Below are 136,405 nucleotides of genomic sequence, written 5' to 3' on the forward strand. Positions count from 1 at the left end.
TGCCCTGGGTTTTGGGGTGTGTTTTCCCAGGCTTTCGGGCCACTCATCCTGAACCTGTGCGCAATGCTTTACTTCTAGCAGCCAACACGTGTTGGGGAGTTTCGAGTTTCTTAACCTTGTGAAATTAGGAATTTGGCTAAGGAATAAAGAGTTTAGAAGAGATTTTCCCCCTCCTTGACCATTTTGTTGTTTTGTTTAGCCTGAATGTTTGTAGTCAAACAGAATTACATTTTTTTCTTTCATAGCACAGAGAGCTAAACCCAGTGTTTCTTGGTCTTTCTTCCAAGCCTATGTGAAGTGCAGAGCAGTGGTTAAGGTAAAGGTGCCACTGCTGACCAAGCGGCCACGGCACGTGACTCTTGTGCAGGGAGCTGAAGATCCTCCTGGCGCTTCGAGGGCGAGTGCTTGACGTGGAGGTCACTGTTTTCAGAAATAGTAAGTGGCTTCAGCGAAGAGCCGAGTGGATGGAGCACCCGGCGCGGCTCAAGTGATCCGCTGCCCTCCCGGTGACAAATGTGTTTCCTTCTGCCTGTTTCCTATGGGTCCCTTTTGCAAGTTGAACTGCAAGTGGGTGCTGGAAGCCGGGGTGATGATTCCCTGTGGTGATGATTCCGCATGGAGGAAACGGTGGCTGGGAAGAGGCAAGGGGCCCGGGCTCCTGATCTCTTTTGTTAGAGACAGGCGGTGGGTTTTTGTTTGCCTGGCTTGTCCCCCTTCCCCCACGGGCTGCATTGAGCGCCCAGCAGTCATTTGTATGCAAGAATTCCAAAGAAAATGTTTTGAAGCGGTTGAATGGCTAACGGCCCTGGGAAAGGGCTGCCCTGCAGAGGGTGGCTGCCCAGGTTGTTGCTGAAGGAGGTGAAGGAAAGCCGGGACTCGAGAGCCGGGTCTGTGTGGAGTGCAGGAGGCACAAGAGCCGTGTCCGTGTGGGTGTGAGAGGGTGTCCGGGGCCGAGTGTGGGGCACAGGAGGGACGCGCTCGCTCCCCGTACCGCAGGACCCTTCCGGGGAGCAGCTTGGCTCTGGCAGGAGGAGGGCTCGGAGGATCCAGGAATCGCTCGCCGTGTTTCTTTCCTTGTGCTCCTTGGTGTGCTCCTGCCCTCCGGGGCTGTCACCGGGAAGCCAGGCCTGGTGCCAGCTGTGCCCTTGGCTCAGGGAAGACCATGAGACTTGGGGGCTTCCTGGAGCTTCACTGAAAACTGGGTAAAATTTCTTTGTGTATTTTAAACAATCTCGGGGTAAAGGGGCTCTCCAGGGACCTTGTTGTTCCCTTGCTCCTCTCCACAGCTCCTGCAGTGCTGACAGGAAACTCTCCCGTGGAACTCCCCTCCCATGGCAGTGTCTAGGGGACTGCTGGTAACTGCAGGGAAATGCCGACACATGTGTCAAGAGTTGGGAAACGAAGGAAATAGGCTGACATGTTCAGTTTACCGCTGCTCTGTGTTTAACGGATTCCTGTCTCGGATGCTGGTGAACTCGGTGCCCCGGGTTGGTTCTGACGCTCTTCTAGTGGCCTCTAAGATGAGTTTGCATGGAAGTGCGAGTGCTTTTGGGCTGGGCAGAATCCAAACGTGCTGCTTCCCTTCGGTGCTGGCAAACCGTCCTGCTGCCTGGAAACGTGTGGGAGGAGAAGCGGATTCTTGGTTCGGCGACCCCTTTGGGGAGAAGAGCAGCTGGGGTTTAACAAACTGGTTAAAACTGTATAGGCCCCCAAACTCTCCCGAGACATCTCTGCTTTCCTAGAAGCTTCCTTTAACAAGCTGATTTCTCAGGCTGATTGCTTGCAGATGAGATCATGCAGTGTGTTTTGCAGGGAAAGAATCCGAACTCGCCCTGGTGAGCCAGAAAGATTTAACACGAGTCACATGTGCAGTGTCCTCACGGCACATACGAAACACCCGCTCTGGGGCAGCTCTGCGCTCCAGAAAGGGCTTTGTGAATACACAGGGTGCCAAGGGATGCCCTGGAGCGCTCGGCCCTGCTGCTTGGACAGCAGCGGGAGACACCGAGGGAGTGTTTCGTCCCTCCTTAGCTCTTTTCTCTCTGGCTCGTGTGGGGCTGGGATAAACCCAAACTCATCTGCCTCAATTTCATGTTCTTTGGCTCCAGCAAAGAAATCTGTGTAAAACTGATAATGCTTTTGCTGTTAATGCATGAGAACTGGTGTTAGAAACTGAATATTCATGCTTGGCTGGCACAAGGCCTTGCTCCGTTTTGCAGGGGTTCTTGTTTTCCCCTTTACCCCAATAGCAGCTGGGTTTAAGGTGTCTTTAATGGGCCTCTTCCAAAATAATCACAGCTGGTATTTGAGTGATGGGAATTAACAGGATGCTTCTAAGGTGGTGATGGGTGCTCTCAGTGTCAAGGAACAAGCTGAAACACTTTCTTGCTGGTGACTCTGCCCAGGTGAATGGGTTTTGCTTTAAAATGGAAATTAAAAAAAAAAGTTTCTTGTGCCTAGAATGATTTTGTTAAAATAGAATTTCATTAATATTGGGGAGGGGAAGAGGGAGCTGCTTGTTTGCAGTTTCTAGTTTGGAGTGCTTGTGCGTAGTTCTGGGATTTTGTGCATAACAGAAGTCAGCATCTACTGCGTGTCTCCTATTCGTGCATCTCCTGTGGCTTTGCACCGTTTTATTCCCTGGCTAAAGTAGTTGTGAATGTGAGTCGCTTCAGTTCCATTCTCTTGTTCCGTGGTCGTTAATCCCAGAATCCCTGCTCTTTAATGACAAAGTTTGGTAAAGCGCTCATTGCTCGGACGGGTTTTGCTGCCCTGTGTGTTTTTCTTAGCAGCTCAAGCGTTTTGTTCTCCCAGCTGCTCCTGGACGGGGTCCCGCTCGGGCCCACTGCCCCGAGGAGCGTCGGGCGCACGAGGCAGGTGGGGTCTGCGGCCCGCAGAGCGCTGCCCAGCGCCGGGTTTGTCCGGGAGGCCTCCGGTCGGGAGCGCCGGGAACACCGGCCCCTCGACGCTCGCAGGGCGCGCGAGCGAGCGGTTAAGCTGGGTGGAGTCGGTCCAAAAGCTGGATACGAGCGCCCGTCTGCTCGAAGCGCAGCAGCGCTCTGGGTGTTTGCTTGGAAGGGCTCCCGGCTGGATGATGCTCTCCTGACCTCGTTTGACTCCCTTGCCGTGATGTCCGCGTGCCGGGTCTGTGGCCAAGCTGTGCGGCGCTCGGCGCCGAGCACCTCGTGAACCTGAAGCGGGTGCTGCAGGAGCAGCTGCTGTGCAGCTCCTAGGAGAGCTCCTAGGCTCTGTACGTGCCCTGGAGACACAGGAGCAGGGACAAACGAAGCCAGCAGTTGTGCTCCTTCCTGGGGCTTGTTGTGTGTCTCCACCGCCAGCTGCTGTTTGGAAGCTGGCAGAGGGTGGGGTATTTTCTTCCAGCCAGATGAATTTATGCAGCGAAAAGGAGAAGTTAGGTCACTCTCTCTGGGAATAGCATTTAAGGTGTGAAAGGGTCTGACCCCTCAGCAATGGAGATCTGCTGAAGAGGGAGCAAACACTGACATGGAGTCCACAGAGCATCCAGTTTGAACCTTTTTTCCTTCGGGGATAAGAGTCTGGGCATCTCTCTGTTGAAAGCATCCCTTGGAAGTGATCTTGTGTGGGCTCTTTATGGAGAGCTGAGCTAGCCAGGTTTCAAGATTTGTTGTCCATTCGTATTACTGCTGTGTTCTTTTGCTTGTCCTCCTCTTTCTCCCACTGCAGTGCACAAAGCAAGCTGCAGCAGCAGGGCCTGGTGTTCCCTGGTAGGGAAGTGTCCCCCTGGAAGCACTCCCCACGAAGCTCGGGGCTGCTTTGCTGTCCTTCACGAGCTGGCACGTGTTCCTGCCGTGCACTGTGGTCTCCTGGGGGACTTGTCTTTGCCTTCTGCCTTACTTGTGGGGCTGAGCACTGGCTCTTGTGCAGCACGAGCCTCCGGTGCCGTGTTACGGATTGGGATGGCTCTGAGATCCGGCCGCTGAAGAGAGCGGATCCGCGGAGCAAGCCGTGCCGGGAGCTCCGGCACTGCTTCCCTCCGTGGCACTCCATGGGATGGATTCACTGGGACCTTGGTTTTCAAATGTGTGTGTTGTCTTTGTCCAGATGGTGATGGATTTTACTCAAGTAACCTCTGTTTTCCAAAGCGTCCTTTATGGTAGTTTGATGCTGTCTATCTACATGCTTAGCTAGTAACAATCTTGGACTTTTTAGAGTTTTGGGACAACCTGTGTAGGGGTCCATGCTGAGAAGATGTCCTCTGGCCAGTGCCGTATGTGGGTGCTTTGGATTAACCCTGGTAACAGCCCAGGTGGGAAGAGCTAAGGGTGGCTTTGCTGGCTAGCTGCCCTCTCCAGGAAACTTCTGAGACCTCCTGGAGACCTCCCTAGAGTGACATCTTGCCCTAGGGCCTGGTTTTTGTAGCTGCTGTGAACTTCTTGAGAACTACTGCTAGGAGGGTCGGACTCGGGTCTCAAACAGGGTCAGTATCGGTGCACAGATACTGGTGTTCCAGTGTCTGTCAGTACAGAGTTAGCCCCTGTTGCCTCAGTGAGGCCAGCTCTGTTTTCCAAGCTCTTAATGTGCTCTAGAAGTGTCTCTTGGGAGACTTGCATCCCGTCCCTCTGGGGAACCCGTGGCAGTTACTCCACCTCTACTGCTCCTCTAGCTCAGAATCATGGAAATACAGCTTGGGAAGGACCCTTGGAGGCTTGGCCTCCTACCTGAAGTAGGCCCGTCTGCAGCAGGTGATGAACTCGGCCGTGGCTTTGGCGGAACCTGGAAGATGGCCAGGATGGGGCATCTGTGGCCTTTGGTGGCCTTGTGCCTGTGAACCACCTTGCGGGGCGAGTTGTCCGTGTGGGTTTGAACTACCTCATCCTGCAGGCTTGAAAACGTGGAAGTGAACTTGGGAAACACCTCGGGAGGAAAAATGGTGTAATGCATTATATATATGTATATATATTTATACATATATAAAAAATACGTAATGCTTGCTGGGGCATATATGAGCATCTCCTAGCTCTGTTTCTGTAGATGAAAGGCAAGCAGCTTGTTAGGTTTGTTTTTCATGTCTGCTTGGGATATTGCAGGTGAGATCGGACAGGTACAGCCAGTGTCCTGTTGTGTAAATGTGTAAATAAAATCACGGGTGTTTTCCCATCAGTTTTATATATATGAAATACATTTTTTTCCCAGATATGAGCTGTTCTTGCCAGCAAGCCCGGGATGAGCCCTGGGAGCATCCCTTACCCTGAAGCTTAGTGTGGGCTTGGGTGCGGGCCAGCCGTTGAGACCAGGCTGAGGCCACACATACAGAAGACATGTGGTTGCCTTTCATCTACCCTCGCCAGTCCCTTGGAATGGGAGGAGAGGATTTTCCCCAGAGACTGTTGCATTTATTTCTGAAGAAATCTCAGGTCATGAGATGAATGTGCCTGTTAGAGCAAGCATCCGAGCTGCCCGTCGTGCTCCTTGGTGCTATGGGAGCTTCCCTATATCTGGGAAGTAACCTTGCCTCATGAAATGCCCCAGCTTCTGGATGCAGTTGAGGTCAGTGAGCAGCACGTGGTCAGGCCAGACGCCTCCTGTTCCATCTGGGCTGGATTTCTGCGGACCAGGCTGGCAATGGCAACATTCCTCCCTGCCATGCTGGCAGCAGGGGTGAGCTGGGGGTGCTGGTGTCCCTTGTGCTCCTTGCTGAGGAACCGCAGAAGTGGGGATTGCTGTTGGCAGCGGCTCCGTGCGGGCTAGCTCGGGCCTCACGTGCAGAGGTCGGGGCGCGTGTGGCCCCGGGGCCCTGGAGCGACCGCTCTGTAGGACTGCAGGGGCCCTGAGCGGAGGCCCATGGTCTTGCGGCTTGTTTTGGGGCCGGGTCTCTGGTACATCCCCTCTGCAGCACTGTCACCATCCGCGCCAGCCTAGGGAGCCGTGTCTACCACAAGCTCTGCCCGCTCGGTAGCTCCGCTGGTTTTTGGGGTCTGCGGCAGGACAGCGACTGCTTTGTGCCCAGGCTCTCCCACGTGGTGTTGGTCCTGCTGAAGCTTCCAGCTGCTTCTCGTGGTTTGCTTTGGCTTTCGGCTTGGTTTCCCCACGTCTCCAGAATGAGGTCTGCAGTGAGGGAAGTTGAGCAGCTTGAAGAGCTGCTCAAGTGCTGGTCCCTTCAGGTCCCCACAGCCTGTAATTTTCTGACCTGAAACAAGCCTGATGCGGGCTTGCTTGGCAAGCTTTTAGGGGAGAGTTAGAAACATGGAGAGGAGGCACCGCCTGTGAGAAGGACGGCCTGGACACCCTCCCAGCTCGGCCCTTCAGTGGCAGCTCTTTCTGCCCCTTCCTTGAGGTAGAGGAAAGAGCAGGTCTGCTGGAACAGGGCAGGAAGGTGCCAAGGGTTGCCGCTTAGGGCAGCGGATAGTCCCTTGCTTAAAGAAGAGGGGTCAGCTTTGGAAGAGGCCAGGAGCCGGCTAACTGGGGTTTAGGTGTCCAAAGCTGCCTCCAGGCATTGAAACCCCGGGCAGAGCCTTATTCGCTCCTGGGAGCGAGTTGGGCCCTTCGTGGGGCTGCAGGGCTCGTCCCGCGCGGTGCGAGGCTGCAGGCTCTGCTCCCGCTGTCCGGGGACAGGGAGGGACGGCCCTGCACGTGATGTTTCTCTCTGTGCCCTGCCTTGCAGCTCAGCTGGCAGAGGTGATCAGGGAAGGTGTTTACAGGCACCTCCTTGAGGGTCTCGCTGCGGCCCTGGGCGCTTCCTCCTTCTCCGGGTACAGAGTTTGCTGGGGCTCTGTCGCTGCAGCAGCTAGCGCCAGCCTGGCCTCCGTGTGACTACAGCTTTCCTCCTCCCTCTCCTCATCCTCGCCTTCGAGGCAGCCCAAAGCATGGCTGGGAACTGCTGTTCACAGTTTGCTGTGCGCAGAGGCTGCCGGCTGCTGCTCTTCTGGTCTCTGGGTAGTTTTGAAGCTGCCAGGGCTGGCACAGGGAGGCTTTGGGTAGTGGACGAGGCCCCTCTCCCCCCGAGCCGTCCGGCTCCGGGGCGCAGCCGCGGGCTGGAGCGGAGCTGGGGGCTGCGGTGCTGTCGGCTGGACCTGGAGGTGCCTCCCCGGCCGGAGCGGAGGTGGCGCGTGTCCTGGCCCGCTGGCCTGGGGGATGAGGAGGAGCTGCTGTGCTGCTGGTGCTTGGCCTCTTCTGGCCTCTCCTCGGGCTCCCCGCGGGGTGGGAACAGCTCTGTGCTGTGGGACGAAGGGACACTGCCCCTCGTCCTGCTTGTCCCCTCCTTGGGGCTGCCCAGGGCTGCGCTGGGAAGGTTGGCTGTCTGCAAGTGTCACCCCGTTCGGTATCTTGTCCCCTCTCCAAGCTCCTCCAGGAATCCCGCAGTAGGTGCAGCTGGCCCCGGAGCTGGAGTGAGGTGCCAGGCCAGGTACCTGCCAGGACACCACGGCTTGTCACATGGACAGGCCTTTTCAGAGGCGGCCGCGAAGGCTGCCCAAACCTGCCCTCGTCCTAGTGCCAAGTCCCGCCCGGTCTCTGTCCTTCCCGGGGTTTGTGGCTGGAGGCTGCTTGCCCTGCTGCCAGGGGATCCTGGCAGACCTGGAGCAGGCCAGAGCACCTTCTGTGCTGGCCCCGGGTGGAGTGTCCCTGGTGGGAGGGGAGGCTGCTGGTCGTGCTGGGGCGACGTGCTGCGCTGCCGCGGGGGCAGATGCCTGGCAGCAAGAAGCTTTCGGGCTCTGGCCTGATCTTGTCTCTTCTTGCTTCATGTGCATTCCTGTATCACAGCTAACTGGGCTTGCTCCGTGGCTGCGAGTTTTAGCATCTGGTGCCTCTCTCTTTGCCTTAGCTTTTGCGGTGTGATTAGATAGCTTTTCCTTGGGAGCTTTGCAGGGCTCGCTGCAGAGGAGGCATCTGGTCGGATGTTCAGGTCTGGCGGTTTGCTTTAGCTGTTTGTCTAAACCTTCATGTGTCTAGATGCATTTGCCTTAGCATCAAAACATTTGTCAGTGTTATAGGGGCCCTGAGACAGAGAAAAGGCAGAGGTTATCCACGTGTGAGCTGCCAGCACCCCCAAATCTCAAATTTGGGCTTTGCTGCTTGGACTCAGCTGACTAGGTGCTGTTTTTAAATATAGCAATGGGGGGGAAGCTTTTTGAAACGCACATCAAAAGTGAGAAAACCAGTTCCAAGAGCAAAATGGGTTTTAAAGAAAACAAAAATACGATTTTAAGCTTCTTAAAACATGTCAGGGTTATAAGCAACCCCAAGGCACTGTTTTCTGCTTTCTGTGACCTCCTTTTATCTCTTCCACCCTGCTTTTGAAATACCCGTGGGTTGCAAGGATTCCGCATGACTCCTTGGAAGCAGCCAAATTGCCCCACATCAGAATAAACAGGCTTTTGTGCCTGAGTTTGCATGTGGAACGTAGGTATTTGTTAATGGCTCTTCCTCTCTTAATTGATTTGATCTCTTTGGAAGCCAAATGCAGTCCTTGGAGAAACTGCTCCGTGCCAGGCAGGGCTGAGCTGGGGCTGCTGCCTTGCTGTTTGCAAAGCTGCTCGTGCTGCAGAAAGCTGTTCTGTGCGAAACCAAAACAGGGGCTGTTGATGTTATTTCTAGTCCTTTGAGAAGATGACTTACTGGTCACATGTGCTGCTATGAGGTCATTAGGAAGTCTCTCAAACACACAGTTTGAGAAAGGATGATGCTATTGCAGAACTATGCTCCCGCTGAGATGCAAGATGCAGAACTTACTGAAATACTTGAGTTTGTAATAGCTTGAGTGGGATTTGTTATCGTGTGCGTTTGGGCTTGCTCCAGGAAGGGAGGGGGAAAGGACTGTTTTCTGCTTGGCCTTTATGCCTAGAACTGCTTAGTGAACATGTAGCTGTGTTTGGGTTGAGTTGCAATTCAGAGGGCGTCGAGCAGAGAGCTCATTTTTGTGCCTAAGTGGAAGGCAACAGTGAGTCCAACCGCAAGTCTTGAGTTTTCTAGCAGTGCTTTGTGTCCCCGCTGAGCTCCTTGGATCCCTGGGCAGCCTGGGCCCCTGCTCGTCCCAGCTCAGTGAGGGAACGAGGAGCTCCAGGTCATTGATACGCATCCTTATTTTGGAAGGAGAACCGTCCTTATTTTGTAGGTAACTTTCCTTATTTTGGTAGGAGAATGTCCCACGTTTCCGTTGCACCAGTCACGCCTTGCTTGAGATTTAGGTCTGGCTGTTTGTATGGACAAAGGCCTCGTACCATCTCACTTCCAATGTGCTGCTGGTCGTGTGCTTCTGTCCCCTGGCATGTGTGTATTGGTGTTTATCCTGTCCCTCTGTAAGCTGGCTTAACACACTAAAACACTGGAGAATTTTGCAAGGGAAGGAGAAGCAAATAGCTGTGTGCTTCCTGGTGAGTGTCAGTGCAGAGGGGGATTGCGCAGCTGAGGAGGCAGGGAGGAAGGCAGTGGGAAGGTGGCATCTGACTGCACCTATGACCCTGTGTTTCAGCTCGGGACTCTGCTTTTGGTCTTAGATATGACAAAGTGTGATTTGTGCATGGTGGTGGTTCTTCAGTGCTAGATATTGTCGTTCCTGCTGGGAGCCTGGTGTGATGCATGGGAATTTGAGGGGTGGGATGGTTCGGCATGGTGTCCCCGACGTGCGTTGTGCTGTGTCCATCCTTGCGCCCCTGCTCACCTGTGTTCCTCCCCAAGGAGTCACCCAAGTGCTGCTTCGTGTCCCCCTGCTGTGTCACACAGTGGCCCAGGGTGACGACGGTGCCAGATCCCAGCGGCCTTGTTGGCCTTGGTCGATCGGCAGCCAGGCTGGCGTGGCACCGAATGCCCCGCTCACCCCTGCCGCTTGCCCTCCCGCTGCCTGGCTTGGGAGCTCCCTGCCTCATTCCTGCCAGCAGCCGCTGCTTCCTGGCCGTGTCCCTCCGGAGGGGCCTCCTGCTTGGGCAGTGATGGCCCCGGCTCCTCCTGCTGCTCCTACGGGATCCAGGATGGAGCCCGCAGCACCGAGCTGCTGTCCCTGCCGGAGGCCCCTGGCTTTGGCAGGGGGGCAGTGCCCCCTCCCAGCCCTTGGCCCCTCCAGAGGGGTTGCCTGGTTTTGGATGGCAGCTTCCTCCAGCGCCTTGGACGTGGCCCCTCTTGCTTTCAGCCCCAGCCTCCATGGGGCCTCACGTCTGCGTGTGCGGACGTGCCTCGGCTTTCCAGGACACTAAATCCCAGCAGGGCAGGAACGGCGGTGCCAGCCCTGCAGCGGGGAGGCAAGAAGTTCTCTCAAGTGCTCCCTTTGGGAATGGTGTTCTGTACTTCCCCCTTCAGCCCCCCCTTCCTTCTGTCCCTCAAAGTGGAAGGGAAGGGAATGTCCCGCAGCTGCTGTGTGGAGCTTCTCTCCCATGGGATCTCTGCCGTGGGGGAAGCGACGGGCAGAGCTGTGGAGATCACCCCGCGGCCAGCGCTGAGGCCACAGCCGGGCGCTCCCTCTTCCAGGAAAACCCTTGGAAGCGGAAGCGCAGGCGAGCAGGCAGCCCGCGGTGCCCTGGGCGCTCAGCAGTGCTCCTGCCTGCGTTCGGTGACAGCCTCCTGGTGTCCTCGCCGTTCCCTTCCCCTGCCGCGAAGGGCCGAGGCCGGGGCAGTTGTGCGCGCGGAGGCCGGGGCAGTTGTGCGCGCGGAGGCCGGGGCAGTTGTGCGCGCGGAGGCCGTTGCGGGACGGGTCCGTTTCCCAGGAGCGCGGCCCGAGGCGGCAGCGCCGGCCCCGGCGCCGCTTCCTGAGCGCGAGAGCTGCCCTGTGTTGTGGTTTGCGCGAGCGGCCTCGGAGCTTGGCCTCCGTCCAGGCGCAGGCCGGGCCGCGAGCCAGCGAGGCGGCCCCGGGAGGCGCGCGGGGCCGGCCGAGCAGGCAAGCGCGCAGCGAGCTGCCCCGCCAGCCGCTTTGATTGGATTTTTTTCTGTTTTTTTTGCCTAGCGAGCGGCTTTGTTCGGGCAGGAGTCGCCATGGGGACAGCGCTGCTGGCGGCGGCGGCCTGTGCGTGCGCGGGGAGGAGGAGCCGCCGCGCGGGTTTGAAGGGCTCCTCGCGCCGGGCGGTTGCGGCGCGCCGGCCCCGAGGACGCCGCTCGCCCCGGCTCCGTAGCCCCCCGGCAGGTAGGCGCCTTCTGCCGAGCGAGCGCGCTGCCCCCTCGGCCGCCTCTGCCCTGCCCGCACCCTGGGGACAGGGGCTGGCGGCGGGAGGCTGCGGCCTCCCGCCCGCGCTGAGGGGAGGCCGCGGGCCTTGGCCGGCTGCTCTCCCTCACAGATGCAGCCCCGCATGCCCCGGCCCCTCGGGGACCCGCGCCCTCTTGCTTGCCAGGCCTCCCTGCTCGCCGGTGCTGTCTGTGGCCCTGCCTCTGGCGAGCACCACGTCTGCGTTGCGCTGCAGCCCGTCCCCATGTGGGGCTGGGGCTCACGGGCAGAACTGGGGGCTTGGTGATGGGTCACTAGGCTGCTGAGGGGCAGCGGGGACGTGTTCCCTCCTCCTCTCCATCCCCGTGTGGCTCCGCTTTGCTCCCAGGCCTGTCTGCTGTGTTCCCCCGGCCGCGCTCCGTGTCGCTGGGAAATGGTGTCTCAGAGCTGCTCCCTTTGGTGTAAAACTCCTGGGTACAAATACGTAGGAAATGCTCCTGAAAGCCCATAACGCTGGGGATACGCGTGGGGTCTCCAGCGGCAGCCCCTGCCCACAGGGCTCAGGCAGCTTCTCCTGCAACTTCCCTTGTCCAGGTGCTCAGTGTCTCAAAATCAGCCTGTTTGCTCTCCCCCAGACCTAGGTCTGTCTTTGCCTGGGAGCTATTTGTTCGCTAGGATGAAATTTCACCTCCTTTTTGCCTTATGGAGGGTAAGCTCTCCTCCTTTGCCTTATTTCAAAAAAAAAAAAACAAACAAACCAAACAACGCCCTCCCCATTATTTTTATTCCCCCAGCAAGCTGCTGTGGCCAGGGAGGCGCTCCCGGTACGCAGAGCCCGACAGGCGGGATGAGGTGAGCGCGGCCCCGCGTCGTGCGGATGGGCGCTGCGCTCGGGGGCACCCTCTTGTTTCGCTCTGGTAATGCCCTTGGGGCTGTGTGTATCGTCGAGCAATCTCTAGGGTTTCATTAAGGCATTGCCCCAAAACCCACGGGGGAATAGGGCCCGGAGGCTTCCCGTGCATGCCATGCTATGGAATTGCACATGCTTGGTTTTCATTTGTTGTTTTTGCAGCTTCTTTTCATTGAGGAAAGGGGATAAATGAGATGTTGTTGTTGTTGTTGCATCATTATTTTACTTTTTCTTCTCCCTCTCATATTTCTATCATCTTAACCTCAAACAATCTCAAGGTTTTTGGATTGCTTTTCCTATAGCTACTGCCTTCTGTTTAATTCCTAAATCTTATTGCTCATGTGCAGACTTCTGTTTCTGTTTTGAGGAAAACTTGGTTAGAATCTACTCTTTTAGTGTGAAGCAGAAGTATTTTCAGTGATGTTGGCCTCTGACTATAAACAGAATATATAGCTTGCTGGTTTGAAATGCGTTGTGGCAAGCAAAGATCTAAGTGTCTTGCTAGAACACTTGGTTGCAGCTTTGTTTCTGTAAGAAGTTAAACTTTATCTTTTGGATTTGTACTAGTGAATAGTTAACCCAGCAGAAAATGGTTGGCTCTGCATGAAAATCCTGCCTGGGTCCTCCGGGTGGTTTCAGGCAGCAGTCTCTCCTCTGATTTAAGGCTAGTGCGCTGTGGGAATTTCCTAATGACTTCTGCACTTTGGTGTTGGAAGTCTTTATCTCTATGCGTGCAACACATATAAACAGTATTTTATACAAAAAAAAAATTGTTTTAAGGGTTTTGTGTCTTTCTAGTATTTGCAGCGTTTATTCCACTTTTGCATCTCATCCTAGATGCACTGGCTGCTTTTTTGTCTGTAGACCATCATCCTTTTAGCCCTGACACTGCTGGAGCGGCTGTGGCTTCCCAGGGGTGACGTGCGACAGCTGGGCTGCGGTGTCGGGTTGTGGCTGCGCGGAGACGGTTTCCAGCGCTCGCAGAATGTGCGCCCGTGGCTTCAGGTAGTGTCCACATGTCTGGGCGTTGGGGTGGCAGCGACGCCGCAGCTAAATTAACAAACGGCCGCAAGTTGTGTCTTTGCTCCTAGCTTTCACTGAGCACTGTTTTGGTGTTTGTGATCTACCCATTAAAAATCTGAAGGTTTTTAGCTTCTGTGAAGGAAGCTAAAACCCGTAGAATCGTAAGAGCCTTCACACAGTGTTTGCTTCTCTTCTGGTCTTAGCTATTGAGACAAACTCTATTTCAGCATTGAAAAGAATCCAGCAGGAGCAATTTGGAAGAAGGATGTAGGTAGCTGCTAATATAAACTCGGTATTCTGGAGAGGTTGGACAGGGAAAGCTAAAAATAAATGAAAGTGTATTGGGACTGAGAAAAGCTTTAATTCTTGTGGAATAGAACAGATTGGATCAACAGTGCTTAGATATGCTGCTAGGAAAGGTTAAACCTGAATAAAAGCATGGAGAAGTAAGGAGGTTTCTCCATCTGCGGCTGATGTGCTCACCTTTAAAGATGTTGAAATGAGCTCTGTCGCCCTGGTAAGGAGGGAGGGCATTAAACACGAGATAACATTCCAAAAGAAAAAAACTGTGAAACCCGAGCAGGGTTTGAACCTGTTTAAAACAAGTTGGTGAAGCAGCTTTGTGAGTCATCGCTGCTGAGGCGCGATAGAGCGGGCAAGACTAAAGGTGTAGCAGAGGTTTGGGAAACGCTCGTGTTCATGCAGCGCTCCAAGAAGGCAGAAACAGGTAGGTAACGTGTTGGCAGCTGAGGCGCATGTCAGTCCGGGGTGGGATCTGGGCAGCTGCTCCATCTTAAGTCAGTTGCTCTTTATTTTAAGAAAAAAATCTGCTTTCGGGGCTCCATGTTGTGACAGAAAGCAGACCTTGTCAAAAAGTCTTTGGGTTGTGTTTTTAATGAGATTCCTGCAGCGGTTGCCAGAAGGAACTGAACTGACATCATGTACCTGGATTCGGACTAAGCTGCACCCTGAGCCAATGATGCTGCTCCCGAGAGGAAGAAGAGGCTGAAGAGGCTCCGCTTTGGCTATGGGAACACATTGGGTCCCCAAGGGAACTAGGGCAGCCTCAGTCTCCTCCTTCCTTCTGCTTTCCTTTTTCCAGTGGAGCTGTGGGAAGGAGGATGGACCCCTTCAGGCAGTGCCACCTGCAACCCTGTGGATGGAGGGCTTAACCCAAGAGCTGCCTCTCGCTTTCCTCTTAGCTCTTTGGTTTCTGGCTTCTCTCAGGCAGGAGGTGGCTGCCAGGACATCCCTAATTCCCTGCGGAGGTGCCTTGGGAGCACTGGTGGCTGCTGGCCTTCTAACAGCCCTGTGGTGATGACCAGGCCTTATTGCTTCTAATAGGACTGGGCCTTGCCCTTTTGCCTTGCTGAGTTTCCACCTTGGTCAATTAACGCTGTGTTAAGTGGATTAAAAAGTGCCGCCGGATACCTCAAATCCGTATTGGTGGCAGTTGTGATCCACGCAATTCCAAAGCAGAGGGACGTGCACGTTCTGCCCCCGTCCTGTGATCCCCACGTGAGGCGGGAGCTGCACCAGGATCGGATGAGGGCTGACCTGTAGTCTGCACAGATCCTCCATCTCTAGTGGTGATTTGGGAGAAAATATGAAGTAAGGCTGGAAATGGGCTTTGCTGGGGGAGACTGAGGAAGTAAGGGCTGCTCATTCATGAAAAGAGAAGATTTTGGGGGGATCTAGTACTAAAATCTTGTACATAAGGGGTTATGGAGCGGACAGAAACAAGCTCTTTGTAGAGGCATGTGGGAAGAGGCTGAGGGAACAGTTGTGGGTTGAAATAGGAGTAAGCCCAGGCTTGGGGAAGCCGAGCAGCAGAACAGCTGGTGCAGGGAGGTGGTGGCACCTCCATCTTTGGAAGCTTTTAGGGTCTGGATGGACAAAGGGCCGAGGCGGCTGCTGTGGGCAGGGTGAGCCCTGCTTGGGCAGGAGCTTGGGTTACAGCTCCCCAGAGCTCTGCTAACCTGACGGCTTCTGCCTCTGTAACCTGATCTCCCTCTGCCTTCCATGAGTGTGAGTACAGCTAAGTAAAGATTAGAGTGGGACCCCTTGAGAGTAAGGAGGGAGGAAGGTGGTTTAGATTGAGTGCTCTTAATGCTCCATCTGTCATCCCTGCGGTTAACTTGTCAAATATGCTGCTATGTGGGGCTCGCAGTGGAGGACTGCAGGTCTCGGGAGGAATGTTGCTTACTCGTAGTGGCTGCGTTTTAAAGATATTGTTTAAATAGTAAACAGCGTCCTCAAAATCAGAATGCAGAGCTTTTGGAAGATCATGCCAATGGTTTTACAAGGGATGTGGTGAGAATGCGAATGTGCCATGTTCCTGTGTGCCTGTTCTGCACGAGAAGGATGAGGGACAGAAGTAGACGAGTTACTGCAATGCAGGCAGGGAGGACAGAAGCCAAACCTTTTTAGCCTGATGCATCTCATTCTCTTAGCACTTACCACCTTCCTGGTGTTGTCTGACATAAACAGGAGGGCTGGAGGCTGTTTCCCCATGGAGGAGTCTGTTCGGAAGGGCATTCCTGACCGCTGTGAGGTTCCTTCTGCCCCTCTTGCTCATATCTTCTCTCGTGTAGAATTGTGGTGGCCCTGGTGTCTTTGCCTGCGCTGTGAAACCTGTTTGCAGGCTTCCCTGTTGAGATGAGCGCGTCCTCCTGCAACCCTAGGGTTGGTGGGCAGGGTAGCCGAGTGCTTGAATTAGCTGAGACGAAAAGCTGAGAACCACCTCGTTGTGATTAAACTGTTTCCTTCTCTGGGCCTTTGCCTTTGAGACTGCTGCTAATTTTGGCAGTTATTTCAATAGATTCAGCTTCATTTGTTCGTTTATCCAAGCCTGTTTTACAACAAAGTACTGAGCACTTTCTCAAAGCCAGGACACACTATTCCTTTGGGACTTGATGACAGGCAACAGGGATAATGCTGCAGGATTTCGGGGGGTCTCATGTTCTGCCAAAGTACTCGCACCTCTGGGCTGTAGCTTTTTCATGCTTGGATTTCTAGCCTTAATCTTCTGCCAGTTTTTCCTGTATGTCACACGTGGGTGACCGCAACACCTCCTCCTCCTAACCCACAGCAAGCAGGAGGCGTCGTCTGCCTTTTCCCCGTGGTGGCATCTGTTTGAGCCCAGCGCGGGAGCCGAGGCTGCGCCTCGTGGCACCGCGTCCCCGCTGCCCGGGACGGTGCCACCGGGCAGGCACAGCCCGGCATTCCCGTTCCTCCGTCACCTCGGCCGCGGCCCTGTCCCCCTCCAGTTCACTGAGGGCCCCTTGCACCGTGTGTTCTTCCCTTGGCCTTTTGTGGTGATAGGTCTCCTAATCCCATCTCAAAGACTGCCATCTTGCTAGTCCTGTCCTGTTTTCCCCGTTATTGCCTCTTATTTCCCCTAAAATCTGGGGCTTACCAGCCATGATCACCTTGGTGTTGCTGTTCCTGCCCTGGGTCCTCGTCATGTTGCTGGAACCGCTGCTGGTTTTTGCGCTTTCGGACTCTCTGGTGGTGGGGGGGGTTATATCCAAACTTATCCAGTGCAGCCTCCTCCTTTGTGCAAGTAGCTTGGTGGAGCTGTAGTTCTGAGAGCTGCTCTGTTTTCTCCCAACTGTTGTGAAATGGTTTCGTAGAAGGTACTGCCTCTCCTAAGGCTCTTTATCCCGGTGCTCTCTTAGTATGATGTCTACTGTGCTGCAAAGGCAGAATTGTTGTTAATGGTAAAAGGAAAGGTGTAGGGAGAAGATGATGGGAGATTTAAAAATTTTTTTAATTAAAAAAATGAAAAAGATGCTAGGAACAGGTATTTGAAGTGTAAACTAAACGAGACGTTTGGAGAGCTGGTCACAATGCTACTTGCTAAGTGTTTTCATTGCCATCTCTTGCTTTGCTAAAATTGGCACTGTATAGACCCAATCTGTGCTCCGGAGGAAGCCTTGGATTCTAGGTATGTCAGGTTACTGTGAGGCCAGGGGAAGATCCACTCCTATTCTGGAGTCCTTCCTAAAGATGGGCATCACACTTGCCAGCCTCTCTTTCTTCAGGCTTCAGATACTACTGCGAGTAGAAGCTCTGCAGTTCCCCCATTGAATTTTAGCACTTGGGGTCCCATCATCAGGTTCTCCTGACTGTTCCAGAACCTTTTCTGAGGATGCTTTGATCTCACATAAATTCCCTTGCTCTGTGTACAGTGTGTCTCATACACAGAGCTGTTAGTGTTGATTATGACCCCTGAGTGTCTTGGCAGGGCGCTGGCGTCCGGAGGAGGATTCCTGCCCCAACCCGTAAGCTCCCACTTCGAGGTAACGATCTGCGAAGGAACCAGTTAAAATAAATGTCTGCTCAGTTGGGACCTGAAGAGGCCTGCAAATGTGCCAGGCCTCCGTAATGGATCTCTGGAGGCAGAACAGTACCTGGAGGAGCTCCAAGTCCCACCTTCTTCATGCAGCTCGCTCAAGAACAGCTCCCTCCTGTGCCCGCTGCGCTGCTCGTGGGCCGCGCGCTGCGCTAGGCACAGGGCTAGTTCATGGTGAGCTCCTGGTGCAGACATGGTCGGCTTCCGAGGCACGCCGTCTGTTCAGTATGTTGGGAAAGAAACTGTCCTCTCTTGCATTTCTGTGCAAGTTTTTCAGTGAGTAGATTTTCTTTCCAGTCTCAAAATGATTGTAACAGAACTTTATTCTGCTGCAGCCAGCTGTTAGCAATTAGCAACTTGATCCATTCAGTCCTGAGAACTGTTTAACACTTTCTTGCCTCTGTGAGAATGCTGCTAATCCTGTTTTTGCTGGTTTCAGGCCTGTGCTGTAATTTTGGCACTTTCTGCGGATGTGTGGGCAAAAATGTGTGGGAATGAAGACACACGCAGGCAAGGCATCATACTGCAGCTGAAAGAGAACTGCAGAGAGAAGAGCTGCGAGTCCTCTACCTAGAAAAAAATCTTGATGAAGATACTTTTCCAAGGCACTTGCATTTAGTAGTGTTTTTGTATTCCAGTGTGTTCCAGCACTTGGAAGGGCAGTTTGGAAATTGAATTTACTACTAGCTGAGGTTAAGAATTCAGTAGAAACCAGTATCAACAGTTCCTGCAAGGAATGCCAGTAGTAAGTGCTGATGAGCAGTGCTGAGACCGTACGCTCCTCTAAATCGAGACAGGAATGAAAAAATGGTTCTAGGTGTCCCTGCTCAAGGCACAAATGACTTTAGTGTTAAAAGACTAGAAGAGACCGTTTGTTCCCTGTGTGCAGCACCTACCCCAGGACCATCAACAGTCCAGGAGGAAGGACAGACCAGCTGCCAGGGTCCCTGCATTGAGCTCCTCACCGGAGATACCCCTTTCCTGCCATGCGCAGAGGTGAGGATTCATCTCCCCCAGCTGATGTTGAGGCCAGGTCACCTCTGATGGAGAGGGTTGTGTGCAGAGAGCACTGCTGCTGGCCCATCGCTTCCGCGGGTCCCGGGGAGCTCCGTGTGCCCCGGGAGCCCCTGCTCGTGGCGGGGGTGCCGGCGGGGTGGGCAGCCGCTTGCTGCGCTCTAGGTGCTCCGGGAACTCTAGGTGCTGGCCCGGAGTCGGGAGCTGACGTGATGCTCGAGTGTTTGTTTGGCCACCTCGGCTCCTCTCCTCTTTGCTGTATCTGGCCACATCACTGTGTATCTGCCTGTCTGAATGGTGGTACCATGGGGGTGATGGAGAGTGTCATGCTCTTTGTGTGGAGTAAATAGTTGGTCTTTGGGTTTGTACCTGTTCAGAGGAGAAAACACTGTGCGAACGGCCTGTCACGCTTAGCGTCTTGCTCTAATATTGACTGTTGTGAATTGTGCTTCGTTTGGAGGTGATGGGAGAAACTTGGCGGAAAAGCTCCTGTGGCAGGAGGCGGGAGGCTGGGTTTGGTGCCTTAAGCTGGGGCTGGGTTTGGTGCCTCTGCTTGGTGCTCGAGGCTGCTGTGGTGGCAGCCCAAAGGCCTGCACCCGTGCGGGCAGCTGCTCCTGCTGCGCTGTTCGAGCACCCATCTCCCTGCCAGGGAGCCCTGTGCGTGCGGTTCTGGACCCGGAGCAAAGCCAAGGTGTTTGAACAGCTGCCGTGCTGGGTGCTGGGGCGGCGCTGCCCTCAGAGCCGCGGGAGCGAGGGCTGCCCGAACCTCCCTCCATGGCAGCCTGTTCCGTAAGGCCCTGTGGGAAGACGGTCTCCTTCTGTGCCTGCTCTTTGGGCAGCCTGCTCCGGGAGCCCCTCCGGGGGTTGCTCCCAACCCCTATGGACAGACTGACATCCCCACGCTCCGTCTGCGTCCTGGACCATGCGCGTGTCTGTCCAAAACCCTCCTCCGCGCACTGAGCACTGCAGCGCCGGCTGCGCCCAGCTGGACGGTGTCTCCTGGGACAGCGTTTGCATCAGTTTGTGGCATCCCTTCCATTTGGAAAGGGGACCGACCCCTGGGGTGCAGGGGCACCTTGATGGGGCTTGGCTGAAACCTCTTCCTCAGATTGCTAGAACCTCTGCTGGGGTTGGAGCTGACTTTCCTCTGCAGCCCTCTGCCTCCGTGCACGTCCTGCCTGCGATTCAACAGTGTCACCCGACCCCACCCGTGTCCTCCTTGCCCGGGTGCAGCGCTAGGCGCAGCTTAAACAGGAGGGGGTGGTGGGAGGGTCTTTCTCCACCTGTTCCTATGCTGGGTGCAGCTCCCCATGCTGGGTGCAGCACCCCTGGAGAGCACCCACTCATCTCCCCACCACGTGCATGTTAGATTTGCTTCCTGGGAAGGCCCTCAGACCCTCTCTTAGGCTGAGAGCCCTCATTTTGGGAGGGACCCAGCAGGGACAAGGGCCAGGAGCAAATCCTTGAGTGAGAGAATGAAGCCCCGGCAGCCGCAGTGCCTCTGGCTGCTGGTGCTCCAGGGTGCCTAGCAATCCGGGCGCGGGAATTTCCTGAGCCAAAGGCTTTAGCTCTGCCTTTGAGAACCCTTGTGTATCTTCTTTCTAATATTTCTATTATTTTGGTATCCACAGCAACCCATGGCTGTGACTTGTGCAGCTTAATTATGTTGTGTGGAGGGAAAAAAAGTCCAACCCTCTTTGGGAAGTGGAGCTAATGGTGTGTGATGTTCTGCAAGCGCCGTTCGTGCTGGCGCAGCAATAGCCTTTTCCTCCCTTTCTTCCTTTGCTAACAGATCCTAAAGCGCAGTTTGCCTTTTTACTACCGCTCTGAGGATTCTTGAGCAAAAGGCCTCTGGTCCTGGCAACTTTTTATTGATTTGTTCCCCTTTTGCCTGTCACCGCTATGCGAGACGGATCCTCTAACCTGCCTTCCATAAAGCCCTGCTCCAGAGTGGGAGTCCCCGGGGCTCCTTGCAGCAGACATGGACACGTTGAATTCACAGAGCTCTGCTGAGGTGACCTTGTGTTCTTCAAGGTGCTATCAGGGCTTTCCAGTGCAATTGCCAGCGTTTAAGCCTGTAGCTATTTTCCTCATTTCCAAACAGGAAATTAAGTGTACTTGCCTGTGTGAGAGTACATGCTCTTTTGGCAGCAGTAAGGGCATGTAGGGAGAGATTTGTTTTCACCCCATTTTAGGTATTTATCTTGAGACTGGATGAAAATGTCTAGAGTGCCCAATTGCCTACCTGGAGTAGACAGCTAGTGCAGGTAGAGGAGTGTGCTCGGATGAACTGGATAAATCCCTTGAGGGGTTGCTGGGGTGAGCCAGCTCACTCCCTGGTTTGCTGCAGAAAGAAATAGTTTCTGTAGCTACTAATATAATAAGGAAAATGAAGATCAAAAGGGAGGGAGATCAACTTCCAGTGACCTTATTTAAGAGCAGTAGTTGATGGTGTCTGCGAGTGCTCACGGCAGCCAAGCCCCTGAAAGCTGAATTACATTAACACTGTGAGAGACTGCGCTGGTAGTCGAGCAGTCGCTGCTCGAGCAGCCTTTGGTCAGAAGATGGATCAGAGCAGAGCTGGGTCAGGGCGTTTGGGAAGGCAAGTGCCTGACCCAGTGCGCCTCGGGGAGATGCACTGGCTTGGGGGCGTTGGCAGCTCACCTTTGCTTTTTCTTTCAGAAATGTAGGTGGCAGCTGCGGCCTGTGAAGGACTAGCACCCGTGTGACTCTGGCCAGCGCTGTGACTGCTACCATGATCCTCTGCATGCTGCTCCTGGCCTCTCTGCCCGAGGCGTCTCGCACCGAAGTCAACCCTGGTAGGGAGCTGCTGGCCTAGGGGAGGACTCATCTCCCACCTTTCATGTGTTCATTCCCAGCCTTTCTTTCCCTCTCGTGATCTATATATAGATGTGCACACACACGCACACGTAAACCTAATCGTGAACATAGTCCCTAAATGTCTGTGTGCCCATGCTGCCAGTCTCCCCTGACTGCTGTGGGCCACCTCTACAGGCAGTGCCAGGAGGGCCCAGGCACAGGGACAAGTTCATTGTCTTGTGCAACATCTCTGTCCTTCCCACTTTTTGATGTGAGAAGGAAGGGGTAGGGGCTGTATTCTGTGTCTGACAGGCTGGTGTGTCATGGTTTTAGACAGCAGTGTACTGGTGTCTTCCATATTCATTTCTGTAACCAACTAATAAGTTGCTTTTTGATCTCTCAAGGCAACAAAAACCTGTCTGGAAGTAGTTAATTCAGTCTTCACTGTGTTGGTATATTTAGGCTGTTCTTCACTTCTTGTACTTTCTGATACTGAATTCTGGTGTTATTTACTGCAAAGTAGTACAGGTTCATAGGATTATTCTTCTTTCAGTTTTATTTTCCTATATCTCAATAACTCAGTATCATCAGCAAATATTGTCACCTCACCATACGTCTCGTTTCCAAGACACTTCGTGAGCAGATAGAGCACTAGCAGCTGATACCATGTCTGACGATCACAGCAAAATCCTTGTGAAATAACGTGTGGTTACAGGCATTTTTATATTGAAATTTGTCAGATTGTTCTTCGGCCAATGGTGAAAGTGGTAGCAAAAAGGTGGATTTCATGCATCTGTCTCTCCTTGCCTTCTGAACATGGTTAACAACTTTATCAGAGCCAGGTAGTCGTGAAGATGATGAAATGAGGAGACCTGTAACCTGCGGTGTCCCGATAGTGCAGATGTTCCCTTGAGAGCTATCTGGTCATTTAGAATTAGGTGCTTTTTAACTTTTTGCCTAAAACTGGATTGCTGAATGGAGTGGTCTTATCTGAGTGCAAGTTGAGCACCCTGTTTCTTCCAGGAGGAGAAGAAAGTTTTGATGCAATACTTCATTTTTTACTGTATCATCATTAAGTAGGATCTCATTATAGAATCTGCCTATATAACCTGTTACACTAGTATGTTTCTTGTTTTGATGTTGTTAAAAATCCTTTTCTGTGAAGTCTCTGCTCTTCCAGGACTCTGCTGAATTATACTAGCTGTCTGTGTCAACACATCTTGTCACTTGTGATTCTGGTTTTATAGTGATTTTAAATTGCTTTTCCCTTTTTGATTTGCTTTCTCTATATTATTGTGCTGCTTATTCCATACCCTATCAATGAGACTTGTCTGGTGGTTTAAAAAAAAACTTGTTAACCTGCTTTTTTTCCCCCTCTTTCAGCCATATGCCGGTATCCTTTGGGCATGCAGGAAGGAACCATTCGGGATGAAGACATCACGGCTTCCAGCCAGTGGTATGATTCCACAGGACCTCAGTATGCACGGTAGGCTCATCTCTGGCACAACTGGAATCCTTCTCTTCTACTTTGCTTCGGCTTATCTAGTATGGCTGAAGATAAAAATTCTTCTTTAGGCTCACTAAACTAGATGGAACTAGAGGCCTGCAGAGGCAGCTCTGCTCCTGTTCGTTCTGTAGCTCTGTTGCTGCTTCTAATGGGCTGGTGATTTACAGAGCAAGCAGGGGCAGTGCCTTTGACGCTTTTGCTAGGGCACAGGAAGCTTTGAATCATAGGAAGTCATTTAGTCTGTTGGACTCTGCAATTTTCAACAGCATCATAATGATATGTGCTGTGTAGACTTGAAAATTAATTCAAAAAGTTCTGAATTCTTTGGCTGTTTGGAATGTGATCACGCCGACCTGATGGCACTGACTGCTGGTGTCAGTGCTGTTCCGCATCATTTAGATGCGTTGGCTTTTTATGGAACTGATTACCAAAGTGTTTCCCTCCTCTCTGTCGTGGAGTTTTCCTTTTCCCCTACTTAGAAGTAAGGAGATTTAAATGCTCCTAGTTCAGCTGTTCTACTGTATTCATTATAACTTCCTTACAGGAAATGGTGTCACCAAATTTTTATTCTGATCAGATTTTAAAAAACTAACATTGTATTTTGTAACCTAGAACATACAGGATTAGAGGGTTGTTAAAAATCAGCTATCATATTTTCTTCTAGTGTCAATAAGTTAGTCTTTTTCAGTCATTTGACTTTTTGTTCTTTTGTCTCACTTCTTTCAAAGCTGCAGACTGCTGATTTACAAAATATCTCCAAATGTGAGTTTCCTTATAGTTGTTTGTAATGATGGTATCAAATATAACATTTCCTATGCAAATTAGATGTGCATTGCAGGTTAATTTTGGTGGTTCTATTCATACCAACACTTTGGGCAGTCCAAAATGACGAAATTCTAGTGGCTTCTTCCTTGTGGCAGAGCAAAGATGCGAAATGGTGTGCGTTTTGGCAGAGTTTGTCCAGGCGTGTGGGTCTGAAAGCTCGGGGGGAGTATTTTGTGCTCTCGGGGTTGGCTTACTCTGCATTCTGCAAATACCTGGGTTGTCACTTGCCATCTGTTCCCCTCATCTCTGCCAAGGCAGCTGGATGTCCCCGGGCAGCAGACACCAAGGGGCTCCCCTCTAGCTGCCTTCGCTTGATTAGAGGTGGGGCTTCCAGTGCAGATGCTGCCTGTCCGTGGCACTTCCAACTGTCCTTCACAGCTTTCTCAGTGTTTGGCAAGTAAAGCAAGTTAAAGACCTCACACAAGCAGCAGGGAACTGGCCGAGCTGACACAAACTCCAGTTTCTACCCTGTACCTTGACCTTCTGTGTCTCCTTCAGGGCACTTCCTTCCTTGATAGGAGATTTGGCAGCACTCGCCATTCCCACTAATTAGAGCAAGGAGGGCTGCTGGAAAGAAAAGGGCATTTCAAGGGCTTGTTCCTTGCTGGGAAATTGCTGCTGCTTTAAAGTTCACATGGACTTATCGTGTCTGGATTTTTTTTTTCCACGTTTGAAGCTGCTTTCATCACCCTGTGGTTTGCAGAGCTGGTTTCTTGCCTAGGTAACTTGCTCTTTCCTGCAGTAGCTCCACCTGCTGATTGCTAGAGCAGTTGACGTGAACTCCCAAGGCAAAAGGTTGGAATCTCTGTGGCTAGTGCTGCAACGTTCAACTTGAAGCAGAGATTCTCATCCCTTACCTGTGTCTTGGTGAGCACTTGGGATCAATGAAGGAGATGTATAAGATGTGTTGATGATCCACAGCGATTTGTGGAGCTTTAGAACTTTGTTTCTAAAGTTTACTTTGAGGTAGCTCCTCTTTGTACTTGTATTAGCTATAGAAGGAGGCTGAGCAGAGGCTCAGACCTTGCTGGATGAGGGATGTAGATAAAGTAACAACGTGCTTTCCAGGCCACATGCTAAAAACCATTAATACACAATTTCCTACAGACAAATGTAGTTGCTTACAAGGCAGCAGTAAAGTGTTGGCCCTGAGAAAGATAACAGTGGTTAATGGTAGTAGTTGATGAGAAGTGTCCAAAACTATGTGACGGTGTAAAGGGCAAAAACTGGGTACAGGGATCTTGGATAAGTGTCTACAGATCATCCCCTCAGAGGAGGAGGCCTTGGGTAGGCCAGGGCTCACTTGCTAATTTATTTTCTTTTTATGCATTTTTGCAGTTTCAAGGGGACTTCTCAGTTAGTGGGAAGGCTGGATCCTCAAGAGGAAAATGTTGGGGTCTTGTTTAGTTTTTTAAATATGTTTTTCCCCTCAGGTTACAAAGAGAAGAAGGGGATGGAGCGTGGTGCCCGGCTGGCTTGCTGCAGCCGGAGGATGTGCAGTTCCTCCAAATGGACCTTCACAAGCTCTTTTTCATCACCCTAATTGGCACTCAGGGTCGGCACGCCCGTGCCACGGGCAAGGAGTTTGCTCACGCCTACCGGATTGACTACAGCCGCAACGGGGAGCGCTGGATCTCCTGGAAGGACCGCCAAGGCAAGCAGGTGGGTGCAGCAGCAGCAGCCAAGCGTGGAGCGGGCGGAAGCCAAGGGAAACTGCAGGGAATTGAACTGCAGGAGGTGCCTCGTTTGTTGGCCTCCTCGCTGCCTGGTGCTTCTTGCTCTCCTCATTCCTCCCTGTCAGGAGGGAGGCTCTGCCTTACTCCTGTATTTGCTGGGACTGTTATTCCCTTGAGCTGATTCCCCAAGTCCTTGCCATTGCCCTGCCCTAAAATAGTGGCTGATCAGTACCTCTGTAGTCAAAACACTTTGAAATGCAGCAGGGTTGTCCCACTACCAGCTTGGGACTTGCTTTGGAATTGGAAGCTGCAAAGCAGACTTCATGTCCCGTGTCTGTTTTTGACCATTAGCTACGTTGTCTGGGATCTGGCATGCCTGCTTTGTGTTGGTGTCTTTTTTTAAAAGGTGGGACATGGAAAGGGGACGAGGTTTTGGATATCTGATAGCAGCGTTAAATTTAGTTTAATTTAGAGGATGGAGGAGTTCAGAGGGTAGGAAACATGCTGAGTGCATACCCAGGGAGGCTTCCCTGCTCTGCTGCAGTTATTTCTGACTGCTCCAGACTGAGGTATGCAGTGCTGCCCTCCGCTCATGTTCACAAGCCTTAACCCTCCCTTGGAAGGGAGCTTCCTCTCGTCTGCAGCTCGTATGAACTGATCCTCCTGTCTCAGGCCTAAGCCAGAGTCTGTCCCTCAGTAGACAGAGTCAGTGCCCCGTGGTGTTTGGTAAGCACTGAGGGCACTTTGCAAGTCGCAGTGGGGCCTGTAGTGCTGGAAGCAGTTTAGGTAGTGACCTCTAGTTTGTTAATGAGTGGCTTGTTCACTCAGACCTTGAATTTGCTACTTGGCCATTTTGTGTCTTGCCTCTTGTGTCTCTGTGCCAGCAAACAGGTGGTTTGCAGGATGGGAGGGGAAGCTCAGGCTCAGTGTTCTTTACTGGTACTTTACTGGGTGAAGACTGCCTGTAGCTTCACAGTTACTACAGAATGGAATGGCTGCGTTGGCCCTGGGCAGATAAAGCCCTTCTCCGTGGTCCCAGGCCTGCGCAAAGCGGTGTTATCAGACCCACCGACATCCGCTTGATATCAGCGTTATGGTTAGTCTCCTGGTTCCATTTGGGCAAGATCCCCCTCCCAGGCTGCAGTGAGGACCTGAGGGTGTGTTCAGGCGAGTCCCCGTATTTATTCTGGCAGTGTGCGCGTGTGGTCTCTGTTATGAGGCCATAACAATTTACCAGCTGCTGTCTTTAGAGAAGATGGTTCTGTTCTTATTCAGGACGCAGCCTACGGAGTAGGACATGGGATTCCTGTCCTTCCAGCTGCTTTGAAAATTGACTTTGCGTGCTGTTCTCAGCATATGTCACCAGGAAAGGTCACACTCAGTTAGCGAATGCATATTTCAAAAGCACTACTGGTCTGTCAGATGATTTGAAAGATGCCCTACAAAATCGTTCAAGCTTTGGTGCAAATGCAGGTGCAAAATTCAGGTGTTTGTGGAGACTTCAAGTCCTGCAGTGGATGTATCTTTGGTCTGGACTCGCACTGTGGTATGTCCCTGTGTAGGTGGATCACACAAATGGCTTCAGCCAGGAAGATCTCCGCTTTGCTGCTGAGTTTCAGATCTCACTGGCTTGTGAGGTCATCAGGCAGGTGGGACGTGTGCCAGGACTGCCCAAGGCAACTGTAGCTTTGATGTACTCGGTGAAGGCAAAGGGTCAAGCTGTTGCTCCCTTGTCCCTCCCTGCTTCAGGATGATGTTGCCTTTGGTGATTCAGGCTCTTAATATTAGAAGTGGTTTTATTTTGTCTCTGGGTTCAGACTCTTTCAAAAATCCCTTAGACTTTTTGAGCCCTTCCCCGAGGGGTTGACAGCTACAGCTGTTCCCATACAGTGACTGTGGGAGCAGAATGTGGGACTTCCCTAGAACAGGATCGAACAGAGGAGGATGTAGCTCTCTGCCAGCTTAGACACTGCTTTCCCAGAATGGCCCAGGTGGGTAATGGGGGTATTTCGGTTCAAGACATCTCTGCAGCTCCTTGGACCTTCAGCTGTGAAATGCTGCAGCAACTCTTGGCGTTTTGTTGGCTTCTGTAGTATTTTATAGGAAAAAAAAAAAGGACATCAAGACTCTCCCCAGGTAACTGGTGGTAAGGGCAGGGGCTGGGCATGACCTGTTGTTAGAATGTGCATGTAGACTTGTTGGAAAGAGGGTTGCGTACCAGAGAAGAGTGTATAGTCCACGAGTACGTTTGTCTTCCTGCTGCCCCTCTTTTCTCTCTTGAAGTCCGTCCTGGTACCTGTTTGCAGTGGTCAGGCAGTCTTCACCTCCCAAGCTAGGCCCCAGCGAGGAGGAGGAGGAGCAGCAGCTGCAAACCCTCTGCAGATGCAGCATGGGGAAACTCCTTGGTCTCAAATGATGGGCTGCAAGTGAACTCCTGCATAAGAACTGCACTCCAGGAAGTTTATCTCTCTCCTAGGTGATCCAAGGCAATGTCAACACTTATGACGTGGTCTTAAAAGATCTTCGGCCTCCCATCATTGCTCGTTTCATCCGGGTGATTCCTGTGACCGAGCTGCCAATGACCGTGTGTATGAGGGTGGAGCTCTACGGCTGTGTCTGGTATGGTAAGTAGTGATTTCCATGTCTGTGATTGAAGAGTAGTAGCCTCTGGACAGCACTGACTGGGCTCCTCAGCATCCTCACACGAGAGATCTCCATGCCACAGAATTGCCTCTGGTGGCCCATGTCATAAATACAAGTCACGTGGGCAGAGGTGGTGGAAGGTGGTGGCTGTTTGACATGTGTGACTTCTTTCTTTAGATGGTTTGGCCTCCTATAGCATCCCTGAAGGGGAGACGATCGCGGCTCCTGGCTTCCCCATCGTCTACCTGAACGACTCCACCTACGATGGCTACCATGAGCGCAGGTGGGAGGAGTTGTCCTCTTCTCTATCACTGTGCAAATTACCTCTGCTTGCTTATGCTGTCATTAGAGTCCTGCATCCTAAACAGTTCTGAAGGCCTAGCTGCAAGCCAGCCTCCTAGTTCTCCAGAGCATTTAATACTGGAGAGGCTTGGTTCTGGTGGACCCTTTGATGTGTTGTCAGTTGTTGTTTGGAAGGAGGGCACAAGCTTGTGATTCATCCCATCCTAGCTGGTGAAGGTGACTGGGAAGCAAATTATTTGTGTGTTATTGGAAGTCTTTGGAGCTTCTCTTCAAACAGAAGGATCTGTCATTATACATCTGTCTCTGCTCCTGGCTTCCCATCTGTGCATGGTGTGACAAGATGGTTCTGATGTGTCTTAAAGCCCTCATGCTTGGACTCTACTGTGGCCATATTCACTGCGTGTTCACTGATTTTACTGCTGATCACGTATAGCTTTATGATCTGCAGTACTACCAACAGCTTAAGGTGCTGCCGCTCCTTTGTTGCCCAAAATGGGAGCGGGGCAGCTAGCTGGACCTTGTGCTTGCACAACCAGAGTGTTCTTGCTGTAGGTCCTTCCCCTCTTCGTTGCCTTGGCTTCTGGAGTTTGGTGTTTGCAAGGCATTCCCCAGCAGGCTGCATCTTAAACGGTTGCAGGAGAGCGCCAGGGTAAACGGGGCATGGGGCAAGTACGCAGCACCCGAGCTGCAGGCTGCAGCACTGCAGACCTGTGAGCTCCTGGGCAGAGGTGGGACGCTGGTTTTGCAAGCAAAGCCCGAAAGGACTCGGACATTGTGGGAAACTGCATCAGTCCCTGTGAGTCCCTGTGCTCTAAGTCAGCAGAGGCACCACTGTCAATGTGGCATCAAAGTGGCTGATTCGTAAAGATTTTTTGGGTATGATGCTGTTCAGATTTGGAGTCAAAAATCCCAAGATCTTCAGGTTTTACAGCTCATTGCAAGGCATGCTAATATTTCAAATCACTGAGCTAAATTAGGACATTTGTTCACATTTTGAGGTCTGTGGTTTATCTTACGACTCCCTTGCAAGACAGTTCATTAAGAGTTTAAATCTGAAATGTTAAATAACTGGCTGCTCTTGCAGAGCTGACCACTTTTATCTGCTATAAGTACAGAGATGAATGTTTAAATGGTTTGAAGTGTTGGGCAAACTTAGGTATGGGCCTTCTCTTGAGGCAGCATCTCCTAGCTTGTGCAGAAAGGTGACTGAGAAGTGACCTGCTGGCACCCATGGAGCTAAGGGGCTCCTGTTGGATGTTCCCCCTCCGGTAACTCCTTAAATTTTTGTTGATGCCTTAAATTCCTCATGCTTAGAGATATGGGAATCTTTTAAAATGCTTGTTCTCTTCTGCTATGCTGGAGTCAAAAATGTGATTGGGAGAGGCAGTGGGAATACATTCCTTATGTTATAAGGTGTTATAGGGATCTGATAAGATATCAGGTCTTTAGATCTTGGTGTAGAGTAACATCTGATGCTTTTGGACAGTATTGATATATTCAAGATTGAATAGGGAGACCTGCTCTTTGAGTTTAACCCAGGGTTTTTTTTCCAGTTGCAGAAAATATTTTTGAAAGAAGGTATTTAGAAATCCACCATCGATGTCGTGAGATCAGAGTTTCGTTTGAGTCACAGCTTACATTTTAGAGTCTTCCAAGAAGCTGCGTGTGCAGGTGTAGGAGGCGAGGGCTTTGGCTGTTGAGCCCTCGCTTAGCAGCAGCCTTTGCAGGAGAGCGCCGGGGAGCGGGCACCAGCCCCAAGGTGCTGAGCAAGGAGCCCTTCAAGCTAATCAAAGAGGAGGTTGGTGCCTGGCTGGCCTGGAGGCAGGAGTCTGCCTCTTCCAGCTGTGAATCCTGTTGGGAGCTCACAGGTCATGCAGACTAGTGCAGATCCCGATGGTAGGAGGCCTTCCTTGGAATGGGCTTGGGGACCTTCAAGGCACATACCAGCCTAGCCAAGACCAATCCAGACTAGCCTAACTAAATGAAAGAGGTCCAGAAAGCGAGCTCAGGCAGTGACACTGTGCACTGTTAGCACTCTCCCTGCAATAGGACAAGGGGAGAACGTGCCAGGCAGTGCTCCTAAAAGGTAGTTGAGTCAGGAACATACCGTGTGTAGCCTCTCCTGCTCCATACAGACTTTCAGCACTATCCCAGCTGGCTCTGTGCTCCGAGCGGAGCCAGACAGAGTCCTGGCAGAAGCAGCTCATCTGTCTTGTGCTGGTAACGCTCTCCTGAGCGAGAAGCAGAGTCAGAAATAACCCTGGAGAGCCTCGGCTGTGACTGCTGACCATGGCCGCTCATCCAGAGCTTCTTGTCCTGCTGCAAAACTCCCCCTTGTCCTCCCAGGGCAGGACAGAGCAGAGTTCCTCCCATGTGGCTCCACAGTGAGTTGTTTCACTTAAAGCTTTCTCTTAGGAGAACCCAAAGGGTCTTCTCTGGAGCCGTCACCTTCATTCTCAAGAGAATCTACTTGTTGCTAGATTTTTGTGGCTGATGTGACACCAATGCAAATACTTTGCCTTTCACAAAGCAGAGGAAGGTCTCACAGTTCACTTTGCACAGCATCACCTTCACTTTATTCAATAACAGGGAATGAGTTTTTGTCCAGAATAGGTTAAGAATAGTTAAACTAATGATTTCTTGATACCAGCTGAAAGACTTGAATGCCCTGGTGCTCCAGGGGGTGAAGAAGCCTGAGTTTTGTCCTGGCTGGTGTTCCTGTGTGACTCCTCTCTCTCTCTTGCCTAGGCACTTGTACGGAGGGCTGGGCCAGCTCACGGACGGCGTGCTGGGGCTGGACGACTTCACGCAGAGCCACCAGTACCGCGTGTGGCCGGGCTACGACTACGTGGGTTGGAGAAACGAGAGCTTCAGCACCGGCGCTGTCGAGATGGAGTTCCAGTTTGACCGGCCGAGGAACTTCACCTCCATGAAGGTAGCCAGGACCTCCCGCTGCCTGGGGTGGGCTCTGGGTCTGGGTGCTTCCGAACTGCCTCCCTGGGCTCCCTGCCCAAAGCACAATCCCATCGGAGACAGAAGTTGAGCAGGAAATAACTCATGTTTGCCCATGCAGAAAGCTGGGGCCACAGAGCACTTGCCTCTGCAGAGCTCAGATGTTTTCCTTCCACCATTTAGCTTAAATGACCAAGGACTAAAGTGCAGACACCTGGGGCAGTGCTTGGGCAGAGCCCACTGACAGCAGGAACCAATTGAGGATGTTGTTTCTCTCTGCACGCCTGGCCTGACCCTTGCAGCAACAAAATGTGGTTGTGCTTCCATGGTTTTCACCAAAAACTACTCTGGATGCCTGAAACCTTGTGCTGTGGGAAACTACTTAATCATGAACGAAAAGGATGAATAGAATGTTTTGAATCCGTAGTAAATAGCAGAATTTTTTGAAAAGATCAGTGGCTTTTCTTGTAAAGATTTCAAATGAAGGAGAACCCACCACATCCTTAAGTAAATTGTTTTGGTGGTTACTTACCCTGGTTTATTTTGTCTATTTTTAGCTTGCAGCCATTGGCTCTTTGCCTCCTTTCTCTGGCAAAAAATCGAGTCTTGCCTTCTCAGAAATTTTCTTGTTTCTATATTATGATTAAATCACTTTTAATCTCTGCTTCAGTAGATTAAGTTGGCTGAGCTTCTCAATTCCTGCCCTGGGAGCTAGGGTTACTCGTGCTGTTCCTCCAGTCCTTTCTGCTTGCTTGCCAGGTCTCTTGTGGAGGTGTAGGGTGGAATTGGGTGCAGGCTTTCCAGCAAACTGCGTACACAAACGGTGCTGACTTTCTGCCTTTGTTTATGCTTTGTTTGTGAATCCTGAAATCATATTTCACTTTTTCCCTGAAGTATGGGAGCCAATGTTCACTTGACTTCTAGCGCAGTACCAGCTTCTTATCCAAACGTAGTGGTTTCTGGGCTAGAAGTCCAACCCCGAAAGCCTGGTTTACATTTTGTGGCTAAATTCATTACCTCTAAACGAGTCGGTCAGGGCCCAGCTCACTGCTCAGTTCATGTGAGCTGGGAAACTGCTGTTTCTGCTTTTGTTGTTGTTGCTTTTAAATTCAATCCCTAGTGATTTTTACTCTCTTCAGGTCCCTAAGAAAGACAGTGAATAGCCTTGAACTAGGAACATGTTCCTGCTGGAGGAACAAACCTGCTGAAGAGTGACACCTTGTTTAGGACTGGCAAGTCTTACCCGAATCATGCAATTCGTGAGTTCATATTGTTGGCTGGAGTTGTTGTTGTGATAGCGTATCAAATGCTGCATAAAACCCTGTCGTGTAAACGCTGCCATCCTGACCAACCAAATACAGAAACTTGTAGAAATAGCAACTTTCCTTAATATTTCATAAGGCTGCTTGAATTAGGATAAATGATTCTCCATTTTTAATTCGGTGTGTGCTGGATCACCTTTACACTTGATATCAAGTAAGCTAGCAGGTTATCACTTACCTGTGATACATATGTTACACTCGGCTGGTATTAACATGAAGTATTCCAGTGCTTTGAACTCCCCCAATATACAAGGGAATACTTAAAATAAATAAATGTTCCGGAATTTTGCAGCTATGCTGCAGCTTCCCCAGGCTCGCCTGGACACTGGTAGGTGTTGCTTAGCACCACACTCAGAATGGTTGGATGGGAAGTATTCCCATATCCCTCCTCACCATGAACAGATGCAACCTCTGCGTCTGTGCTGACTCTGCCTCTTGCTGAGGGATGTTGTCTGGGCCCCGTTTGTTCCTCATCATGCTCAAATCCCCTCTTGTCTTCTGCCTGCCCGTCAGGCCCTTGCCCTCATTACTGCCTCGCTCCTATTCACGGCAGGACGGCACAGGGACCGAGCAATTAGGGTTGGAGGCCTTGGAGGCTGTGCTCGGTGGCAGCCCTTGCTGCGCAGTCGTCAGGAAGTAATTCCTGGCTCCCGCGGAGGGTCAGGCCACGGTGGCTGTGAAGACGCAGGCTGGGAGGAACGCGGGAACGTGGAGGGCCACCTTGTTCCTTTTGGACTGTTCCTGGTGTTTGGGCTGTGGCCCAGATCTTCAGTCCTTCCTGACAGAATCTAAACTGTCACGTTAAAGTAAGTGAAAACGTGAACCCAAGAGCAACGTTTGTGTTCGAGCAAGGCAGCCAGGTTGGTAAGGGATCCTTAGGAGCCTCATGGCTTTGTGAAGCCCCCTTTGCCGCCGGTCTGGTTGGGTGCTGGAGGGTGCCCGCGCGGTGCGAGGCCACCACGGGCAGGGTGGCAGTGGTGCCAGCGGCGGCGGTGGCAGCGGGGCCGCCCTCCCGACGCGCTGAGCCACCAGGGGCGGCCCTGGCGCACGGGCTCGCAGGGTGCCCAGCGGCAGCACCGAGCCTCGGCCGTCCCGCGGCCACCCAGCCGCGCTAGTGCTGCGTGTGCCTGGGACAGCTGCTCTGCCTTGTGCTGTGGGTCACTTCTTGTCACTGTGGCTTTCTGAAAGAGCCTATTGGGCCCAGAATTGGCTTTTTTCCCTTCTTTACACATACGTTCAAGGAGAATCCTTCTGGAAAGCTTCAGCTTTGATACAGGGTGCCGTGTTTGGAGGTTTGACGCTGCTTGGTGTATTTTGTTGGATCTCTTGGAAAGCCTACCAAGACTAGACTTAATTTACTTTTTGCAGGTACAGTTAACAGCTGTTTCAGAGTCCTTGCTTGCATGGACATTCCCGCTGCAGAACAAGGGTGGGTGGGTTTGTGCTGCAACAAGTCAGTCACACTGATTTAGAGTATTCATACATAGACAGCTGTTGAAGAGCTTCCTGAACGGAAAATCACCACCCCTTGAATCTCGGTTTCAATGAATCTTACCGTCTGGCTGGTGTGTTTCTAGGTGCATTGCAACAACATGTTTTCCAAGGGAGTGAAGATCTTCCAGAAGGTGGAGTGTCTGTTCAAACCGCGCCTGATTGCAGACTGGGAGCCCGAGCCTGTTGGGGTGGCCACGGTGCTGGACGACAAGAACCCGAGCGCAAGGTTCGTGACTGTGCCCCTCCACCAGCGCGTGGGCAAGGCCATCCTCTGCCGCTTCTCCTTCGCCGACTCCTGGATGATGATGAGCGAGATCTCCTTCCAGTCCGGTGAGTGCTCCTCTGGTTGAGGAGGCCTGGGGGAGCGCGGGAGCCACGCGAGGGTGCAGAGGCACCCGCTGAGTTCAGCTCACAGCTCAGGGCAGCACGGGGCTGCCCAAAGGCGATGCTGGGCACGCTGCGAGGAGCGGGAACATGATAGGGAAGCACAGGGAGGCTGCAGGGTGCTGTGGGGATGGAGGGGGCGGCACCCTGGGGTGCAGATCAGGGGCATGGTTAAGGGCATGGTGGAGCCCACCCGCAGGAACGAGGGGTGGGCCGAGCACTGAGAGGAAGATGAGGCTGATGAGGGTTGGGGGGACAGTGCAGAAGCAGAAAGGGCCAAGTGGACAGGGAGGACTTTGAAGCTGTGACTGATGCAGGTGTGCAGCAGCAGAACCAGGGGAACCAGAAATGGGATCATCAGGCACTACTTTTGAGGAAATTGCTTGCTGCTTATTAGGGTGACTTTTTTACATATCGTGGGTTTATTGTTTGCTTTTTTTGTGAATAAGCTACATCTATAACTATAAAGCTAGCAGATTGAATGTCTATTTGGGGGCAGGGGGGAAGGCAGAATGTTTTTGCCTTGTGGGTGGTGTTTTCTTTCCTTGAGGTGTAAGGTGGGAGTCGGTGCTGTGGGGTGCTTGGGAAGGCTCAGTCTTGGAAAGAAAGCAACTCTTGAGAGCAAAACGCAATGAGTTGGGTACAGCCTCCTGCTCGGGAGATCCCTGTGCAGCTCTGAGGAGAGCACAGCACAGGAAGCTTGCGGCTCATCTCGGTCCTGTTGGTAGCAGCCCCTCCTGGCACCCTCCCGTCGGACGTGCGCCCGGGCAGGCTCTGGGCTGACCCGGCATGACTGTTCTCAGACTCATGCCAAAAACAAAGCAAAGCTCCTGTCCTGATTTCTTCTACGTCTGGCTGAGCTCTGGGAAGAGCCCTAGGGGCAATGGGGATGGGAGGTACTGGGCACTCCAGTGAGAGGCTGTGGAGCCTCTGCTCCCTGGAGCAGGAGCTCTGGGAAGTGCTGCCCGAGCAGCCAGGGCTGGTGGATGGGCTTACAGGGTGCCAGCTGCCGCGGGGCAGGGCTGGGTGCTCGGCCGGGGCCGCGGTGGCCGCAGAGCCCCAGGGCTGATCTCTTTCCCTCCCCTGCCGCAGACATGGAGAGTGTCAATCCCATTCTGGTGACAGTCGCCCCAAGCACAACGGAACCGCTGGAAGCGGAATACAACGTCACTGAGGGGACCTGGGGTAAGGATTTCTGTCATTAGCCAAAGCCTCAAGTGCCAGGTAATTTCCCCCTGCCACCTTAGTTAACATGGTCTCTCTGTGTCTTTCTGGAGATGTGGGTATAGTCTGGTTATTGCCCTTGTACTGAGGCTGCATTTTGGTGTTTTGAACCCAGCTGGCCCAGGCTGCCTCAGAGCAAGCGGGCTGAGCACAAAAATGCGGCCACGGAAACTGCAAACACTCTTGGTGCATTGGGGATGTTGTCTGCTCTAACACAAATCCAGCCAAGGAATCAGTTCCAGTGCCAGGAATGGTGGTTGGCTGCAGGCGTGCTCTGCACAGCTCATCTCTGAACCTCCAAAATGAGAGGTTTTTGATTAAAGTAGGAACACAACTAATGCTGATACTTGGGAAGCTGCCTAAGATCTTTTCAGTACTAGCTTGTAGAAAGGAACATGGTCTCATGGAAGTTGGCCAATGCATAAAACCGCTTATGCTTTGTTGACTCCACATTCTTAATTCTTCTGTGACTGCAGAAACTACATCGTCTGTAACCAGCACCTGGATAGGAGAGAAGGCAGATGACTCTAATACCTCCATCCTGGTGGGCTGCCTTGTGGCTATTATTCTTCTGCTCCTGATGATTATAATCATTATTCTTTGGAAGCAGTACGTTCAAAAAAGGTTGGAAAAGGTAATACCATGGGGCTGTTTGGCAGTTTAGTATTAAGTATTAACCCTAGTGAACTCTTATGTGGAAAGCATGGGGCCTCACCTGTCCTGTAGCTAAAACCCAGTTTCTAGGGACACAGGCCCTGCCCAAGATGTTGCTGGAAATGCTTGCAGCTCACACATCACTCAACCCAGCATCAGCTCAGCAGGTTTTGCTCTTTCCCCAAGGCTCCACGCCGAATCCTGGAGGAGGATGCCACAGTTCGTCTCTCCTTCTACAGCTACACCATTGCCAACAACCAGACCCAGATTCACCAGTCAAATCCCACGTATGAGCGTGCTTTCCCGCTGGACTTGGAATATCACCAGCCAGCAACACTACTGCACAAGCTTCCAGAGCTCTCTCAAAGTGCGGAGGATTCAGGTAATATAATCACCTGCCTCCCGAATTTGTTTATTCTTCCTCTTATCTTTTTTTGCCCTTTCTAATCTTCTCTCACTAACTTAGGGACCTGATAGGAGTGTTCTGAAGCTGTGACATTTTAGTGGGGAGCTCTGGCAGATGGTGCAGCAGCCTCAATACACAGCCTCTTATTGTTCTCTTTGAAGGCTGTCTGTGTGTTAGCTGGTCATCTGTTAGCAGCTGCTTTTAGCAATCACAGCAGCAAGTCATCGTTTGTCTCCTCAGCCCCTTGGCAGGGGTGTTGCTGCCTGAGGCTCTCCAGGAGGCAATCCAGACCAGCTCCCGGCAGAGATTCCTTTAGCACCTCTTCTTGCAGGAATAGCTCTTGGAAATACCCCCCAGAGAAGAAGCAGAGGCAAATTTGGCAGGGAATTGTCTTGGTGCCTGTGCTCCCGGACCCCCTGGGAAGCTGTGGAGGTTTTGCTTCCTGTGTGCATCCTGCAGGCTTTTGTGCTTGTGATGGCACCCCTACTCTAGTGAATAGAAGGGCAGTGTCACTTTCCTCAAGCACAGATGGGTTGTTAAGTTGTTCTGTGCAGGGAACTTGATTTGGATGGAGTCAGGCAAGCTTGAAGCAAAATGAATGCTCTGTGTCATACTGACCATACAGGGGAATTAATTATAAACAGTCATTATATAGTACTTATGTGAATAAGCTGTAATAGGTAGGGTAAAGTTATAATAGAGTACACAGAAAATGAAGACCTTATTCACGTTGTGGATGGAGATCTACAGCAAACCTGCCATTTCAAACAACATTCCTTGCCTCGAGTTAGAGGGACAACTCATATTTAGGGTGAATGAGTAGCAGAAAATCACATGGGACGCAGACCTGGGTGTCTGGGCAGGACTTCTAGCTCACGGTGACCAGGGACAGCAGCGGCTGATTGACATGGAGTCTGCAGCAGTAGTTTGTTGGGTTTTAAGCCTCTGTTAAAACAAAGCACCATCCTCGCCTAGCTGTGCAGTGCTGCTGGTTCAGGGTAATGTGCAGCTGGGCTGAGCTTCCCCGAGGGCTGCGCTTCTCCAGGAGCAGGAGCTAGGCCACCCTGTTCTGCAGGAACAAGAGCGTTCAACTCCGCCTGTCTCTGGTTTCCCCTCAGTGTGCAGTGGGGACTATGCTGAGCCTGACCTGACCAAGTCCACTCCTCACCAAGGCTTCCAGAACAACGTTCCTCACTACGCTGAAACAGATATTGTCCACCTGCAAGGTGCGACAGGCAACAACATGTATGCAGTGCCAGCCCTCACAGTGGATTCACTCACCAAAAAGGACATCTCAGTAGGTGAATTCCCCCGGCAACAGCTACGACTCAAGGAGAAGCTGGGAGAAGGGCAGTTTGGCGAGGTACAGCCTTTCTTTTCCACACCTGGCAGAGCAAATCTGAGCTGCTAGTTGGGCACTGCCTCTCACTTGGGGCCCGAGGGACCTACACGTCAGTATTTTAATACCTACCTTTGCATTGGGGGAAAGCCAAGATCCCATAAGGTGAGGCTTTGGAGAGTCGTGCTGCACTCGTGAGCTGGCTGCTTGGTGCCACAGGAAAGTCTTTTCCAACAGTTGATCTGTAAATTGTGTTAGCTGTTTGCTCTCTGTATCCCTATTTATGAGACTATAGAAAGAATCTGAGTTGTTAATTCAGACTATTCCATGCTTTTCCTTGGAAGCCCCAGACTTCTGGTGGCTCTCACATTCAGATTATGCCCCCTTAAGCACATGGGTGTGAAAGCTCTGGTAGTGACTCTGGCCAAGGCAGATCCAGCTACCTCTCCAAACAGGTTGTGCATTAAGAGATGAGGGTCTGTGTGGGCTCTGTGCGGGGCCTAGGCCAGGATGGGTATCGTGTCCCTGCGTGTTTCCTGGCGTAGCCGCTCGCTCAACCCACGGCTTGTGCCGAAGCCCCGTGCAGCCTGGGCCCTACAGCTGGGTCCTCTGCTGAGCTCTCACCCTGAACTCCTGGAGCTGAGAATTTTTGTCCCTTCCTTCTCTCCCTACTTTATTGCTGTGCTATCTCTAGCTCCCTACTGAGCCAGATCTTCTCACTTGTGCCCATCTCTTCCAGGATCTATCTGTCTCTCCACCCTTCCCAGCTTTTGTTCCTCCGAGACTTAAATTCTGTCCTTCCGTCACCTTTTGGCAAGGCACCAGCCCTTTACTGCTCCCTTGCTCTTGGCCATGGCATGCCCATCTCTGTGTGTCTCCCTGTTGACCACATGCACTCTCTCCCTTCTCTGCTCCTTTCTTTTTGGGTCTCTCAGTATTAGAAAGCTGGTGATGGCTTACCATCATCCTTGGCTGTCAGAGCAGCCTCTTTTGCTGTGGCCTGGATCCTGTCCCCATCTTGGACTTGCTTCAACTGTAAAACATTCCCCCCACCCCTCCATATTCTGCTTCTGGTTTCCCCCTTCCCACTCTCTCCTTTTCTTTATAATAACTGTCCTTTCTGGACAGTTCTTCCATATTACATATATTATAGAAGAGTTCTTCCCTTTTGCTGTCAAACAGTGGTGGCTTGTTCCTTTCCTCACATCACAAGCTCTTTCCCTTATCTTTGCAAATGTGCTGAACTGCCTCCTTCTCCTTGCCTTTGTAGGAATTTCCAGGCAGGGTCATCATCAAATGCTCTGCTCCAGAGCAAGACTTGGTGTCCAGTCCTGCTTCTAGCAACATGGCTTCTTCTTGCTCCCTTCGCTTTCAAGCGAGTCTTTCCTGCTTCTGTCCACCCCGCTCCTGGGCTCAGTGACACACGGCTTTCATTTATACTTTATGCTCTTAATACCATCACTCTCTCCTATGCCAAGTTTGTACAGCCAGTCTCTGCTTGATTTTGCTGGGTCTTCTGAAGGACAGAACAAGTCTGACCGTGTTTTCTCCTCACCAGACTTCATAAAACTGCAGCAACCTCCTCATACTTCTGTTCTTTATGCAGCTTTGCCCCATTTTTGTGCTGTCTCTGTCTCCTCCCTGTGCTTGTCGTGTAAACTGGTGATTGTTGCTGCATATGAAGTGCATGGAGCTCCCAGTAGGTTGTCCTGCTGCACATCCTCCTGGGACTGAGGTATCCAGTCTGCTCACCTCTGTTCCCTTTTCCAGTGCCACATGCTCGGGTCTGTCTGCTTTCCCTTGTTCCTGTGTCTCTGGTCTTGTTTTCTTGAGTATGTATTTTTTTCTCAAGAAAACCTACTTTTCTCCCCCTTTCTATAAAACACTAGAGTAATTTCAAGTCTTAATTCATTTATTTAATGTAAGAAATTCAAATCTGTATTCTCCTTGGAGATCTCCTTTGGAAACGTTCACGGTTGAGGTATTCATGTCGAACATTTTCCTGCTTAGAGTCTGAAGCCTTCCAAGCTTTGTCTGTGACTTTCAGACACTCCTCAGTTAAGCTGGGGCAGTGACTCGAGCCAGTCTGCAGACGCCCAACACTGGGGCACACTTGCTGTACGTGTGTGGCTGGTCGGGCTTGCTCTACGTGCCCAGCCTGCTGCAGCAGGGCTCATTGCATGTGCAGAGCAGGACAGGAAACTCCAGGTTTTGTGGCCTTCCTGAACATGTTCAGTGCTTGTTTGGCAGCTTGGTTTCCCAGTCATTTGCTTTCAGTATGAATTTGGTGTGTTAGGGACCCATCAGGGTGCAGTCTGTGTCCTCTCCTACATCATGGGCTAGATGGTGTAAGCATGTTCTTTTAGTCCGGGATCTAGGGCCATCCTATAGGCTGTTTGCTATCAGAGTAAAGAGTTGCATATTCAGAGTCACTCTGTGACCAAACATGGCTCAAAGTGACGTTTTCCTCTGGTTTTCTCCCCACGTGTGCTTTCATAGTTGCCACTGCTTTCTGCCCTGCAGGTACACCTGTGTGAAGCTGACGGTCTGCTGGAATTTCTGGGAGTCTCTTCCACAGAATTCACTCGGCAACCTGTTCTGGTAGCAGTAAAAATGCTAAGATCAGATGTCAACAAAATAGCCAGGTAAGCGCGCCCGCCGTGGTTGCCATCTGAGAAGGAAAGCTGATGTTTTCCACATAGCAGTATGAGATTTCACTAGGAATAACTTGTGTTAGGGATAGAGCCCTGTGCAAGCAAGTTTCGTGTGTTCAAGTAAAGAACAGTACAATTGAGAGCAGGAGTAGACGTACATGTTTTTGAAATGGTGCCTTTGTCCCCTTTGCTAGGGAGAGGGTGGATGTTGCCCACAAACACCGAACCAATGTTCAAACTCGCAATGTCCTCTCTGGGGAGGGATTTCTAGCTTCTTTACATGGTGCTTCTCTTGCCCTTAGACCACGGGGTAGCCTGAGAGTCAAACCTGGTTTTTGTCTTTTAAGGAACGATTTCCTGAAGGAGATCAAGATCATGTCGCGGCTGAAGAACCCAAATATCATCCGGCTGCTGGGCGTGTGTGTGCGCGACGACCCGCTGTGCATGATAACGGAGTACATGGAGAACGGCGACCTCAACCAGTTCCTGTCGCAGAGGGAGATCTACAGCAAATTTGCTGTTTCAAACAACATTCCCTGTGTCAGGTAAGGAGAGCAGCCTGTTTAGGTCTAAGCAGGAATCGTGAGCTACCACAGCACCTGCTCTGCCTTCAGGGAGTTGCTTTGTCCCAGCCTGGCCAGCTGTGCAGCCTACACTGTGAGCAACAGCCCCACTTGGAGTCGGAGGTGGTTTTGAGGGACTTCTAGGGGTTCATGTTGTTGGGAAGCTTCCCTGACTGGGGGCTGCTCTGGTCACAGTAAGCACTTAGATGATTTTTTTTTTACCAGCTTAACCATCTCTTACATTAGTGACGCAGTATCAAATAACTGATTTAATATGGCAAGCCAGTTGCATTGCAGTGAAAATGAAAAATTTCTGCTAGGCTTTTAAAATGTCTCCTTGGTTCCAGGTGTGTGATTTTGAGGGTTTTTTGTTTGCTTGTTTGTTTTTTTTTTTTTTGAGAAAATAAAGGGAGAGGTGAGTGGAGTGTAGAACCAAACTAAGGAATGATTTTTATCTTCCAGCTGCAGGAGGACATTTCTCTGGCAAAGAAAACAGTTTTCTCTCAGTACTGACATTAATCTCTTATGCAGAAAGATTAAATCTAACTTAAAAGTATCACCACTGTTGCGGAAAGTCCTTTCCTACTGAAGTAGTCTTGTGTGTAGGACAAAGACATTTATTCTGCTCAGTGAAGAGACCTGCCCTGAACTTGCTGCATAGCTTAATCCTTGGCATGTTCCCTATTTATAGCCTAGCAGCAGGGCAGAGCAGGTTCTGCTGATGGGCTGGATGGGAGCTGGCCGTGCTTTGCCACTGTGTGTGCCTTTCTGCTGGCAGTGGGCAGCAGCCTCGTCAGGAATGTTCTTCTGGCGTCCTGTAGAGCCATGAGACACTGAGAACTGTGGGGTGGGGGAGGACTTGCATCCGTGTAGAGACCTGTTCCTGCTCCCTGCAGTGCCTTGTGCCTGCCACACATCTGCAGTGACTGTCACCTTTAGGCTGAGGGCGTTTACCTCAGTCTAAGCCTTCAACTGGCCGTTCTTTTTCATGCTGCTCCTGAATTGTCCTGTGACTTCAGCACTACTGCTCACACTTTTCTTTTTCTCTCTCCTTCCTTTATAATTTGGTCCAACTTCTGATTTTCCTGTTTCTCTATCTGGTCCTTCATCCCATTCTTTAGTGTTTCCTTTATCCCATCTTTCAAACAAATATAGTTTCTTCCTAAAGAGATCTTGTGACTAGCTCAGGTCTTTGTCTGTGTAGGATGTTTGTTGAACCTGAACTGAAGCCCTCAGCCAGAGATTGCACCTTGTCTCCACCAGCTCCTATGGGTGCAGAACACGGGGAGTCCCAGCATCGCCCCCACTGCTGCAGCCTGTTTCTTCATGCACCAGATATGAGACCTGTCTGAAGGACAGGGTTGGTCACTGTGTTTCTTCAGCCCTTTTGGCTCTTGTTTGAAGTGCATCTCACTGCTGCTGTGACTAGCAAATTATGAAGATGGGTGGCTGGTCTGCTGCGAAGTTTGCCTGTCCCCTTCCCTCAGGGCAGCGGGCACTGTAGATTCTGCTGAGCGGAGGAGCACAGAGCCCAACGCTGGTCACTGACAGGTGCCCACCGGGCTGCAGAGGGGACAGCTCGAGCAGCCTGGCCAAGCCCCGAGGGGGACACAGTGGCCAAGCAGGGCTGGGGGAAGGTCTGCAGAGAGCTCGGGCTGAAGCATCTGCAGCTCCCTCCTCCGCGGGAGGCTGCGGGGCCGGCACGGCGCGGGAGCGACGCTCAGCTGCCCGCATGCCGCCCGGGTGCCACCTGCCTGCCCGAGCGCCGTGGGGGCCTTCAGCCCGCACAGCCTGCGTGCGTTATCGTTAGGTGACTAGATGGGTGTCGTTCACATCGTGTGATATGTAGTGCTTATTCCACTGCCGCCAAAACCCAGAGAGGGAGAGAGGGGGGATTCTCCCACTGAGCTCTGGGAGAATTATCAACTGGGAGCAGACTGTGCATGTTGGATTTTGAGTGGGAGCTGCTGGTGTGTCAAGTGTCTGGGCTTGCAGAATGGGAATGCAGCCCAAAGCAATGGCACGTGAGGAATCTGGGAAGTCGCGTGGTCTGTAGCCAGTGCATGCTGCATCTCTAGTGCCTTTCTTTTCTAGTAAAAGGGAATACAGTTACAACAGATGGAAAATAGATTTGTTGAAACACTTAGCTTACCTTTCTTGCTTTGTATATTTAGCATTTCAGTGCTATATGGCAGACTTAGTGATACAATTGCAGTGTTTGTGAATTAACAAATTAAATAGTTTCTAAGACACGAGATTCTGATCTCATGATCATGAGATTGTACAATCTGATTTTTCCTGGCTCCGAAAAGTTGGTGCTATGATGCATAAACTCCTTGCATATCAGCTCCTTGTACATGGAACCAATGAATTATTGCTTATGAACTAAGTCTCTTCTAGGCACAGTCTGTCCTTGCTTGGACAACTGGACATCTTAGATTCCAGTCTTATGGCAAAAAAGTGACAACTAGCAGTGTTTCCTTGTGTTGCACGGAATGCAGGGGCCTAGCCTGGCTTTGTCGAGAGCTGCATGCAAGGAATGTCTCTGTTCATGCTCTTTGTTTTGTTTCCATGCAGTTACTCTAACCTGCTGTACATGGCCACCCAGATTGCCTCAGGGATGAAGTATTTGGCATCTCTGAACTTCGTGCACAGAGACCTGGCCACTCGCAACTGCCTGGTGGGGAACAATTACACCATCAAGATTGCAGACTTTGGCATGAGCAGGAACCTGTACAGCGGGGATTACTACCGGATCCAGGGGAGGGCTGTGCTGCCCATACGTTGGATGGCCTGGGAAAGCATCCTTCTGGTAAGGATTGCACAAAATAATTCTCTGCTCACTTTGCTGGTTTTCAGTGTGCCCCTGAATCGGTCACCAGCCCTTGCAGCACCACAGCGTGTGGTGTCGGTGGCCCCTGATGAGATGTCCTTGTGCCAGGCGTGTTGCCTCCCTCGGGGAAGCAGGGTGCCCTCACAGATACAATGCAGCACAGACCATCCACAGCCTGATTTCTGTTCTGTTCCTGGCATGCAGGATTCCTGCGAGAATGTAAACAAGCTCCCTCTCTGTGCCCATTGCCCAGCTGCGAAGCTCGGAAGGGCTGGGATAAAACATGACGAGTTTCTAGGTCCAAGTCTGGTTTAGAGGTTGGGATTTTTTTGTGTGTTTAAGCTCTCCCCTTAGGAGGTGGTTTAACAGTCAAACAAATTCAGTCTAAAGGCAGTTTTGTAACCTTCAGCTTGATGGTTCCTTTACAAATTGATCGGTGTGAGTGTCTACTTTTATTTTTACAATGACATAGTAAACTTGTAATTAAACATGATTATAATGGCTGGTATATGGCTTAAGCTTTTCTAAATTCACTTCAGTGTCTTAATTGCAGCTTCATCTAACCTGTAGGTCTCCTCCATCTTTCTTGTGCTAACATCTTCCAAATATTTGCAGACTACTAGGGTTGCCACATAAGCCTGGGCAGTCTGAATGTCTTCTGACCAAACAGGCCCTCTGGCTCCCTGATAATTCATGCAGCAGCAGCCAGAATAAAATGCTGTTTCCCGTTATTTCTCTGAACATGTGTTGCTCCAAACAGAGCAGGTTTGGGCCTGTTTTTTCTAAGGCGGAGAATACACAGTGCACAGACTGACACCAGCTTCTGCATGTGCATTGCTGAGAGCAGGTCACCTGCTCTGCTCTCTGTGGAGAGCCTTTTCCAAGGCACAACCAGCGTGTCCTCATGTTAGGCTGCTGAGAGCGTAGGTTGAAAGAGTTTTCCCAGATGTACTGCAAGCAGAGTGGGGGCTTACAACGTTGGTTCTGTTCACAGGGCAAGTTCACCACGGCCAGCGACGTCTGGGCATTTGGGGTCACCCTCTGGGAGATGTTTGTCCTGTGTAAGGAACAGCCCTACAGCCTTCTCTCGGATGAGCAGGTCATTGAGAACACAGGCGAGTTCTTCCGGAGCCAGGGCAGGCAGGTAGGAACACTGAGGTGACGTCTTTGCCCCCCTACGCACCCGAGAGGATCTCCCAAGGGCTTTCTTGGTGGCCTGATACCTTCTGCTGAGGTCCCTGCTTCTATTCCTCACCTTCTCAGGTGTGTCCCAACTCTCCCATTTTTCATCTAGGTTCATTGTGCTAGCTTTCCTATCCTGGAGTCCCAGTAGAAGAACTTCTTGACCCTGTCCCGTGCTTCTTCCTTGCTATAAGCCACTTCGGTTTCAAGACGGATTTGTGCTGTCCTCATCTTCTCTGGGCTCCCCTATACAATGCTTACTCCTTGCCCTTGTCCAGGGTCTTTCCTGTTAGCATTTCCTCTGAAAATCGAGGAAGCCCAGAGTGAGATGGGCAAGGAGGAACTGTTGGTGCCTCCGAGTTGGATATTCCCTCTACTATCTCCATGTGTGCTGAGATGCCTCTGACTATCCCAGGTTGCCAAAGGGCTTTTGTGTCGTTACTCTCCTCAATTTAATTCCTGGGCAGTGCTGTGGGCTCTGCTGCTGCCAGCTCTGTTGCCCTGAATCAGTGAGGATCTCTGCTGCTGCTGATGGTGCTGGATCACACACAGCCTAGCACCTTGGTCCTGAGGCTCTTCCACCCCCCAGAAAAGTGGAGTGCTTGTTGTTTGCCAGTCTTCTAAAACTCAATTTTAACACCAAACAAATCGGAGGAAATGAAGGTTTAATTTGCCATTTCCCAGATAGGAATGATTTGAGGAAAAAGATGAAAAATGAATGTCTTGAGAGGAAAAAAAGCTATTTCTGCCTTAGATGGTTTGTTTTCTGTCTCTGCTAACAAGCTATCACGATGCTTAAAAAGCCTCATGGGTTGTTTACGGTGAGTGACAGTATTTGGATTTTATTGTGGTAAACTTAGTTTTGGTTTGTGTGTTGCTGTTGCTTAGAAGAAAAATTCTCTAAAATGTTTGGGTTTTTTTTAATGGGACAAATGACTGACTTTGTCACTGAACATGTTGACACAGTGTCTGCGTTTCCATTTGGAATATGTCAAGGATTCACCCAGACTTCACTTCCACATTCATACTTGATAGCTTTTGCTTTTGCATGACCGCTGTGTGTCTTGTAAAACCTAAAATGAAATTGTCCTTTGTTTTTTTTTTTAATTGAATAAAGGTTCAATTATTTTAATAAAGATAACTGAAATAGTTGTGCTTCTCTCTTGCAGATCTATCTCTCTCAGACTCCTCTGTGTCCTAACCCGGTGTTTGACCTGATGCTGAAGTGTTGGAGCAGGGACATAAAAGATCGTCCCACCTTCGACATGATTCACCACTTCCTGCTAGAACAGATGGAATCCAATATTTGACTCGAGGGAAGGAGACAAGCTGTGGAGAACTGAGTGACTTGGGTATCTCTGCCTGTACCTCATGGGAAGATGGTCAGGCTGCCTTGCTCTCCTCCCTTGACTCTAATCTATTTAAGTTGAGACATCCATGGCAGCTGCTCATTCTATTGGCCATGGTCTGACACACAGGACCAGAGGATCTCATTTGGTTGAAGAATCATCTCCTCTTCTGAATCCTTGCCTGGGAATACTGTGAGAGGGAATTTATTAGATGCCCATGAACTTTTGGGCCAAAGGAATGAGTAAAACTTTGCAAGGGACTTGGAGCTCTCTCCTGTATGGACTAGAAAGCTACCGGTTGATTTGGGAGTTCCGATTCAAGAAAAGAGGTGTAGAAGCAGTCATCTAAAACAATTCCATTGAGTCAAATGGAAGTCCTGAGCACATTAGCAAGCGTTTCTGTATGCTCTTGCTACAGACTATAGGTATAGTGAGAAACTAGAAAGGACTAGAACTAGAAAATGGTTTAACAGACTTGAACTGGTAGAGCTGGAGTTAGTGACCCTTTGGAAGTAATTTTACAAGGGGCTAAGGAGGATGCAGATAAGGTTCAAGATCACGTTCTTTTTTCCTGTGGTTGTTAAGCACTGCTTTGGTTATATATGTGCATTTTCCCCACACTGGATTTTTTTCTAAAGAAAAAAAAAAAGAGGAAAAAAAATGAATGTTAAAGGTCACTGAAGATCGCTACAGTAGATCTTCTATTGACCTACAAATAAAGACTAGGGTAGGGAGTTTGTATTGAAAAGTAGCTGATACTGTACTACTGTCACTATGTAGATTTATTAGCCTAATGAACTTGTAGCCACAATGGACTGATGTGCAATTAATCCTGTATAAGTACCCGTTAATATGAGACCTCTCAGTCGAAGCTGTTACCCGTGCAGAGGGACTTGCCTTTGGAGAGGAGAGGAGGGAGAGGAGGAGGAAAAGGAGGAGGAGGATCCGGGCGGCACTGCCCTGGCTCCTGGCACCGCGGCGGGGCTGTGCCGCAGGGTGCGGGTCCCGGTGCTCCCTGCGGCTCCCGGCCCGCCCACCTGCGGCACGGGGGCCACTGCAGCCCCTGGCTTCTGCTCGGGGCTCACACGGCTTCTGGATGCTTCCCCTCCAACAAGACAATCCCGGGTCAGCCAATGAGGTTTTTGTTTCCATTAAACCACAAACGGCTCCTTTTGCAGGGCTCTGGAACCCCTTGGACATGAGTTAGGGAATTCAGCTTGTTCCTGTGTAAAATCCATTGTGGATTTGTTAGGCTCCTGGGGAATACTCTGCTAGACCGTCCCTAATTGTATGACAAGATACTTGAGGACCAAACCCCGATATTTCATAAGCTGGGAGAAGATGAAAGTTCAGCACTTGGCTTTTCTGACAGCAGGCACTGCAGTGTCAATGCAGGGCAAAGCTGGTAAAGATAACCGCTGTCTTGGCCACAAGCAGGGTGTGAATGGCTGGCTGCGCTAGGAGCTCTGTCTGGGGACGCTGCTGAGAGGAGGAATGTTGGAACAGTTGTAATTAAGACTGTTAGATTCAAAGAAAGACTATTTCTGAGTTGGCAGGACCGTGCGTGTTGTCGTTTCTGCTGCCCAAGCAGGACAGGTTCTGTGGTGAAGGGGCCCCGTTGCAGCTCACTCTGCACGGCTCATGTCCAGGTTGTTACGTTTGAGGTCTGAGGTGGGATTCGCCTCACTGCACCAAGGGGTCTCCAGCCGAGCTGCTCTGTGCAGCTCCCTTCGCTTGGGAAGGAGCCAGAGCAGAGTCATCTCATCCCCGCGGGAGGTCGGGTGCATCTCGCCCTCCAACTAGGTGTTTTTCTCCGCGTGGCCCTGGGTGACTCGCTGCAGCAGATGTGCTCTGACATCAGGAGCTGAGAGGAGCGAAAGCCAGCGGTGGTTCCTGCTGCGGCCTGTGTCCACGTGCGTGGTGTGACGTGTTGGTGGCTGCTACCCACGCGTCGGGTTTGTCTCTGGGACCTTTCCATCCCTGCTCACAGAAGGTACCTGAGTAATGCGCAGCCGTGCGAGTGGTCTGTGCCTTGTAGTTCGGAGATGCCCACGTGCTGTAACTTCACCTGGACGGGCTTTGGACTTGTGGTGCCAGGACGTGCTGTTCCTCCATTGAAATGTTGACCTACCAAGTTTTTCTTATCAATAAATCCTAATGATAACCTTGACAAAAGTGAATTTCTGCCTCTTTATTTTTCTTGCCTAGGTGTCTGCAGTGAGTACAAGCATTTGGGATTGATGTTCAGTAGCTCTGTGGTAAAGCTTTAACCTCCTCATTAGCAGCCGTTGGGCATTGAAAGGAGCAAACTGGGAGATTCTGGGAAGCTGGGCCTGGGCCACCCTCCCGAGCTGAGGAGGGACCCGCGCCAGCCTGCGGCCCTGGCTGCCGTGCCGTGGGGAATGCAGCACTTCCGTAAGCAAGCTTTTCCTTGTTAATGTTACATTCCAGGAAGGTTCAGCTTGGGGAGAGCAGGGACCTCTGGAGGTCTCTAATGCAGTTCTCTAAAAGCAGAACTGGCTGGAAAGCTGCAAGCCTTGGCTTAGGGGCCTTGTCTAGATTAGTCTGGAAGAGCTCCAGGGCTGAGGATGTTGCCAGCTCCCTGGGCCAGGGCTTTGGCCCTCTGTGGGGCAGGGTGCCTTTGCCCAGCACACCCTTCCCAGGTGCAGTTTGTGCCCCACGACCCCTTGCTGTGGACACCCAAAGCTGTCGTGTCCTTCACGGCCTCTGGCCCCACTGCTCACCCGGGGCTGCTGGTGAAGGTCTGCCACAAATCAGAGCTCTGCTATTTTTAAGGCCAGAAATCCTGTTCTCAGAACTTCTGCAAGAGGCAGGAGAGCGTTTTGTCTGCTCTGATACAGCCTGGGCAGAAACTGGTGGCAGGAATCCCCAAGTACCTGTCAGAAAGTGGGGGGTATCTCGAAGCTTTAGCTCTGGTGGCTTCGTCCCACTGGCCCCGTGGCCCAGGCTTTGCGAGGCCACTCAAGGAGCTTGCAGTGTCCCCTGCACCCCCGGCCTCTGTGGAGGCCGGGCTCCCTGCCGGTATCGCAGTCCCCAAGCTCCGGTGCAACGCGCACGGCGCCGAGGCCGGCGATGGTTCAGGAGCCCTGCGGCACGAGGGGCCTGGAAGCCTGGAGGTGCAGGGTGCCTTCACTGCCTAACGACCCTGGGCTTGGCATCTCCTCCAGGGCAGCGTGTGACGGGGCGCCCAGCGCGCCTGGACGCACTGGCCTCGGGTGGCGCTGGCCTTGGCGCACGGGCTGCGCCACCTCGCTGGGTGCTCCGGGTGGGCATGCACTGGGGTGGCTGCTCAGGGGAATGTCTGTGTGCTCATCCCGAGGGCTGCGAGCCTGGGGAAGCGTCTGGATATTATGGCAGCTTCCCCCCTCCAAGATTTCCAGGTGGCGGCGTGGCAGCTGTACCCTGGGAGACCCGAGCGTGCAGTTGCCACTGGGAGCAGCGGCCATCCCAGCATCACAGAGGTCGTCTGGGCAACTGGGCTCTGCTGCCCGGCGCCCACGAGCCGCGCGGCCATGGCAGCTGCGAGGGGCACCAGCCTCTTCCCTCCCGACCCTCGCTACATCCCGGGGTAAGCGCTCCGTCCCGGCCTGCACTGCCGCCCGCTCCCGGAGCGGAGAGATCGGCCCGGGATTCATTGCTATCCGTGACTCAGCTTTTTTGTTTCCTTTTTGAATATTATTACTTATTTCATATAAAAATGCAGGGAAGGAGAAAGGGCTCTGGGGACCTGCGTGGGGAAATAATGCCTTGCAGTAGGGAGCAAATAAAGACTGGGCCATGGCACGTTGAGGGAACTTTAAAATGGTTCTTCTATTGCTGCTTTTATGCAGCCAGATGTTACTGGTGCTGCAATTCAGAGAAGTGACTGCCCATTTAAATGATCTTTGAGCAAATTCAAATGAGTAAATATTTGCATAAACATGACATAGATAGGGAGTAGCTACTCCCAGCTTTATCCAGTATCTTTGAAGAAGTTAGTGAGTATGGGGATGATGGTCGTCTAGTTACTGTGCAGTTGGTTTTTCTTAAAACCTGCTCTAAAGGCCTTTGGAAAGGGAAATGAAGCTGTGGGTAGCTAAGCTACTAGTTAAAAGATGAGAAATGAGGTAGAAATTAGCAGATACATTTCACGGCGAAATGGAGAGAAGATGCCAGTGAGATCCCCTGGTGATCCGTGCGGGGACGTGTGGTCTCCAGCGCCCACGGAAGTCAGCTGGAAGGGGCCAGGTAGCCCCAGAGGCAGCACAAGTCTCTGGTCCAAAATTCCTTGGGGTACTTGAGTCTGCGACTCACTCTGAAAGGCGTCTGAAAGACCTTGCGATACGGAGCAAGGCGGGAACTTCTTTTTCAGCAGTTGTGCATTGCCCCAGGTGTGTATGACGTGACACTAGACCACGTGTGTGCTAGTGGTGGTAATGACACAGTGGGTGCCGTGGCTGGGCATCCTTTTCCATAGACTAGCAGCTCCGAGTCTTCCTCATTTTTGCACTGGGAAGGTTAAGGCCCTTATACCAAACTGTAGCAGTGGGGCCTGCTCCTCTTCAGGCTGCTGCTCCATCCTGGGACGGGGTGAGGAGGAACCTTGACCCAAAGAGGCCGAGTTCTGCCCCGGCTTCTCTCTGGTCTTGCCCGTTGGCTTGGAGCATCCCCCCGGAGGCCTGGGGAAGACCCCGCGGCTGGGCAGGAGCATCGCTCTGTGCACGGTTCAGGTGCTCGAGCCTGAAAATGCCCGCGCGGCACTCAAGTGTTGGGAAGAGAAACGGACGGGTAGGACAGGAGACAGCACGAGGAGACCTGGTGAATGCACGAGGTGGGTCCTGTCCCGGTGCCCTCCTGCCCGCCCCACGTCAGGGCTGGGCGGAGGACCCGGCCTCTTGCTCGGCCAGGACGAAGGCTGAGCGGGTTTACGTGGCACTCCGGGGAGTGATGAGGGAGGAGAAGATGGGGTTGGGTAATAGAAAAGTGAAATTAGGCCCAGGCTTGAGAAGGCGCCTCCTTGGTTGCTGCTTGTGTGAGTTTTGAGGTCTGTGACTGAAACGGATGAGCCTGGACTACAGAAATGGTGGAAACTGTATCAAAAAGGTAAATAATTTATCTTTATGGAAATACTATGTGCAACAAAGTCACAGCATGTAGGAGACCACGTCTGCTGCTGGAGCTCCACGGCTTTCAACAGCAGAACTCGTAAGTCAATTATGGGGCAGATCAATTCCCCATAAACCCAGACTGACTCGCCTGAGCTCCTCAGATTAGCCTGCTTTTAATTGCTTATATATTGAGTCCTTTCTCAGCCCCACCATTATTTTCTTCACAATTAAAATCTCTGCGAGAAGCCTGTAATTATTTGGCTATGTCATCTACGCTCTCGCCTGGCTCCAGCTTCCTCGCGTGGCTTCCTCACGCTCCAGGACGTACTGGAAGGTGGCTGAGAGGCGGGCGGCGGAGCCGCTGCAGCAGCGCGTGCTATGAGAGCCTGCCCCGCGAAGCGGGGAGCTCGCCAGCTCCAAAGGCGTCCCCTGGCTCGCCGCTGCTCCCTGCGTTTGGCAGGGAAAGTACTTAGTCATCATCTTATGACACTCGTGCATCATCCGGCCTGTTCCCCGCGTACGCGGCAGGATCCCTGATTCCGCCTGTGTTGCAACTGGCAGCTCTGCCTTCCTCCTTCAGCGGAGGAACCCCGTTCCCATTAGGAAACCTCTGAGGGTGGGAGCAGTCACAGCTTCTGTTTCAGACCTGAGCTCAGACCTCTCCTGAGGCCCCACGGCCCCATCCTCCTTCTCCAGTGTTAGCTATGGGGGAGCTGAAACCTTCTCTGTCTGTCCTGAGCCCAGGGAAAAGGAGGGATCGGCATCCCGGGAAAGCAGCTGTCTGGGCCAGAGACCAGGGTGACCTGGATGCCGAGTTGATTAGACCCTTTACCTTCAGAAAAGGGGAGTTTAAGGGATGCCTCTGGAGTGTGAGGCTCCCAGCTGGTGGGTGGGCCGGCTGTGAAGGGCCTTGGCTCCCTTGGGGGGGAGGACAGGGGCGGTTGTGCCCAAACGTCCTTTCAGGCCCTGCTCAAAGGTCTGCACAAGGACAAGGTGGGGACCTGCCCTGCTTCCCAGGGCCGGGACGGGCTCCTTGCAAGGGAGCGCGACCACCGCGCGGCTCTTCCCATCTGCTGCCTGGGCTTCCTTGGGAGGATAGAGGACAGGACTGGGGGGAGGTTAACTTTTTTATTTTCATTATCTGAATTTTAATCCTGAACAAGAGACATCTGAAAATTGCCGGCCATTCCCTGTGTTTTATAACTCAGAGTGATGACGAGATCTCCAATTGAGGCGTGTTCTTAGCCCATCCCCGAGACTCTCCGAAGGCCGAGCTCAGGGCCATGCTCCCGCAGGACGTTTTCCCAGTGTCCCGATGGAAGGGGCTGCTGCGGGCGCCGTCGCTGAGCAGCCCCGGCTCGTGCGGGAGCCCGAGGGGCAGCGTGGGCCCCGCGCGGCTGCCGCGGTGCCGGACACAGCTCTGCTCCTGCATGGGACAGTTAAACACTTCTGTACTTGGAGGACCCCTTCAAGTGTCCCACGAGTCAATGCTCCTTTTGGTTTCCTCCTCAGCTATGAGGGCTTTGTGCCTCAGTTCAGCTACCAGTTTGGAGAAACCTTTGGCAAAACCACTTTCCGGCTGCTGACGGATCCTGGCGTGCGGAAGAGCCCTCACTCGCTGCTGGCGCCGCTGCCCAAGCTCAAGTTCATAGAGGACTTCACGGGGACCAGGCATGAGGTCCCGGATTATATCCCCGTGCATCCAGGTGAGCGGGGGCAGGTCTTGGCGCTTTCAGCAAAGCAGCAGGTTCTGTAAGTGAAGTCACAGGGTTCCCCGGCGCAGGGGGGCTGCGCTCAGCCAGGGCCATCTCCAGGGCAGCAGCAGCAGCATCGTGTTTCTCATGTAGCCATCCAAGCTCTCAAGGGAACGAGGACCCCAGGGCAGCAGCGTTGAGGAGCAGTTTAAGTGCGAAGTTGCTCACCCGGGGAATTTGCTGCCTCTGCTTCAGCTCTGCCTGTGTCTCGTGTGCCCTTCTCTTCCTAATTTCTGGTGCTTCTGCTAGTGTGGGTCTAGGTACGGGACTCCTTTATGCAGGTGGAGCTTCTTAGCTTTATTCCTGAATGTCTAGATTTGCATTTCCCCTTGAATTAAAATGTAGTTTGTTTGAATGGACCCAACTAACCAGTTGACCTAGTTGCTCTCTATCATTATCCTGTCTTCATTAATATTTTATATTTGTCAACCTTTGTCACACATGAGCACTTGCAGCTTTGATTTCATTTATTTCTTGTTGGTGAAAACGCTGAAGAAAGCGGTTGAGAGAAGCACTTGAATCTGCTAAAACGTCTTCACCGAGAGCTTTTGCTATAGAGCTGTCAGAACAAGTCCTTTATCCTGCCATCATAGACTTTATTAATATCAGGCGGCACTCCTTTTTTTAAGGATATTGGAATAAGGATATTTTTTTTAAGAATATTGGGTGTTACAAAGGTGCAACATCTCGCTGCCATGCATCCTACTGGTGTAGTTGCCTTTACCAAACTCGGAGCCTCAGGAATGTTTGTCAAGACCTGTTTGCTGTTGGCCCTTGTTGGTGTTGGTTTGTTCTCAGTGGAATCCCAGACGGGTGTGTTTTCTGGGAGCGATAACGAGCTCATCTGCTTGATATCATCGGCGATGCTGGGTCTCCATGGGCTTCCCTGCTGGTTTTGGTTCCCTGCCCCATCTCCAGCACGCGGCGTTTCCTTCAGCAAGCTGCAGGACTGGTCAGGATCAGCTCCTTGCCACAGTCCCAGCCTCCGCATCGACTCGCGTTGTTGGGAGGAGATCGATCTGATTGCACGTGTCTTCCTCTGCCAAACAGAGAAGGCTTTTGTGGCTTTTGATTTTGTGCCTTATTCAGCAGTCCTCTGAATCAATAAAGTGACAAAATCAAGAACAAACTAAGGTAATAAAGAGCCAGGAAGGGTTTCTCAAGCACGCAGCTACTTCATTTCTTCTTTTGGTGGAGTACCTGACTTGCTGGATCAGAAGAGAGAAGTAGATTGTAAATTCGCAGTACTAATTTAAAGAAATAATAAGGTAAAGTTTTTATAAAACTTGTACAGGAGCTTGAAAAAAAAACCTTGTTACAAACCTGGGAATAGCACTTGACAATACCACTATAGAAGGATCCCAAATCTAAATATCAACCAGTTGTTCTTTTGCAAACGTTAGGCTGTTTGGGATGGGATAGGTAGTTATTCTGTTGGCTTCGTTGTCCAGTTGAAGCTGGGGGTTTAATTGGAGGATAGTGCCCAACCTGTGGGGCTTTGCCCTGTAATACAGATGTAAACAAAGAGGAGTTTGGGGAGAGAGTAGTCAGAGGGCTGAAAAAACCCTGACCTATAAGAACAAAAATTGAAGGAATTTGGTTTGTTTAAAAAATGAGCAGACTGGTGTGCTCATGTGTTTTACACTGTGGAAAAGGTTGTTACAGGGGCAGGATCAATGGTTCCACAGAGGTGTCCCGGGCTGGTCTGAGGGGCAGGTTGGAGCTGCCCAGCGCGGCCGTCCCTGCAGAGCGTCAGCGCGCCGGGCGCTGCCCCGTTCACAGTGTCCACTGGCTACCGAGGATTTTCCTTCCCTTTTTATCTTCCTTTCCTCTCTTTTTCCCTTTCCTTCACTAATGGTAGCACAGGCAGTGAGCAAATCCCTCATTTGTTGTGGCAGGGGCCATGTTGCGGTACGGGTACAGCCCAAGGGAGCCAAGTGTTTGGTTTTATTCCTTGTCCCTCCCTTCCTGCTCGCTGGCGGGGAAGCCATGAATGTTTTACGGTCTAGACGTGGCCTAGATCGAGTTGAACAGACTGAACTTCTCCACATGCTCCTGTGCGCAGGCGAGATGGCCGGCCGGGGCCGAGGAGCCCGACAGCTCCGGCCAGGACCGGGTGGGCCCGGAGCGGCCTCCGCGGGGCTGCGCCGGCTCCCTGCCCTGACTCGGCCTCTCTCTCTCTCACAGGGGACCTCTCCCCGCGGGACGGCGCGGCCGGAGCGGGTGCACCCGGCACGGCCCTCGAGCCGAGCACCCCGGCTCCGCGGCAGGGCCCGGTGGGAGAGCGCGGCGCCTGGGGGCACACCGGCCCCATGGAGCCTGCCCGGCCACACACGAGCCCTGCGGAGCCCGCCCGGCCGCGCACGCGCCCACCCGGCCACCCCGGCCTGCGCCTGGCCTACGAGTACGAGCAGGAGATCCCACCGCGGCGCTCGGCCTTGCCGCACGACCGAGAGGGGCGGCTGCCGGCCATAGCGGTGGCCGGCGCGCCGCGCGGCGCCCAGGCTCCCTGCCCACCTCCCCACGCCTGCGCGCACGGAGGGAGCTTGCCCCGCATCCCGGAGACGGAGCAGGTAGCGGGGTTGGGGTGACAAGGCGGGTGTTGCGGACGGGGTGGGTGGGTGCTCTGCGCGTGGTGCGGGGCCGTGGGAAGGTTCCCTCGGCACACAGGGAGGGGAGAGGGAATCTCCTACGGGTCTGGCAAGGGGAGAAAGCCGAAAGAATCTTGTAGGGTTGTGACAAATTCACGGTGACGTCTGTAACGGTAACAAATCCACCACGTCCTCGGGAAGTTGTTCTGGTTGATAGTGCTTCCTAATCAAAATGGCCTAGTTCCTCATTTGTCTGTGTTTTAGCTTCACATTCTGGTCATTAGGTCTTGTACTATTGAAACCACCATCGCCCTCGCGCTAGGCTCGTGCTCCCTCTCGCAGGGCCCGACAGCCCAGCCCCCTGATGTTCCCTTAGATCCACCAGAGTGTTCCTGCACCTCTCGTTACCTGGCGGTGCTGGTCTCTTAACTGCTCTCGAGACTCACCGGGATTCCCTCCAGTTTGTTCAGTGTTCCTTGTGTGACCCAAGCACTGTGATTTGACCCGGTAAAACCACATGGGGCTCCAGTTCCTTGGGCAACACAGCACAGCCAGCATGACACTGGCACAACACTTCTGATCCCCTCATTTCTCCTGGACCCAAAGATAGCATTTGTCGTGTCACAGTGAGCTGGGGCCGGGCAAATCCACCAAAGGCAGAGATTAGAGATTTGACGTACTGAGTCGAAAGCTGGATTGGAAGTAAATCCCAAGAACACTCACTCCTGTTCCTTGCTCTAAGAAATATCTTGTGGGAGAGATTTTCAAAGGAGCTCAGCACCAAAAGCATCCCTTGTTCTCCCTGGGGTATTTTGCCCGAGCTCTGCACACACAGATCTTGTCTAGTGATTTGACTTCAACAGAAATTCTTTGGGCTCCTGGTGTAAAGCCAGAAAGAGATGGTGAGTGTGAGCAAGAGGTTCTGGCAGCAAGTTACCTTGTGGTGTCAAAGGAGGGAGCGGATTTCACTGCTGCTCATTCTCCTTCTGCTTTTATTTCGAGCCTGTAAAGATTGAAAGTGCGACTGTGCCAGCGGTGGCCGAATGGGCGGACGCAGAGAGCTGCGAGCACTTCCCCAGGCTGCCTGTCCCGCACGCCATCCGGCAGAAAGCCACGTCAGGTAAAGGGAGGCTGCGTACGGCACACATCCGCCTCGTCACGGAAAGGGTCATCGTCCTGTCCCCTCACCCAAAGGACACGCTTGTCACTTGCTCCAGCTCGCCGAGCGCTTTGGGATGGAAAATGCCCCAGCTCCTCTCGATGCAACAGCGCTTTCTGGTGCTACTGTTGTCCCAGTGGGTCTTATGCTGAGACGTGGGTGCCAGTGGGCCGGCGGAAGGGTCGCCCTGTCCCTGCAACAGCGAGTTCTTGCCAGCGGACCCTCCAGAGGGCTGGAGGGGAGAGCGGGACGTGCTCCGCACTGGCACCGGTAGCTGGATGAACCGCCGCTGCCGTAGCGGGAGCAGCTTCTCTCCTAGAAACACGGCAGGTTTCTGAGTTGCTGAGCCAGTGAGTAACGTCACGGGCGCTATGGCAGATACACGAAGCGGCCTCTCCCCTGCCCCTGGGCCGGGCGCTGTTCGGCGTGTGGGGAGCAAGCGCCGCCCTTCCCCGAGCACGTGGCGCGTCGGCCGGGCCCTCGGCTGCTCTGCAGCTGCGCAAACGCGGCCATCTCAGGGCAACGTATTTCAGACTGAGCAAAGCAGGACTAGGCACCCGAGTAAGGAGTCCCAGGGTTTTCTTTTTTTCTTTTTTTTTCCTTTCTCTATTTCATAGAGTTTTCATTAGGTCCATAGAAAAGACTTTCAAAATAGGACTTGCATGTGAAATAGCTTATTTTACAATTTAGATGGAAAAGCTTAAAAGTTTTCCTCTCTATAATTTTCCAAGGTTTTATATTTATCCCAGCCTCTCCCACTTACAGCTTGGTTGATCCTTATATGATTTACATGTTTTTCAGCAGAAACTGTTCTCTCTTCTCTCCACCTGAAGGCTACACAGGTTACATACCCCGCTACGCCTGGATCACCGGCGTTAACTACATCCAGGGTGTGAAGGATGCCATGAATGAATTTGACAGAAATCAGGTAGATTACGTGCCCAGACTTCCCTTCCGCACTGTCATGTTGGTCTTGAGCCCCTTGCAGCCCTGAAAGTGGCTTCGTTTACACTAGTTGTATTAGAACTGGGGTTATAAGTGCAAGTAAAATAAAATCCTATTAAGTAATATGTTGAAAAATATCATAGGCAATTATATTGTGTAACTCATCTCCTTAGGACATTAAGGGAGGATAAATTAGTTCACAAAGAGATTAAGTATTATTGAGGGAAAGTTATTGCCTTGCAATTTAAATGTTGCACTGGATGCAGAAGCACAGGATCCATCTATCTGCATTCCCCTTACCACTTCCCTACCTGGTGGTAGTGGTGGGTGGCTGCCTGGGCTGCCCCGATGAGTATTTTGCCATCTGTGGGTTGCAATGCTTTCCTGTTTATTAGGATGACGTGTTTTGGAAGGGTCCATAATCTTGTCCCTTCTCCCCCTTTGGGAAGGATGCAGTGATACGCATGTAGAACAGTTTGCTCCTCTCCCTGTAAGCCGCGCCGTGCAATGCGGCGCAGACCTCCTGTGTGAACAGAGGCGCTCCCTGCCCCGGCGCCAGGCTGCACCCAGCCCTGCAGGCTCCTTCCTGCTGCCCAGGGAGCCAGGGAAATCACCGCCGTGCGGGAGCCCGCTGGCCTGGCGCCAGCCAGGATTCATGGGCTCGGACACACGGCTATTTAAAGGTGGGCTACGACACTCCCTACCCCTCCCTGTCACTGGGATTCACTGTCGGTGCCTTCGTCCCAGAGCAAATCGGAAGGATGTAGAAGAAAGCGGGAGGCAGAGGCAGCTCTCCGGCTCGGGAGCTCAGGCGGCTGTAGATGACTCAGCAGCAGGGCTGGTGTTTGCTGGTGGCTCCTCCTGGCTTGGCTGAGTTTTCCCCTCTGCTGCTTTGCTTAGCTTTCCCTGCGCACATGAAAGAAACTGAAACACAGCCAGTGGAACCAGGCCTAGATGTTATCAAACCTAAATGTGCTCTTTGCAAATCCTTCCTGCCCCTGTGCCCCCGTGAGCGCGGCCGGTGGCTCCCGCGGTGCCGGAGTCGCCGGCTCGCAGGCTCCTCCGCAGCGCGAGGAATAGGAGCACGCTGCACATTCCCGGGGCGGTTCTGAGATGGCTCTGGCTGCCACCGTGCATCTTCTGCCCTAAATCTGTGTGGCCCTGGGTTACGCGCTAGGAAGTGCCGTGGAGCCTTTCTCGGCGTCCAGCTCAGGCGCGATAATGAAATCCTCTTGCTTCAGTGCCGCTTTTGAGGGCGATGCAGGAACCAGGCCACGGGGCGAGCGGTTCGCGGGCCCAGCCGCTCGCTCGGGCTCACGGACGCTGTCCCTCTGCTGCCGAGCGGGGCACGTTCCGGGTCAGGGAAGCTCCACTGGCCCCGTGGGTGATCTGCGGACCGGCAGCATTGTTCAGGCCCCCCCTTATCTCCGCTTCACCCCTGCAGCCAGGCAGCTGCCCCGGGCAGGACGGTTTAGCCGCCCTCCAGCTAACGCTCCCGAGGCCTCCCGGTTCCTTCTGCCCTGGGAGTTACCGGCTCACGGCTGTGATTGGGATTCAGTGGGTCCCGCCGGGTGGAGGGGTCAGAACACGCGGCTGCTGAGGTGCAGAGTCACCGCCAGAGCCAGGCGCCTTGGCTGCCGCTGAGTCCGGCTTATGGGCATGAGGCCTCGGGCCTGGCGGGTGCTGCCCAAAGGGACGGAGGCGGTTCAGGCTGCAGAGAGCCTGGAGGTATCTGAGGGCAGGGAGCTGGCGGGGGCTCCTGCGGGGACATCGGCCCCAGCCCCACCGCTGCAGAGGCGGCTGGGGCAGGAGGGAGGCCGCAGGCAGCTGCCCATTGGAGAAGGGCACTGGTAAGAGAACTGCTTTGCGTTAGCTTAAATATTTCCAGTCACACAAAAATCACATTAGTTGTGTAACCAAACTACATTGTAAAATGAACAATACTTTTTTTTTTTTTTTATTCCAGTTTTTGCTGCAAAACCCAGTTAGTGAATTTGGCAAGAGACTACCGCAGTCATACTGGCCGAACAACAGAATTTACACCAGCGCTGGACTGATCCCTTTCTATACGGGCTTTGTACCAAGTAAGTTCATCAGTCCAAGGCAAACAAAAGTCCCTGATACTAATTACTCTTGTAAGTGGTCCTGTTGTTGTACGTAGCAACAGTGCTATAGAGAGCAGTCACTGAAATATTCCATACTGGAAGTAAATTTTTTTTCAGCCTTTGCCAAGGACTAGGACTCGTCCCTGCCTTCCCACAGAGGGACACCCCCCCTGCCCCGGTCCTTGTTATGAACCTGGACTTCTGCAGAGCATTTCTGCAGTTTCCAGTTGCAAATCCCCCCCAAAATGAAGGGTGCTCAGTGGTAGCTCACCTGCTTTATGGTACACATCACGACGTCTTCATGAAGAAAGCGAATTCTGTTCCAACAGTTGATAAAAGGTGAAAGACTGGCAATACAAACAGGTTGGGAGACCAGGTGAACTGCAGTGAAAGGATGTTGGCCATCAAGAGAGGTGGTGGCTTCCCTGTGTTGTCTACCTCATCACTGTCATTGCTAAGTTTTAGTAAAAAGGTGCGAGTAAAGCTGCTTTGTCAACACTGAAGGAGAATTCTGCACTAGAGAGAAAGCATGAATTAATATGGCAGAGTGAAATTTCAGCAAATGAGCAACTGATATTGGACTAAGAGGGCAAAGTGTAGAGTGTCAGTAATGTGGCAGCAAGAGGAAAGTTTAGCGATAATGAAACCTAAGCTCATTGGTACTTGATGCAATAAACAGAAGGAAAATGGTAGCGAACATGAGAAATCAGGGAAGAACTGGGAGAAAAGGGGGGAGAAATGAGTATCATGGCAGGTTGGACTCAGACTGGTGCCAAAACTGATTTTGAGCTGAGTGGAGAATGTTGAATTACGACTGTAGTAACTTGCACCAAAGGACAGCACGAAGGTTCATTTAGGAAAAGCTATGTAGAGAGAAAACTAAGGTTTAGGCATAGCTGGTAAGTCCTTGAAGGAGGATAAGAAGAAGATTTATCTGGGAAGGTCTGTAGGACTAAAATGCTTCAACATTGCTAACGCAATCCAAGGAATTTCAGAGATTGCCTGGAACTGAGTCCTGCAGCTTCCGCTCGACCCCTCTAACAGTCCCTTTGGGACAACAACAGCCCGGAGGAATGGTGCGATTTAGTGTCATGTACTGGGTGTAGGAAAAGGGGGCAGGACAAACCAATCCCCCCTAACCTCTGTCATCACATTCCTCCTTCCGTGGATGGAGACACTGAACCAGGAAGCTGCAGCTGCCCTGGAGCTCCAGGAAAACCAAATCCTGCTGTAATGGCACCTGTAACCGTGTAATGGCACCTGTCCGGTCTGTGTGGTGAAAGGCAGGGGGGACCCCAAAAACCAGTTTTAACACAAAACCCCAGCACTTGATCAAGCGTTACATAATGCTTCAAAAAAAAAAAAAAAAAAAATTTTTTGTCATCTTTGACTCACAAGTATCCCCCTATGTAGGCTTGACCCTGGTCACCTGATTCTCTTTGAAAGTAATTTCCTATCAACTCAATAGCTTTTTGTCTTAACTATGATGAACAGCTCTGGAAAAAGATGTTATTTTAGTTCTAGAAATGTAACCCACTACCACTCACAGCTGAGAGCCCTGCTCAGCACCTCCCCAGCAGGACAGCACGCTGCTCCCGCCTGGCTCAGCCGCTTCCCAGCGAACCTTTCCCTGTGTCACTTTAGCTAACTCCGAAGCCCGGCTGTCTCCATAGTGACTGTTTGTTTGGCTGGTAACGCTCTCGAGTAACAAAATGGTGTCACTTGGGCTCAGGTCTGCACTAACCAAGCCCAGCAGCTATACAACCTCTGAATAGACTACCTGAGATGTCTAGATGTTAGCTTAAATCTGATTCTGTCAGGGATGTTCTGGTGGCTTAAATACTTTTGCATTACTTTTGACCTCAGCTGTAGCTGGGAACAAGCTTGTTATGGAGAGCTCCGGATCAGGAAGTCAGAGCTTCTCTGCTAGGTTTATGCTGCTAAAAGGGTGCAGAGGATCAGCCCTAGGTGAGGCTGGCTTATCTTCCAGAAATACCCACGTTATCAGAGCAGGGACTGGCCTATTCCAGTTCACGCTCCACGCAGGAGCTCAGCTGCGGCTTCCAGGCCCCTCTGTCCTAGCTGGAGCTTCCACTGCAGCCTGCAGAGCTGCTGGGCTCTCCAGGTCCGGCTTCACTTTGGACGCTTGCCCCATCACCTGTAATAGGAGCCCCCACGCAGGTACCTAAATTTAGCCCCTTACAGGGGACTTTCATCCTTGCTGTTAACTGTAGCTCCAGCTGCCAGGAGGGCTGTTAACAAATACGCTGCTATTATTTCATACAACTCCCTGCAAATCGTGCAGGCTGTGCCCAGTGCCGCCAGCCACAGGCGTTCACCCTGTTAGGAGCGGGGCTGCCGAGGGCACGGGGCAGACGGACGGTGCCCCCTCAACATCCCCCCCGTTGTGTCTTGCAGCCCTCCGCCACAGCTACGCTCTTACTTTTGGGAACAGCACCCGCAAAGCTTTCCAAAAGGAACAGAGGAGACGAGCCTGTGCACTGCGGAAAAAAAACTTTAATGATGCCTGTACAGCATTTGAAGTGACTTTGGAACAGGAAGAGGAGCACAACACAGACAGGAGAAGTTTTGAATGAAAGAGTTCATACAGCTTTAAACAAAATTTACAGGTGTTCGTTTGCATAGGGTTTTTACTCTGCCTCTTCCTCAGCCTCCTCTTCAAACTCCCCCTCTTCCTCAGCTGTGGCATCCTGGTACTGTTGGTACTCAGAGACCAGGTCGTTCATATTGCTCTCAGCTTCTGTGAATTCCATCTCGTCCATGCCCTCGCCAGTGTACCAGTGCAGGAAAGCCTTTCGGCGGAACATGGCAGTAAATTGTTCGGAAATGCGCTTAAAGAGCTCCTGGATGGCTGTGCTGTTACCAATAAAGGTGGCCGACATTTTGAGGCCACGAGGTGGAATGTCACAGACCGCTGTTTTAACGTTATTGGGAATCCACTCAACAAAATAGCTGCTATTTTTGTTTTGAACGTTGAGCATCTGCTCGTCCACCTCTTTCATGGACATGCGCCCTCTGAAGACGGCCGCCACGGTGAGGTAGCGGCCGTGGCGCGGGTCACACGCCGCCATCATATTTTTCGCATCAAACATCTGCTGCGTTAGCTCTGGGACGGTTAAAGCCCGGTACTGCTGGCTGCCACGGCTCGTGAGCGGGGCGAAGCCAGGCATGAAAAAGTGCAAACGGGGGAAGGGCACCATGTTAACCGCTAGCTTGCGCAGGTCAGCATTGAGCTGCCCCGGGAAACGCAGGCAGGTGGTAACACCGCTCATGGTTGCTGACACTAAATGGTTCAGATCACCGTACGTTGGAGTAGTTAACTTCAGTGTTCTGAAGCATATGTCATAGAGTGCTTCGTTATCGATACAGTAGGTTTCGTCTGTGTTCTCCACGAGTTGGTGCACAGAAAGGGTCGCATTGTAGGGCTCTACGACAGTATCTGATACTTTAGGGGAAGGTACAACACTGAACGTATTCATAATGCGGTCTGGGTACTCCTCCCGGATTTTGCTGATGAGGAGGGTGCCCATGCCCGAGCCAGTGCCACCACCAAGGGAGTGAGTAAGCTGAAAGCCCTGCAGACAATCGCAGCTTTCTGCCTCCTTTCTTACAACATCTAACACTGAATCAACTAATTCAGCACCTTCAGTATAGTGGCCCTTTGCCCAGTTATTTCCTGCTCCGCTCTGACCTGGAAGAGAGACATTTCCATATTAAATTACAGTCACTGCTTCCTGCTCGCAAGCAGAGCGTAGGCGCATCAAGCCACAGCGATGCTCCCGTTTTATCAAGCGCAGAGCGACGGGGGCGCGGAGGCACCTCTAAAACGCCTGCAAGCGACGCAGAAACGACGCTGCCTCGCCAGCGCTGCAGCAGCCATTTGCGCGGTGACAACGGCAGGAGCAACGGCACCTCGTGCCCCCGCGGGGCCGCCATGGCGCGCCCGAGCCCGCAGCAGCGCCGGGATTAGCCCCCCCGCCGCTCGCCGCCCCCCCGCAGCCAGCGCCGCTCCCCGCCCGCCCCCGCTCGCCGCGCACTCACCGAACACGAAGTTGTCCGGCCGGAAGATCTGCCCGAAGGGCCCCGAGCGCACCGAGTCCATGGTGCCGGGCTCCAGGTCCACGAGCACGGCGCGGGGCACGTATTTGCCACCTGCAAGACAGGGAGAGGCCGTGGGCGCGGCGCCGGGCGCGGCGGGGCGGCGGCGGCGCGCCGGGCCCTACCTGTGGCCTCGTTGTAGTAGACGTTAATGCGCTCAAGCTGCAGGTCGCTGTCGCCGTGGTAGGTGCCGGTGGGGTCGATGCCATGTTCGTCGCTGATCACCTCCCAGAACTGCCGGAGAGAAGCGCGTCAGGGGCGGCCGGGCCGGGCCGCGCCCGCCGCCCCCCSGCCCGCCGCCCCCTGCCCGCACCTTGGCCCCGATCTGGTTGCCGCACTGCCCGGCCTGCAGGTGCACGATCTCCCTCATGATGGCGGCAGCACAGCGCACTCTCACCCAGCACCGCTCTTCCCCCAACTGTCTCTGACTGCGTGAGGTAACCGCCAACCCTTATATAGCAGCGGAATGCGCGCGCACCCTTCTTTTCCCCGCCCACGCGGCCGTCCACAGCACCTATTGGCTCCTCATAACGAGGCTCCACAAGTAGCGCGAAATGATTGGTCAAAACGCTGCCACTCAAACTATGCTCTCCTATTTGCCCCGCCCTTTTCTCCTGTTGATTTTACTGTTAGGCAACGGGCGCTCAGAAATGCCCGCCCCTCCTTGCTTAGCGCCCTCCCGATTGGCTTAATTGAATGATTGATGCCGCGCATGATTGGCTGCCGGGCTGGGCCATAAGCTCGCGTCATTTGATTGGATGGAAGCGAAGTGTCCTAGTAACCGTCGCAGTGACTCCGCAGCCGGCGCTGGGCGGTGGCTCGCGCGGCCGCCCATTCCCGAAGCCCAGTGCGCCCTTTGCGCAGCGTGGGCGGCCGCGCCTCCTCGCTGCGGGGGGCGCTGGCGGGGAGGGACACGGCCTTTGGGGGACCCTTGCCCGGCCGCTCCCGCGGCCGCGTTCCCGGGACACCCGCCGCGGCGCCGGTGCCCGCGGGAGGGCTCCCCCCGCTCCCCGCCCGCCGCGCTGCAGAGGCGCGGGGCGGGGGAGCCGCTGTGCGCATGCGCGGGCTGCGGCGCCGTTCTAGCACTTTCTGGCGCGCAGCCGCCTGAGGCGGCGGGGCCGCGCGGCCGTTGCCGGGACAACCGCGCCCATTCCGGGGAGGCGGGAGGGTCGGGCCGGGCCGCGGGAGCCGCGTGTGCCCGGGGCGGAACGGGACGAGCGGGCCGGTTCTGCGCTCGCCGTGTGCGCGGGAAGCTGCCGCGGGGAGCCGAGGGTGCTCCCGAGGGGCGGCCTGCCCCCCACGGAGCAGCCTGGGTTCGGCCGCAAGGGCCCCGGGAGGTCAGGGAGCTGCGCGGCTCGGCCTTCCCACGTACTACAGGAGACAGCAGGGCACAAGTGAACGCGATAAGCAAGTTGACAGAACACCATGCAGAGTGCGAGCGGTGTCTGCCTTTGTAGAGCAGGCCCAACAGCTCTCTGCTAGGCACGACCTCTGTCCTTAGCTGGCTGTTTGTGCCCCAGCCCTGTTATTCGGCAGTTCGGCGTCCCATGGCTCCTGTACCTGGCCCTCGCCTCTCTCCTGCTCTGCAGGGCTGCTCGTCTTGTGCAGCCCGGCCTCGTTAGCGCATTCCTGCATAGGTAGTTCATCTGGTAGTTGATCTGTTGGTCATAGCTTCTCCGAGCGCGCCGTGAGCGTTGCTGTAGCACAGCCTTTATGCTTATGTATATTCATTAGGATGCCAGCAAGGTCTGCAAGTCCCAGCATCTCTTACTGTTTCATAATGTAGCTGGGACTTGAAAGAGGCTCCTAATGGGGCTCTGCAAGCAGGGCTCGTCTCGGGCTGGTGCCTTCGTGCGGCAGTGAGCCACGCAAAGGCCGCCCATGACCTCGGTTCTTTTTACGTGGTGCGTGTGGAGCTGAGGAATAACATCACGAAGCTTTGGGTGCTGGAGATGGGGCGGCCTTCCGTGGCCAGCCCAAAACATGGGTGTTGGTGGTTGCTGTTGCTAGCATGTAAATAAAATAGCTCTTGATACTGTTGGCAAGAGCCCAGGAGCACCCAGAGGAGCCCCAGAGGCACCTGCACAGTCCCCAGAGACCCTCAGAAGGGCCCCAAGGGATCCGGAGTAACAGGGGAGTCTCGGGCAGCTTTTAGAGATCCTGGGAGAGCCCCTCAGGAGCCTGGGGTGCCCAGACGGACCCTGAAGATGGAGGAGGCATGTTGGCCTATGCCAAATGTTAGAAGCCGGAACGTAGGAGTCTATGCAGCTTACTTGGAGATAGCTGAGTCATGCAAAGACATTTGGGCCCAGATTTATCCCACCTAATTTTAAACACTGCATGGAATGGCTGCGTCTGGGCTGTGTGCACACTGTGTTTGCTGGAAAGTGTTAATTCAGCCCATGCCAGCTCCAACGTGCCCCCCTTCCGCCCCCGACGCCACCTTTTGCTGGTGTCTGTACAGGGGGTTAGAGCACCAGACCCAACACTTCGGTGTCAAGTATCGAATGCAGTTGGGGGGATCTGAACCAGCCTTGCTCGAGATTTCATTCAGGTGCGCAGTAATCAGCAGAGACAGCTTTTCCTGCAGCGTGAGATGCAGTTAATTTTCATCCTCAGAATAACGTAGAACTTGAATACCATCTTCTCTCTCACTAAGGCAGGAGGGAGCTTATTCTCGCCTGTGCTTTGTGCCTTGCAGTGTTCGACTCTCTAGGAAAGCGGCTTCAGCGAGAACCGTGAGCAAGGGCGGCGCGGAGCGGCGTTGGGAGCTGGGAGCGCCGCTGTGAACGGGCGAGCAGGGCCAGCCTTGCAGAGGCTGCAGCAGGAGATCTGCTCATTCAAGTGCTGCTGCATTTCATGCAGATACAGGGTTTTGGTTTTTTTTTTTTCAGCCTGGGCCAGGAGGAGAAGGGCAGTGCATCACTGCCCAGGATCTGTTTCCTCGCTCGATTAGAAATCATGAGCTGCTGTAGCCTCTGTCTCTGACAGCCCGTGCTTGTGGCTCAACCCTCGCTGCCTTTCCCGTTTGCAGGGCTGCTCTGTCGTGGGTAGAGTGACAAACTGCTGCCATCCCGGCAGCCCTAGTGGCCGCAAAAGAAAAAAAAAAGGAAATATCCTGCTCGGTTAGGGCCTCTATATCTATCTCAAAATGCTACGCAGAATCCTGCAGCAGAGCAGACACCCTGTGTGATGGCTGCGGCTCAGCCGCTCGGATTGAATCTGCACAGGTTTCCCTGGCACAGGCTGTGCGTTAGGAGGCATTTCATGATCATCCAAAATACATGTTTTGCTAATGCTGGCCCAGTCAGCCAGTGCTGCTGTCCTGAGCTGTGTCCAGCTCTACAACAAATGGGAATTCTGTTTGCGATGTGTTTGCATGTTTACCAGCAAAGCAGCCACCCGCGCGCCCGGGCTCTGTGTGGACCAGCTGGGGGGAGCCGGGGCGAGGAGTGATCCCTGGGCCGCGGCCACCGCATCCCAACGGGCACCTGCCAGGCTGCGAGCTGGAGAGCTGGGCGAGAACCGCGTCTTGCACACAGCGGTCCCTCGAAGGGCACCCATCCGCACAGAGCGCTGCCCACGGGCAGCTTCTAGGAGAACAAAATAAGCTCGGACTTCTTGGCCCTGATGGGACAAAATGCTTAAGTGCCTTTCTAAACACAGGGATAGCAGGGAGGGGAGGCCCATCTAGGCAGGAATGCGCCTCACATACTCTGTCTTTTGTTGAAGACATCTATTTTATTCAATACTTGATTTTTTAGAGTTTTTTTTTCTGTGTATATTGCTGTGAGAAGTATCTCATTCATTTAGCTGCTTCTGAGTTTTCCGTCCTTAAGTTGTTGTTTCAATTAATGGCCGTAGTGTGGTAGTAGGAAACATTAGGAGCTGCTCTTACCAGGCCAGAGTTCCCAGGTATAACCCAGAGGAAGTCACAGTAGTAAAATTAAAACTAAGATCGAAAGTTGAATTTCTGTTTTTGAATAAGGTTTTTTTGACTTTTTGTTGCATTTTTTGTGCTACTTCTAGCAGGAAATGAAAAAAGATTTTGCTGTGAATATACTCAATTTGAGCACAGCAGGGAGATGCCTTCTTTACTGGTATTATTTGTTCCTCTTTTACTAAAACACTGTTTTGTTTTGTGCAGCAGAGTATGAAGAGATCGTGCTTCCCTTTGCCATGTAGGCAGGCAATGGCTTTAATTCCTGTGTTGATACACAACCAGCTGGAGAGCAGTTTGTTTCCTTATTTAAACTGAGCCTAGTATGTGGGGTCAGGATGGTGCTGGCACTGTCAGGAGTCCAAGCATGGAGCAGATTCCATTCATGCAGGTAGAGCCCTGAGTTTGGCAGAGGAACGGTGCAGAATGAATGGGGATGGCACCTGCTTGCAGCGCCGGGCTGCTCCATGTGCATGGTAGAACTCAAGTAGGACATGGGCATGTGCAGACATTTGGTCATTCTGGTTTTTCTCTCCACTTGTTACTTTTAGGGATCTACTGAGGAAAGACTGGAACACGAGGGGCTCTTCCCAAAGACTGGTGAGTGAGGGGCGAAGGTAGGATTTATGGCGGAAGGAAGAGGAGCAGCTGGATGGGATCGTGCTGTGAGCCTGTCCATGCCAGCATCTCGTCCGTGATGACCAGGAGCAGTGCCAGAGTCAGCAGGGGAAACACACCTGTGTGTGCTGAGTGCTTCAGGGAATTCCTTAGCCACATGCAGCAGTCATTCTACTTCGTTGCCTTCATGAACTTTTTCTTTTTTTCCCTCACGAATTGGTCTAATGACCTTTTGCAGCTATGTAAGCTCTTAGTGTAAACAAACTCCTGTAATAATGACCTCTGTGGTTCAGCCATAGCTGTGTGGAAAAAGAGCTCCTACCATTCAGTTTGCTATTTCCACCAAGCCCCTCAGTTCTGTAGGAGGCCGTGGGCCTGTTAGTTCAGAGCTTGCACTCAGGCTTAAACACTACCAGTGATTACTGGAAAATTCATCGTTAACTGCCAGCATCTCCTTCATGCTTGATACCAGTGAACTTGAAACAGTTTTCCCAGATTTCCTTGATCCAGTTGTACAGCTTAACTGCTGTACATTGTCCAGAGATAACCACTGCCAGTGTCACCTCCATTCAAGTGGTGACTGATTCAGTCATGAGGAGGTCGGCCTGTGGCAACACCTCCTGCTGTGAACAAAGTAAGCTTTCTTGCACACGAAAGTTGGTTTTATCAGTCCTTGGTCTTTCTCAGAGACCCCTCTAGTTCAGTCTCAGGGCAGGCCTCTTCCTCCTGGGGCTTCATCTCGCTCTGCTTTCCACAAGAGCCCCCTTCCAAGCACCAGCGCACGTGCTGCTGCCCGTCTCCCTGCTTGGAAGCCTGGGCCAGTAATGATGACACTTCTTAAATTGCTAAGAGCTGATCTCACATCTCACACATGGAAAACTTTATATATCGCAGTGTCTTTCATCTGTGCCCACATCATAGGTCTCCTTGCCAAGTTTCAAACAGTCCTCTTTCCTGATAGATCCATCTGTAGTGGGACAAGCTACTGCCTGTGTAGATATTGTATTGGTGGTTTCCTAAGGCTGAGGTGCTGCAAAGCCAGCCTCCAACAAGCCTCCCTCTTGTGCCTAACCGCTGTCATTACACACCGAGGAGCAGGAACTTGTTCTCGCTGTTTACCTGGCTGGAACCGGTCCTGCGCTGCAGGAAGCCTGTCTGCAAGTGTGATAGTCGCAAGGGCAGAGCTGAGCCCAGGTCAAACCTGCATGCCCTCTCCTGTGTGCTCATACACGTTGGAGAGATTGGATGTGCTACGCTTTCAAAATACCAAAACACTGATTTTTCCGTATTTGATGGCATTATGAAAGGCCATTTTAGAGAAAACTGGCAAAAAGGGCGTTTTGCTGATTCCAGTTTCCAGGCAGGTTTGTTCTGTTGATAGCGTTTTCATCTACTTCCATGTATCCTGAATTAGCCCATGAAGTAGGAGTGATAGTCCACGAGGTAGGATGTAAACATCGTATGGCTTCCTGTTTCTCTGGAAGATACTCAGATATGTGATCGTGAGCATGGTATAAGAACGAAACGAAACTAATACTGATAGGACTCTAAATCCAGCTATCCTAAAAGTCATTCCTCCCATGCCCTGCTGGATTCGTTCTACCAGTGGTTGTGGTTTTCAAGTGATTTCACTATTATTTATAATAACAGCCACAAACAGCTTAAATGAGTTTATGCTTTGAATTTCAGAGCCCTTCCCTTGACCACCAAAATGGAAGTCTCACAGACAGGACAATACCTGGGAGAGAGAAAGAGTTACAGTCCTGGCACTACCTGTGGGAAGCTGGAGCTTATCCGTTATGGCAAGTTGGGCAAAGTTCTCTCTCAGTTCTCCTTGACCTTCTTGTGACTTGCCAAGATATCTTAGGAAGTCCGTGCTGGTGCTTTGGCATGAATGCAGCTCGAAATCCCAGTGCAGTGATTCATCCATCGTAAGTGTTCGCTGAAATACCTGTAATCTCCAAAGCAGCTCTTCATCTACAGCCAAGTACTGACAGGAAGGCTTAGGATGCTCTCTGATGATCCCAGGGAGCTTGATGCCTCAGAACAAGGAGAAAAAAACCAAAACAATTCTCCTATGGTGGTAGTTTGGGGAACTGCAGAACTGAGTTGTGGACAATGTACTATTATTTCTCTCCATTTACGTGGGAATTCACTAGCTGCCCATAGGAGTCCATAAGAATAAGTTGCTCACAACTGTAGACCAAGAACAGCTCAAAAATATGGAAAAAAAAAAAAAAAGTGCAATCTGGACGGGATGTCATGACTAGGAACCCTGACACTTTGGAAATGGTATAACCTGGAAGAAAGACAAGGTGTTAATATACTCTGCAAACATGCTGATATGAACTTTAGGCCAGTCTAGACAGCAGCAGGTGAGCTAACCTGCTGTGTTTCTAGAGCTAAAATAGATTCACTTCTCTCTGATGTCAATGCTTATATCAAATACTTTTGATTTCTTTCTTAGTGATCCTTTGTGACAGCAGCACAACTGCAATTGCATATGAGCAGACATTTTGTAGAAGATCTTCCTCACAGCTTGCCCTGGAGCGAGAAGGGAAGAAACTGTATATAAAAACACCAGGTTTGTGAATAGTTAGAAAATGCTTATTATTAATCATTTCCACATTTAAGTACTGCATTGTTACCAAAGGGTTTCAACTATCCTTGTTTCAAAGCAAATGAGTGGATGTGAAAAGCTCCTTTAAGTAGGTTTCTGCTCTACAGGTGATCTGGGGATTAGTTCTGCAAACCTGTGCTGGACTGACATGAAGGTGCTCTGCCATCACACCATCTGATTTATTTCCACTTCTGATAGTGAAGGTGGATCCTTCTCGGGCAAGATCCATCTCAGTGTGAATCCCCAAGGTCTCCTATGTGCTCACAGGTCCCAGAAGCAGCACCCTGTTTAATGATAGCATTTCCAGATGTGGGAGGAGTGAAATCCCAGGAATTTCCCCGGTGCCCCTGACAGCCTCAGGCTTTTTCCATGCAGGCCTGCCTGAATGCCTCCTGCCTTCTTCAAGCAACCAACACATCAAAGATGCTGACTTGTCTCATGAACTAGCTACCAACAGGCAGGTTATCCAAAGTCATTTGCCACCTGCCTGCCAGTGGGCAGAGAGTGTCTGCAGGGACCCAAAGGGCACAGCACAAGAGCTCCGCACTAAAAAGCGGCAAATCAGCACCCCCCATCCTCCCACACTTTGTATTCACAATATAACCTCTGCCTTCATCTCTTGCCAAGAATAACACAGACAGGCTATTAAAGATTCTTTAATAACATGATATAATTAAAATATCTAATGTGCAACTCAAAGAAATTAATATGAAGCTTGTTTAAATTTGCTTCCGCACCCTTCCAAACTTGCCTGGCAAGATCCAAATCTTCATTAACTGGCTTGAAACTTTATGAGTACACCCACCAATATTATGAGTGGGCGTTTCTGTATGTGAATTAGTAGCACAAAGGATTAATACACAGATTTGAATGGATTTGTGCACCATGGTAGCTTTAAAGATGCTAGAAGGCACTTCACTGCATCTCTAAGCAATTAGGCATGGTTAAAGTAGTCTGAAATGAGCTGGATGTAGGTATTTCTTGGGATTTTAGCACAGCTTATGTGTTTAAGTCACTGGAAATATCTAAAAAATGAACTTGAAATGCTATAGTAAAAGCATTTATTAGCCTGAAAATTAAAAGTCCAAATCTGCCACTTTTCTTCACAGTAACATGGGGAACTTGTGCTGCACCTCATCTGTTAGCTGCGCAGAGCAGACCAGAGGAGCTGGAATGACTGCTAAGCCCCAGAGGAATCCTGAGTATTGGATCATCAGGTAACTTTGGTTGCAATCTAACACAGAAATCATTGCACTGACGGCTGGGAAATTCACCTGGGGTTCTTGGGTCTGCTGTTCTCTGAAGGGCAATATTAGATGAACTGCTTTACCTTCCGGAGTCAGCATGACAGGCAGTTTAGTGCAACTCAGTGAACTGGTGAACCTGAGCCAAGCATGTCCCCAGATGTAACAAATGTGAGATAAAACACATTAATCTAACCCCCAATGAAAGGGTTTCAGTTGACAAGTGTAATCTTGAGTTACTGTGGCTTAGCTGAGAGACAGGAGCTCAGCTGAATTTCGGTGCCTTTTGTTTCTCCTTTGGTGCTCTGTATGTTTTCTGCAGTGGTAGAGATTCTCTTAATACCTCCTTTGAGAGGGTGCTGCCACAGGAAGGTGCTGATGTCCACCGGGACCTCTGCCTGCTACCGTAACACTGCTAACACTGACAGCAGCACCATTGCCACCAAGCAAGGACCATTGCTTTTGAAGGATTATCACTGAGAAGGAGCATTCCCTGGAAGGGAGGCTGGCATGTATACTCTAGCTAAGATGGAAAAATAGATCTGTAGCAGTAGCAGGAAAAAAAAAAATATATATATATATATATATATATTTTCTGTAGAACAGGGAAGCAAGTTAGCTATTGCATTCCATTGTATTTTAAGGCAGTTTCAGTCTTTATTACTGGAGATATTGCAGGAATCTCCTCTTTGGTAGTCAGAAGAGACAGAGCACCTCTTCCAGAAACCACCTCTTGACTAAATAAGGTTATTCACTATTAACTTTACAGTTGTGCTTACAGCACTGCTCAAGGGTATGGTTCCATTGTGTGAACACCTGTAATCTTAGTTGCAGTCCAAGCAAGATGTGTGCGAGCGGATCATTCGGAGAACATTTTGCTTGCCATCCACTGGGAGTCTCAGGTTTCCTCAGAGCAAGATCTGGTGTCTCTGTTCACAGCAGTGCAAGGGCTGGCAGTCGAACAGCAGGTTGAAATGAGGCTCTGGAGCCTTGCAGGAAATCCCTGGCATCTCCCACTGAGGTACACTTGTGCTTTTCTGTTTTTACCTTGTTAACCGCCCTCTCACAAGAGATCCAGTCTTGGAATAGCAGTCAGTTGTCATCGAAAACACTGCTGTTCCTGTTACTGAAGCTGTTTTCCTTGGCCATCACTCGGTATGAAATGCGCATGAAAGCGCCCGTGAGCAACACAACAAAGAGGATGAGGAGCAAAGACCACATCCCTGGTTCGATCCCCTTGAGGAAGCTTGGGTTGTCCTGAGGGACAGTGTTGCTCAGAGTCAACAGGTACCCAAGAGTCCAGCCAGATGATACATCACCAATCTATTGAGATAAAAGGAGAGGTCAGTAAAGAAGCAGAGAAACCCAAGTCTGGACCCCAGCTGTGTTAGTGTGAACAGGTCTAAAGCCTAATATGCTTTATTCGAGTCTGATCTAAGGACAAGGCTTGAAGGACTGGGCTGCTCAAGAGAGCAGCCTCTCCCACTGCGAGGGCCCTGGGTGCACTGTCAGGCTGGGATTGTCCTGAGCAGCCTCCCTGGGAGCTCTCACCCTCCACCCCTGGCCGGGGAGCTCCACTTAGGCTCAGGCCTGGGCACTCGCCTATCCCCGGGCTGTGCTGGAGATGCACCTGCATCCTGTTCTTTCTCCTGCGGTTTCAGTTTACTAATTTTCCAGAATTTGTTGTTGGTAGCTTTGCCGCTGGCTCCTGGATGGAGCCAGAATTACATTTTTGACATCATGTTTTTGTGAAGGAAAATATTTAAAAGACCCGCAACAAAATCCCTTTTCCTTAGGAGTTTCAGATCTCAAAGGAATTCTGGTGCTGCCTCCACCAGTTACTGATACGAAGTTCATTGCAAAGAGATAGGGTGGGATCGCTTGCCTTGGGAAGTAATATCAGCCTTCTCTCCTAAGCATTACGTAACAATCTATCTTGTGTCCCTGCTCTTGGTCACAGGCTTTTATGACCCATCTGATTTTTTGTGGAGACTTTAGTGAGTCTAAACTCACTTATCTTTGAGTTTAGAACTGTTTATTTAATTTATGCAAGTATCTTGCTGGAGAAACACAAATGGTTAGGGCTTGTGGGAGTGCGACAGTCTGGCTTAACTCAAACCACCCTCCCTCCCAACTGGAATACCGGTACTGACCTCCTGGAACGCGGTCCGAACAGAGCTGCTCAGGTCCAAAGTGTATCCCTTCGTGCTCAGATGGAAGATGAAGGTGGACACAGCGCAGTAATCAGCAAGTGTATCCAGACTTGTCTTGGATTTCTTGACTAGCTGGTGTCATTTCCAAAAGCAGGTGGAAGGGGAAGGAAAGAAAAATCAGCTGCATTTCAGGCCCGATTGAAACCCATCGTGTCCTGCTCTGGGCTGAGTGCAGGGCTGGAGGAGAAGCGGTTGTGTCCTGTGCAGACCGAGGCCATGCTGCCCCATACCCACCCAGTTGTTTTTTTCTAAGAGTCCCCATCACCTCTGTGTTTTTGTCCCCATCTCATTAAAAGATGGGGCAGTTCCAAGAGCAGCAGAACTGACCACCCGCTCTCCTCCAGTTGGCCTGCAGGTGAGCCATTGGTACTCTGCTCCCTAATTAGGTTGAGCTAATGCTGAAATCTTTATTTCATCAAGAACACTCAGATCTTCCCCTCCTCTCCAGAAAAAAAAAAAAGAAGAAAAAAAAAAAAAAGAGTTTTAGGCCTTGCTACCCCAGTGTTAAACCCTGCAGAGACTGGCCAGTGTGGATGGTACTGCCTAAGGGGACTGGGTCACTGTCAGCTCAAATGAGGGTGACTTTATAAGTTGCCAGGCTAGCAAAAGAGCTGCCTTTTCCCGCCGTGGTTCAGCCTTCGTGGGCCCAGGTGCAATGGGAAAATCCCTAGACTGAGCAGACGGGCTGCTTGCATGTACGGAGAGAGGAACAACAGGAAGAACAAGGTGCCGTATAAGCAGGACTGGGCAGGCTGCCTCTTTATCCATAATATGCAGTAAAAAGTACTTGTGGTTTTTCATTTAATTGAGTCCAGGTGTTAGCACCAGCTGGGGTTTGAGAGGAAGGGAAATAACTACACCCTGTTTTCCCAAAGTTTTTAAAAAAAAAGAAAAAAAGTGCAGACAATTCCTTTTTTTTTCCCGAGGGCGTCAGTCACTTACAGCTCTGTCAGCCTGAGCTGTAATGTCACATGAGCTTTTACAACTAGATTGTTATTGCTTTGCACACCAAGTTACTGCACGTTTACCTCTGTGGCAGACATCCCACAGAGCTTGTTGACCATCTGACTCAAGTCAGGAGCGGGTACAGCCTCCCTCAGGAAGTCCAGGGCCTCAGAAATCACCTATAAGAGCAGCAGGAATAACCATCAGGTTGGACTGTACTTGGCAGGCTCCCACGCAGGCTCTAAGGGAAGGTAAGTGGCAGTAGCCAGGGGACGTGTTTCCAGGATGTCCTTTCTCTCTGTCTGTGTTTGATGGGCACTGGGAAAGAAGCATCAGTTGCTGTTTGAAGAGGGAAGAGGAGATGCTCGGTGCAGGACGGGAGCTCCGTTATGGCTCTGTGAGGGCCCCCAAACCTTATTGCACAAACAGGTACCTCTGACCCCAGGGATCACAGTTACTGATGAGAAGCCTGGGGTGCCACTTTGAACAGTGTGCCCTGGGGAGGGGACAGGCCAGGACTGCATGTTTACAGCATTAGCACTGGGTATTCAGCACTAGCCAGAGCATTGGCAGTCCTGACTAGCTGAGGGTACAGCTTGGCTGGTCCCACTACATTAAAGAGTGACAAATTGGCCCAATTTCAGGGTTTTTTCATGCCGATTGCTTAGCCCAGTGTAAATAAGAACCTACCAGAAACTTGGTCCGGGGAGGCTTGAAAACACTGTCAAAAGAAAGCTTGAAGAAGCTGCAGGAAGAAGAGGAGTTGAGCAGGCTTTGCACGAGTCTCCTGCAGGTAGTAGAATTGCTGGAGCCGGTGACGTTGAACATGTCCTGGGGGCTGGGGGTGCCCAGGGTGTCGTTGGTGACAGCACAGGGCCCAGCGTGCACTGAACGCCACCGCACTTGCTGGGAGTAGGCGAGGGGCCAGCAGGGGTTCAACAGAGGTTTCACGTTGCTCTTATCCTAGAGGGACAGCATAAAATGGAGACAGGTAGCAAGAGAGGAGACGCAGGAGCAGGCGATTTGCAAGAGACCTTATCCAGGTTGTTCAACTGCAAGGCCTAGGCCTCTAGGCAGCGTGGTCCCAGCTCCCACTGAGTTCAGGCTGGCTGCAAGGACTGCGCTGGCCGTTGGAGGCTGAGGAGTTACAACCTGTGGGAGTCCTGGCCCTGTCTTATCCTTGTCAGGCCAGAAATACAATTTCAGTGCAGAGGCTGTTCTGTCTTCGACAGCCGTTCTATTCCTGTTTTGTCTATATTCACAAGTCTGGTCTCTGAATTTCTGGGAATTCAGTGTTTTATGGTGCTTCAGCCCTCATGCTCCTGGTAACTATGGTGACCCAAGTACCGTGCCGCTTCCTAATCCTCTCTTCTAAGCAGCTATTTGCCTACAGAGCCAGGTGGTTGGTGGGAACACCTCAAGAATTAGCAGTTCTCATCCCTGGGGAGTCCCTGCAATATAGTCGTGTAGTGGGTCTCCATGTGAGCCTCAGATAGGGAACCATTCCCTAGAGAAAGGTGTGGCTGGAGCAGGTTTATGGGGAGGCAAGTGGGGGGTGAACTCATTTGAGTTCATTTGTGAAAAATTTGGCTTCAGTGTGTTCCAAAATGATTCATGACAAGGGCCCAGCTGCTTCCCAGGTACCTTGTAGAATGGAGGGGCAGGTCAGAGGAGCTGAACAAAGTGTTTGTTTCCTTCCACCATGAAGGTGGTCTTAGCACCTCTGCAGAGCATTCTGTGCTTGTGTGTTAAGCAGTGAGCCAAACAGCCTGCAAATAAGAAACTGGAGTGGGTACCTTTGTGTCTGCATAGAGGAAATTAGTTTGGGCATGGAGAGCATCTGACCCACTGGACTTTTAGATCCGTACAAACACCCTCAGTTAAAGACGGTCCCCGTTTCACCTGTTACCAGCTACACTAACTCTTGCCTTATGCTACTGTTACGTGGCACAGGGGGTAGACTTTGTATCCAGGACTTGGAGCAGCAGATACTCACATGTATGAGCAGGGAGAGCAGGCTGCTGCGGAGCTGCTGCGTGCCCTGGCAGGGGCACTGGCGAGTGTGCACCGCGTGTGTTTGCCCATACAGCTGCAGCCTCACTCCTTCTTTTGGTGCCTCGTTCTCTTCTTCCATCTGGGAAGTGAGCTGTGCTGATGTTCCTCCCAAGGACAGGACTCCTGCCATCTCCTTCCTGGAGGGGACCAAGTGTCCTCGCCAGTCATACTGACGCAGAGAAACAGAGAGGTCACTTCTCACCACTTCTGCATCTGCTAGGAAACAAGCATTCCTGCACAGGGTGAGAGCAAGCAGCTTTCTAGTGCAGTAGAGCCCAACTTCTGTCTCCCCACAGGGACAAGGATGCTGAGCTGGTGGCTTTGGAGGGAGCAGAGAGGCCCTGTGTGAGTGCTGCCGCCTGTGCAGAGAGCTCCCCATGGTCAGCGAGAGCAAACGGAGCGCAGGGGTCACCGCCTTGGCAGGCTGTTCAGGGCAATAGTCTCTACAGGTAAGAGCAGGGAAAGGTGAGAGGATAGTGGGGAGTGGCAGGGAGATTGCCAGGGGTGCAGCTAGTGCTTCAAGTGCTGCCTTAATGCCACAGTGATCCTCCTGTCAGAAGCATCCTGTGGGTTCATCTCCCCCAGGCTTGCAGAACTGTTTTTGGCAATGCTGAAGTTAGCAGTAGAGACAGGCAGGTTTCTGTGACCGCTGATGTAAGTGTCTGTGGGTTGGGTGTGGGATGGGAGGAAGGCTCCCCTGTTGCCAGTGGTGCTAATGTTTGCCTGACCCTGTCCTTTCATTTTTACAGGGAGCTGGTGTTTGAGGTGACCTGCTGCTTTGAAAGGCAGTGGGAGCTCTGCTCAATTCAAAGTGCAGAGCTTTAACAACCCCTCTGTGCGTTGCTGTTGCATAATGGCAGTCCCTCAGCTCTGTACTCCCCAGGGAAGGATCCCCCTTTACCTTGATGAAGTTCTCCAGGACATAATTAACAGCAACCCACTTGAATGCTTCCTCATCCAGGCTGGACAGGATTTGTGCCCCCTGGAAGTCAAAGGGGGTTGACTTCAGGGCCACTGTCAGTGCCTCAAGGAGAGCATCGGAGAGGATGGGATTGGTGAGGCTAGACAGAAAAGGAAAAGCAGCATATTTGTTGTTACAGGGCCCACCAGGAGTAGCCCACAGCAGCAGGACTTCTGCTTTGAGTACAGTGAGATGCAATGAAAATCCTCCTCCCCCTGCCTTTTCCTCCTCCCCTCACTCAGCACTGGGGCAAGCGCAGCCTGGGCAACAAAGATTTGGCAGGGTGATTGAGCAGCTGCTGGGCTGCTGCTTGAGAACTTGGGAGCCCTGAGTTCCCATCCCTCTGCCTCTGCAGGGTCTGTGGCCCTGCCCCACTGACCTTTCCCTCCCCAACTAGTTTTCCCCAGTGTCTAATAGGAGATGGAGAGGTCCCAGTAATGAGGTAACTGAGAGCAGGGTCCAGAGCAACCCATGTGATAAATTGGAGGTTCCCACCGCAGCTCCCAGCCTGCTGACAAGAACCAGCATGGCAAATTCATGTGGGTTGTCACATAAACTGAAAACACTCCAGCTTCCAAAGCTGACAGATGTTGTCCCAAGCCCTGGTTGTGAAGGAGACTTGAGGCAGGCTGGAAGCAGCAGCAAGCCTGGCATCCTGAGGCTGTTTGGGGGCCTGGCATGGGTACCCAGCTGTGCTGTACTTCCTTTGGGAGCACAGGCAGCCGAGGAAGATTTACCTGACCAGTGGATTGGGGATGAAACAGGCTGCAGAGCAGATGGGCTGTCATTCATTTACAGAATGATCCACATGACATGTGCTGATCTCTGTGTGTGGGTTTGCAACATTCACTCACTTCAGCTGCCTCATGCTGGCAGTGGCTCCCAAGTAGAGAGGGGTTTGGCTGTGCTGCTCTGCTGGGATCTCTCTCTGGGCCCAGTGCAGGCATGGCTCCAAACTCTTCCCTGCTTCCTGAGGAGAATCTGAGTAGCTGGAGACTCCAGGACCTAAGGATCAGAGGAAAGACTGAAATATCCTATGGGAAGATGTGGGAGAAAGGTGGGAGCAGTTGCAAGGAGATTAAGCATGCCTTGAAGGACTGCAGAAGCGGGACTTATCACAGGCAGATCAAGAAGTATTCAGTGGACCAGTAGCCAGTCTTCTAAAACACAGCACTGGGAGCAAAACAGCAAATATATAAAAATCCTAAATCATACTCCAAGAGGCTTTGAGAGCACTTACAGCCGAGGACGTCTCAACCCACAAGAGTGTGCTTCTCACCTTCGTAAAAGATAAGCAAAAGGACAGGCGGACCCAGACATGAGACTGGTGTCTCAGCCGCCTCAGCAGCTACTTCCTCGTGTGTTGGCAGCCACGGTTTCTGCAGCCCACGTCTGCAAGCAGAGCACCTCTGCTCTGGAGGAAGCTGGTGCTGCGCCAAGACGAACTGAGTGCAAGCCCCAATGCATCTTTCTAGTAAGATTCATTTATTTTTCTTCTAATGTTTTTAAACCACTACCCATATAGGGCTTTGCTTCCTCACCCTCTAGCCCACTCGTCTTCCTGGCTGCATGGCCAGCTTGCCACAAACCTTGCCGTCCAGGCTGTGTGTAGAGCTGATCTACTCAGAGATGAACAAAAGTGGAATTTGAATTGCCATTCCCAAGCCCTTGCCTGCTGTCTAAGGCCCAGCCATGATTTCCCCTCCATCCTTCCCCTCTGCATGCTGGGGCTGCCCTCCCACTGCACAGTGTGTCCCGAGAGCTGAGGCTTTCCCAACACCTTGCTGCAATCGTGCTTCAACAGCGAGACTGGGAGATAGGGAACGAAAACCCCAACCGTTAATGTACAAATGCTGCTTAGGGGTCCCTGGCAGAGCTGGACTCACTCAAATCAAAGTGAGGAAGACCCTAGGACGCATAAACCATGGAAATGGGTCAATTCAGCTGTCTCTGTTTCCAGTCAGCCCGTTCCCGTTCCGTTCTCCCAAACGTCTCCCAAACGTTCTCCGTTTGTGTTCTCCCAAACACAAATACCTTGCACAGTACAGGAGCTCCATTCCCTGATCACCCCGGTGTTGTTCACTTTGTCAGCAGTCCACTGGTAGATGAGCAGGGTGGTGTGGGATGGTCCAGCATCCAGGACGACACCATACTGAAAACCACAAAGCATTACAGCTAAATACCACTCCATGCACACCTTGTGTAATGCTCGTTAACCCTGCAATAACAAGTACTCTGAGAAACCCCTGTGCCCACACTGCAGTATTTGAACTTTGTTTTTAAATTCAAAGAAAGGGTGTAGCCAGAAAATAATGTGTTTTTGCAGTAATGTATCTGTGTTGCTGAATACACGTGAGGAGCAGCGGGAGTGGGGAAATGCTTCAGTGCAACTCTGCAGTGGCAGCTGCTGGACATGTCCTCAGCAGCTCCTGAAACCCTGCAAAGGCTTTCCCTGGGAGCAGCTTGAGAGCCAGGCCCTGAAGAAGGGGGAGGCAGCACTATAGGCTCTCTGCTAACTCTGGGACTCCAGTTGCTGCTGCATTGCTTTGCTCGAGAGACCAGACTTTGGGGGAGGAAGCAGAGGACTGTGACTTGCTCTTGCATCTGTGGAATTCAAGACTTGCTTGTCTGTTTGCAGTCCCTGGCAGAGATGGTGTGAGACGGGTGAGGTTTGCCCCGAAATGTGCCCACTCTGGCAGAGCTGCAATGGACTCAGGCAGACCAGCACGTCTGCTCTCCAGCACAGCAGTCCCACAGAGACCAAGGTAAGGTGGCAGCAAAGCTGGCAGCACGTGACGTCTCAACAGTTTGTCTGCTGTGAGTGACCCTTCTGCAATGTCTAGCACTGAGACTGGGGCTTTTGCACTTTCTGCAGCCCAGCGTGTGGATATGGGAATAAGAAGCGGCAAGGATGCTCCACAGCATAGCTTGGTGGCTGTTATGAACATCCCCATTCTCAAAATGCCCCTCTTCTAAGGAGACCTTTTCCTCTTTCTACCCTCATTATGTGATGCCAAATGGGGACATTTCGCACACAGAGAGAAGGGAAGCTTGGGAGATCTGGGAGCAATGAGGTGCTGTATGACCAAGCAGAAATTGTAACCATGACTGAGTGGAGGAAAAATAGCCTCGGAGGAGGTTGGTTTAGCACCACAGAGCCTGGCAACAGCTCCTTCCTCCTTCCTTTCTGGGAACGCTCCCCGCTCCAGCAGACACGTGCTGCAGCTCCCAGGCCAGGAGCTCGTGTGTCTGGAGCCTGAGCAGAAATGCAGAAGGAGGACGGAGCTCTTTGCCCGAGCCTGCTGGCATCTTCCCACGCAAGAGGCAGCCCGTATTGCTCGCAGGGGCCTGTCAGCTGCTGCAGAAGAGGAAGAAATGAATGATCTTGGCGGAGGAAGTCACTTTTTTTTTTCTCCCTCACAAAATGAGACTGCTGTTGGAGCAAAAGGAGAAGATCATGTTTATGCCACACCAACATCATGGGGGGATGTAGAGCTGGCTGCTATGTTGGGTGGGCAGAGCATGGAACAATGGGGATTTTTTGATGCAGGTCTGTTTCTGAGCAGAGTGCGGGGGTGGGCAGCATCACTAAAATCATAGGTTAACCTACTTCTGTGCGAGACAACCACAGCGTGCGCCCGACCTCACCTCAGCAGCGCTGCATCAAGAGGCATAAGCAGATAGGGATTAACCCCTGGATCGCTGGGCAGATCTGAATCTGCTGGGTAGAGCAGGTTGGCTCACTGGTAAAAATCAGAAGTGAAAGGGACAGAAAAGGAGGAGGCATAAAAGTGGTTTTGTTTCTTTGGGGTTTTTGATTGTTTGGTTTTTAAGGACAAAGGCAGTTCAGGGCCCTTTAAGCCACTGGTCCCTTAGTGCCCTGGGCAGCTCCTGTGCGCAGCCTGCAGTGATGTCTCTGCTACCGAGAGCACAACACTCGGCCTGCGCTTTGCTGGGGCAGCTGAGCACCTGGGAGCCACCGGGCTGCTCTGCTTTGCTTGACAAGCGACAGCGTTTGAAGGTGGCTACCCCATCCCCACAGCCTTGCGCTGTCCCCTTCTCAGCCTGTTGGTTTGGACTAGCAGCTCCCTCAGCAGCCCCATAAATGTCAGCAGCAACAAAGCCCGACAGGCTTTTATTTGTTTAAATGTCAGGCACCAGGGGGAAGCTGGAGGAAACAGGCAGCTGCTATGTAAGGAGCAGGCCTGTTAGACAAGGATCTCCCCTCTGCTTGTTGCCCCGTTGAGCCCGGGGCTGGCTGCCTTGCCTGAGGCAGATGCCCTTACCTTGCTCCAGAGCGGGGTGCTGGGCACGTCTTTAGTGGAGACACAAAGGAGCACGATGCCCGTGAGTCCTGCGGCGATCACCAGCCAGGGCGGGAGCAGCTCACGCCAAGACATGAGGCACTTTCTCCTCTTTCTTTTTCCCCCTGAAAAGGCAAAGAGGAAGCAGTGGAGGAGCAAAGAGCAGCAAATGCAAAGTCTGCAAGTGCCAGGGGCTGCTTTTTGCCGTCTTTAAAAAGAGGAGAAAGGCGGGGCCTGGGCCATGATGTGGCGTCAACCCAGCCACAAGACCACAAGGAGCGTGGGCCAAGCTGTGATGTGTCAGGCAAGTCTCCCTTTTACTGTCCACGCAATAAATAAAACTGGGGCTTGGTGCTGATTCCAGAGCTAGTTTTGCAAAGACATCAGAAGAGCTTCGAAACTACTCCAGGCAGTGGTGTCGAGGTAAACAGAAATGTGGGGTTAACTCGTCTGTTTACTAAGCAAAAAGCAGACAAGCTCATTGGTTTGGTATTCTGAGCTTGGCAGAGTAGGAGACTTCCAAAATTAGAAGTGGGAAACTCCTGTCGGATGGATTTACTTTTATGTGAGGCTGTGCTCAGCTCTGCTGCGGACCCAGGCATTCCTTTGCAGCCAGCATTCCTCGGGGATCGGAGACAGGGTCGGCGCTCTGCTCTTTTCCTCCAGATTGTTGTTCCCATCGATCTCGCTGCGTTCAGGTGGCAGCTGGCACGGGAAACACACTGCATTTCTGCGTTTCCACACACGGGAGACTTTCACCACCTTGGCCTTTGCAGAGGTCCTATTAGTGAGGACAACAGTGGGGCACACTCAGGTGCTTTGGCTGCAGACAGACCGGTATCAGCCTAGGTGCCTACCTGCCTCTTCTCTGTCCATCTCCTGCAAAATAATGCCCAGCCTTTGCTGAAGAGGCTCCCGCTTCCTCCTTTCGGAGGCCAAAAGCAAATTCCCCCAGACAGACAATCTGCTGGAAAGGAGAAGTCTCTGTTGCCTTGTGTTTCCCAGTGATTGACTCTAGCAATCCAAGTGTCACTCCAGGAAAGAAACATTTAAATTTCTGCTATCTAGGCTGTTTATCAGCAAGGTCTGACGGTGGCATCGTGTCCCCGTGCCCGGCAGAGGATGTCGCTAGGCAGGCTGAAGGGATGGCACGGTGCAGACACGTGCACCTCTCAGGCTCACAGTATCTTTAAGGCAAGGGCCCGGACGCTTTGTCTTCCTGCAGCGCGATCCAGCTCCCGTCTCCCATGCCGCGGGCCCGCAGCTGGAGCACGTGCGGGGCTCACGGCGCCCGAGCTGGCTGCGGCAGCAGCTTGGGGCCTGCTTAGAGTGGCGAACGCTGCAGCGAGGACGCGGGTCAAAGGCCCTGCTCCCCTTGCCAAGAAGCGGCACGCGCGGCCAGCACCGGCGCCAGGCCTGGCTCCCGCGGCGCCCACGCCCTCGGGCTGGCCGTGCCTGTCCCACCAGCCCCTCGCTGGGCACCAAGGCCCAGGAGGAGGCAGCAGCGCAGCGCGGGCGCCGGGGTCACCGCGCGGGCCGGCCGGCCCTGCCGAGCTCTCCCTGGAAGTGCCCGCGGGCAGAGCCCAGCTCTGGGCTGTCGGGAGGGTTAGTGGGCAGCGGGTGAAACCAGGTGGCATTTCGGGGTGACTGCAGCCCGGCGAGGCCGCCAGTAGCCCCGAGGCGCCGCTGCGGGCCGTGGGAAGCACCAAGGAAGATGGCAGGAATTTTTTTCGCTGCTGGGTGATGGTGGCACAATGAGGAGCAGGAGGCCTCCTGCCCCCGCGGCAGTTCCGCTCTTGCCCTCGCAGCCAAGCGAAGGTGAGCGGAGCCGCCGCGGGCGCCGGGCCCGTACCGCTCCCGCGCAGCGGCGCCGCGGAACCTCTGCGCGGCGCCGCGGGTTCCGCGCGGGGCGGCGGGCGGAGAAGAGCGAGGGACCGCCCGGCGGCGGGGCGGAAGGCGGCGGGAGCGGCCCGCGGGCCGCCATGTACGCGGGGCTGCAGGAGCTGGGGGTGGCCAACGGCGAGGACCTCAAGGAGACGCTCACCAACTGCACGGAGCCGCTCAAGGCCATCGAGCAGTTCCAGGTGCGCGCGGCCTCGCGGCGCGGCCGCCCTGCTTTCCCCTGCGCGGCCCCGGCGGCGGCTCCCGAGCGCGCTCCCGAGCCCCCGCGCGGTGTCTGTGTTGGCAGACCGAGAATGGCGTCCTGCTGCCCTCGCTGCAGTCGGCGCTGCCCTTCCTGGACCTGCACGGCACCCCCCGGCTCGAGTTCCACCAGTCCGTGTTCGACGAGCTGCGGGAGAAGCTGCTCGAGAGGGTCTCGGCCATCGCTTTGGAGGGGAAGCTTGAGGAAAGGTGCGTGCGCGGGCTGGGGCTTCCTCCGCCTGCGCTGGGAATTCCGTTTAAAATCACTCACTGCGGGCCAGTGACTCCTGCGGGAGGGTTCGTGCCTGGGAGCACCAGTTCCAGTGGCTTCGCGGTGCGTCACTGGTCCTGTGCCCTTAAACGTTGCTCAGAGTCTGTCTCCGTGGGCCTGTTCTCAGATACAAGAAGCTGGAGGATCTGCTAGAGAAGAGCTTTTCCCTGGTGAAGATGCCTTCCATCCAGCCGGTTGTCATGTGTGTCATGAAGCATCTGCCCAAGGTGAGAGCCCTCCTGCAGCTGGCCACGCTGCTCCCCGTGCAGCCCCCCGCAGCTGGGCGGTGAAGAAATGAGTGCAGTTACCTTCATAAAACACCCTCATCATAGAATAGAATCACAGAATCCTTAAGGTTGGACGGGACCTCTAGAGATCACCCTGTCCAACCCCCTGCACACGCAGGGTCACCCAGAGCACGGGGCACAGGGCGGCATCCAGGCGGGTTTGGAAGATCTCCAGAGAAGGAGACTCCACAGCCTCTCTGGGCAGCCTGTGCCAGGGCTCCGGCACTGACTGCTTCTCCCTTTTATCCATTCTGTGGAACTTCATAAAAGTAAAGTTCAGCAATAGGAATTTTTTTTTCCAGAACTGACTTCAATACTTCAGTACTGTGGCAAAGGGAAAGTAAGAGTTGAAGAATGCAAGAGGCCAGGAGTAAGATAAAGGTGTATGAAGCAAGTCTCCTTGCAAAGATGCTTCGTTAAAAGCATCATATGGCAGTGAATTCAAAACTGGTACTAGAATTTTTAAAGCTACTGTGTTTTTAAGGTGTGTACTGTGTACTCACCTTAAAACTTAATTTTGAGTTTTCACTCAAGCTTTGTATTCTCTTTGGAGAGAAAGAAAAATAGCTGAAAACATTGGTGCATTGTCTGGTTGCATAAGAAACTAAGTGGCTTAGGACTGGCTTACTGTTCCAGGAGTAGGGAAAGCCGAAAGATGAGTCTGATATCTCCTTTTATTGAACTGCATGGACGTGTAAATTATGAGATGTTTAGCCATCTTCTGTAGTCAGTTACGTGTAGCTTGGGCAGGCTGCTCAGCTGCTCTGCGCTTTGGTAACTGCCCTGTTGGTTGCAGGTGCCTGAAAAGAAGCTCAAGTTAGTAATGGCAGATAAGGATTTGTACAAAGCATGTGCTGTGGAGGTGAAGCGCCAGATCTGGCAGGATAACCAAGCCCTGTTTGGTGATGAGGTGTCTCCGCTGCTGAAGCAATACATCCTGGAGAAGGAAAACATTCTCTTCAGCAATGATGTTTCTGTCCTGCACAACTTCTTCACCCCGTCTCCCAAAACAAGACGTCAAGGAGAGGTAAGAAGCGGGAAGCTTTGTAAAGTTCTTTCACAAATGGAATTTCTTTCCTTGATAAAGTTGACAATAAAGCTATCAAGAGTCCATTTCAACTCCCCATCTTTGTTACTGACTTCAGTTTGATTAAGTGGACAAATGATACAGAAAAAATGCTGGCTCATTCTTTGTCTTGTATATCTTGATCAAAGCAGCAGGAGTTATTTTAATGTTTATTCAGTGCTATGTGATAATTTGTTAATATTCTAAGCTGCTTTTATTACTTAATCTGGTTTTAATATCTCTCAGCTATTCTGAACACTGACCATTTCTATCAAATCAGTTGGATATTTTAAATTGCTTTTTTTTTCTTTTTTTCCCCTTTTTTTCTTTAGCAGGACATAGCCCAAAAAATCATTTTTTTATCAAAATAGAAAGGAATGTTTTAAACTGTAGCTAAGCTGGCCTTCATCTTACAGGGAATTGGAGTGGAATTGGAATTACATGAGGTGGCTGAGTTGATTCATTGCTGTCTGCCATTTAAAGGGCATATTCGGCTCCTCTCTTCCCTATTTCTAGCCCTGGAGATTTTCAGAGCCTCCTGTGGGTCAGTTGAGTCAGTTGAAGCCTTAGCAAACAAGAGCAGTGAGTAGTTTTCCAAGCAAGGGAGCTGAACCTGCTCAGAGATCAGCGAGCACCAAAGCTTTTGTGGGGAGGTGGGCTGGCTCGCGCAGGCGGAGCATCCCTCATCATGCCTGTGAAATACGTGGTGGACATCTCTTGAACAAACCCTCTTGGGAACTCTGGAATCTCCTCTTAAGGAAGCTGTTTCAATGGGGATGTTTCAAACTGAGTAATACCCCGTAGAAGAATCATCCTTAAGGGATCTTCTGTTTGGTTTCTGGATTTGTTTTTTTGGGGTGTGTGTCTCCTGGTACTGAGTGCAGATTTCTCCACTCTGTGTTTAGGTGGTTCAGAAGCTGACCCAGATGATTGGGAAGAACGTGAAGCTCTATGATATGGTGTTACAGTTCCTGAGAACTTTGTTCCTCCGGACAAGGAATGTTCATTACTGCACGCTGCGGGCGGAGCTCCTGATGTCACTGCATGACCTGGATATCAGTGAAATCTGCACCGTTGACCCATGTCATAAGGTATTAACCATGTGGGACGGATGGGAGTGTTCCTGGACAATATTGTGTTCGTCCACTGCTGTGCACACCTGCTGCTCTGCAGGTCTTCAGCCCAGAGAAGATGACTCCTCTCTGTGAAGAGAGTTCAGAACTTGAATGCAAAAGTCATCTTATATGCCTTGGAACTTCAGGTGAAAATTTCGTCTTGGTTAACCGGCAGCTTGCTTTCATTTCATAACCCATAAATCGTTCAAATTTATGGTACTTGTGCAGTGTTTAAAATAGTGTCTAATCCGACCTATGTAGATGCTGCAAAAATTAATCAGAAACATTGGCTAGTGCCAGGTTATTAATCAAAGCTTGCTTCCCTCTCTGTTATGCCTGGTGTGATATACTCCATCTGTCAATAGCCTGTGTGTGTAACTGATTAAATTCTTTGGATCTTGAGTTATAAGAAACATAGAACTATTAAAATATTGGGGGATGAGGAGTTAATTTCACATCAGGATTTTGTTACTGGTCCTTTGTTCGTAGTCAGTGACATTCTGATCTACAGCAAGGCTTTTTCTTTAAGTAATTTTGCAAATTTGTGTGTGTAATTCTGCTTGTAAGGAAGAGGCACTAAAGTGATGGTTAGTGTGTCCTGTGATCAGGAGTCTCAAAACCAGCATACACACCCTGACTGTAGAAAAGGGGCAATCTTGTTCAATTTACAGATCATTTTCAGTGACCTAATTTTTCCATTGCAAATACAGTGACTGGGGTGAGAAAAGCATACCATAATGTAAACATTTCAGAAAATTCAGCAAGGTTTTTGTTTGTCTATATTATTATTATTATTATTATTATTATTATTATGACGGCTGAAATTATGGGGAATGTTATGTTTTCTTGAAGGGAAAAACAATTCTAGGTTGCATAAAATTGTTTCCCGTAACTGTCTTTTTCCATTTTGATAAAGAAACTATAAACCTGAGGCAGCTCTTCTTTTGATATCTCCTGCAAGAAGGAGGTATTCTGCGTTTTTCTCGCTTCCCACATTATTATTGCTCAGTGACACTGCTTCTGTATAACCTTCCTTCTTGTGTACTGAACAGTTGTATACTATGTTAGGTGCCTGTTCCTTAATTGCCGGGGAATTAATGTTTGGGAGAGGAAAAAGTGATAGCAGTTGAACTTCCGTGACTATCTCTGACCTTCTTTTGGGAGGTGTGTGTTTTTGACCTCCTCTTTTGTGGTTATTGTAAATCTTTCTCTTTTTTCTTAATAACAGTTCACTTGGTGCCTTGATGCCTGCATTCGAGAGAAGTTTGTGGACAACAAGAGAGCTCGGGAGTTGCAAGGGTTTCTGGATGGAGTGAAGAAAGGACAGGAGCAAGTGTTGGGGTAAGCTGTTTTAGGCTGTTTACCGAGAAATTGAAAATGGATTCCCAATGGCCACAACATCTGATGGGTATTTTAGGTGTTAGTTTGCCTCTTAATGGCAAATAACAACCAGTATATAAATAAATGTACTGTAACTATGGGTGTACGTTGCCAAAAAAAAAAAAGCACACACACACTGCTTGCTACTCCATCTGATACTTGGCAAACTCTCAGTTCTCATTTGCTCTAGTAGCTGGCGCCCTACAGCTAGACATGGAGCTGGATTGCTATATGTGACACATTTGATTTTGCTTCTTTTTAGGGACTTATCGATGATCTTGTGTGATCCCTTTGCCATTAACACCTTAGCCTTGAGTACCATAAGGCACTTACAAGACCTGGTTGGGCAGGACACCCTACCCAGGGTGAGTATGGGCAGCTGGGGTGCTTAATGTGATACTGTGAAGAGTCTTAATTGAATGACATTGATTAGCAAAGCCAGACTAGCACACTGGAGTCAGTAGAGCTAAGCTCTCAAATGCATATGTGAGCTGAAACAGGGGAAGTGTAACACTGCCCTTGCATTCATTGCACTTACCTGAGAGCTCTGCAGGTGTGCCCTTTGGAGACAGGCATTTGAAGCTTTCCAAATGGACAGTGACTTATCTTGTCCCAAGAGTTACCCCTGTGTGCATATCCCTGCTTTTTCCTTCCATCAGTTTGCCTTACAGCAGCATTTTTTCCCTGACATGGTAAATGTGAGGATATAATTTACACTGTTCTGGCCTGTTGGCTTTCTGAGTAGTATCAGCAGGAGATACTTGAAATGTTAGAGGAGGGGAGCCTTGTAGAGCCTGAACAGTATGAAGCATTTACTCTTTTTCATCCCTGGTCTCTCTAAATTCCAGCATTGGATTAAATAATTTCTTCCTGACAGTTTAGGACTGAAAATGTTTAGTTTAAAGACAATATAAATGATAAACGTTTATTTTCTGTCATTTGCTTCTGCTGACGTGCTGTGATTGATCCTGTCACACATTATACTTCATTATGCTAATTTGGCTGGACACCTTTGAAAACAGTGTCATGATCAGATCGACTGCATGTGTGGCCCATTATAAAATGGTATGGGAGAAAAAAACCCAAATCTGCTGTGTCTGGTTGTGCTTGCTCGCTGTGATTCAAATAGCTGCAATCAGTCATCAAGTAAATCGGAGAGCTAATTGCCTCTAGCGGTCCTTGACAAAGCAGTTAATCTAGGTGAACCTTAAATCTAAACCACTGCTTCCAAAGAAATGTCCCTGTGTGCAACTTGTAGAAGATGAAAATAGCTGTTTTTTCCTTCCTCTTAAAATTCGAGGAAAGCCCAGATCTGCTGCTGCTCCTTCGGATGCTGTCTCTGGGACAGGGAGCTTGGGACATGATTGACAGCCAGGTCTTCAAGGAGCCCAAAATGGTGAGAGCTTTCTCTAGATTTGTTTCTTGTGGTCTTTGTGTTGCTTCGTGTTTCAGTCTTCAGGGCAGCTTTCTGCGTGCCTCTCATTGTAGCTTTTCTGAAAAAAAATATATGTATATTCACAGAGCAGAAGGATTTCAGAGGCTGCAGTGAAGCTTTGGTAATAGTGTAGCAGCTTCTCATCAACAGGAAGAATATTTTTGCTTTCCAGATCTCTGTGACAGTGAATTTATGCAAGTGCCACGTTCAGCTGCTGTGTTACTCGGTGACAGTTGTCCTGTGCTCGTTCTTTGGCCAATATTACAGACATCCCTGGAGAGCTCCAGGAGCAGAGAGCATCAGCTGGTAGCAGCGAGGTGCTAACCACAATGTTGCACCATAGGCCAGTGTCTTGAGAGATATTTGGTGCTGCTGTTCTGACCTGTAAAACATCAAATGTCTATGGGGGAGAGTTGAAGGCTATGGGGTGTGTGTTGCTGGCTGATGACACATCCCAGCTTATTGTGGGAGGAATGTGCATTAATACTCAGGTTGTAAGAGTAAAGGTAACTGACAGGCCAGGAGTAGCACTACGATTTTTCTTGAAACTCTTTGGAAATATTTTCATCAATGCTTTGGAAAGAAATTTTGAAACTTCCTTCTGAAGGAAATCGCTTCCATCTGATCTATTTGTGATTTCATAAGCGGGAGCCTCCTATGCTGTGAATTTGGTGCAACACAGGTTGATCTGCCTCTTGCAGAGCTATTTCTAACCCAGCATTTGTTACAATGCTCTGAGACTGTTAGACGGCATGAACTGATGTACACGTGGTTTTTTTTTTTCCTTCCACCCTGTTCTTCCATCCTTCTAAGGAAGCTGAACTGATCACAAAGTTCTTACCCATGGTGATGTCCTTTGTGGTGGATGACCACATGTTCACCGTAGATCAGAAACTGCCCTCGGAAGAGAAGGGGCCGATTCCTTATCCCAGCGCGATTCCCGAAGCTTACACCAAGTATGTAATCAGCCTGACTGGGTTAGTGCATGTTAGCTGTATTATCAAAGCAGAATACCCAAGAGCCAGCTGACACTGACAGGAAGGAAGCGCATGTGCTAAAATGAAGGCTTTCTTGGGGAATGATTTAATCAAGGCTGAAGTTATCCCTTAGCAGAACAGCTTTCCACTAAGATTCCTCAAATAAAAGTTACTTACACAAAATAATACTGCAGGTTATATGGAAGCATCTGGTATTACTGCTTTCAAATATGCTGCTTGTGTAGCTTCCCGAGCAGGGCATGGTGAAGGTCTGAGCGACAGCACTTGAATGTAGCTGCCCACGCTTGCTGCTTAATGAGTGCTACTGTAGATTGCAAGATTGACTTTTATCAGAGACAGCAATTCTCTGTTGATAACCTATCACTCCAGGAACTTCAAAAAGATAAACAGACATCCTCTGTGTGCTCAGTGGTATTGTTGCAGTAATTTCCAGGAAAATCTTATCTGTATGTCAAATTCAGAATATTGGATCCTGGTGGAGTTGTACTTACGGCTGTTTGATTGCAGTGTTGTTATTTGACACTTGGTAAACTTTTAAACAAAACAAATTCCAAATTTATTCATGTTTGAGTTTTGAGGTCTCTCTTAAATCTCATTATGAACGAGCACTTTTAGTGCTATCTTAAATGTTCACAGTCACAGAATAGTTAAGGTTGGAAGGGACCTCTAGAGATCATCTGGTCCAGGAGTTTGATTGTGAGACAGTATCATGTTTGCTGAATGGTAGAGGGTTTTTCTTTTTTTGACAGATTCTTTTCTTTTCTGACAGATTCTTGCAGGAGAATAGAATAGCTTGCGAGATTGGGTTGTATTACTTCCTTCACATCACTAAACTGAGGAACAAGAATGCTTTCCTTCGGCTTCTGCCAGCACTAGGTGAGTTTTGTCCTTGCCTTCTATTCTATAGTTGTGTGTCTCATTGGAGAGCCAGAGGAAGGCAGATAACCTGAGGTGAATGTGATGTTAGAGTCACAGAGGTTATGTTCTGGTTTTGGCTCTTCTGGTAATGTAGTTGTGAGGTCCTGTAGAAGCACATGCTTATTTCTGCCTACAGTTGGCATTTTCTGCTCATCCAAGGATTTAAGCATATTGGCTGAAGGTCAGTAACTCTTTGTGTCCGAGAATGTGTTAACAAGGGGATTAGCTGAGTGCTGTTTGAAGTGAAGCTGAAAGATAAAGCACTAGGTGACAGTTTTTCTGCAGCTCACAAAAGTTGCAAATGGCCCGAAATCCTTGGGACTCAACAGAGTGGTGGAAAAAACTTGTGACAAAACAAGACCAAACAGAGCCCTAAACTTCTCCCTGGCGTTACGTTCTTCACTGACTTTTGTGGGTTAAATTCAGTAAGAACCTGCAATTACTCTTAGGGATTGTTCTCGCTGGTAATGGGGGAGCTCACTTCCCATTGCCTGCCTTGCCCCAGTTCTGATGATCTTTTGACTCTCTGCTGAACTCATTTGTGGTGGTGAGTTTTGCACCAGGTAAGTGCTTCCCATCTGCTCCCTGAGGAGATCGCCGTGAGCAGAGGAGGCCGTGAACAGAGGACTGTGGAGAAGGTTATTAGGGGCCTTTGTGGTACAGGCAGCAGCGAGCGACTGTGTGAGACTTCAGTCTTGGTGGAGGCGAAGGTCTTCCACAATCTCTTGTCACCCCTTCTGCTCTTAGTGTTATATATCTGGAAGGTTATGGCCACCTGCATGGATTACCTCTTGCAAAAGCCAGTGAAGGAAAATTCACTACAGAGTTTTTTGCAGGAGCATCTGCTACTGTGTAATCGGAGCCTGGCACGTTCTTGCCAGTCTTAATCTCTTTCCTTTTGTGTTGTATAGCTGAGACATTCAGTGACTTGGCCTTCAGTGATATTTTTCTGCATTTGCTCACTGGAAACCTCACGCTGCTGGGTGATGAATTTGCACTTGAGGAGTTTTGTTCCAGTCTCTTTGATGGCTTTTTTCTCACAGTCTGCTCAAGGTAAATCTGATCTTCCTCAACAGAAGTGAGTCTACAAGGCAGCTGAGAGATGCTGCAGAGATTCTTTGATGTATTGTTTAATCTTTCAGTTCAGCATATAGTGGAAATATTAGCTTAATTATTTTTCTTTAAGAAAAGTCTTGCTTTTTTTTCATTTTTTTCATTTTTTTTCTTTTAACTTTGAGAGTATTGAGGTTGTAAATTATTTAAATTATTACCTAAACTACAATTCTTGTCTCTTGAATGTTTTTCATGGCCTGGCCAATAGAGCGACCAGCTGCTGCCACTTGCTACAGTCTGCTCAAAACCTCTCCTCCCTTTTTCATAGCTGCTATAGACAGTGCTGCCCTGTTGCCCCTGTTGATTGATTATATGACTTGCGTGGAAATCCAAGGCAGGCTTAGCATTTTGTAATATTCAGGCAATTCTGAGATGTTTTGGCAAATTATAGCAAAACTCTCAGTCTCTGGGTGTGTAAGGTGTCCTGCTTCTATTGCGGTAGCTTTTTCTTTGTTAGGTAGGAATATGTTTGTTTATATCAGTCACTCAGCTTTAAAATTGCTCTTTGCAGAAAGGAGAATGTACATAGACATGTCCTAAGACTGCTGCTTCATCTCCATCACAAAGTGGCTCCTACGAAGTTAGAGTCTCTCCAGAAGGCTTTGGAACCCACCAAGCAGGTAAGGAGAGACATGAGAAAGGGAAAATTAATTAATAAATGAAGGAGCTTCATTAATAAATGAAGCCTTCCGAGTTATGTCTCTAATTACCGTGTAACTTCCTTGTTGTACTTTGGTTTGTGCTAACGCCTTTGTGGTACCTGTAGCGTTTAGCTAGAACAAAATTTGACTTTTGTTTCTTCCCTGCCTGTTTCTCACCCTGCAGAGCGGAGAAGCTGTCAAGGAGCTTTATAACCAACTCACTGAGAAGCTGGAGCTTCGCAAGCCCAGTCCAGCCGAAGTGACTGAGACTCCCCCCATGGAACTGCCCTTGCCCGCTGTGCCCACGCCAACCTCGCGCTGAGCTCAGGCTCTAGTGCAGGAGGGAGATGGGAGAAAAGCTAACCTGGTGCCCGGGGCGGGGAGGCCTCGCACTGCCTTGCCCAGCCTCTCTGCCTGCAGCAGGGAAAAGCCCCTGAAGCCCTTTCAGGAGACGCTGCAAATTGCCCTGCTCGCTGGCACTGGCTGGTTAGAAAACTTGGTATGCAGTGCATTGCAAAGGTTTACTTTTCTTAAAGATAGCTGAGTGTCGTCTTGTAGATCAGCTTAAATTTGACCTGTACATTTTTTTTTTCAAAAAGAAAAGGCATATTTTTAAGCTTCGTATCTTGTATTTTTAAACTCAATTTTATGAACTGATAAACGAGTTCTAAACTCCATTGTGAATGCACAGGTAGCTCATGTAAGCATAGCTTTCCCCTGGCTGTTACTTTGCTTCTCTGTGTTGTTAGAGAGGCTTAACAGAAGGAAACGCCGGAAGAGGTTACCCCCTCTGATGCAATTCCCTGCTTTAGACCGTAGCGCTTTCGGTGAGGTGTGCTGCTTTATATTCCAGTGCACCAAGAACTGCCGCTAGACCAAGAAGCAGTGAGCAGCCGTCTTCTCAACTAGGCTTTCATGAAGTAGGTCAGAAACTGAATTACTCTCACCTGCCCTTTTCCTCAAAGGAGTAGTTCAAATGAATCTTGGAGCCCCTAAAGAAAGCAAAGGCTAACATGTTCCCTAGTGGAAATAGGGTGTCAGGGTAGGCAGAATGAAGCTCTCTCTGTGGGGGAAAAGCAGCCTGTGCTTTATGTATCATCTGTGTTTCTCTCTGTAATGTTACAGTTATTTTTTCTTATTTTTACTATCTCAGCGTAAGCCTTGGGCAGGTTGTGCAGGAGGATGGGTACAAGAGAAGAGTCAGTCATGTGAGTTCACAGGTGACTTATGTTGAGTTCAGCAGATGCGATGAACCTGGAAAGAAAAATTGTCCAATCCTCTGTAACCAGGAAACTGCCTGTGTATAATTCACAGAATAATTTAGGTTGGAAGCCATCTCTGAAAGTCTCTAATCCAACCCTTGAGTCAGAATGGGGACAAAGTATATTAGGTTGCTCAAGGGCAGCACTTCTTTGCGTGTTTCTTTGCCCTTCTGAGATCTCAAGTGTTTCATAAGGAAAGTGAGCATCATCTTTCTTCCACTCAGTGCCTTATTTCTCCATTTATGCAGTGACTTGTCTTTATCTTTTGGAAGAAGTGGGAAGACGGTCTGGGTTTCTGCGTGCATGTGTCAATGCTCTAGTCCACAGCGCTTTGATGTCTCCAGTCCAACTCGTGGGGTCAGTGTTGCCTCAGGCTCCCTGCAGCTCTGCCATCAAACACCTGGGAAATGAGAACTGGGTTTAACCACCATGGCCTTCTTGTGGAGTTGTTTTTCTGTTCAAGCCACAGTGGTAACTTACCCGAATGTCATGCCTTCATGACAGCCTTTCATGATGGAGCTGTTCAGGCCCATGCTTTGCTCAGACACCGAGGTTATTTTCACCTTGTTTCAGGGATTCTCGTCAGAAGAGGCTTCCCTTGTGCTGCAAGCTGACCTTTTAATCCAGGCTAGCTGATCCGCGGTTTACTGTCTGCCAAGTAGGAAAACCTCAGTGGTTCAGCCTGTATCCACAGCCCTACAAACATGCTGGGGATACTGCTGCTTGAGGAGATCTGTAGGTAGTGGAAAATGGGAGTGCTGCCCCCACTGATGCTCTCTCGGGCTCTCTTCTTGCAAAAGGCTGATGTGTTTGAGTAGGCACAGAGTTTTCAGAATACAACATATTTTTTCCACTTGGTCTGTTTCTCTTCTTTGCGCACAGACTGAAACAAGGGAGTCTTCGTTGCAGTGCCAGAAATTGTGTGCCCTTATGCACTGTGGGTTGCCCTCTGCCCAGGCCCACACGGCGTCCGGCTGCAGCCGGGCTGCTTGTTTGCCCCCGCTGTGGAGCTCGGGCACCGCTGGGTGCTGCTCTAGAGTTCCCCCTCGTGGGAGCTCGCCCTTTTCCTCTGCTCCAAATGCTCTTTGATTACATCCTGCCGGTCTTGTTGTGGCTCCCGGGTGGAGCTTGGCTGGCCGGTGCCTGGGAATTCCTTGTCCCCTCTTGGCAGTGCCCGGCCAGGTAGTTGCCAGCCTTGCTGGTGTCCCGGAGCGCGCGGAGGCTGTGTGTTGTGGCAGGTGGGCCCAGCTGGACCTGCCTCCTGCCACCCCATTGCCGCAGCTTGGAACCCTCCCGCTTCCGCCTGGACTGGCTGTGATAGCTCCCTCTTCGTGCATGGATGCGATACGGTATGGAAAAACAGCCTGTTCTCACCAAACCTGCAGTGCCTGATGGAAGCACGAAGTTTTACAATTAAATTTAATTATGGGGAACAATTTTATCTTCTCTGAGCACTTTTTTTTCCTCCCTAAAAAATCATGGTAAGTACAGAGAGGTTCTTCAAGGTTTTGGGATGGCTAACATTCAACTGAAGTTTTTTGTCGAGCTCTGAAGCAAGTTGTATTGAAATACACCATCAAGTTGATGGAGTGCTGTAGCTGCAGTGTTATAATCAGTAAGAATAGCTCTAAAATTCAGTAACTGAGGCTTCTGCTAGCAGAGAAATTGGGCTTCTCCTATGCAAAATTAGTGGAAAAGATGATTACTGTGAAGTACCATAAACTGCCTGACACCCAAAACAAGTTCAGCATTGTTTCAAAACACAACCATATTTCTTTTGGCATGACGACTTGCTGCAAAGTAGCTCTTAATGGACCCAGATAAAAGGATACCAAATGAATCTGGTTATCTCTGGATAACCATCAGCTCCTGTGAGCCCTCTATTTTGTTAGGAACTGTTTTTAGAAGCTTTTTGGCTTTCTGTCCGTGTGGCATTGTAAAGGAGACCTGCCATAGGTTTAAGCTTGAAGATGCCTCTGACCTGCATGTGCAGTGCTGGTCGGGTGGCTTCTGAGCGAGAGCAGCAGTGGGTTTGGTTCAGGAGTCTGCTCATGCTTCCACCTTGCCCCAGGGGTCAGGGCTGTCTCAGTTCTGCTCCACTGGGTGTTTGAGCTAGAAACCTGCTCCTGTTCGTGTGTTTGTGTGAACATCAGATTCCAAAAGAAGTTGGCAGGCTTAGCTGGATTCCTGCTCTTCAACAGTGGGGTTTTATTATCTTAACTCTTTTGGAAACACTTCGGAAAGGAAAAGGCTGAGATCCAGAGAAAATAATTTTTTCTCTGCATTCAGTTGCAGTCCAGAACAATGGAAGTTTTTACCAGAACAAAACCCAAAAAACAACACAAAGGTGTTAACCCAAACTTGGATATTGCAGTAGCATATGAATTGCCGGGGGGGAATTCATGCAAGCACAAAGTTAGGCCTAAACATGGTGGAAAATCAGAAAAAAAATTATCCTCCAAGAGAGCTGTTGTTGCCAAGTCCTGGTTTCAGATCCACTGACTATTTCCCAAGTAGTCCCACAGAATCACATCTGGGACTGTTATAAGGAAAGGCTCCATGAGGCATCTTGGATCTTTAAGGATAGAAAGAGGAGGGGACCCAGCTATGGAGGACACTGTTGTGCATCTCTACATATGTGAAGGCTCCAAAGCCCCTCTTTGCTGGCAGGACACTCTCTTCTCCCTCGCTGCTGTGATCCAGCAGCAGATGCATTTAAAAGGGGTTGGAAACAATGGTGGTACTGCAGGTGGCTGGAAGGAAATGTGCATTTGAAAGGAATGTCTAATGCCAGGTCTAGCAGCAGGTGCCCTGCAGCAGAAAATGCTGAATTACTCCTCTTCCAAACAGAGTTTTGATTCTGATGATTTGCACGTGGTGGGAGATGTGGGATGTGACTCGTGCTGTCTTTGACTTTGAAGAGTTGTAGGAAAATGAAGTGATATAAACAATCTTGCTGACTCCTTTTTTCATATGATTCAGACTTTTCAGGATGGAGGAGAGCACAGATTTGCCTGTAGTATGAGTGTATAAATGTGCTTCTAGATCCTGTAAATACTGTTTTAGATCTATCTGCACTGGAGCTGGGTGTGGTGAGGGTCTGTCCCGGAATACGAGCGCAATCGTTAACGCAGCCGTCTCGGTGTCTCTGAAGAGAGGTCTCCATGGAGCAGCTTTGCATAAGGAGCAAGTGTTCCCACACCGGTAATTGTGCAGCTCTGATAGATCCCATTGCAGCCTGCCCTCTGTATTCCTAACTTGGCTTTCCCTCCTTTATTTCCCAGTCACGTTATTATGTGAACACGGGCTGAGCCCAGCAGGTCTCATGACCTGGTCCCGGCTCCGTCTCTGTGACCCAGAGACAAGTTCCGGGCACTCTTGCCAGTGTTGCCCTGTGGAGCTGAGCAGTAAAAGCAAGGACCAAGTCAAGGGCCAGGGGCAGCTCCACACAAATCCAGATCATCCTTAATATTGGAGGGTTGGAATTAATATTGCAACCTCACGTAGGGTGTCATAGCCCTGGTTGCTCCAGCCTCTGCTTTTCACGGGCATCCCTTGGCCTTTCTCAGTTCCTCATTTTGCCTCTTGCCCTGGGGGGCTGTTAATGCAGGACTACCATCTCCCCTTCCTTATCTCCTTTCCCAAAACAATGGGATGCAAATTGCAGAGATCTTTGGAGGTCTTTCCTATGCAGGCGAGGTGAGAAGGCTTAACCCTTTCCTTCTGTGGGGCTGCTAAGAGCAGCTGAAAAGCTGAGTAAAGCCAGAGTGGCAGAATAGTCTGTACTTGTCCCAGCTTCTAGATGGAGCTCAGTAGGAACCCAGGTTTCTGCTGGTTGGAGCACAGGGTCCTTCTGCCCCGATTGCATGAGTGAGAGCCGTCCCCGCTGCACGGCCCTGGTGCAGGGAGGCAGCCCCGAGCAGCAGCTCTCTGTGCCCTTGGGCAGAGGGAGGCGCTGGGACGGCAGAGGGGCCGTTTCTGCGCAGGAGCCTTCCCTGGCCCAGGGAGCAGAGCCCCCCGTGCCGGCGGCGCCCGGCCCTGCTGCGGCTGCCGCTGCTCCGGGGCTCGGAGCGGCGCTCCGCGCTCGAGCGGTTTGCAACGCGGTGCGCTCTGCTCGCGAGGGAACCGCGGGGCAGCTTGGGGTGCTCAGGCAGCCGCGTTTGAGATGCGTTGGGAGCAGTCTGGGTTTGCCTGCTGTGGTTCTCCTGAACTTGGAAATCACTCTACAACCTTCGGGTTTTGAGCTAGGTTTATAGGGGAGCCCCTGAGCTGGCAGGACACCCTGACACTGGGCAGGTTCTTGCTCTCTAGGGGAATCATATTTTAACATGTGGTCAATGCCATCCTCCGTAATGCAAGAAGGACCGTCTGTGGGTAAAGAAAAGCGGAGAAGCAGCTAAGCTATCCGTGTGGGCAAGTGTTGGCCTGGCCGAGGTGCGACGGGAGCTTGATGGGAAGGACGAAGCCGAATAGTCAGATGAGAGGAAAGGAAGCTGGTGTCTCTATAACACCCTTGTGTGCTGGGCAGAGGTATCTCAGCGGGGAGAGCGAAGGGGTGCAGCGAGATGAGCTCCTCCTCACGTCACCTCAGCAGGGCTCAGCCTGTGTGCAGAAAAGAGCCACATCAGACCAGAGCTGCTGCTGTTCCTACGTCTGGCTGTGCTAAAAACAGCTTCCCAGAAGGGAGTAGCGGTGTCTTTCCTTGTTTATCAGGTTCTTAAATGTCTGTGGTGAGGAAATAAGAAAGATAGTTCCTGAAACCACCCATCCAGCCTGAGTCAAACTAAACGGTTTGGTTCATAAATCATTGTCATAAAAAAAATCTAGAACTTGGGAGAAAATTATTTAATATCTTTATTTTCTTTCGCCCAGACTAGCACCAGTTTGCTCTCCCAAAGCGGCGATGGCTGATGAGCATTGGCGGAAATAAAAACTGGTGACATGCTGATAAAATCCTAGGTGCCACAAATTGTATGCAGACAGTGTGATGCCTAGTAATGCTAGTTGTATATGACTGCTTTTTTGACCGTGGGTATAGGTAAGATCAGTTAAAATTCTGGAAAGCAGCTCAGAATGTCAGCTCATTATTGCCCTTTAATTTATCAGCTACTGACTCGTTTGAGGCTCCTGTGTCCCCGTCCCAGCATTCCCAGGGTGAGGTGCTATTCGGGGTGGAAATCTCCTGTCCTGCAGCGTGCCGCTCCAGCGCGGAGCGGCCGATCTGTTGGCATTGCTGGGCAGGGATGCGCAGCGCTGCGCCTGCTCCCGAGGGGCCAGGCCAGGCGGCCCCAGCGCCGTCTGGGGAGCACGCGGTGCCCTGCTGCTCCAGCGGCATCCCAAGGGATGGGATGGGAGTCCATCCCAAGAGAGGGGATGGGGAGTCCATCCCACGGTCTCCCGGGCAGCTCCCGCCGCCGTGTCCCGCGGCCCCCCCGGGCCCTTCAGCACCACGGCCAGCTCCTCCGTGCCGGGCGCTGCCCCGGGGCCGCCGCCGCTGCTCCTCACGCATCCCATCCCATCCCATCCCATCCCATCCCATCCCATCCCATCCCATCCCATCCCAGGGCCTCGGTGCTCCCTGCGTGAGCAGGCTGGAAGGGAGCAGCGGGGCAGGGAGAAGGGGGCAGAGCCCCGTGCGGGGCTGGGCCGCTCCCCTGCGAGCTGCTGCTTCCCCTGCCCCACGTCTGCGATACAGAACCCGATGAACTGCGGTAACAGCTGGGGCTTTTCTCGCTCTCTTCCTGGAGACTGGAGCAGATTTCCAAAAATCCAAGCTGGTATAAGCGCTGCTTCAGTCACGCTTGCTCACTGCCCCCCACGGACACCCAGAGTGTCTTTAGCAAGGAAAACTCACATACAGCCCTTCGCATAACCCCTCATCAAACCTTGCTGTCGTTCCTAGCACCAGGATGAAGTGGTTCAAAGGAGGAATAATTCATCTGCCTGAGAGAGTTTGGTGGAAGAAAACAAACGATGATTTTCAGTAGAGTTGATCAAATTACTCATTGGGAGTATTGTTCTCTGTGAAATAAGCCTTTTAATTCCTTCTTTGAATCATTAGTGAATTAGCACATTTCTTGTGACTAATCACTAAACTCTTTGGAAAACAACTGTCATATGAAAAATTTTGGTAATAATGTTATTATTGTCTTTCTGCATTACGTAGTATTACAAAGGAAGTGTCAAAATTTTAAACCAAAGTCTAAATTATTTTCAAATTCAGGTAACTGTTGAAGGACGTGAGAAGTTTTCCAGGCCGGGCGGTTTTGGCTAAATCCTGCGAACTGCAGAGCAGAGACAGCGTGGCTACGGGTACAGGCTTGTGGCATTTGAGAAGGAGCATTAGCACATTAGTCAATGAAGCTGTAATGTTCGGCAACAGGCAGTGTTTTTCCCACTTTTTTTTTTCTTAAGTGTGTTCGTAGGAAGCAGCCCTTAATATAAAATTAGAAGTAAGTTGTAATGTGTTATCCAGCTCATCTTGCTCCCCTCCTTTGTTGTGACTAGGCAGAACCCCTCTGCTCTGCTCTTCCCTGGAACCACGTCATGTTGTCTTTATTCCTCGCGCTTGCCTGTGCACAGCCCTCGGGGTTGTGTTTGTCCCCAGCCCCTCGCCGCGCGCCTCGTACGAGCATCAAAGCCATCTCCTGCAGCCTGGCAACTGCGGGGGTTGCTGTGGAAACGCGGCTCCGCTCTCCTCTCGTGGTGAACTGCAAGTATTCCCGATGCTGTAGCTGCTGGAACACCTCCCGGCTTGGTTATTCCATTCACTTGCACACGTCCCGAGGACCTCCCAGATTAGGGAGTTAGTCAGCTCTTCTGGATCCATAAATGAAAGAAGAACTTCAGTTAAAGATGAGTCACATGTTCCTTGGAGCTGCGTATCTGACTGGGATGTTGTTACTAGTGGGTTATTTAACATGCAGATGTATGGAGTATTTAGCATCCCTCAATGTGCACTAAATCTATCTTTTGGTATTTAATATAAAACTGTCAATATATGGCTCTTGGGTGCTTGTCTGTGGTTATATTCGAAGGGCAAAAGTTTCTGAGGAAACTCTAACCTCCAGTGTAGACCCTGCAGGTACCGTAACCTGGGTTAGGTGAGAAAACCAACTTCCTCAGGGCGACTTTGTTGCGAAATTGTGCATTAATGTGGCTGCTGTGCCCCCTCGGGGGGATCACCTTGCTGGATGGGTCGGAGGCGGTGCTGAGCCGCCCGGCAGGCGCAGGCTGAGCCGCACGGAGCTGCACGGAGCCGCACGGAGCTGAGCGCAGCGTCCCCCGCGCTGCCGGGCCCCTCGTCTGGGCCTGCTCCTCTGTGACAACCTGATGCAGTCCTGTTAAGCACAGGGAGGTGCTTTCATCTTCACTCTCCTTTCTAGATGATCCCGTTATTTAAACAACCATGGAGGGCTTCCTGCTTTACTCACAGTGAAGTTTCACTTAAATAGCATGGGTTTTGTGTATGTAAAATACTCTTAGAAACAGATAATGGAAATAGAATAAGCTTGATTTTAACAATGAAAAAGAAATTTATTTATTTTTTCTTCCTTATATACAGGTGTCTAAACAAGCCCTAAGGCTCTCCAGGAGGGATGACAGGGAGAGGTGAAGGGCTGGAGAGGAGCTGGAGGCAGCTGGGCAGCCCGTGGGCAGCAGGGGCACCAGGGCTGTCCTGCGCAGCGTGTCCCCTCTTCCAGCCTTTCCATGGGGGAAGAGCAGCTGCAGAGGAGCATCACACAGGGATGAGAACAGGAACCGAGACAAGCAAGAAAAGCTTCCCCAGCTGCAAAATCCCAGGGAATGCTCACGATGAACCTCGGCGCGCTGCAGCGCCCGCGGTGCCGAGCTGGGAGAATCCCTCGTCACCGCCCGGGGGTTAATGTTAATCTGCAGCCAGATGGGGCTCGGCAGCCACGTCCCCCGTGCAACCCATGGAAGGGGCGGCCGCTGCCGCCGGGCTGCTCCGGCCATGAAAGGGTAGGAAGCTCCCGGCTGCCTAATGCGGACAAAGCCAGGCGAGAGGGAGGGGGGACGCCTGGCGCCCCCGAGGACACGCGCGGTGCCCCCGCGAAGGGAAGCGCCCTCACTCCGCTCGTGCAGCACATGCAGGAGGCAGCAGCCTCTGCCCGTGGGGATTCTCGCAGCCTTAATTCAATCTGCGCGAGCCGCAGCTGGCAGCGCTCCACACCGGCAGACACCTCCCAGCCCTCCCTCTCCGCCTGTCTCCCTCTTCCCCGGCAGCGGGAACGGCCCCCTCGGCTGCCTGTCCGTTGCCTTGGATCAAATGTCTCCTGTACCCAATGAAGCAGATCCCGAAGTGCCGCGAATGGACCCCCGGATTCTTATTTTCCTCCTCTACGTGATGATTCTCCACGAGCTGGTCAGCGGCTGGATGGAGTATCAAAAGCAAGTAGCCAAGCCCAAGAAGCAAGCGGGTCCGGTTTGGTCTGCTAGGTGAGTCGATGAATGCTATGCTTTAAAATGTTCTTGATGCAGGTGTGGTTTTTCTCTGCCTATGTACAGTCCTTTCAATGTGTGCATGTACATAGCGTCCACCGGGTTTTGATGCACAGCGGCAGGGCGAGATCTGTCTGTCCTGTGAACCTGCAGCACATTGCAAGCTGGACACACACACCTCTGCCTGCGACTTGCTATTTTACAGACTTGTTATTTTACTGTGTTGTAACTCGGCCTGTTTTCCGTGGCTCGGGTCCCCCATCAACCCACCTTGAGGAGCAAATGCGGGTAGCACCGCAGCTGCACTTGCTGCTCGATATTCATCAATGAGCCCCAAACCTCCCGGGACTCTCCGTAATTGCAGGATTTCATGTTAAATCACTACAGCGCCTGTCGCTATTTCCCCGTCTCCTCCCAGCCCCTGGGCTGTGCCCACTGCACCGATCCCTTTCTTCTTCCTGCCCAGCAGCAAAAATAGGGCATAGAAATACGGATGAAAGAGAGGAAAAAACACGTCCCTAAAATTTAAATATCTCTCTGCAAGTATTGTTCAAATGTCGCATAGTCTGACACCGTAACGATGCTCGGAGTGACTGTGATCTTAAGCCTGCATGGTTTTCAGAACAAAAGCGTGAGGGCTGCATCCCTCGGCCGCGGGGCTGCAGAGGCTCCCGGCCGGACCCGTCACCCGCCTCGTGTCGCATCTCGGGCGCCAGTGGCAGCTCTGGCGGCTTCGGGCCTGCAAAGCTTCCTGTGACCCACTTTGCTCCCGGTGTGGCTGCTGCAGCGCTCAGAGCAGCGCTCGCTGCTTATCCTGGTGCCGTGATGTGGAACGGCGGCCCAGGTGCGGTGCTGCTCGTCCCCAAATGGAAAGCGCCTCCGCGACGAGAGCCCCGAGCACTGGGCCGGCAGCGGGGTCAGGGCGTCCCTGCGGCGTGCGGAAAATCCGGACCTGGAGCACGGAGAGTGACCGCTTCCTCCGTGTGCACTTTGGGGCCGAATTGTCTGGTTGATTTTCCTGAGCAGCAAAGCCGAGCTACACCTTGCACGGCTGTAGCTACAGGTGGAACGATTGGCACTGGGACTACAGCCATGTGTGGAGACAACCCCAGTAGAGAAATAGCTTAAAAGCAATAGGAGGCTTGAGTTGTAAGTACTGTCTATCCACAGCTGCCCGGCTTTCTCCTGGCTCAAAAAGTGATTCTTGCCTCCTCTCCTCCTGCTGTAAAGAGCTACCCTTGAAGCACAACAAGAACCACGATATGTGCTGGGACCTGAGGGCCGGGAAGTGCCTGTCGGCCACATCTGAGCGAGATCCAGTGTGTCTGTGTGGGGCAGGTGGCGGCACCCTGGGGTCAGAGCGGCTTGAGGATTATTTAATTTTAGGGAGGATTGGCAGATATTGCCCAGGCAGCCCCCCCAACCCTTCCCGTAAGAGTGAAGCCCCAGCAAAGAGCCAGCCAGGCCTTGGGAGGGGTGGATCGCAGGGCATCTCGCTTCCCAGCATCGTCTGGAATGGGGCCAGGCCTGGAGAGCTGGAGCTGCATCTCACGGGGCCTGAACCGCCCCAGGGCCTGAGCTGCCACTTCCCCAGTCTGCTTCTTTCCAGTAATTAATTTGAAAACCAATTAGGAAATTGAGATATAAACCAGAGAGCTAATTAGGACATGGTAGAGCTGTCTCTTGCTGTGCTCTCTGCAGCGACAGGGATTTGGGGGCTCTTCCTCCTCTTGTGGATAGTGAATAGTATGAAGCCCTGTGGCACTGCAGCCTTCTCTCACCTTCACACTTCTCCTCCGCTCCCAAAGCGGCTCCCGGCCCCCCACTCCCTGACTCCAGGTCCATTCATCATCCGCGGCCACGACTCCGTCACCGTCGCCCTCCGTGCTTAGGGGCAGGCTGCGAGGCTGCATCCGCGCGCTGGCTCCGGCAGAGCCCCCGGGGCTCGGGGAGAAGCCCCGCGCAGAGCCGGGAGGGGACGGAGCCCGGGCGCTGCCTGCGGAACGTCACGGCCATTCTTGCAGCCTCTCCGCTGTGCTCCGCGTCGCCCGCCGCGCCGGCAGCAGTTGTGCACATTCACCATGCCCATCTAGCAAGACGCTGCCAGAAATCTCTGGGAAAAAATTATAACCCCCCTGTTTGTTCTTCCCCCGGCTCGGAGGCAGCGGCCACGCGGGGACCCCGCGCCCGGCCAGCTCAGGCCCAGCAGAGACACTGGCAGCGCAGAGGGATTTAGAAGCAGGTAGCAAAGGTGCTGGCGGGGGTCAAGGAGCAAATCCTGGCACAGCAGGAAGCAAATCCTGGTGCAGCACGTCTGGGTATGTAGAAATGCCCAGGACAGAGCGGGGGGCAGACGGCGAGTCAGCCCAGGCGGCCGCGCTGCAGCCTGGCGGAGCCGCAGCAGTGCTCCTGCACCGCGTCCCTGCGCGGGGGACCCGTAGCCTGCACAATTCTGGCATATCCATAATCTGCATCATTCAAGAGTGAACTCCAAGCCCTAGGAAGTGTTAGGTTTGCAGGATGTTGTTGTTAAGGGTTTTTAAGGAAGACTATGCTTGAACACATTTGAAGGGGAGGTGCTAAAGAGCAAAAGATCTTGGCTTTGGTGGCTCTTCTCTAAAATGTGCAAGGGACTTGGCCCTAGCACAGACTCACTCCAGTAACTATATCTCACTTTGTGCCTTGCCAGCAATGCTTCCAGAGCAAACCATTCCAGCTTCTCCAGGCCTCTGGTCCACTCCGTGCGCCGGGAGCGCTACAGGGACTGGAGAAAACCAGGAAGAATCATCCGGAAGGCGTGAGGAGGCACCCGAAAGCCTGTGAGGAGCTTGGCGAGTGCTAACCGAGCCCGACGCAACCGCTGCTCGCGAGGTCTGTGCCAGCTTGCCACCTCGCAGGAGGCAACGCGATAGCGTCTTCCAGGCACCGTGATCTGCACCTGCGAATTCCTGCTTTCCGCTGAGCCCGGCATGACTGCGAGGGATCGAGCTGCCCCTTCCTCCTGGGGTCCTGGTGCTGGGTGCTGGGAACCGGGGGCGGAGGCACCCCGGCCAGCAGCAGCCTTGCCTAACGGCGGGTGACGTTTGGCCACAACACAGAGAAGTGACCTTTCTTCTTTCCAAAGGGTCAAGTAGATAGAAAGCAGATTTCCCTTGAGAGGAATGGAATTTGCTCCTGCATGGATGACCCCAGGAAGCTTTTGGACGGTTTCAGTCTTCTCTCACTTCCACTCGAGCACAGCTGGTAGGCAGCATTTCCAGAAGTGAATGGAGACTTTTGGTGCTCGGTTGGTGATGACTGCAGGGTAACTTGCCTCCAGTTGAGTACCCCAAAATCTTGACTCTCTTCGCTTTGGAAATACTGTTTTCTTGCTAAGTCTGGTCCACCGGGAGACTGTGACCTTCTGCTTTTCATCACCACTGTTATTTTGGTTATGTTGGCGTGGAACCGGAGAAGTGCCCCGAACCGGTGACTCAGAATTATGCCACTGAATGAAATTTACTACAGTGCCCTCTTAATTAGATTACTTTGGAGCAACCCCAGCAGTGGAGCCAAATATAATAGTGACTTTCTAATGAGCAGATAGCTGGGAAAGGAATGCGCTATGGCTCTTTTATTGGAGTCTGTGATTTAAGCGTAACATTGAATTTCAGGGGCAAAAGTTAGTTCCTACACCCTCCATAGCAGTCGCATGCAGACCTGGGAGGCTCCTGCGGGCTGGGGGGATGCCGAGGCTGAGCTCCCACCAGCGAGCACTGCTGGCAGAACTGACTGCCTTATTTGCTGAGCATGTCTGGCTCAAACACAGCCTGTTTTCCCTTGTCGCCAACCATTTATGAACCTGACTCAGAGTCACAGATGCATTATCCCGAAGCAGATAGGGAAGCGAGTCTGAGCAGATTATATGTTTGTTATCCACAAGTAGCCACGAGGTGCAATTACACATTTGTCTGCTTGTCTGCAAATTGTTCACATGGGTTAACACTGTGTTTGTTTAGTTGCCTATAGCAGGAATCGCCTGGCAGAAGGAAGGTGTCCACATCCGAGCTAGACATCCTGACCCCTGTACTGAAACGGGCCCGTAGCTGCTGCCGTTCACCTCTCCCAAAGAGAGACCTCAAAAGAAGGCTGGGTGAAGTGGGCTCTGATGTGTCCTGTCTGTCCTAGGCAGGCTGGATAACTAACTCCAGTGGAGATCTCCACTTAGAGAGGAACTGGAATCCATGCCTTGGGTTCTGACCTTGTGTTGTAAAGAAGGTAGGAGTAGCAAGTAACTTGCTTTCTGCCCATTTCAAAGAGTAAACTTCCTTGCAAACGTGCCTCAGTTCTACAACACTGTGGCTATTTTCCCAGCTGGCATTCCCAATACATGCAAGTGCATCCACAGATTGCAGTGAATGGGTGGTGAAGGTGCTAGGAGGAAAAATATCCAGGGGGCAATTCTGAGGGTGATTTTTGCCTGGAGTTCAATCAGGTTTAGTCTTGTGTGGGGACATGCAGCCTGATGTTTCCCCTGCTGTTCAGAGAGAGTGTCCATGAATTTGCTGGGAGCATTTGGTACAAATCTATGTTTGGATAGATCCTGAGGCAGTGCAGGACGAGGGTGATGTCCCTGCACAGGCCGGGCGCCCAGCTCAGCGGGACGAACGAGATGGGGCAGGCAGATGTGCCGAGCGCTGCACCCCCGGGGAACTGCACACAGACAGCCTTGCCTTGCTCTGCTGATCACATGCTGGATTTATTGCTGTAAATATCTTCCTCTTTACCTCCAATAAACTCTTTTACATATACGTTGTTCAGACTGGCTCCTTTCTCATTCAGTCCTGGCATGTTTCCTTACAGGTTTGGGTTTCCTATCCTCATCACAGACTGCAGCTGCAAGTCATCCCCAGGGGAATGACTGGTGGTGTAAGAGGTGATTCTGTGACAGGACCACGGTCCTCTTTGCTGCTGAGTGAATAACACGCTTGTTCTCCCGTCCTGTCTGCAGAGGAACCTCTGGTTGCAGCACAGGGGCTCCTTTGGTTTTAGGTTTGACCTTTTTTCTGCAGCTATCCATATTGTTCTGTGTCTGTCTTGCAGAAGGTTCTGCCAAAGAAGTGCACCTTGCAGTGCGAGCTGGCGGTGGTAAAGCGCCCTCAGTCCCTGGTGGGTGCAGGTTTGGATCTGCAGAGACCTGAGTCAGCCCAGGGCGAGCAGTGTGACGCCGTGGCCCAAGTGAAGACCCTTGCAGAGACACAGCCTTCCTGATGGGATCTGCAGATCCTACTGCTTGGCCAAAGGGCCAGGCCGACACAGCTGCAGGCAAGTGTCTGCTGATGTCATTAAGCCCTTGGGAGAGTTTGGCCTGGTTTTGGGTTCCCCAGGAAGCCAGGCAATGCGTTGGAGAGTCCACAGGTTCTCCAGCTGCATCTGCAGTACCGTGGAGTCGTGTCAAGGCTCCTTGTCCTACTCTGCCTTTGGTGAGTGTGGCTGTTGACCTACAGCACCCCGGGTGTTTCTCCCTAAGATGCTGGGACACGTGTGTCCGCTTCTTGCATGGGAAGGGGGCAAGTCACCCCAATGAGGACGAGCTGCACCGGGGGGACGAGTGCGTTGTCACTGGGGGTTGCTGTCACCGCGGGGCTGCTGCCACCAGCCCTGCTCCCAATTCCTGCTGGGATTAGTTACCCTCAACCAGCAGCATTTAAAAGCAGCGATCCTGGAATGCTTTCTGCTTCGCCTAGTTAGTTGCACATCATTCAAGTGCCTGGTATGGAGCATTTCCCATCAAGTATTGCAAAATACTATGAAAGAAAAGTATTTGATGTGGTTTAGATCAAGTTAGATAAAGTCCCAGGCAGACAGTGCTGTGGGCTGCAGCCCCTGCTGTGAATAGATGCTGTGAGCTGCACTGAGCCACATTCCTCTCAGAGACCTCACTTTGACTTGAAGTGGTTGCTTCCGAGCCAGGCCAGCACCGGAGTGCTCAGGGGGGATTCAGAGGATCAAACTTTGACCACAATAACCCCCCGACAGGGGCCACTCCATGTGGCTCCATAGTGTTCCTGGGGTGGGAGCATCAGCATTTCACCTTCTGGGCCTTTAGTCTCTACTGGGGATATTGTCCTACTTTGCAAAGCAGAGATTTGGGGCGAGTTGCCCTCAGTTACATGGATGGCAGTGATGTGGAGGGGGTGCGAGGCGCCGCAGCAGCCTGGGGAGCAGCGCGCACCCTGGCACCGCGGACCTGCTGATGTCAGAGGGAATCAGCAGGGCCCCGCTCCTCCAGCAAAGCCCAGTTTCTCCAGTTCCGGTAAATCAGCTCATTCCTTTACCAGGTGCAGCACTCCGAGCTGCTGCACTCTTGCTGCTGAGCTCCCCCTTTCCATGGCACGTTTGGCAGATGCAGAAGCCTCTTCCTGCTCTGCGTTTCTCCTGCTCCCGGCAGGGCTGGAGGAGGTGCCAGCGCGGCGCCCCGCTGCTGCAATGCTCATTAACCTGCTGTTTGAACACGCAATGCAGGCTGCAGAGACAAAACTTTCCGTGAACGTAACCCCGTGCAATGCGACAGGTTGCATAGGATCTAAAAAATGTTTTAAACATGTTTTAAAGAGTGATCAAAATTCCTGTTGTGTTCAGAGATGTGGGGGCAGATACGACACTTGGTTCCTCTACTTCAAGTAGTTTTGACTTCTCCTGCTGTCCCTGAGATAACTGTATGGCTAATGCTTTGCCTAATTCACCTTCAAGTTAAGTAAAAGCGACACCACCTTTTGCTTTGTCCTGTTCAGTCAAGGCTGCCTTCAACTTTCTGAGCAATTTTCAGACGTTTTGTTCTTTCTGCTCGTTTCTTCCTCTCACTGAGAGTAGAACTTCCCTGCCTCCTTTACAAAGAAATTTTCACATATATTAAAATTAGCTTTCCAGAGTTGGGTAGCAATGAATCTCCTTACAAAGAAACCTTAGTTTGGAAAGACTCGCTTGGGAGGCAAAAGCAGGGAGAGGCAGATTGCTAAGCAGCGTGTCAAAGGAAATATGTATGTCCGCGGTACCAATACACCTCTGTGGTTTGGAAGCCCATCCCTTTAGGTGACAGTTTTGCAAATAATAAGTAGTGCTCCCTGCCCGTGCCTCGGGTGCCTAGTTTCACAGGATCACAGAATGGTTGAGGTTGGAAGAAACCTCTAGAGATCATCTAGCCCGACCTTCCTGCTCAAGCAGGGACACCCAGAACATGTAGTTTAGCTGAAACAAGAGCTAAAAGCAGGACTGGGACCCTTGTGTTCACCTTGTGTTCAGGGAACCCGGGGGGACCTGGGTGGAGGGGAGCTCTGGGGCTGCTCGGGCCAGGTCCCTCTCTAGCCACCACGTCCAGCCGGGCGAGCAGAAAGGCCCATTTTAGCCCCAGGTTTCTACAGCTGATGGAAACCTGGAGAGATGGAAGGGGCCCGTGTCTAGGAGCTGCTCAGCTGTCAGCAGGTCCCCGGTGGGTCCTTCAGGCCTCTTCCCTCCCACAGGGTCAGTCCTGTCCCGTCACTCGGGATGTGGGTTTCACAGCCGCAACCCGTGGGCACGGGCCGGGCACCTCGTCACGGCGGGGCCTCGCACTGCGGTAAGAATAGTCTTCCTGGAAAAGGCTCCCGGGGGAGGGTGACTGCACGGGGCCGGGAGCTGTCGGGGCGATGCCTGGCTGCCGCCTGCCCGCGTCCCCGGAGCACGGGGAGCAGTGACCGGGACTGGGAGCACGGTGAAAATCCGGCAGTTTGAAACTAGGCAAAAGAACGTAACTGGTTTCATCCAGTCATCCAGGTCCAGCCTCCCAACAACCAGGTAAGTGCTTTATTAAAGATATATTTCCCTATCATACAATGCGCTGGGCAGGTGCCCTCGGGCCTGTGAGCTGTGCCCAGAGAAGCAGAGGGGCTGCAGCTGGGCAGAGCGTGGGGCTGGCACCGGCCCTGCTGCTCCCGCCCATTGGGTCACTCCATAGACATAATCCTGAAGGATTTGAAGACTTGGGCCGTGCGCACTGCACTCACAAGCTAGGGCCGCCCTGCTGTGTCTGCCGCAGGCTCCCCGACCTTGCCTGCCCGGGAGGTGGCTCCTAGCGCTCACTCGGTTTCTCTGCTCACATCTGCCGGGTTGAGCTGGGCAGGGACCCGCGGGAAGCAGCCGGCAGCACTCATGGCCCTGGCCAGGGAGAGGCCTCCAGGGATGCTCCAACCCGCTCCCCTGGGCTGCGGGAGGATTCCCAGCTTTGCCCTCCAACCAGGAGCTACCGAGCGACTTGCACGGGCTCCAGGAAAGGTCAGAAACGTTACGAGCGGGGCTGTCAATACCCAGCACGGGTTATTTTGCCAGGAACATCACAGTATGAAAAACGTGAGTCAGACAACTCGCATCTCTCTGCAGCCTCTCTGCCTTGTGCTCCTCCGGTCACGGCAGAGCAGGGTGGTGGCAGGGCCAGTTGTTATCCCAGGCCTATTTGGAGCCTCCTTCTCCTGGAACGAGGCGGGCAGGGAAGCGCGTGGGCAGCCTCGCGGCTGTCTGTGCGGCGGCGACGAGGAGCTGCGTGCAGGGCAGCAGGCAGCGCTGGCGGCCGAGCAAGCAGCTCTGGAGGCCGAGAGCGGCCAGGCCGGGCAGCCAAACCCGCCAAAATCACCGCCACGGGGCCAGGCTGCCAGCTTCCAAGCGATGGGAAATGCTCTGTCACTTTGGAGCCAAGCAGTAACAACATCGTTATTTCATCCCCTCAGGAGTTCATACTGGAGAACATTAAGCTGCTCCTCGCTTCTTTTAGCCTCTTGCTTTCTTCCGCAGTGCAATCAGAGGAAGCCCAGCTGAGCACAGGAAGGTGGTGTCTGATTCCCACTGGGTCTATTTACTTGTGAAAGGCAAGTGGTGCCTCTTGCCTTTACCAGCTCTCGTTCTCTGGTGGCTGGGCCAGCCAGCGGTTGTCTTTGGCCATAGACCTGCAATCCTGTTTGAAAACCAGCCTCTGCTCCTTGCACCGCTGCTGCCCTCAACCACGCTCAGCAGCAGAGTGCACAGGGCAAGAAGACAAACTCTGGTAGTTTCATGGGTTTCTCTTTCCACTTCATCCTTTGTAGGTCAGGTTTCAGCAGCGCAGACGTTTCTGCTAAGTCCTTGGAGCCACAAGCTTTCCTCGCCATGATGAACAACAGCACGGAGTGCCTGCCTCAGGAGATGCACACTGCCATCCCCGTCCTGGGGACCCTGCTCCTCCTGGCCTGCATCCCCCTGAACGGCATGAGCTTCTGGGTGTTCTGCTTCCGCATCAAGAAGTGGGATTCAGGTATGATCCTCCAGTTCAGCTTGGTCTTGGGAGATGTCCTGATCATCCCTGCCGCTCCGTTCCGGCTCGCCTACTTCAGCCTGGGCACCAAGTGGCCCTTTGGGCAGTTTGTCTGCCAGCTGGAAGCGTTCCTGAGTGCCGTGCACATGTACAGCAGCATCTCTTTCCTAATGCTCATCTGCATCCACCGCTACTATGTTGTTGTGGGCTACAAGAAGAAGTCCCTTTGGAAGAAGAGGACCTTCCTGAGTAAGTTGTCCCTGCTTGTGTGGCTTGTCATCTTTGCCCAGGGGCTGCCTTTCTTCTTCCTCCTCAAGACTTCACCTGTCAATGGCTCCCCAAGATGCCTGAATATTCATCAGTCGGAGTTGGCCCCTTTTTACTTCTTCTACAACACGGTTACCAGTATATTCTTTTTCCTTCTCCCTTTTGCCATTTCCTTGGCCTTTGGTGCTCTTTTGGGTGCTGCCATTGCTAAAGCAGCAAATAAAAGCACCAAAGGCAAGAGGGTGAAGGAAAGGTCCCTGCAGATGTTAACGGTATCTCTGGTGATTTTTGCTGTCTGCTTCGGGCCTCTGCACATCTGCAGGACCATCGGCATAATTGTGAAGTACTATGGCATGTCTTGCAAGTTGTTGCACCAAGTGGAAGTCGCCTACTACGTCTGCTGGGTTTTCAACATGGCAAACACCTGCCTGGATCCCCTCATCTACGTGTTTGCCAATGAGAAGTTTAAGAAGAGCTTTCTGGACTCGCTCCACAAACGCTGGGGCAGTAACCACGAAACACCTGGGAGCCGTTGGACGCCTTTCCAGGGAATCCTGCAGGGCAGCTGTTTATTCTAAGGCCCCATCCCAAGCTATTGCCGTGTTTTGTGCTGTCCGCGGGATCCCTGCAGCCGCTGCTGGCCGTTCAGCCTGGCAGAACTGCAGGAGTTTCCCGGTTTCTGTCTCCCCAGCATTACTGAGAGGTGGCTCCTGCAGGTAGGGATTCCACGGCCCACGGAAAGCTCCGACTACTCGTTTCTCCTGCTCACACCCTGTAAACGAGCAACTAAAGGAAGACCAGTAACTGGATTTCCCAAGTGTAGGTATCTTTACACAACTAACGTGGCCAAATCCTGTTGGAGGGGAGGAGAAAATGGGGAGAATCTGCACTGCAGCACCATAAATCAGGAGAAAGTCCCGTGGGAATGGTCGTCCTGCAGAACCCTTTTTCTGTGCTTTTTCTTTCTCATCGGGAGCGGTGTCTCTGCGAGTGGTGAGCAGAGGACTCCACACCCAGCACCCAGGGATAGACACAAAATAACCCGCTTCCCGATGCCTGGCATCTCCCTTGGCAGCGGAGGTCGGAAGCTGCCAAGGCCCTGGAGCAAATCCTGAGCTGAGGGCTGCTGTGCCAAAGCCAAGCTCAGGCTCTCCTCTCTGCTGGATCTTTCCAGGTAAAAGTAGAAGGTGGGAAGCAATCAGCCATGGATGAGCGGTGCAGGAGGGAGACATCTGGGTTAATGGGGGAGCTCTTTGGGGAATGCCATGAGCCCCCAAAGCCCCTCTTTTTGGGAAGCAGAAAATACCTTGTTTCGCTTTAAAATAAAAACTAGATCTCTGCAAAAAAAATGGCCTGATCCAGTCCCAGCCTCACCAGAGAAGATGCCACAATCCTTGCTGATCGTGCCCTTGCCTTGCTGACCTGGCTTGGCTTTGGACCTTGTCTCATAGCTGCAAACTTGCCTGGCAAGCTGGACTCTGGCTGCTCCTGGTTGTGAGCCCTGCACCTTCCCTGCTCTCCCTGCTTGGGGGCTGCACCATGGGCGAGGGGGACCCAGCGCACCCGCCCCGCCGCCACCCGCTGCTCCAGCTCCCGCGGCTCCTTCACAGCTGTGACACCAGTGACAGCCTGAGGCTCAAATCCTGAACTGGGCCAGCCTCTCTGTGGGGCAAAGGTAATATTTACTCTGTAGGATGCTCTGGGAAAACAGGATAGAAGGTGGGGCCGAGCGAGGTGGTGAAGAGCAACTTCCCCTCCCTGGTATTCCCAGGCTGACGCCAGCCGGGACTGAGCTCTTGGGCTGGTTCTGCCAAGGGAGGGATTATCTCGAGCCTGCTGCTGCTCATCCCTTCTGTGGGAGATGACGATGAATTTGTTATGGAAAACACGGTGGTGCTCGCTCTCATGGTGTCGTTATGGGACCTGCAAGCCAAGCTCGGGGGCCGTCTCTGCCCCTCACAGCTTTGCCAGCCTCATGGGAACTCTGCAGTTAGGCTGCTGGAAAGGCCTGGGAAGCAGCAGGCTGCACGTGCCCGGCTCAGGAGACTCCTCCTTGTCCTCAGGCTGAAAGCCTGCAGGGATCTCCCCGTACCGTAATGCGGGCTGCCGGCCTGGGAGCAAAAGGCTTCTTAGAACAGAATGGGGGAAGGATGTGGAAACCTGAAGACTAAATGCAAAGCTGGGGATTTCTTTGGTTTTGCCATGTTGGCCCGTGAAGATGTAGGTGAGCAAGCACAGACACCTGCCCAGCGGCTGCAGAGAACTGTCCTGCGGCACCTCCTCCTCGTTCCAGCACCCTATGGAGACGGGTGTCTGCGCCCAGGAGCCCAACAGCCTCTGGCTGCAAGGGAAGGGGGAGGTGGAGGCTTGAGGGTAGAAGTTCTCGTGCTGGCCACGATGGGTGAAGGGTGGCCGGATGAGCCCAGGGGTCCTGGGCCGAGGGGAGTGAACGGACTGGGTGGCAGAAGCAGATGAGCCGTGGGCTGCTCTGAGCTGGGCAGGATGTGAGAGCTCTTTGGAGCAGCAAAGAGCTGAAACAACCTTGGCTTGGAAGAGGAGGTGCCATTTCCTGCTTTGCACCTCTGGTTTTGTGGCTTTTTTAAAAAAAAAAAAAAAAAAAAAAAAAAAAAAAAACTTATATTGTGGGCGAGGGGGTGCCCCCTTTACCTTGAGCTCCATGTTTGAGGGTGCAAGGGGAGCAGCACTGGAGGCTCCAATGACGTGAGCTCCAAACTACATGTTCATAACGAAAAGTGAGGTGCAAAAACAGTTTTAAAAAGAGCGAGTGGGCAGAGCTGAAACGACGTTTCCTTTGGCGTCATGTGCTGCAGCACTTCCCTGTGCCCTGGCTCGATTCATCTCCGCGTGAAGCAGAAGCAACCAAGCAGAATTTCTGCTGAATAAATGCCTGCGCCTCGGAGCGAGCTCTCATGTCGCCGCAGGTTGTGATGGTGTTGCAAAGCAGGGGAAAGCAGGCAATGGAACAAGTGTTGAGACAGGAACCAGAGTGGCAGGGAAAGGGGATGCTCTTCCAGTCAAGGCAACAGCTTGGAAACTCTGGGTTTATTTTCAGAAGTTGCTTTAAACTTACTCCGTGAGCCTGAAACAGGCTCTGTGTCTCACTTCCCCATCTCTGAAACAGGACTGGACATCCTTCCCTTTTCAGCCTTGCCTCCTCCAATGGAAAATCTTGTGGGAAAGGAACTGTATTTGCTACCTGTATGAACGAAGTTGGACATGGGGAGATCTTGGGAGGGCACTGTAACAACTCTTGTTGTCGGTACCACAATGAGAACAGGGTCCTGTTCCCTGTCTCCAAGGGGAAACCGGGTCGTAGCCAGGGTTTCTGTAGAGGTTCTGCCTCTTAGCACTGCAGCTCAACTCGGCGAGGTCCTCGGAGGACACCGGAGCAGACTTGCTTGGGTATCTCAGCTGTTGGAGACGCCTCTGTGCCCACTCCTTCCCTTCTGTAATGTATTACTTGCTATCCGCCAACGTAACCCAGCAAACACTGCATTTGCTCTCAAATTAGATCCTGAACAAAAATATATTTTTGCCAGCAACTGGTATCAAGAGCAGGGTAGAAGCAGTTGAGAGATTCAGGTTTTAACTTGGTCTTTCTCTAACACCTGCCCACTGGCTTCACATGGGGGTGGATGTGAAGTTTACTTGAATTCGTCTTTAATGCGCCTCACTAGACCAGGCGAGAGGTGTCCTTCCCTGCTCGGAGGAGCACTGTTGTTGGATGAAACCCATTGCAAAGCGCCATGGCCTCCGAGATCCTGCCTCCCGGCGGCAGGCGGCCTGCAGCTGTTTACTCGGCCGCTTGGTTTGGGGCTCTCAGATGGGAAATATTTGGGTGTTGCTGCTTTGATACGCAAGGAAGGGGACGTTGAACTTGGCTGTGGCAAAGTGCTCTGCAGGCAGCGGGGGTGCTGAGCGGCCGAGCGCCAGCAGCTTGTTCAGTTGTGGGTACTGGCCTAAGTGCCAAGCAATTTCGAAAGCTCTAGCCTAATATTTCAAAACCGGGGTGAGTGAGTATCGGGGAGGAGCTGAAGCAGGATAATCCTGCCTTATTCCACCAAGGAGCATCGTTCTAATAATCCTGATGCTGAATGCTTTCCAGGTCAACATCTCCCTTTCTTTTCTTAATCGAATGACAATTATTAATTTATACAGAACAACTGGCTTTGCAACCAGTCGTTGTACAGATATGGCAAATGTTCAGGAAACAAAATGTATCTGCAGCCTTGTGAGTGAATGTCTTGTTTTGAATCTGAAATAACCCCCCAGAATCTACACTAAGCACCATCACAAATCTCATCCCATTTTCCTCCTTTGAACAGTTATTGATTATTATTGTAACTCTAATAAAATCGTCAAATCTCAAACATGTTTGATCTTGGGGACCTTTGGGGAATACGGTCCCTTTTCACTTTGCTATGAGGACAATGTTTTGGAGCAACTGTTTTTCACTTTTTAAGGTTGCTTTTAAGCCTCACTGAGCTGACCCAATACTTGCTTACACAGGGCCTGGCCACAGCATTACTTAGTTTAATCCAGGCTACCATTGCTTTCTAGTTGCATCTTTATTGGATCCAGAAGATAAAGATGGATGGATGTTTTTAGAAACTTGACCTCTGCTATTTTCAGGTTTCTGGATCTCACCATCCCTTTCCGAACTAGTTTAATCTCACACTGATTCCGCCACTTCCCAGCCCTGAAACACAGTCCAGGGCGGAGATAAGCAAATGAGGTCTCTCCTCCCACGATTTCCCTGCAGGTGCTCAAGCCCAGCAGAACTGTCACAGAGCTGGGCTGTGCTTAGGGCTCCTCTCCAGGCTGCTCCTCACGGCAGCACCGCTGCCCGCGCTGCCCCATCCCTCCCGCACCCTGAGAGGTGACGTCCCACGGGCCGGTCTGCGCGCACTGGAGCACGCGCACGTGCCGAGGGTTGCTGCTCCTTCTGCTCGGTCCTGGTGTGAGATCCCTTTCATTAGAGCCGAACAGTGAAGGTTATCAATAATACTGCTTTTTTTTCCCCCTTGCTGTTTAAGGCTGGGACCAACTATCAGGTCACGGCTCACGTGCACATGGCAGAGCTGAACAGGGCTGCACGAGCAGAGCAGAAAGGGTGAGGTAGTGACTGAGCTCACGTGAGCAGAGGGGACCAAGGGCACAGGTTCTGTAATCTTATTACTGCTCTGCTAAATCCTTCTGACCCTTCAAAGAGCCGGGGCAGCTGCGCCGGCAGCGGGACGGCGCCGGAGCGCCTCCATGCCCGCGTCCTCCACACGACCATGACATCCTGGGGAGCGCGCGGGACTCCTTCCACCCAGAGGTGACACTGGGCAAATAAACTCCTTTATTAATAAAGTGTCACAGGGAGTCTTTGCAGGGTGGATCTGTCCTCTGGCTGCCCTGACCCCAGGCCCAGAAAATCAGCCCTGCACCGAATCCCTCCTTAGGAACAGGAAACATGGAGGTCCTGGTTCAATTTAGACCCAGCAGCTATTATTTTATCTTCTGGCATTCAAGCTCACCAAATAGCATAGCGAAGACGGTGTCTCAGCTCTCCCTCCCCGAGGGCAACGTCAGCCCAACTGCGCATTAAGCACAATGGGTAGAAAAGATGATGGGTTGTGGCGTAACGAGCCGCCCAGATGCTTCCTAATGACGTCAAAGTCTTCCCAAACGTTCACAGCACTTCCCGGTGTGAGGGAGGACTCGCCGGGCACAGCTGCCTAGTGACGTGTGGCTTGGCAATGCCCTCAGATCTGCCTCCCTGGCTCCTGGGCAAGGCTGAGGATCTCTAATGCAGAGGGTTGGGACTGAGGTAGCTTTGGTCTGGTGTGTGGGCAACCCTGTGTACCAAAACTTGCCTGTCTCTACTTGGCAGGAACGATGGTCACTTGCCCACATTTTTAGTTGTTGACTTGCAAATGTGCTTCCTGTTTATGAGATGATAAAACATAACCACAACCAGGATGAACATACCACGCCAAAGATCAACTCATTAGCCTTCTTACGACATGAACTGGACACCACCTTGATTCGGTGTCCACAAGGAAAGTGTCCTTCCTCTTCCAACAGCTTGAAAATTGGGAGCCACCGCTCTAAATCTGTGACCCGGCTTTGAAATGATTGCAAGACTTGCACTCTGTGCTAAAGCAGCCAATATGGGCACGGGTCAAGGTGAGGGGGAGAGTTGCATCTGAAGCACTGAAGTTTATCTCTGCCCACAGCAGGTAGGAGTGGCCTTAGAAAAACTGGAAACTTGTTGACTGGGACATGACCTGCGTGAATCCAGAGGTCAGAAACGTAAATGCTGTGTCCCAGGAGCCCTGCAAACTGGAGCTCTCTGCTCTTCTGGGGGCCTACAAAGCTGAAACTCCCCCCTGGACAGGAGGATCTTGCAATCTCCCACAAACCTCCGAGGCTGATTAGGATGGAGACTCATGCAGAAGAAATGTTTGCAAGGGGATTAGCATGAAGAGGAAGAAGCTATTTTTGGTTTATGCCTGGTTGGGAAAGCAGAGCACATAGATGAGAATGATGACCAGGACCGTGGTGCCTTGTGAGCTGGGCACAAAAGGCAACAATTGGGATCTGGAAATCATTTAAAAATCAATGAGAGTTGTAATTCTGAGCCCAGAGGTGCCTTTGAATGTCCCAAACCTTTGTCCCCAAACACCATTTCTTGTTAAAAAGCCCAATGAAATCTGCTGCACAGAGCTGCTTATTTGCACACAAGGCTGGACTGAGTATGAACCAGCAAAGCTGCTTAGCCAGGGTTGATCCCATGAGAACTAAAACAAGGGCCAGAATCCACTTGGGCTGGGCAAGGAAAGTCTGCTCAGTGCTGAATTTACTCCAAAAAGAGCAGAACACTGATTTCCTCCCCATTATTAAACCAGGCTGCACTCTATGATGCCATCAAGTGCCCCTGGCTGATCCAACTCAAGCTCGGGTGCAATAACGATGCTGCTGTGCCAGGCGGTGGCCCCTGCGATGGCCAGTCCATAACGAGGCGCTGGCCTCCCCAAGGAGGCCACCCCAAGGAGCGGACCTCAGGGAGTCCCTTCCCCTCGGCTCTGGCTCCCGAGGCACTGGGAGGACAACCGTCCCACGCAGCGAGGGATGCCCTGGGGACACCCGCCGGGCACTGCCTCCCGCCTGCGCCAAGGAGAGCTGGAGGGCACCCGCCAGCGCTGCAATCTGATCCCTGCCGCCGCACCGATAGGGCTGAGAAAAACAGGCTGCGCCGGGAGAGAAGGAACCAGGGGGACAATAGCAGCTCTGTTTGGCGCTGGCCAGTTGTTTGCCTAGCAGGGAAATAACAATGAGCTGTGCTTTTTTAATGACACGGAGGAACCGAAGGAGAGCGAAGTCCAGGCGGGCGCGAGCGGCTCCGGGCCCGCGACGCCGGCTCTGTTTGCGGCCGCTCTGAGTCACCGTGCGGCCCCGGCCTCTCCCGCCTCTGGGAATGGGCCGGGCGGGCAGGGCCTGGCGGGACGCGAGCCACGGGGTGACGTGGAGGCGGCCGGGGCGGCCGGCGCTGCTGGGCATCCCGCCCGGGGTCAGCAGAGCCACAGGGACCCCCTGGAGCAGGAGGAGGGAGGCCAGGGCCTCCATCGCTCGTGGGAGACACGGGTTTGGCACCAGCAAAGCTCAGGATGCTCCCAGGGCACCACGAGCTCATCAGTGTGATAATTTGCAGCTGTGCATGGGAGCAATTAAACGGGTTTAAAAGGAAGCACTAGAAGGGCAGGGTGTAAATCCTGCATTTGGCAAAGACATGGGAGGTTTCTGATTCAAAAAGGGCAGATGCCAACACTGCCAAGCCCAACAGGCACGGAGGCCTCGGCTTCTTGCCCTGTGGCCAGGAGGCAGCAGTGCAGGTGAGGACTCGCCGCTGGCCAGAATGCCATGGCAGAGCAATTGCTCCTGGCAATTGGTGCCACTCTGGGTGTGCAGCAGGAGCAGCTGAAGTTCATCCCTGCAAACAATGCTTGGAGGTGGAATAAAAACTCCCAAGCTTTTCCTGCTGTCCTGGTCTGGAGCAGCTGCAGACACTGCTTCAAGCTGCCTGCAGCAGCCTGGATTGGGTAGGAAAGGGAACCCTGGAACCTGCCATGCTGGGATCCCAAACCTGCCAGGGTTAACGGAGGCCACGTTCTGGCTCCATCTCCCTTTGCCACCACTAACATGTCCCTGGTCTGAGCTCCAGCCATGTTTCTGATATATCCTTAAAGCATAAACCTGGGAGCTCGTTCTCTCACTCGCTCCCCTACTGTGTGGGTTCCCCACGGGCTGTAGGGGTGTTGGGCTCAAGTGGGAGCGAAGATCTGCATGTGGGAAGGTGAAATTCTCCCTGGGGGAAGGAGCATGGAGCAAGGGGAGAATCTCCTTCATTTCCCTCCCCTTTAAAAATAACTGTGAGGTTATGTCCCAGCTTCCCACGTCACCCGGTGCCAGGGGAGTTTTGGAACGTTGTTGGAAAGAGTTAGAGAAGTTGAAAAGGCCCAGTCGCCCCGGAGGTAAGTGGAAAGGTTCTGCATCAGCGCGTGGGGATGGCTGCGGCGTGAGGCTGCTGTCGCTGAGGACGGGCTGGGGCACCTCCAACGGCGGGGATGGAGTCACGAGGCCAGGAACGCGCGAGAAGGGAGGTAGAGCTGGTGGTGCCAATTCAAACTTAACCATGGAGGAGCCTGGAAGCTTTTACCTGTGCAAAATGCTGCAAGGAAATGGCCTTTGGAGCAAGGAGGGGGGAAAAAAGGCTTTATTTTTGAAAAATTCCCACCCTGCTGTCCTAACAGCCTCAGATTGTTATATGGCATGGCTTTGAGGCAGCCTTATTCAGTGTTTATGGTGTTGTATCCTGCGAGCTCTCAGAGCTGCCTGAAAAGCTCTTGCTTAATTCCTTCCTTCGAGCTCCGTGTCCCGAGCTGACGCGAGCGACAGAGGCGACGTCCGCTCTGCAGAGCCAAGCACCGTCTCGAAGCCCTCCAAGTCGGAGAGCGCCCACAACAACATCTCTCCTCCAAAGAGCGCCCGTGGCTGCGGCGGGCAGAGTCACGCCGACCCGTACAGAAGTGAAAACTCTCGGTGTTTGTGCAAGTCGGCGGAGCTGCGTTGCCCAACAGGCCGCGGGCAGCGGCAGCGGACGCCGCGCCGGGTGGCAGCAGCGCGGGCGGCTCCTTGCAGCGGCGGTTCCTTCTCCCCAGCGGAGAGCAGCCCCGGGCTGTGTCCACCGGGATGATTTGTGCCCACAGTCTCTCTTCCTTCAGCTTACAGCAACAGTCAGAGGGCTAAAAAATATATATATATATTTAAGGCAAAAGGGCTGGAAAAAAAAAAAAAAAATCAAGCCAAAGCCCTGTTGGGATCTGCAGCGGGAGTGCTGTTGTGTTTTTTCCCTCGAGGTTTCATTCTCCTGGTCATGGAGCCCCTTGGTCTCCAGGCTGGAGCAGGGGCCGGCGCTTGGGGATTTTTCGAGGGTCCCCGAGGAGCTTGGGGCAGCCAGTGAGTCCCCACCATGCACCGACATCCCCTGGCCTCCTTGCTGCCTTGGGAGCAGCCTCACGCAAGTGTGTGCGGGCGTCCCCCCGGCTGCAAACAACCTCCCAAATAATCTGCCAGAGCTTCCCGCAAATGGAGCTTTCCGTGCAAGGAGGAGGAGGACCGGAGCAACAGCTATGCGCTCACCCGAGCCTGGTGCAGCTGAGGCACTGCCCATGCAAGAGGGTTTCTCCATGACCTCCAGCAGGTCTCTGGATCCCTGAAGCAGGTCAGTGTTGCAACGTGTTGTCTCCCAGGAGGAGGCCCGCACGTGGGGCCGGCTGCTTGCGGGGATGTTCGGCACGGAGGGGGGCACCCTCCGGAACAGGCTGAGCGGGGCCCGGGGGGGTCACGCGGAGCAATGGCCGAAGCTTTGTTAGGCTAGCCCAGGATGAGCGCTCCATCTCTGGTGGTCAACGTGGAGCCTGAGGGACAGGCTGCTACGCTTGGCCCGGGCCAAAATATTCTAGGTTTGAGGCTTCCAGGGGTATGGATGGAGGAACAGCCATCAAAACCCTCTGAGAGCCACCATTAGGGCCACTTGCTGCCTTGGCTTTGCCATTGCAGCTGGTGAAAACCAGTGGGCTTTTAGCCCGAGAAAGAGGTTCCAAGCTTTAAAGGAGGGTTGCAGAAAAGGTGTGTGATAAAACAGTATTGGCGGGCAACAAGGCACTGAGCTGGGGCTTGCCCAGGCAGGAACCTGAGCCTCTGGGAAGGGAGATGCATGGAAATGCAGGATGTTGCTTTTGTGCAGATGGATGCGGCAGGGCTGAGGCCCCGGCAGCCCGGAGGCCGGCTTGGCGGGCCGGGAACGAGCGGTGCAGAGGAAGAGGCCACGTCTCACGGCATCACCGTGCCAGCCTGGCAGGGCTAGCGCGGCCGCTGCTACCCCTGAGGGACCCTGAGGGACCCTGTCGGACCATCTTGGAGCCTCGTGGCATCTGACTGCGGTGCTCGGCCTCGTGTTCTGGATCTGCCGGGCATCCCGGCTGGGCAGCGCGGCCTAACGTGGCTGCCGTCTGCGCCCCGGCCCCTCGCCGCCTCCGCTCTTACTGCCTTCACTGCCCCTCCTCGTATTGCCACAGCAAGCGAAAACACCGTCTCATCCCAAAGGGCGACACTGCCCGTTGCTCTTCTCCCAGCCACCGGGTCCTACACTCTGGTTTGGCTCCTGCCCTGCTCTTTGCCTCCTCGCTAATCCCCGCAGGCCGGGAAGGGGGCGGCCGGCACGTGCCGTCCCGGCACGCGGCCGGGGTGACGCCGCTGCCCCGGGCCTCGCGCCGCTCGCGAGGGCTGCGAGGGGCTCTGCCCCCGCGAGCACCCACTGCGCTGCACGCTGGGGCTTTAAATCACATCTGCTGCGTGGCTCCTGGAGACATCCGCAACCTTCTGCTGATGCAAGGACATCCCCGCTGCTGGCTCCAGCCCACCAGCCCGGGCCTGACCTTGGCGGAGTCACTCATTCCCCCACTCAGTTGCCTCAGCGTGGTTAATATTTACTGTACCTGTCTCGGAGAGGAGCGGGAAAAGTCTCAGTGTTTGCCGAGGACGTCGCGGGTGTTCGATGGGCCTGGCTCACCGGAGAAAATAGCCCGGTGCTGGCTGTTAGGTGGGTAACGTGGCAGCACTGTGGCCCAAATAGGTGGAATGGGACCACCATGAGGTAAGACTTGATCTGAGGAGACTAAAAAACAAGGCCCCAACACGGTATGGCAGAAATAGCCTTTTTTTCCCCCCACTCAGCAGACTTTTGACACTGAATATTGATGCTACCTCAATGGACTGTATTGTGCACACGCAGCGTGCGACGGGGGTCCCAGGGTGCTGCTGCCCTGGAGCACCCAGAGACCCTCCTGTGTTGGCCTCGCTGCAGCTCCAGAGCACTCAGACCACTAGGAGTTCAATGGGGTTTGAGCTTTATCCCGGTTTGGATATTTCGGCTAGTTCCAGTCCTTCAGAGCTTGAGTTATCCTTCCTAAATCCCGAGACAGCTAATAGAGACGAGCACAGCCTGACGGCCCCACAGTTGCTTTTGCTGCTCGGGCCCCTTGTGCTGGCGCTTTCCAGGCATTTCTGTGCAGGGGGTGGCACTCCCCAAAGCTGGAGCTTTGCTTGGAAAACACAGGAGAGTTTTCTGGAAATGGCTGACTTGGAGGTGAGGATCACAGCGAACTCCTGCCATGGCTCAGCAGATTCAGCTCTGGGATCGTGTATTCCCACACGGTCACGGCTCGTGTGCCAAGACAGTCCAAGAGGAAGCGCGCAGGACTTTGCAACCAGCTCCAGGTTTGTGTGTGCAGCCTGAAGAACTGCAGGGGGTGGTGGCTGATCCAGCCCAGGACTCTCAGAAGGGGCAAGTCCAGAACCGTGGCCATGGGTTGGCCAGGCGGCAGCACTGCACTGGGAGAGCAGGACATGTCCCCATGCAGGGACCAGGGAGACTGGTGCAGCTCTGCTCACCTGGGGCAGGTCCCTCGCTGCCCCATGGGGCAGAGAGCCCTGACCTCCTTGGCAAGGGTGCCCTGACCTCCTTGGCAAGGGTGCGCAGCTGCAGGCAGCGGGGGTGGCATCACGGGCGGCACCACAACCTGCTGGCCAAAACGGCTCAGTAGGTTCTGCTTCTGCGCAGGGCGCTCTCGCTTCCTGGTGCTTGTGCAATTGCGGAGACTCTGGTGTTTCTGACTGGTTGTTTACGTGCCAACAGCCTCAAAACAGCCCAGGAAGAAAAACCGGAGTTGGGAGCCGCTGCCCCGCGAGGACAAGCCTCCGCTGGGATGAACCGCAGCGGGTTTAGATGTTCGGGTGCCTTGGGGGTATTGGGCTGTTCTGCAGCCAGGGCCTGGACCTGCTGTGGGGTGTTTTCCCTCTGCCTCTGCCGGTGTGTGGGACCCCGTGGCCGTGCCAAACCAAGAGCATAAGTGCTCATCGTTGGCAGAAGCTCCCAGCTCTTGGCTCAGCTTCTCGGCTGCCCCTTGGTCAAACCACGGCCGTTCGCTGCACGTTAAATATGCAGGCTGCTGGACCGGGGGCTGAGCGACTTGTGGGGGCGCAGGGCTGAACACGGGGGCTCCAGGGGCTCCACGGCTGCTCTTGGCCTCCCTGCCTTGAAAAACGAGCTGCCGGGGGGGTTCAAACGCCTCCTCACAGCGCACCGGGACCCCCAGCACAGAAACGTGCTGGGGAGAGCCTGGAGGGAGGAGCGCGGCGAGGAGCGGCCGGGCGGGACCCCGCTCCCGGGGAGCACGGGGAGGCCAGACGGGACCCCGCTCCCGGGGAGTGCGATGCTGCGGGGCGGGCGGGACCCCGCTCCCGGGGAGCGCGGGGAGGCCAGACGGGACCCCGCTCCAGGGGAGTGCGATGCTGCGGGGCAGGCGGGACCCCGCTCCCGGGGAGCGCGGGGGGGTCGGGCGGGACCCCGCTCCCGGGGAGCGCGGCGCTGCGGGGCGGGGCGCGCCCGGCGCCGCCCCCCGGCCGCCTATAAAGCGCGGCGGCGGGCAGCGCGCAGGGCCGGTGAGCGCCGGGGCGGCGGGTTCGAGCCCTGCCTGGGGCAGCGCGGCGGGCCCCGTCCCGGGGTGCTGGGGAGGGCTCGGCTGTGAGCGGGGGTACTTCTAACCCTCCCCCCGGGACGGGCAGTGGCCCAAAGGGTGCTCGAGGAGAGCGGGGGCCGGGCTCACGGGGTGTCCTGCTCCCACAGGGCCGTCGCCATGTCCGTGTCACACAGCTCCAAGCTCAACAAGCTGGTGAGGGAGCAGTATGTGAAGCTGCCCCAGGGGGACCTGGTGCAGGTCACCTACGTGTGGATCGACGGCAGCGGCGAGGGCGTGCGCTGCAAGAGCCGGACCCTTGACAAGGAGCCCAAGAGCATTGAAGGTACCGGCCTCCCCTCCCGACGTAGCGGGCTCGTCCCTAACCCTCCGTGCCGCACAGAGCAGCGGTGCAGGTGCCCGGTCCCCTTCGGGCTGTGCTTTGGTGAATCCCTAATTGCTGGCACAGGGAGAACGGGTGCAGTCCGGAGCCTGGAGCTGCCTTGGGATGGGCTTTGTAGTGGGTGGGCACCGGAGCTGCCTGCGCTCCCTCCGTGCGACACCGCGTTCAATCCAACCTCCCTCCGGCCCCTCTCCCACTTGCAGATGTGCCCGAGTGGAACTTTGACGGCTCCAGCACGGGCCAGGCTGAGGGCTCCAACAGCGACATGTTCCTGGTGCCTGTGCGCATGTTCAGAGACCCCTTTTGCCTGGACCCCAACAAGCTGGTCTTGTGCGAGGTGCTCAAGTACAACCGCAAACCCGCAGGTGAGGTGCCCCGTGCCCCTGAGCCGACATTGCCCTTCGGGAATCCTTGCTCCCAAGAGCCCATCCCATGGAGCGAGCGGCCCTTCTTCTCCCAGGAGCGACCCGGCAGGGCTGCGCTGGTGCCCTAAGGCTGCAGGTTCGGCTGCTGCCGGAGGGGCAGAAAACGCCTTTGGAGTAGGGGTAGGGATGATGTAGGTGCAAGAAGGCTTGGTGTAGGGACAGAAGGTCGTTTTGGTGCCCCGTGTTGGTGGCTTCCCCCTGCCTGTGGGCAGGAACCTGGAGCTGGCCTGGTGCTATCTGGGGCAGATCCTCCGGTCGGTGCAGCCAGAGTGCCCTGGAGCGCTGTCCTTACCACAGAGTGGGCAGCTTGGTCTCCACTTCGGTCCCTCTGGTAGAGCCCGGCCCCAGGGAGGCAGTTGGTTGGGGAAGGAGTGGCTGGCACGAGCTGGGTGGCTCCCAGGGCCACTGTTTGCCCTTGGATGCAAGGCGGGGGCCGCAGGCGGGCTCGGGGTGGGATGGAACAGGGATGTTGGCACGTCAGCGCGCGGTGCCAACACGCAGCGTCCTCCTGTAGGAGCAGAGCTCTGCAGCGAGCGGCGGGAAAGGCAGCGCTGGTTCCTCTTGACGCAGCAGGGAAATGCCATGGGGGAAGTGCTGTGGTGTCCTCAGCTGCCCCAGAACGATGAGTTATATTGCATCTTTTAAGAAAGAACCATGCCTCAGGGGTTCTGTCATATAGTGACCCAGAGTGAATCAAGAGCTCGGCCCCAAGGTGCTGTCTCAGCCCACGGCCGGACGGCCAGTTCCCAGGGTTGGCCTCTGCTTACGTTAAGGAATATGTGGGCTCGGAGGAAGCGCTTCCCTTTTACTGCCATTAGTGCAAGGCCGGAAACCGTGAGCAAGGCAAGATGTGTGCAAGGATGGGGATGAGATGCAGAGCTGCTGGTGGCAAAGCCGCTGGCCTGTCGCACCGGCCTGGGCTCTGGCTCGTGACCTCTCGGTGCGCCAGGGGAGGCAGGGGACTCCTGGGGAGTGGGGACAGTGGCTTTGGCAGTTGCCTAATGAAAACCGTCTTGGCCTGTAGCCTGGTGCCGTGGTGATGGAGCTGCTCTGCATGAGCCCTGCAGCTGCACAGACGGATGTTTGGGGATCCTTTACGAGTGTTTCAGTTGAAAGGGCTGACACCTCCCAGTCCGTAAATCTCACCAGACTTTGCTGCAGTCCCTGCTTCCATGTATAAAGGAAACTGGTGAGCAGGAAACCTCTCAGAAAGAGGGAATTCACTTAGCTTTTTTTAAAGCCCTCTGCTTCTGTGGGAAATACTTTGTAATGGTTGGGGATAGACCTCTCTGACCAGGATTAAATGGAGCATGGAGGATGCCTGCTGGCTGTATGTGGGTCTAATGGGGGCTTCTCTCCTCTCAGAGACCAACCTGAGGCACACGTGTAAGAAAGTCATGGACCTGGCCAAGGACAGCCACCCCTGGTTTGGCATGGAGCAGGAGTACACTCTGCTGGGCATCAACGGGCATCCCTACGGCTGGCCCGACAACGGCTTCCCAGGCCCGCAGGGTGAGTGCCCTTCCCCCTTGCCCACAGTGGGTGTCCTTGTGGGTTGCCCCGTGCCCGCAGCCCTGCTCGCTGTGACACCCCAGGGGTCGGTGTCACGGTGTCAGCCCGAGACCCGGCTCGGGGCGAGGTGGCTCTGCGTCCCTGCGTGCTGGGACCCTGCACATGTGCTCACCCCGGGGACAAGCCGCGCGCTGAAAGACCATCTTCTAAGCCTGAATCCATGGTCTGGATGAGCTGGGCTCTCCCCCACTGCCTGGGATGGTGCTGCCCTTGCCTGGGCATCCTGCCTTGCTCTGCTACTAGCCCCGCTGCCGGGCACCTCGGGCACAGCTTGGGCCTTGCTGCGGGCAGCCGCCTGGGCTGGTCCAGAGGCCGTGAGGTGTTTGCCGAGGACGCCGGGTGCCCGCGGCTCACGTGAGCCGGCCGGCAGCGCCGCTCCTGCCGCAGGAGCCCGCTTACACAAACAGCGCGGCAGCAGGACTTGTTTGTCAAGGGCTGGAGAGCTCGGCTGCAGACAGCGCCGTGGCTGTTCATTAAAAGGGTGGCTGTGTGAAGGACGGCGCTGCAGCACAGTTTGCCCTCCTGCAATGCCGGAGGAGCCTGAGCACCCCGGCGGCTGCCCGGGATTTCCCAACCTGACTTAATCAGCCTTTTGTGTAGACTGGGCTGTTTTCAACATCTCCCTTCCCCTAGGCGGGGAGAAGAACTCCATTTGACTTGCTTGAATGAGGAAGAGACATATAAAATAACAACATGTTGAATTTTCAGGGCATGAACAATGTTGGCTGTTGTCAGAACAATCTCCAAAGCCTTAGGCGCTCCAAGGGCCAGTCAAGTGCCGGAGGGCAGGCCCTGCTTTCCTTATCTCCCAGCCACCTCCCAGTTTACGCATTGCAAGTCCTGTTTAACTGCCTAGATAAGGTGGAGGCTGCACAGCTGCAATCCCCTGAATTTCTTCCACTGCTGGCCCTTGGAGCAGGGGCCAGTGGCCACATGCTCTGTGGAGGCAAGCACGGTTGAATTATCTATAAGCCCCCTGCAGATAATTGCTGGTTGCAACATCTGTGAGTGGAGGGGTTACACTGGAGCGTTGCTGTTGCTCCCCAAAGCTTTAGGTGGGTATTAACTCCCGTTTCTTTTCCAGGCCCCTATTACTGTGGGGTTGGAGCTGATAAGGTGTACGGGCGCGATATTGTGGAGTCCCACTACAAGGCATGTCTCTATGCGGGGGTGAAGATCTGTGGCACCAATGCGGAGGTGATGCCCTCCCAGGTAAGTGCCAGCCGCTCTTCGTGGCCCCTTGGGTTGCTGCTTGTCCTGGCCAGAAGTCACCAGCAGACGCCACGTGTGTCTCGGCACCCAGCAAGGCTGGCAGTGTGGGCTGGGAGATGCTGCCCACAAGGATCTTCCAGATGTGCATCTTGCAGCTCTGTGCTCAGCAGCCCCTGTTGCTGGAAGCATTGGCAATGTTTGAGCCCCTTTCCAGGAGAAAAGGGAGGTTTGTGCCTGGGTATCGGTGGCCGTCAGCAAAACTGAGGCGTGTGGAGGCAGCGAAGCCTTGTGCTTCCAGAGGAGAGGAGCTGTGTGCTTCTGTGGTGCCTGGTCTTCAAAGGCAGAAACAAGTCAGAGAGAGGCCAAGCTGATGAGGTAACTTGCAGCTCCACTGAGATGCTGACTGCAGTGATTGCTCACATCGGCCAAGGCTCTGCTAGCTGAGAGCAGCTGCACTGCTGAAGTGCAGATGTGTGAGCTGATTTTCTTCTAAACCACCTCTGGGTTAAATCCTTGGCCGGGGGGAAGGCCTGGTGTGCACTGGGATGCAAAACTGCAGCAGAGCCAGGTTACAACAAGCACTTTGTGTGGCTGCAGCCTGAGCTCTGGCAGCCCGGAAAAAGCAGCGTGCTTGGTTTTTATTATTTTTCCTGGTTTCATTCAAATTCCCAAGCAGCCAAGGCAGGGCAAGCGGAGGCTCCCACTGAAGGCTGGCTGGAGATGGGAGACTAGCAAAGGAAAGTGGGTCTGTGTCCCCAGGGCTGGGGCGAGGGCAGTGCAAGCCAGGCTGGGCTGCAGCAGGAGGAAGCAGAGCCCCGAGTGCATGTGGGCCCTGCTGCTCTACCAGCAAACGAGCCGGGGGGGCAGTTGGAGCGGAGGCTGCTGCGCTTGGCTCGTGCCGGAGTTTGTCCGCGAGCCCTGATTGCATTATGCACATGGCCAGACTGCCCGGCTGTGGCTTGGCCCCGCAGCCTGCAGATCGCTGACGCTCCCCTGCTGATCTGGCGGGCGATAAGCACAGGGCTTATCTGCCCTGCAGCCGAGGCAGGACTTTCAACTGCCCTGATGTTTGCCCAGGCTTCTGCAGGGTCCTTCTTTGCTGCCTGCTGCATCCTGTGCTTAGTGTCGGCCAGGCCGTGCCTGCAGATACCGTAAACGTCTTGCTGCTCTCCCCTTAGTCCCCGGGGTGACGCAACGCTGTCTCTGCACAGAGGCAGTACATGAGCAAAGGCCTCACGAGCACCTTGTTAGTCCTGTGCCCTGCTATTGGAACCAAAATTGCCAGCAGCTCAAGCACCAGCTTCAGAGGAGGTGGAAGACCTTTGTTTGCCTCTGCGCTGATAGAAGCCCTCTGATTGTTTCTGCTTAGCCAGAACCACTTTTTTTGCCATTTGTCTTGTGCCAGAACTGGCGGGTCACTTAACTAGGTTCTTTCCATCCCCCTGGTTCATTCCTAGGGGATAATTTGCAAAGTTTACACAGCTCCTGCCTTTCTGGTCCTTGCTGTGGTGGCTGATGGCTGGGAAGGCTCAAATTTGCCCGTTGTCATCAGCAGATCTTCTCTCCCCTTCCAGTGGGAATTTCAGGTGGGCCCGTGCGAAGGCATCGAGATGGGGGATCACCTCTGGATGGCTCGGTTCATTCTGCACCGGGTCTGCGAGGACTTCGGCGTTGTGGCCACTCTGGATCCCAAACCGATGACTGGCAACTGGAACGGAGCGGGGTGTCACACCAACTACAGCACGGAAGAAATGAGGAAAGAAGGTGGCCTCAAGTGAGTTCCCGGCGGGATGTCTGTGGGCTGACGGCTGCCTCAGGGGTTTGGGATGAGCCAGTGGGGAGCAGAGGGTCTCCCGGAAGAGGGAATGCTCATTGAAGTAGATTTGATGGCCAACCTGATGCCACCTTTCGCTCTCTCAGGCACATCGAAGCCGCTATCGAGAAGCTGAGCAAGCGACATGACTACCACATCTGTGTGTACGACCCCCGCGGAGGCAGGGACAACTCCAGGAGGCTCACGGGCCACCACGAGACGTCCAACATCTTCGAGTTCTCCGCTGGCGTGGCCAACCGCGGCGCCAGCATCCGCATCCCCCGGCAGGTCGGCCAGGACGGCTACGGCTACTTTGAGGATCGGCGACCTGCGGCCAACTGTGACCCCTATGCTGTCACGGAGGCCATCATGAGGACCACGGTGCTCAACGAGATGGGCGTGGAGACCAAAGACTATGCTGACAACTGAGGCCCTGGCGGGTGGAGATTTTGAAGTCTACACTAGCTTTTCACGTGGGGTTTGTGCCCGTGCAATATCCTCAGCTCTCAGTTCAGACTGTTTAGGAACCTCGCTTCTGGTCTTGTGAAATGTCAGCCTAGAAATATATATATTTTATAGCAAGAGGGAGGAGTCAACCTATTTTCTCAACCCCTTTTTTGGGTTCCTGGTTTTAGATCAGATGTGGGGAGTTTTTTAAAACTTGGATTTATGGATTTATTTTTTTTCCAGTGGACTTTATACTGTGATGTGCAGAGGTCCCTACGTGGAAGCTGCAGCTGCTGCTGTTTGAATGGGAGAGGGTGGGTGCTTTTTTCCGTATCTGTGTCGCAAGGAAGTGGTAATAAAAAGTTTCTCTGGCCACACCACAGCCAGGCTGCACCGTGGCAGATAGTTGGGCTGCGGCTGCCGGAGGCTCGGGCAGGGTTTGAGTCTTGCTGAGCGGTGGCTGCTGCAGGCAGCCCTGGGCGATGCTCTAGGACTGTTCCTGGCAGGGATTGGAGCAGAGGTTTAACTCCTAGGCTGGAGAGCAGCAGCGCAGCTCAGCGTAGCTGCATCACTGCTGCTTGGGGTGCAGTGTGGATTTAACCCGGTTTTAACCTGCTGTTCCCGATGGAGGTGGCACAAGAGGAGCCCCGTGGCGCTGGCTGCCCAGGAGGTTTCGGGGGCGCGGAGCGGCTCTCCCGCCCGTGGCAAGTTGGGGCGCAGGGGCCATCTCCCCGCATCGTGATCCTGCGCAAGGCAAACAGAGCGGCCGCGCGCTGAGCAAACAGCGGCCGGGCAGCAGCTGGCGGCCGTTTGCACAGGGCGGCCGCCGCGGGGCTGAGTCAGCAGCCGGCCCCGTGATGCCGGCCCCGCAGCCCGAGGTTTTCTCCTTCTCCTCCAAAGTGCTGCCTGCATCTCGCTTTCTTCTCTGCTCGACGGTGTGTTTGGCCTCTGCAATGGTGGCTGCTGGGTGCAGCTGGAAAATCTAGCTGGAACATTCAGCTGGAGAGCTAAATGGGGAGCAAAGCAAGACTTGTGTGCTCTTTTGCTGCAGCATAAGGGGAGCTTAGAGCGCTGCAGCTGTCAGCACACGGTGCTGTGTGGCCCTTGAACCATCAAACCCCGTCTCCATTCAGTGTGTCCCCAAGCCCACCACGCAAGGGCTAGGCCCTCATCCCTGGTCTTCACCCTTCAGTTAAGGAACCCTCTCTTTGAGGGAAGAAGGGGAATCTCAGAGGTGAGCTGAGGCCTTGCTTGAGTGCACAACTGCAGCTGGAAGCAGCCCTGGTCGCCCTTGCCGGGCTCCCCAGGAACCCATCCCTATGCAGCTGGAGCTGCTGCACGCTCACTGGCTTCCAGGCTTCCCCAGAGCCCTTGCCAAAATACTTATTTTCTTCCCTATTTTTTTTTTTTTTTTGCCTTTTTGAGGTCAAAAGGGGCCAGAAACCACACATCCAAGGATTTTTCTAAGGCAGGAGGAGTGATTTCCAGCCCTGGACCTTTCCTCTGCTCCAGCTGTTGGAGGTGACACTGAGTGCTTGACTTGCACTGGGTTCCTGGCCGTCCCTCTGTGGGGATGGTGCAGACAGGGAGCAATCAGGACAGTGCCCAAGGATGCCCTGCAGCTCCCCCTTGAGCCCTGGGAGCTGGGGGAAGGTGTGAGCAAGGCATCCGTGCTGGAGACAGCGGAAGGGCCCTTTCTGCAGCAGCGAGGGGCTGGACGCGGGTGCTGCAGCCGGGCTGAGCCCCTGGTGCTCCGTGTGCCCGCGAGCCGGGCAGCCGCACTCGGGCACCCGCTCATGGCGCTCGGGGGCAGCTCCTGTCCCCCAGGCCATGTGTCCCCCACCCCCGTGTGTGGTGCCGGCCCAGACTCGGGGATTGAGCCTCATCTTGGCCGGGGTTTTTCGCTGTTCGAAGCCCCCAGGAGCGCCTTGCTGCTGCGGCAGCAGCTGCCCAGGGGCGGGTGGGCACGGTGGGTGCTCTGAGCCCGGGGCCGGGCCGGAGGGACCCGCTCCTGGCGCTGGGGGGCGTCAGGGTCAGCCGGGATCTGCTGCCTGGGGGGTTGCTGCCCTCAGCAGGCGCGGATGCGAATCACACCGGGAGCAGCCGCGGTTCCCCCGCCCGCGCTCCCGTCCCGCCGCCCGCGCTCCCGTCCCGCCGCTCCCGTCCCGCCGCCCGCGCTCCCGTCCCGCCGCTCCCGTCCCCGCCGCCTGCGCTCCCGTCCCGCCGCTCCCGTCCCCCCCCCCCCCCCCCCCCTCCCCCCCCCCCCGTCCCGCCGCCCGCGCTCCCATCCCGCCGCTCCCGTCCCGCCGCCCGCGCTCCCGTCCCGCCGCTCCCGTCCCGCCACCCGCTCTCCCGCACCGCCGCCCTCCCACTGCTGCTTCTTCACGGACAGCCCGGCCCGGGCTGCTCCCCAGGCAGCTTTGGGAGGGACAAACACCCTTATGTCCCATGAAGAAGCCAGGGTTCAACATGGGCGCTACAGCTCTGGTGCTTCTACAGCTTGAATCCCGGCTGAAGTGGAACTGATGGTTGACGAAGCTCTTCCCTTTGAGGCACCCCATGTCCCTCCGGGCTCGGCCCTGTGTCCCTGTGCAGGGCGGTGTGGGACGGGGACAGGCACACGCAGCGAGGGCACCGCGTCCCACTGCCCCACAGCTGCCCCGGCCGCCGCCGCGGGCACAGCATCCTCTCAGTGCCGGGACTCTGCACCGAGCTGAGGCCCTGAGGACTCGTCGTGGGTTTCTTTTTCTGAGCCGGCTATAAAAAGGCCATTAGAATTGCAATGCAGATGCTAACAATAGCATTAGCCAAAGCCGCTGGCCAGAAATGAGGAGCCCTGCGTGGAAAAAAAGACCTAAACAAAAATGTCAATAATAATTTCTTCTTTTCTCCTCTCTCCCCATCTCCCAGCTGGCATAATCTGCTCGAGTGTTTCCAGCTTTTAGACTTGCTTTATGAGCATTAAAACTGTTTCAAATTAGATCTACTGAAAATTGATATTTTTCCCTGCCTTTCAAGGCCAGAAATAATGTTTTGGTTTTATAAAAGAGTATCTTTGATCTCAGAGGCGCTCACCTTGTAAGGAAGATAAACCTCATCACCAGCAATTCGCTGATGTTGAAATGTGGCTGCAATTGGAGGGGGGACAAATCTCACATGTGGATGCCTGACGTGTTGGGAGAAGCAGCGGAGTTTCCTGCTGAGCTGCTTTGGGGTCCATGCGGTCCCTAACGGCATGTGGGACCATAGAAGTCCATCTGCTGCTCTACAGGTGGAGGTGCCCCCCGGTGAGAGCGGTTTCTCACCCACCCAGTGATGGGGTCCATAGTGCCCCATAAAGGTCCCCGTAAGGAAGCTGGGTCCCTGCGAGGGAAGGGGCTCCCCGCTGCACGAGGGTGCTTCTCGTGGACGAACCGCTGTGATGGCCAGCGCTCGTGTCAAGCACTCGCGTCCCTGCTCAGTACCCCACGTCCCTGCTGAGCGCCCACTCGGGACCTGCTCGGGGTGGGCCCAACCCGCAGCACCTGGTGGGCCCGCAGCAGCAGGGATGCCGCCGGCACGGGCTGGACAGGC

The 136,405-nt window shown here is 52.8% G+C and overlaps 7 protein-coding genes and 1 long non-coding RNA gene across 9 annotated transcripts; 6 read left to right on the forward strand and 2 right to left on the reverse strand.

Annotated features, from left to right (window-relative positions):
• The first annotated feature begins 21,090 nt into the window (after window positions 1-21,090).
• LOC112955814 (discoidin domain-containing receptor 2-like) lies at window positions 21,091-48,254 on the forward strand. Of its 2 annotated transcripts, XM_026049190.1 has the most exons (16): window positions 21,091-21,227; window positions 22,612-22,714; window positions 24,994-25,222; window positions 27,713-27,860; window positions 28,057-28,162; window positions 30,931-31,117; window positions 34,034-34,280; window positions 35,427-35,519; window positions 36,035-36,192; window positions 36,399-36,594; window positions 37,737-37,981; window positions 40,481-40,602; window positions 40,959-41,156; window positions 43,752-43,986; window positions 45,002-45,151; window positions 46,359-48,254. In XM_026049190.1, exons 1-16 carry the CDS (start codon window positions 21,164-21,166, stop codon window positions 46,497-46,499), a joined length of 2,622 nt encoding a protein of 873 aa, XP_025904975.1. In that variant the 5' UTR covers window positions 21,091-21,163; the 3' UTR covers window positions 46,500-48,254. The 2 variants fall into 2 exon arrangements, with proteins under 2 accessions (XP_025904975.1, XP_025904976.1); XM_026049191.1 differs by lacking the exons at window positions 21,091-21,227; window positions 22,612-22,714 and adding an exon at window positions 23,464-23,497.
• A 1,817-nt stretch (window positions 48,255-50,071) lies between these two features.
• On the forward strand, window positions 50,072-62,797 carry FAM166A (family with sequence similarity 166 member A). The gene is made up of 7 exons (XM_026049641.1): window positions 50,072-50,127; window positions 53,159-53,352; window positions 55,588-55,973; window positions 56,994-57,111; window positions 57,984-58,078; window positions 60,062-60,179; window positions 62,619-62,797. The coding sequence occupies exons 1-7, from the start codon at window positions 50,072-50,074 to the stop codon at window positions 62,795-62,797; spliced, it is 1,146 nt and encodes a 381-aa protein (XP_025905426.1).
• TUBB4B (tubulin beta 4B class IVb) lies at window positions 62,698-64,991 on the reverse strand. Its single transcript, XM_026049165.1, has 4 exons — window positions 64,633-64,991; window positions 64,445-64,553; window positions 64,263-64,373; window positions 62,698-63,912 (listed from the first exon to the last, which is right to left on the reverse strand). Exons 1-4 carry the CDS (start codon window positions 64,687-64,689, stop codon window positions 62,852-62,854), a joined length of 1,338 nt encoding a protein of 445 aa, XP_025904950.1. The 5' UTR covers window positions 64,690-64,991; the 3' UTR covers window positions 62,698-62,851.
• A 3,577-nt stretch (window positions 64,992-68,568) lies between these two features.
• Window positions 68,569-70,727, forward strand: LOC112955892. The gene is made up of 3 exons (XR_003250958.1): window positions 68,569-68,650; window positions 68,811-68,859; window positions 70,567-70,727. It is a non-coding gene; the product is annotated as an uncharacterized LOC112955892 (long non-coding RNA).
• Window positions 70,728-73,755: 3,028 nt separating this feature from the next.
• On the reverse strand, window positions 73,756-83,315 carry LOC112955891 (ectonucleoside triphosphate diphosphohydrolase 2-like). Its single transcript, XM_026049349.1, has 9 exons — window positions 83,202-83,315; window positions 80,950-81,067; window positions 79,770-79,920; window positions 78,856-79,015; window positions 77,896-78,123; window positions 76,590-76,862; window positions 75,983-76,078; window positions 74,895-75,026; window positions 73,756-74,064 (listed from the first exon to the last, which is right to left on the reverse strand). Exons 1-9 carry the CDS (start codon window positions 83,313-83,315, stop codon window positions 73,834-73,836), a joined length of 1,503 nt encoding a protein of 500 aa, XP_025905134.1. The 3' UTR covers window positions 73,756-73,833.
• A 1,867-nt stretch (window positions 83,316-85,182) lies between these two features.
• Window positions 85,183-95,201, forward strand: NELFB (negative elongation factor complex member B). Its single transcript, XM_026049379.1, has 13 exons — window positions 85,183-85,303; window positions 85,408-85,571; window positions 85,760-85,859; window positions 86,716-86,946; window positions 87,891-88,076; window positions 89,329-89,441; window positions 89,743-89,845; window positions 90,781-90,876; window positions 91,729-91,871; window positions 92,683-92,789; window positions 93,743-93,884; window positions 94,456-94,564; window positions 94,770-95,201. The coding sequence occupies exons 1-13, from the start codon at window positions 85,202-85,204 to the stop codon at window positions 94,905-94,907; spliced, it is 1,734 nt and encodes a 577-aa protein (XP_025905164.1). The 5' UTR covers window positions 85,183-85,201; the 3' UTR covers window positions 94,908-95,201.
• An 18,265-nt stretch (window positions 95,202-113,466) lies between these two features.
• Window positions 113,467-114,453, forward strand: LOC112956136 (P2Y purinoceptor 2-like). Its single transcript, XM_026049643.1, has one exon. The coding sequence runs from the start codon at window positions 113,467-113,469 to the stop codon at window positions 114,451-114,453; it is 987 nt and encodes a 328-aa protein (XP_025905428.1).
• Window positions 114,454-127,127: 12,674 nt separating this feature from the next.
• LOC112955888 (glutamine synthetase) lies at window positions 127,128-133,102 on the forward strand. The gene is made up of 6 exons (XM_026049345.1): window positions 127,128-127,306; window positions 127,567-127,728; window positions 129,154-129,300; window positions 130,445-130,572; window positions 132,147-132,346; window positions 132,493-133,102. Exons 1-6 carry the CDS (start codon window positions 127,141-127,143, stop codon window positions 132,812-132,814), a joined length of 1,125 nt encoding a protein of 374 aa, XP_025905130.1. The 5' UTR covers window positions 127,128-127,140; the 3' UTR covers window positions 132,815-133,102.
• Window positions 133,103-136,405: the final 3,303 nt, after the last annotated feature.

This window comes from Nothoprocta perdicaria, unplaced genomic scaffold (genome assembly GCF_003342845.1).
Source record: "Nothoprocta perdicaria isolate Ctin4 unplaced genomic scaffold, notPer1 scaffold_6, whole genome shotgun sequence".
In the NCBI taxonomy this organism is placed as follows: Eukaryota; Metazoa; Chordata; class Aves; order Tinamiformes; family Tinamidae; genus Nothoprocta; species Nothoprocta perdicaria.

Excerpts from the sequence above, each read along its gene's own strand:
- LOC112956136 (XM_026049643.1), top strand. The coding sequence starts at position 113,467 with ATGAACAACAGCACGGAGTGCCTGCCTCAGGAGATGCACACTGCCATC.
- TUBB4B (XM_026049165.1), bottom strand. The coding sequence starts at position 64,689 with ATGAGGGAGATCGTGCACCTGCAGGCCGGGCAGTGCGGCAACCAGATC. Across the intron at positions 64,554-64,632 it reads GCAACCAGATCGGGGCCAAG|TTCTGGGAGGTGATCAGCGA; the intron begins GTGCGGGCAGGG and ends TCTCTCCGGCAG. Across the intron at positions 64,374-64,444 it reads CTACTACAACGAGGCCACAG|GTGGCAAATACGTGCCCCGC; the intron begins GTAGGGCCCGGC and ends CCTGTCTTGCAG.
- LOC112955891 (XM_026049349.1), bottom strand. The coding sequence starts at position 83,315 with ATGTCTTGGCGTGAGCTGCTCCCGCCCTGGCTGGTGATCGCCGCAGGA. Across the intron at positions 78,124-78,855 it reads TCCTGGAGAACTTCATCAAG|TATGACTGGCGAGGACACTT; the intron begins GTAAAGGGGGAT and ends TCTCTGCGTCAG. Across the intron at positions 75,027-75,982 it reads GTGGGATGTCTGCCACAGAG|CTAGTCAAGAAATCCAAGAC; the intron begins GTAAACGTGCAG and ends AAATGACACCAG.
- NELFB (XM_026049379.1), top strand. The coding sequence starts at position 85,202 with ATGTACGCGGGGCTGCAGGAGCTGGGGGTGGCCAACGGCGAGGACCTC. Across the intron at positions 85,304-85,407 it reads AGGCCATCGAGCAGTTCCAG|ACCGAGAATGGCGTCCTGCT; the intron begins GTGCGCGCGGCC and ends CTGTGTTGGCAG. Across the intron at positions 85,860-86,715 it reads TCATGAAGCATCTGCCCAAG|GTGCCTGAAAAGAAGCTCAA; the intron begins GTGAGAGCCCTC and ends TGTTGGTTGCAG.
- LOC112955888 (XM_026049345.1), top strand. The coding sequence starts at position 127,141 with ATGTCCGTGTCACACAGCTCCAAGCTCAACAAGCTGGTGAGGGAGCAG. Across the intron at positions 127,307-127,566 it reads GGAGCCCAAGAGCATTGAAG|ATGTGCCCGAGTGGAACTTT; the intron begins GTACCGGCCTCC and ends TCCCACTTGCAG. Across the intron at positions 127,729-129,153 it reads GTACAACCGCAAACCCGCAG|AGACCAACCTGAGGCACACG; the intron begins GTGAGGTGCCCC and ends CTCTCCTCTCAG.
- LOC112955814 (XM_026049190.1), top strand. The coding sequence starts at position 21,164 with ATGATCCTCTGCATGCTGCTCCTGGCCTCTCTGCCCGAGGCGTCTCGC. Across the intron at positions 36,193-36,398 it reads TTCAAAAAAGGTTGGAAAAG|GCTCCACGCCGAATCCTGGA; the intron begins GTAATACCATGG and ends TCTTTCCCCAAG. Across the intron at positions 36,595-37,736 it reads TCAAAGTGCGGAGGATTCAG|TGTGCAGTGGGGACTATGCT; the intron begins GTAATATAATCA and ends GTTTCCCCTCAG.
- FAM166A (XM_026049641.1), top strand. The coding sequence starts at position 50,072 with ATGGCAGCTGCGAGGGGCACCAGCCTCTTCCCTCCCGACCCTCGCTAC. Across the intron at positions 55,974-56,993 it reads GCATCCCGGAGACGGAGCAG|CCTGTAAAGATTGAAAGTGC; the intron begins GTAGCGGGGTTG and ends TTTTATTTCGAG. Across the intron at positions 57,112-57,983 it reads CCGGCAGAAAGCCACGTCAG|GCTACACAGGTTACATACCC; the intron begins GTAAAGGGAGGC and ends CTCCACCTGAAG.